Raw genomic sequence first — 111,773 nt, 5'->3', positions numbered from 1 at the left:
ATACCGAGACCGTAAAGAACAAAAAGACAGCGCCACAATGGATGGTGAAAAAATAGGAGCTTACATTTATTCTGCCTCCTGTAGCGATGTTTCGGTCAACAGACCTTTATCAAGCTACAGGAGGCAGAATAAATGTAAGCTCCTATTTTTTCACCATCCATTGTGGCGCTGTCTTTCAGTGGGTTTTCAGGTCTTTTGTTAAAAGCTTGCTATTTAACTGTAATATGCTTTTTTCCATCATACATGACGGCACCACGAGAGAGGGGATCCGCCCATCAAGGACAGGAAACCTTCAAGATAAAAGGGGTGGCTCCTCTCCACATCAGTTGGTTTCCTGTCCTTGACGGGGAACCCTCAAGATAGAGGACTTCTGATGAAGACAGAAGAGGATGCCTGGGTCGGGTGGATTTGGGCAGGCGTTAGTCTGCTGCACCCGTCACCAGGTACCGGTAGTCGCCTCGGGGGCCATGTATTCCATGCCCCCCTGAGCAAAGCATGGCCACAGCCCGTGAGGCAAACGCCCGGGTGAAGATGGAACCTTGGAGGCCATGATTAGTGACCATCCCGGTTGCCAAAAAAAAAAATCCACCGGCTAATTTTGTCCTCGGAGGTCACAATGGGTGCTCCCTCCCTGTTGACTATGGTGGCCATGCAGCCTGAGAGACACAACGGTGCCCAGGCTAGGTAAGGCTCCTCAGAGGTATTATGCCATCCCTGTTGAGCACTGCAGATGGTTCCTCCCCCTCACCTCCCCTCCTTCCTCCCTGGCATGGAGTACCTGTAAGCAGCATGATCGCAGCAGAGGAGCGGTGCATGGGACAATCGTGGGGTAAGTGCAGTCCATACTGTGATCCAGCGCTGATCTCGGCACTTGTATCGCGCAGCCGGTGTGTACGCGTGCGTGCGCACGATATCCGTGACGCGGCGGCACTCGGAAGCCTGGATGCGGTGCAAAGGGGACGGGGGACCAAGAATTCGAGCGCGCACCGGAAGTAGTGGCTGGGTGCGCGCAAGGAGGATGCGCAGATGCTGGCGCTGGGAGCAGGATCAACCAGGTGGAATAGTTGATTAAGGAGCGTGCACCGGAAGTAAGGACCGGGTGCGCGCTCAGGACCCGACGGCAGGATCAACCAGGTGTATGGTGGATCTAATAGCGCGCACCGGAAGTGGTTGCCGGGTGCGCGCTCTGACATTATACAGCGCAGGCGTTGCGCTAGCGGCCGGCAGATGCAGGATCAACCAGGTGATTGCATCTATGAGCACCGGAAGTGGTGCAGGTACGATCAGCCAGGTAATCAAATCATGACAGGTGCGCATATGCACCTGACTACTGAAGCGACCAGTAATGGCAGGATCAACCAGGTGATCCATTAAAAAATAAAAAAAAATAAAAAAAGAGAAGGAAGTGAATCTATTTAAACGAGCCAGAAGTGCTTCCCTGTGTCACTAAACCAGGCCAGGTTGAAGGTGACTACTCTTGTTACGTGGTATTGTGTATGATGGAGAGCTTTTCACCAGAACATTTGATGCCACAGCAAGAGATACAGGAGAGGCGGTCTCGCTCAAGTGAAAAGAGCCAGACCCGCCGTGGCAGCAGCTGAAGCCGCTCGGACAGCGTACGGACAGATCGCCATACCAAGGAGGGGTCCCTAGTCTCATTGGGAGACACTGAGAAAACCAGCCAACCTTCGGATCCGGTACCCGTATTTTGAAAGCGTCCGAGTGGTGAGTGAACTGCGAGAAAGTCCAGCACGCTAATGTCTGTTCTTTTCTCTTCTCTTATCTCCATCTCTCCCCTCTCTTCTTGCATACAATTGGGGGGTGGAGTATAGGAGGTCCCCAAGAAGTATAAATCAAAGGCTAAAAACAAGGAATGTCCCTTATGCAAAAAAGCGTTAAAACCATCCTGGAATAAAAATCTGTGTCAGGATTGCATTAACAAGATGGTAGCGGAGGAAACACCCTCCTTTACAGAGAGTCTAAGATCACTGATCCAATCAGAGGTCTGTAGGTCTGTAAAAGCATTGCAGACAGCTGACACAGATACCAGATCTAGGGACAGATCCAGCCCCTCAGTAGCATCCCAGAGGGATTCCTCGGAGTCAGAGGGGGACTCAGATACAGCTCGCTGCTCAGATAGTAGCTCAGAAGAGGAGGACGCATTTCCAGCAGAAGCTACGGATAATCTTATAAAAGCTGTTCGCTCTACCATGGGGCTGGTAGATGAGAAGGCTAAAAAGACAGCCCAAGAACTTATGTTCAGTGGTCTACAAAAGAGAAAACGGAGGTCATTCCCTTGTGACTTGTAGGATCGCTACTTCCAACAGGTGGCGCTATAGAGTTAAGTCCTCTTTTTCTCAGAAGAGGCAATTTGCATATTGAACAACTACAAGAACTGATTAAAAGGGAATGGCAAAAACCGGAAAAAAGGTCCCAAATAACCACCTCCCTAAAGAGAAGGTACCTGTTTGAAGAGGAGGCGTCCTCATCTTGGGATAGAGCCAAAAAAATTGATGTGGCAGTTTCAAAAGTTGCCAGAAAATCCTCCCTGCCATTCGAGGATTTAGGTTCTCTAAAAGAATGGATAGAAAAGTGGACGGTTCCCTGAAAACAGCATGGGAAGTCTCAGCAGGGGCACTAAGGCCAGATATCGCTGCCACTTGTGTAGCCAGATCCCTTAAAATCTGGATAGACAACCTGGAGGAACAGGTAGAACAAAAAGTTCCCAGAGAAACTCTCCTAGAGGCAATACCAACCATGAGAGCAGCGGCAGTGTTTCTAGCTGAAGCATCAGCAGACTCAGCTAGACTGACAGCAAAATCAGCAGCTTTAGCCAACACAGGACGCCGTGCCGTATGGCTTAAATGCTGGCCAGGAGATACACAGGCAAAGATGAAGCTTTGCTCTTTGCCTTGTGAGGGGAACTTCCTGTTTGGACCGGCATTAGACGAGGTGTTGGAGAAAGCCGGTGACAAGAAGAAAAATTTTCCTAAACAGCCATTTCAGCCCTTTCGGCGCTCCTTTCAGAGAGGCCGAAAATTCCGAAGGCAGCAGTTTAGAGACCGGGACAGGAGCTACTTGGACAAGAGATCCAGGGGAGGAAAGGGCTTCTATTTTGGCAAGTCCCCCAGGGACACCAAGAAACCCTCCCAGTGACGGTCCTTCTCAGGTGGGAGGGAGGCTCTCTCACTTCCTTCCAGCCTGGGAGAGGATCTCATCCAGCGTATGGATCCAACAGATCATAGGATCAGGCCTAAAATTAAAATTCCACCACTGGCCTCCAAGAAGATATATGCAGACCCCGGTACAGTCCTCCCAAGAGAAACAAGACAGTCTGGAGGGGGAAGTAACATCACTCCTAGACAAGCACGTCTTGGAAGCACGTCCATCATTCAAGATGGAAACCATAAAATCAGCAGTGAAGCTCCTATATCCTCGGTGTTACATGGCGGTCCTAGACCTAAAGGACGCTTATTACCACGTCCCAATCAGACAACAAGATCGTCAGTTTCTCAGAGTGGCAGTCCAGATGGGGTCCCAGTTGCATCACTTTCAGTACAGGGCTCTGCCCTTTGGGATAGCAACAGCCCCACGGGTATTTACAAAGCTGATTGCAGAGGTCACAGCACATCTCAGAGAAAAAGACACTCTGATAATACCCTACTTAGATGACTTCCTGATAGTGGGGAAAAACTTTTCTCACTGTCAAGAGCAGGTCAGAATAGTGATGGACACTCTTCAGACACTAGGATGGCAGCTGAACCTCAAAAAATCCAAACTAGAGCCAGCAATGGTCCAGAATTTCCTGGGGATAACGGTAGACTCCGTGGCGTAGGAGTGTCGCCTCCCAAAAGAAAAAGAGGAAAAAATCAAACAAATGATTATGACAACATTAACAAAACCAGAGATGACTTTAAGAAGAGCCATGTCGGTGTTAGGGTCCCTAACCTCCTGCATACCGGCAGTAAAATGGGCCCAGTTCAATGCAAGAGAACTGGAACTTCAGGGACAGCTAGAGCAGAAGCTCATTCTCCCACTCTCTGTACTCCAATCACTCAGATGGTGGTTACAGATAGAGTCATCTCCGAGAGGAGTTCCCTGGGCATACACAGCCTCCAAAGTAATCACAACGGACGCCAGTCCATGGGGGTGGGGAGCTCACTCAGACACACTATGGGTCCAAGACCCCTGGGCTCAAGAGGAGAAAAATCTATCCTCAAACGAGTGGGAACTCCTAGCGATCGAAAAAACGCTAAAGAGGTTACTCCCACACTTGACTGGGCATCATGTGAGAGTCCTATCGGACAACCGAGCAGCGGTCGCATACGTGAACCACCAGGGGGGCACCCGGTCACTGATGCACATAACCAGAAGACTCATGTCTCTAGCCGAAAGGCATTTCCTTTCATTATCGGCCCTGCATATCCGAGGTGTGGACAATATAAAGGCAGACTTTTTAAGCAGGAACCACTTGAGGCAAGGGGAATGGTCCCTAAGAAAGTCCACTTTTCAACGGATAGTGCACATGTGGGGAAGACCCAGTGTAGACCTCTTTGCCTCAAAAGCCAACAAAAAAGTTCAAAAGTTCTGCTCCCTGAACCCAGCAGACAGGCCGTTGGCAGTAGACGCCTTCAGCATAGAATGGACGTCAGGACTCCTGTATGCCTTCCCACCGATATGTCTAATCCCAGCAGTTCTGAAGAAGATCAGGGAGGACAAGGCCAGGGTAATTGTGATAGCTCCCTTCTGGCCGAAAAGACCATGGTTTTACTGGCTGAGAGTGATGTCAGTGACGGGCCCGTGGGTTCTCCTGGAAGACCAGGACCTTCTAACACAGGGTCCCTTCAACCACCCGCAGAATTCCGGGCTACATTTGAGAGCCTGGCATTTGAACAGTCGTTACTAGAGAAAGAAGGGTTCTCAGCTGGTTTAATATCCACCTTGCTCAGTAGCAGAAAACCAGTAACGACCAAGATCTATGGGAGAATATGGAAGAAATTCCTGTCCAGTTCAGGGCCAATATGGGAATATTGGACAATATGGAGGTCCCGATAGTGGCAATACTGGAGTTCCTGGAGTTTAGATCTGGGGTTTGCTGTTAGTACCCTCAAAGTACACATTTCAGCTTTAGCAGCCTTATTCAACTGTGACCTGGCAAGCAATAGGTGGGTGGTGAGGTTTATCCGAGCTTGTAGCAGAGCTGACTCTGTTCCATCCCCTACTCCTCCACCATGGGATCTAAATTTAGTGTTAACAGCTTTGACAGAAAGCCCCTTTGAGCCGTTAAATACAACATCAGATAAAGTACTGACATTAAAGACAGCTTTGTTAGTGGCACTTACGTTGGCCCGTAGGGTGGGGGATTTACACGCATTGTCAGCTGACCCCCCTTACACACAAATTATGGATGATAGGGTTGTATTAAAATTAGATCTGGCATATCTCCCCAAAGTGGTACCGAGATTCCATAGGGCTCAGGATATAACCCTACCCTCTTTCTGTCCCAATCCTAGTAACAAGAAATAGGAGAGACTCCATTGCCTAGATGTCAGGAGATGTATCCTACAGTATTTAGAGAGTACAAAATCCTGGAGGAAGCAAAGGGCTTTATTTGTTTCGTTCCAGGGGTCAAGGTATGGCCTTAAAGCCTCAAAACAAACTATAGCTAGATGGGTGAGAGAGGCCATTATTCTACCGTATAGTAGTGCAGGCAGGGTTGTTCCACAGGGTCTGAAAGCCCACTCCATGAGGGCCATGGCGATGTCTTGGGCGGAGATAGCAGATGCTACCATCGACCAAATCTGTCAGGCGGCCACTTGGTCCTCTCCGTCTACATTTTTTAAACATTATAGGCTAGACCTATCTGCTACCTCTGATCTCACATTTGGGAGAAGAGTGTTACAAGCAGTGATCCCTCCCTAAAGAGAATACAAATCTCTGTAACTCTCTCGTGGTGCCGTCATGTATGATGGAAAAACACGGGTATTACATACCTGGTAATGTGTTTTTTCATCAGACATGACGGCACCCTTATATTCCCACCCTTTTGATTACGTCATTAGTTGGGTGCATTATTAGCATTATTTGTATTATACACCCCCTGGGATATCGGTGAATAGAACCGTATAGGATGTATTATTTATGTGTACACTAACCAGCGGAGTTCCTCTCGTACTCTGTAAAACAACTGATGTGGAGAGAGGAGCCGCCCCTTTTATCTTGAAGGTTTCCTGTCCTTGATGGGCGGATCCCCTCTCTCGTAGTGCCGTCATGTCTCATGAAAAAACACATTACCAGGTATGTAATACCCGTGTTTTCCTTACAGCCATGACCGCACCAACGAGAGTCCTGTTTTATACGGATTAGAAATAGAACAGCAAAAACCTATATAGAAAAGAGATACCAGAAGTAATAACCTTGTATGGTCAATGAATAAAACTACAATATATAACCCTCAAAAAATTCATCAGACTAAATAGAGTATTTTATAGAACAAAATATTAATTTTATTTCAATAAAATCACAATAATATCACCAAAACAATTCATATACTGAAATCTTTATTGATATTGACAAAAAATGTCTGTATATAGAGGGATATCTGTATATAGGAGTGATGTCTGTGCATAGGGGGATGTATGTATATAGGAGTGGAGTCTGTATATAGGGGAAGTCTTTATATAAGAGGGGTGTCTATATAAGGGGATGTCTGTATATAGGAGTGGTGTCTGTATATAAGGGGATGTCTGTATATAGGAGTGATGTCTGTGCATAGGGGGATGTCTGTGTATAGGAGTGGAGTCTGTATATAGGGGGATGTCTTTATATAAGAGGGGTGTCTGTATATAGTGGGGGTGTCTGTATATAGGAGTGGAGTCTGTATGTAGGGGATGTCTGTGTATAGGGATGGAGTCTGTATGTAGGGGGATGTCTGTGTATAGGGGTGGAGTCTGTGTGTAGGGGTGGAGTCTGTGTGTAGGGGGATGTCTGTGTATATTGGGGTGGAGTCTGTGTGTAGGGGGATGTCTGTGTATATTGGGGTGGAGTCTGTGTGTAAGGGGATGTCTGTGTATATTGGGGTGGAGTCTGTGTGTAGGGGGATGTCTGTGTATATTGGGGTGGAGTCTGTGTGTAGGGGGATGTCTGTGTATATTGGGGTGGAGTCTGTGTAGGGGGATGTCTGTGTATATTGGGGTGGAGTCTGTATATAATAATTATAATTTTATTTATACAGCACTTTACAAAATATAAAGGGGACTTGTACAGACAATAGACATTACAGAATAACAGCAATCACAGTTCAAAATAGATATAAGAATAGTATATAGGAGTGGTATCTGTATATAGGAGTGATGTCTGTATATAGGGGGATGTGGCCAAAGTGGCTACCGAGGGGCTGTGTGCACCAAAGTGGCTACCAAGGATTCCTGCATGCTAAAATGGCTACCAAGGTGCGAAAGTGGCTAACAAGGGGCCCCGCACATCAAAGTGGCTACGAAGGGGCCAAAATGGCTACCCAGAGGCAGGGCCCTGCATGCCAGACTTGCTCCTGAGGTTCATTGGCAGCGCTGTTCAAGCACCATGTATTTCCTTCAGGAAATGCCCATCTAGTTCAAAACTACAACTCGTCCTGCAAAAAACAAGCCCTCACATGGCCATTTTGAAAAATAAGATATGGCTCTGGGAAGTAGTGGAGCAAAAAATGAAAACACAAGAACAAAACTACCTCTGGTCATTAAGGGTTTCATTAAATGTCCTCATTCTGGGAAATACAGACAGATACTTATCCATCTTGCAAGAACATTAGGTAGGCATCTGGTTCCAAATTTGTTCTGCAACAAAACAACCTCAAACATACAGCCAAGATCATTAAGAATTTTCTTCTGCTAAAGAAGAATAAGAAACCTTGTAAGTGATGATATTGTCCCCACAGAGCTTTGATCTCAACAAACATATTGTCAGTGTGTGACTACATGTAGCAAAAGGATTTTCACAAGCCTACATAATTTTATTTTTACATCTTCTGCAGCACTTTACTATTCAGAGGGTACATCTAAAAACAGAATGACATTACAGAGTAATTAATACTTAATTCAACAAATGCTAAGAGGAGTGAGGGCCCTGCTTGCAAGCTTACAATCTGAGCAGATAGGGGTGACTCAATAGGTAAAAATGTGCTGGTTGTATATGGTCCAACCATCAATACAATAAATAGGGGCATTCAAATACCACTTCATGAACAGTCCATATCTGTGTAGGGGACAGGGCAGCAGTCATGGCCAACAGTAATCCCTGTCTCACCCGCTGGCCCCGTCCCTTTAAAGTACCTCGGTGCTGCTCCTCTAAAGATGCTCCACGCAAAAACCTGCCACATCTTGGTGCACTTTCTCCCACTTTGCTCAGCCTTCTTCTGTCCAACAGCTGTAGTCCCACTATTACTGCACTGCTGTTCCTGTACACTGTGTTCTTAAACCTGCCCCCCTAGATACTATTGCTGGGCCCACTTCTCCCTAGAAGAACGATATAGGCCTGGGCTAGCTAGCCCTCTGAGAGCTGTACGGGCGCCCAGGTCCCAACTGAACTAAACAGGACGACCTAACTTGTCTTGTATCCCACCGTGCCCCTCCTACTCTAACTATTCCCTATGCTATATCTCTGATGCCCCCATCTAGTGGCCAACTTGGGGTAATACTCCTATAACACTATAAGGACCCAGGGCACTTACTTTCCCTAACAGTACATGTGCAATCATATTAGACAAATATATAAATGCAGAGTAATATGCTTTATGTGTAGCAGTACACAATACGGTTAGTGATAATACATTTAAGTAATGTAGCAGTATCAGATATCACATGGTACATGAACACACTTAAGGGTACTGTCACACAGTGGCACTTTGATCGCTCCGACGGCACGATCCGTGACGTTGCAGCGTCGCTTGATTATCGCTCCAGCGTCGTAGACTGCGGTCACACTTTGCAATGCACGGCGCTGGAGCGATAATTTCATGACGTAGTTGCGATGTAGAAGTCATACGGGACATTGGGAATATTGTGCACACCTTTGTTACACGCTGCGATCATGCCGCCACAGCGGGACACTAGATGACGAAATAAAGTTTCAAACGATCTGCTACGACGTACGATTCTCAGCGGGGTCCCTGATCGCAGTAGCGTGTCAGACACAGCGAGATCGTAACTATATCGCTGAGACGTCACGGATCGTGCCGTTGTAGCGACCAAAGTGCCACTGTGTGACAGTACCCTAATAAAAGGCAATGTGCAAACGGGCAGGGGAGAAAGGGGAACAATACTATTATCACATCCCCTACATCTGTATAAGTATAGATACAAGGTGGTATTAAGTGCAAAGAGGGCATGGAAACAAGTGATAAGAAGACCCAGATTTGAGAGGAAAAGTTAGGAAAGGAGAACAGAGAAGTCGTATTAGTGAGGTGAGATGATAGGCCAGTCTGAGGAATTGTGTTTTTGGTTTGTGGTCTCTTAAAACATGTGGTGACATGTGCATTCTAGAGAACTGGTGAATAACGAGTGAAGTTTTGGAGCCGGGTGTGGGAGGTTCAGAATATAGAGCAGTGGTTCCCAAACTCCAGTCCTCATGGCCCCCAACAAATCATGTTTTCAGGATTTCCATAGTATCGCCAGTGACGGAATTATTATTAGGGTTGAACAATTAATATAAATGTTCAATTCTCTAGTTGCCTACTCCTGGCCTAATGGATATTGATCATGTGCACTAAAGAAATACACCAGACACAGTCAGCTGTAACTCTCCTTGATCAAAGTGTGGCTCAGCTCCAAGAAGGGATTTTATTAGTGAAAACACAATGTTATATATCTCCTGTAAGGGGGCTCGGTTAGTTCTAAAATGGGAGTGATCGGATGTATTCCATTGGTTAGTGGGTTGGGCATGAGCAAGTCCATGGGCGGATCCATGAGGTCATCTAGGTGGGTTGGTCCGTGAGGTCATCAGGGTGGGCGTCATCTTGGATACCAGACCGCATGGTCTGCTGAAACAGGAAATGGCGGCCATCTTCAGTGTCTTCATTGTTCATCTTGGATACCAGACCGCATGGCTCTGGTATAGGAGATGGCAGCCATCTTAAGTGTCTTACTTTGTCTGAGGAAAACTTATGTAAGGTTAAACAATACATGTTATAGGTTGCTTCCCACAATTACCTTATGTGTTGAGGTTAATTAAGTATTTGATCTTATGGCTCTCCTCAACAGTCCCCCCTAAATACTTTATTAACCTTTTCTTTTATCTTGATCCCACCGTGGTTCCCTAACCCATCGATGTTAAGTGTTATTATGACATCAGAGGCTTCATGACAATATGGATGCTATAGACACCAGAGAATGTGTGACTAATTATGGGTATACCGAGGAGGTATATCGGAGCGTGTTACCAGTGTCCTCGGGACTTCCCAACCTGCTGGATCTATTACTCTCCAATCTCCCATCTCCATGGTTACTTAGAGTAAAATACACATGCGACTAACCCTGATGTACACATCCTAGATCTGACCGTCTTGCCCGGGAGGGGGAATTGGAGTTTTCACCAGTTTGAGACAAGTTTTCCCTTGTGGAAAACCTCCCTTTGTAGCTGGACTTTGACAAGCAGGTCAGATCCTACTCTGTCCCTAACTGTCTAACAAGTTTATAATGTGAGAGATGGATCCAGGAGGCGCTCAGCAATCCTGACCGAAGTAGGAGTAGTCAGGAGCACTTGGTAGGGACCCTTAAATCTCGACTCCAGGAATGTCTTTTCTGATGAACTTCTTTACAAGCACGTAGTCACCAGGTTGGAAAGCATGGGTACCTTCACTGGAATCTGGACCTGGAATGGATGATAAAACTCGTACATGTGTTATTGACAGTTCTTTAGTAACAACAATTACATAATTTACAAGAATATCACTTCCCAAGGCTAGCTGTTGTGGAAAATATTGACCCAATCTTGGAGGCCCCCCAAAAAGAATCTCGTATGGTGTGAGTTTAATGGGACCCCTTGTAGTGTTTCTGACTGAGTATAAGGCAACGTGCAAAATGTCTGTCCCAAGTCTGACCTCCTAACTGGCTTTCAGTATTTTATTTTTCAAGGTGCCATTCAGTGTTTCTACTTTCCCACTGCTGTGTAGGTGATATGGAGTATGTAAACCCAAATCCGCTCCCACTAATGTTCATAGTTCCTTAGACAGTGCTGCAATGAACGCAGGTCCTTGGTCACTCTCAATTACCTCTGGGACCCCATATCTGCAGACTACTTCAGTCATCAGTCTCTTAACAGTCACTCTGGCAGTCATGTTGGTTACTGGATAGGCTTCGGGCCATCCTGAGAACATGTCAGTCACTACCAGTATGTACTCGCACTTCCCTACTTTTGGCATTTGAATACGATCGATCTGAACTCTCTGAAAGGGATAGTGGTTTAGCCAAATGTTTCTGAGGCGGTGCTGGATTGCATGTTGCACACACAAGGCAGGACTTGCAATATTTTTGGGTGACAGTAGAAATCCCAGGTGCCATGTAGGTCTTCCAAATCAGGTCATTCATCCGATTCTTGCCTCTGTGGGTGATACCGTGTGCCCATTCTGTCACTGAAGGGTACAGATTACGGGGTAGACCTTTGTGTTCACCCTCCAGACTCCATCTTCATCTTTTTTTAGTTCCTCCTTCTTGCCATGACTTCTTTTCATCATCTGATGTCTTGTCTTGATGTAGATGGATAATCCTCATAAGAGAGGCTTTAGTCCCTTCTTCAGTGTCTTGTGACACGTACATCGCTGCTTTCTCTTTCCTAAATGGATCCACAGCATAGGTTTTTTCTGTTTTGTCAGCAAAGAAGTTCCCCCTTGCTTCTGGAGAATCCAATCTCCCGTGAGCTTTGATCTTGATCACTGCAACCTCTGAAGGTAGATTCAGAGCGACCACAAGTTCTTGTATGATAGCAGCATGTTTTACAGGAGTTCCACTGGACGTTAGGTATCCTCTGGCTGCCCAGATACTGCCGAAGTCATGAGCCACTCCAAAAGCGTATCTTGAATCCGTGTAGATGTTGACCACCTTCTCCGTCGCTTCCTGACAAGCCAACGTCAAAGCTTTAAGTTCCGCTTCTTGTGCAGACATGTGCGGTGGTAGCGATCCAGCTGAGATGACCTGGTCATGTGTAACCACGGCATACCCCGTATGGAATCTTCCTGTTTTATCTGCAAATCTGGAACCATCAGTGAAGAACGTCAGGTCAGCATGTGGGAGTGGGTCTTCAGACACGCTTTTCTGGGAGGCTACTTCTTCATGCATTTGTTCGAGACAGTCATGATCCTCTGAGTGTGTAGAGGCATCTTCTCCGAGAGCATCAGTATCATCCACATCCCCCCTGGAAAGAGGAAGCAGCGTGGACAGTTTGAAGATGCTGCAGCGGACAAGAGTGACATTATCCGGAACCAAGAGCGAACATTGGAGTCTCATATGATGCTGCACCAACAGATGTTTAGGTTCCAACAAAGCAATTATGTCGTGTGGAGCCATTAAGAGAACTGGATGTCCTCAGATGATATCAGAAGTTTTGTCCAGAAGCATATGTGCAGCATGAACAGCTCTGAGGCAAGTCGGGGAAGCTTGAGACACAGAGTCCAGGCGGGCAGAGTAGTAGCCGATTGGTCTTGTTCTTCCCCCATGTTTTTGTGCTAGGACTCCGAAAGCATGTCCTGCTACTTCATTGACAAACAAGTAAAAAGGTAGTTGATAATTTGGGATTCCAAGAGCTGGTGCAGACTGTATGGCCTGTTTAAGAGCTTAGAAAGCTTCCACGGATTTGGTACATAGTGGAAACGCTGACGTCTTGAGGTCATCGTACAATGGCTGCATCAGCTTTGAGGCATCTGGAAACCTTTGGCAACAATAATAATTGATAGGTCAGCCAACTCATCCGAGGCCCTTGTCTTAGGTTCTTGGCAGAACTCAACACCAGAGTCCCATGTCTCGTCATGCTCCTGTAGAAAGGCATCGGCTGTTTTTCTGGATCTAGAACTTGGTTCAACAGAGTAGCAGCGTGCCGGGGTGTAAACTTGACACAGATGGTGGGCTCCTCAGACATGAGCATTGGCACTGTTGGCGGTGGCACCTGAAGCGGGAGTAGAGATGTAGTCCCTTGTGTATGAGGAGCCGGAGGAGGTAACAGTCCTGGAATGAAGGGCTCTATTTGGGCAGCTCCAGTATCATGGTATGGGCTCCAGGTGACGCAGGCAGTCTTAAAAGCTTTAACAGTCCTGTCCTCATTAATGCGAGTTATTGCTGCACGAAGTTGTTGAGCACTAACGTCTGGATGAATAGGGTCATAAGTAGGGGTCACAGTGTGTATGATCATTCTACATGGAAGATTGCCAGCTTTAGTCACCGCTATGTCCCCAACAGCTACCTGACCACGTGACTCAACAATGATATGACTGTCAGCTTGAATAGTCGCCCCTCCTGCTTCCACTATAGCTCTAGCTACACCTCCATTGTGCTCTAACCGAGAATTGGCAGCATTAACAATAGCGTCTGTCTCCATTGTTGTTATGTCACCCTTTCCCACCACTAACAAGGGTCCCTCAGGAAGTTCTTTTTCAAAAATAGGTTGCCAACATTCCCTCCCCTTTGTGCTTCCTGTGCTATTGGTATCCCCCTCCCACATTGAGCCCCCCCCTTGATACAGTCGCCACCGTCCCATACAGGTGTGCGCTTGGCTGCGAGACAGCCTGTGAGGTACTGGGCATAGGGTTATGTAGGCTGCGTGAGAGTGCTGTTGTGGAAGCATTGGGAGGAGAGGCCGCTGCTTGGAGCATCTCATGTGGGTGTGCGGCTAAATTGGCAGTGGAAGTGACAGTAGAAAGGGTAGGTGCTGGGGACGATCCAGGTGGGAGGACTGCTGGATTCACAACAGGAGTGATAGAGGAAAGGGTTGGTGCCCCATTGGAAACAACAGATAGGAAACATGGGTAAAGCCTTTTATTTCCTGAAGGAATATAGTATTGGCCATCAGTGGTCATTACTGGGTAACAAGGATTTAGCGAAGTGGTGTGTAGCCTTAGTCTGAGATGTTCACCACCAGAACCAGCACATTCGCCATCCACAACATGGCTGCCGTCAGAATTGTATTTACCACCAACAAGATGGCTGCCGTCAGAATTGTATTTACCACCAACAAAATGGCTGCCGTCAGAATTGTATTTACCACCAACAAGATGGCTGCCGTCAGAATTGTTTTTACCACCAACAAAATGGCTGCCGTCAGAATTGTATTTACCACCAACAGAATGGCTGCCGTCAGAATTGTATTTACCACCAACAAAATGGCTGCCGTCAGAATTGTATTTACCACCAACAAGATGGCTGCCGTCAGAATTGTATTTACCACCACTAACAAAATGGCTGCCGTTATTACATTTACCACATGGCTCTGGGCCACCATTTTGGCTGCTATCACATTTAACACATTCGCCATTAACAAAATGGTTTTGTAATACACAACTCAAAACTCTATTCTTTCTATTCCTTTTCTCTTCTACCCAATTTCCAATTTTTCCTTTTTTTTTTTTTTTTTTTTATACAGACTTTCAGAGACTCTTTCTCCTGCCCTAGCAATAGACAACAATCCATTATCTTCTAGGATACCTTTTCTTTCTTTCAAGACAAGCTTACACTCCAGGGGCTGTAACCATCCCCCCTTCTGGCATTCCACACAATTTCCACTAATGTGCATGAGTCTAACTTGCCATCTGAATTTGGCTTAGTGCCCATACGGCAGAACTGCATTACTTTCTCCATCTTTCTATAGATATACAGTATATATATCTATCTATCAAGATAACAAACACCAAACAAACAATAAGACGGGGGAGATGACTCAAACCTGAGATTCTAAAGGGAACTGAGTCTGCAGTACCCAGTTCCTATTGCTTCTTGTCACGTGGTCCCTGTCTGACTTCCGTGCTCCGTACTTTACAAACCAATTATTCCCTACTTTGTCAAATTGCTCCCTAACTTACCGGTCCCCGTGCAGAGTCACTCACTCGATGTCACGGGGCAAAAAAAAAAGGAAAACTATAAATTTAATTGGCTCAAACTGAGTCAATCACTCCAAGCTTTGATGAGCCGCTACACAATTTATTATGCCCGAACTGAGCCAATTCGCTCCAAGATTTACCGGGCCCCCCCTAGGCCGAGTCAATCACTCAAGGTCCTAGTCTTACTTGTACAGAACTGAAAATCTTATCACAGGCGACAACCGTATACCACAGACAAAAATTATTTTATTTTTTTTTCTACACTTGCTTTCTTTCCTTCTTTAAAAACAAAACCTGTTTTTCTTGTCCTACCACATGCTTTTCTTTCTCATCCTGTTCCAAACACAATGACTACCAGTCATATCCTTCTGTACAAACCTGTTTTTCCTGTTTTTCACTTGCCTCTAGCCCTCTGTAAACACTTGCTTTGACTTTCTTTCTTTCCTAGTAACCTACTTTTGTCTGTACTTACACAATACTTCTCTTCTTTTCTATTTGTCATCTCCCCTCTTCACAACATGTAACAGGCAGTAGGCAACTAGAACATGTGACGGTTCTTGCAATTAAATGACCAGCAGCGGAGAGACCCTTCTGCCGTCTTACAGATACCAAGGAAACCAGACACGGTCAGGCAATCTGCACAGGATACCCCGAAGGACACAGGTAAAGACTACAGATTATAAAAAATCAGCAGACTTACCGTGTTCTGTTAAAGAGGTGATCAGTCTCCAGATTCGGGGTACTCAGTGCATCCAGCCGTTCCAGTCGCCGGTTTTCAGGGTTTAGGGCTCTCCTCTGCTGGCCCCAGGTTGGGCGGCCAAATATTAGGGTTGAACAATTAATATAAATGTTCAATTCTCTAGTTGCCTACTCCTGGCCTAATGGATATTGATCATGTGCACTAAAGAAATACACCAGACACAGTCAGCTGTAACTCTCCTTGATCAAAGTGTGGCTCAGCTCCAAGAAGGGATTTTATTAGTGAAAACACAATGTTATATATCTCCTGTAAGGGGGCTCGGTTAGTTCTAAAATGGGAGTGATCGGATGTATTCCATTGGTTAGTGGGTTGGGCATGAGCAAGTCCATGGGCGGATCCATGAGGTCATCTAGGTGGGTTGGTCCGTGAGGTCATCAGGGTGGGCGTCATCTTGGATACCAGACCGCATGGTCTGCTGAAACAGGAAATGGCGGCCATCTTCAGTGTCTTCATTGTTCATCTTGGATACCAGACCGCATGGCTCTGGTATAGGAGATGGCAGCCATCTTAAGTGTCTTACTTTGTCTGAGGAAAACTTATGTAAGGTTAAACAATACATGTTATAGGTTGCTTCCCACAATTACCTTATGTGTTGAGGTTAATTAAGTATTTGATCTTATGGCTCTCCTCAACATTATAAGACATCAGCAATTGCCACAGCTTTTGTAACTTGTGCAATACTAAAGACATCCTGAAAACGTGACCTGTTGGGGGCCGTTACTAGAGTTTGCGAAGCACTGTTATAAAAGATGTTGGTCTTAGGTGATAAGTGGAGCAGAGAGCACAGATAGGGTGGTAGATGAGATGAGGGAGGAGAACTAGGGAGGTGAAGCACTGTGGAGTGCTTTGTGGGTGAGCAACCAGTGCAATAACTGGCACAGGGTGGAAGCATCAATGTAGCCGCTGTACAGAAGAATGACCCTGGCTGCTGCATTCAGGACAGATTGGAGAGGGGAAAGTTTATTAAGAGGATACCAGTCAGTAGAGTTGCAGGAGTCCAGAAGAGAATGAATAAGAATGACAAGAAGTGCTGGTTCTCATTACTGTATTTTCGGTACAAGGGCTGTGTGGGGAAAAAAAAACAGCACTCGTCTCAATGTTATTCAGTGGGGCAGTGCAGATGCATAATTTTTCTTTTCACTAACCAAATCTGTGTGTGAAAAAAATCGCAGCATACACTACTTTCTTTCGTAAATCAGATAAGACTCAATCAAGTCTATGGCTGCTTAAAACATATCAGATGCCGTAAGGAGCCACCGTAGAGCATCCAATTATTACAAACAACATTGCAATTATGTAACATAGGAAACTGTAAATAACACTCTGAATGACTAACTTCTGCTAAAAATGTATTGTATATGGACTGCACATGGATGATAATTGAGGAACAAAAGTGAGTGTATGTGCATATGATTAGGAACTGGCTGCACTTTGGACGCAGCACATGTCAGCTGGGTCCAAAGCACTGCCATCGATTCACACAGGTGAATCCACATGAGTTCACTGAACCGTGTGGATTCACCACATCCAATACATTGTACGGGAAAGAGAAGAAATCGACATTCTGCGGTCTGGAGAGACGCACCACATGTTCATCTCCGTGAGCGAGCCGCAGGCATCTCTAGATGTACCATGGGCATGGGATTTCTTGAAATGCCATCCACTATGCTGTAAAAGCTGGACGCTGCACAGGTACACAGCTTCCAACCTGCAGCACTTACTGATCGTCTGCACATACCCTCAGTTTTCTAGATTAAATTCTTAGCGATCTTAGCTCATGTGAACCTACCCTTAGGCTATGTTCACACGTGGCGTTTTTGCTGCGTTTTTTGTGTGCAACAAAACCTGCTCTCTTGACAGTAAAGAAGCTGCAGAAAAAGCAGGTGTTGCTTTTTTTTTTTTTTTTCTGCATTTTTGTAATGCTACATTTCTCTTGTGCATCCTGAAAGTATAGTGACTAAAAAAAAATCATATTCTACTTCTTAAGGTTTTGGCACAAAAAAAAAAAATTCTGAAAAACCTAATACCTGCTTTTTTTTCAGCGTTTTTTCCACCACCCATTACTTTCAATTGGTAAAAAAACCCTTAAAAAAACGCTGAAAGAATGTCAAGCTCAATTCTGCAAAAACCATGTAAAGCACAAAGTACTCAGGACAAAAAAAAAAAGTGTGCATGAGATTTCTGAAATCTCAGACTTTGCTGGTATTGTAAAACACAGCTGAAAATTTCCATAAAAAGTGTGAACCTACCCTAAGGCCGGGGGTCACACTTGCGTGTGCAATGCAAGAAACTTGTGCGAGTCTCTCGCCTCAATACCCGGCATAGCCGCTGGTGCTCAGGACTGGAGCGTGCGGCTGCATGCATTTCTATGCAGCTGCACGCTCCGGTCTCAAGTGCCGGCGGCTATGCCGAGTATTGAGGTGTGAGACTCGCATTGCACTCGCAAGTGTGACCCCGGCCTAAGGGCTCATACTCGCATGCAAGAAACTCGGATGAGTCTCGCACATCAATACCTGGCACTCAGGAGCGGAGCGTGCGGCTGCATGTATTACTATGTGGCCCCACGCTCCGATCCGAGTGTCGGGTGCAGTGCCGGGCATTGACGTGCGAGACTCATCCAAGTTTCTCGCATGTGAGTATGAGCCCTAAGAGTGAGAATTTTTGCAGGGTTAAAGATAAAAGGTTGAATTCTTGCAATACAATGTTTTTGAGGTGCAGGTAAAATGAGCGAATGAGTGATCGCATATTGGAAGTATTATAATGAATATAAAATGTGTGTAGATATACATGGACAATATTATGTTTTATTACACATCCCCTTGAGAAAGCATTCATACAAGAAAGCGAAACGTACATTGGGGTTTCTTTGGGTCCTGTCTGGTGCTGCCAACCCTCCAACATATATACTGGTAACTGCTATTTATCTGTATCGATTTATACTACTCTTAGACTATTCTGTTACAATTACTATTATTGATCTTATTAGATAAGCGCTCTCTGTTTATTGTTGGCAGGTGCACAGCATCGGTGATCCTTTAGCATTATCCTTATGCACGTTACTCTGTGTTTTTTATTGTCTATATTTATTATTTACTTTTGTGTACCTATTAATAAAGTATCTTTTTACCTATACTCCTTTTTTCTCCTTATTTCATGGACAATAATATGTGTATATCATGGACAGCATAATTATAGGAACACTCCGGATATAATTTCATACTGAAACAGCAAAAAAAATTTGCAAACTTATTTATGATCATGGGTATGGAGGAGTAGGGAGACATAGCTTTCTGCACCTTTTTACTAGGCAGCCTGAACATGAGCCTAATTTATACTAGCGGCTAGATATTTGTATTTTTGCCATAGCCAATGCACAATCTGATCAGTAAAGTTTGTTTTCCCACAGTGCTATATCTTACTGGCCATTTTCTAATTCATCATTCATTCAACAATGAAAAGGTCTGTGATGGCCCATAAGGCCATCTCCATAAGATTGATGGATAAAAGACCCCCCCCCCTGCAGATTTCACACTGGGTCAATACTGCAGCTTCTTATGTGAGGGGGGTATAAAAAAAAAATAGATAGTCCTCAAAAAAGTGATAAGCCGGTATGGGAGCCCTGGTTCGGTTCCCCTTTGACTCACATGAGTCCCCAGGCGATGAGTATTCACTCATGATAAAGTATGTGATATTTGGTGCCTGACAGCAGTGTCTTATGCTTTTGGTTAATATCTTAGACCCATGGTATGGTAAGGGAGGGGTTAACTTTGCCAGACAGTATTAATGAGCAATGAGAAATGCTGTTTGTTCTATGATGTATCATTGTATTGTTGTATAATTTTCAATAAAGTGAGTTTAAAAAAAAAGTCTGTGATGTCATAATGACACCTAAAGCCGCTGCCTTTTTATTGTTCTATCTGATATTCCGCGGATTCCATGAGCCTCTGAGCGACGTTACTTTATGGTAGGTGGGTGTATGTTTCATCCATGGTGACTGAAATGAGCAGGGGTGGATGAAGATTGGTAGACAGATTTTTCAGTGTCATGCACCACTTATTAAGCTTCCATTCCTAACTGAATTATCATCTCTAGATTGTACCTCTAAATATGAATAACCATTTTTTTGACCAAGGAGATTTGGCCTTCATTGGATGATTCATGACATGTCAGGTTGGATAACAAAGCTATGTACTGTATAATTAACCATCACGATCTCCAACTAGATTTCTGTTTGTTTTTTTTGTTTTTGTTTTTTCAGAACAAATTGCCCAAAAATCAAACAAAATATTTTTTTTACAGACAAAATATTGGAAAACTATAATAAACTGTTAAAGAGTAACTAAATGTTTGCAAACATTTTTATATACTTTTTGTCCCTTTTATATTCCTTTCAGATAGTTGAGGGTCTGGATTCTGAGACCCTCATGATTGTTAAAAAAAAAAAAAAAAAAAATCCCTGTGACGTGCTCAGCTCATTAGGCATGAGTGCACATCTCGTGCCTGAACGTGGACACAGGACAGAGTACAGATTCCATAGAAGTCCATGTCCTCCTGTCTCCTGAGCTGCACATTTCTCGGGGGGTTATTCTGTGAGATTGGGACTGGGGTTTGGATTACAAATTGATACAAGCTAAAATACTAATAGGAACACGTTAGCAAGATTTACAGTGAACTGTAAAATGGTGAAAGTTGTAGTCACCCCTTAGTGACTGGGCCAAATTTATGAAATCTGACCAGTGTCACTTTGTGATAACTCTGGAACGCTTCAACGGATTCCAGTGATTTTGAGGTTTTTTTCGTGCAACATTACCATTTATGATGATGGTAAATTTAAGTCAGTATGTCTTGTTGATTTATAACAAAAAAAAATTCAGAAACTTTACAATAATGTTAAAAAAAAAAATGTGCAATTTTCAAACTTTGATTATCCTTTTAATTCAGATAGTCATGCCACAGAAAACATTAATAAATAACATTTCCCACATGTCTGCTTTACATCGGCACCATTTGTAAAATGTTATATTATTTTGTTAGCCTTATAGGAGATTTAAAGGGACTCTGTCACCTGAATTTGGAGGGAACAATCTTCAGCCATAGGGGCGGGGTTTTCGGGTGTTTGATTCACCCTTTCCTTACCCGCTGGCTGCATGCTGGCTGCAATATTGGATTGAAGTTCATTCTCTGTCCTCTGTAGTACATGTCTGCACAAGGCAATCTTGCCTTACGCAGGCGTGTACTATGGAGGACAGAGAATGAACTTCAATCCAATATTGCAGCCAGCGGGTAAGGAAAGGGTGAATCAAACACCCAAAACCCCACCCCTATGGCTGAAAATTGTTCCCTCCAAATTCAGGTGACAGAGTCCCTTTAAAATTGGAGCAGCAACTTTTCCTTTTTTTCAAGGAAATGTACAAAATTATTTTTTTAGGGACCTCTCCATGTTTGAAGTGACATTAGGGGTCCTATATATTGGTAAACCCCCAAAAGTGATACCATTTTAAAAACAGCACCCCCTGACATATTTTAAACTGCTGTCCGGTAGTTTATTAACCCTTAAGGTGCTTTTCAGGAATTAATGCAAAGTGACATGACAGGAATGAAAAAGTGTATTTTTACCACCTAAATGCCACTAACTTATGAAAAGGCCACTAGAGTCGGCAGACTCTAAGGCCACTATTTGCCCATGAATTGCCATGGCAAATATCAGGACCACACAATCATGATCTCAGGGTGCCGATGGGGATAAAGCGGAAGCCCCCACACTCTGTTAACCATTTATGATATAGTCACTATTGACAGCAGCATCTAAAGGGTTACACAGATATGGATGTGCCAACAATGATTGTGGCTGACACAGCAAGTTGTCAGCTATAGTGGACAGCCGACAGCTGCTGGATTGTCGCCTATATGGGGATGTTATTCTGTTATATCTCAGATCAGTAAAAAGACGTATTGGCGGTCATTAAGGGGTTAAAAATATCACGGATGCATCAATTTATTTATTTATTTATTTTAATGGATAGGTAAAAAGTGCCCAGGAATTTCTGAATAATCTAATAATCCTGACCATAACAGAACACCATTGTTTTTGAAACTCCCCTATCTGGCTGTTGGGATGTACTGGATGGTGGCTGCCAAAAGCAATTAACTCTTCTGCTCCCAATTATTCGACCATTAATGTGAACTATGACCGGGTGGAAATCTTGTCCATGCTTAATCCCATGTCCATAGTTGCACCGTTAATATACTGTATACAGTGGGGCAAAAAAGTATTTAGTCAGTCAGCAATAGTGCAAGTTCCACCACTTAAAAAGATGAGAGGCGTCTGTAATTTACATCATAGGTAGACCTCAACTATGGGAGACAAACTGAGAAAAAAAATACAGAAAATCACATTGTCTGTTTTTTTTATCATTTTATTTGCATATTCTGGTGGAAAATAAGTATTTGGTCAGAAACAAAATTTCATCTCAATACTTTGTTATACATCCTTTGTTGGCAATGACAGAGGTCAAACGTTTTCTGTAAGTCTTCACAAGGTTGCCACACACTGTTGTTGGTATGTTGGCCCATTCCTCCATGCAGATCTCCTCTAGAGCAGTGATGTTTTTGGCTTTTCGCTTGGCAACACGGACTTTCAACTCCCTCCAAAGGTTTTCTATAGGGTTGAGATCTGGAGACTGGCTAGGCCACTCCAGGACCTTGAAATGCTTCTTACGAAGCCACTCCTTCGTTGCCCTGGCGGTGTGCTTTGGATCATTGTCATGTTGAAAGACCCAGCCACGTTTCATCTTCAATGCCCTTGCTGATGGAAGGAGGTTTGCACTCAAAATCTCACGATACATGGCCCCATTCATTCTTTCATGTACCCGGATCAGTCGTCCTGGCCCCTTTGCAGAGAAACAGCCCCAAAGCATGATGTTTCCACCACCATGCTTTACAGTAGGTATGGTGTTTGATGGATGCAACTCAGTATTCTTTTTCCTCCAAACACGACAAGTTGTGTTTCTACCAAACAGTTCCAGTTTGGTTTCATCAGACCATAGGACATTCTCCCAAAACTCCTCTGGATCATCCAAATGCTCTCTAGCAAACTTCAGACGGGCCCGGACATGTACTGGCTTAAGCAGTGGGACACGTCTGGCACTGCAGGATCTGAGTCCATGGTGGCGTAGTGTGTTACTTATGGTAGGCCTTGTTACATTGGTCCCAGCTCTCTGCAGTTCATTCACTAGGTCCCCCCGCGTGGTTCTGGGATTTTTGCTCACCGTTCTTGTGATCATTCTGACCCCACGGGGTGGGATTTTGCGTGGAGCCCCAGATCGAGGGAGATTATCAGTGGTCTTGAATGTCTTCCATTTTCTAATTATTGCTCCCACTGTTGATTTCTTCACTCCAAGCTGGTTGGCTATTGCAGATTCAGTCTTCCCAGCCTGGTGCAGGGCTACAATTTTGTTTCTGGTGTCCTTTGACAGCTCTTTGGTCTTCACCATAGTGGAGTTTGGAGTCAGACTGTTTGAGGGTGTGCACAGGTGTCTTTTATACTGATAACAAGTTTAAACAGGTGCCATTACTACAGGTAATGGGTGGAGGAAAGAAGAGACTCTTAAAGAAGTTACAGGTCTGTGAGAGACAGAAATCTTGATTGTTTGTTTCTGACCAAATACTTATTTTCCACCAGAATATGCAAATAAAATGATAAAAAAACAGACAATGTGATTTTCTGGATTTTTTTTTCTCAGTTTGTCTCCCATAGTTGAGGTCTTCCTATGATGTAAATTACAGACGCCTCTCATCTTTTTAAGTGGTGGAACTTGCACTATTGCTGACTGACTAAATACTTTTTTGCCCCACTGTATGTCGCATATTTTTCTTTAGGAGTTGTGCAGCCGTTGTTCTAGCCCTATATAGAGACACAATTTTTACTAGTTTGCATGTATGGAGAATGCTTATTAAGTGTATTTGTGTTCACAGAGACCATGCGAGTGATTTTTGCCAAAATGGGAAGATTTTTCTTTTTACTATTAGTTTTGACAATTGTAGAAAAAACAGTTGAAAGTAAGTGTGAATATTTTCTATTGTTTGTTGTAGCTATCAAATGTATATGTATTTCTAATGTGTACATAGCAGCAATGTATCAGGCACAGCACTGCCCCTTGTCTTTATGCTTAGGCTATACGTGTACCTATATACAAGGGCACTATGCTGTACTGAATTCAGGTTCACAATAAACGTTCATTAGAGATATTCTATACACGATGTACAATATGTCCTGGGGCGCTCACTCTCACTCATAGTGCTGATGATCCGATAATGGTGGCAGCAGGGTTTCCTCCTGGCACAGTATGGGGCATCATTGTTGCCTAGTAACGGCTCTTGCGGAGGCTGTATCCGTAGCAATGTCTATTGTAGATACGTCGCTAGAAGGATCATTTACATTACTGATTATGGGGCCGATCACAATGATTTTCACAGTGGCATGATCAATCAAGATCAACAACAAATGATAGTTATGGCATCGATCTTTTCCCCAATTCACACTGGCAATTATCGTTACCATAGTTTGGAGACAAGAATTGTGATTATACTTAGCCAGTGCAGGCAGGCATTCAGCCTTTAGTTGCACAGCATCCAGCCTCGGGGAAGTCATGCAACCAACTAATTTAGTTTAATTTAGGCTGCTTTCACACATCAGGTTTTTTGTTTCAGGCACAATCCGGCAAATCCGGAAAAAAACGGATCCGTTTTTTTTACACGCCGGATCCGTTTTTTTCCCATAGAGTTGTATTAGCGCCGGATTGTGCCTGAAGGACCTGCTTTTCATCCGTTTTGTGTTGGATCCGTCCCTTCAGGCTTTTTTGCCGGACACAAAAAACGTCCCCTGCAACGTTTTTTCTGTCCGGCGAAAAAGCCTGAAGGGACGTTTCCGTCAATAAACGCATCAAACGGATGTGTGAATGAACGATTCCGGCCACCGAATCCGTTTCTACACATTGGGCATCCCAGAAGCTATGATTTCATATCTCTCTCTCTCTCTCTCTCTCTCTCTCCTTATCTCGCTCTCTCTCTCTCTCCTAATCTCTCTCTCTCTCTCTCCTAATCTCTCTCTCTCCTAATCTCTCTCTCTCTCTCTCTCCTAATCTCTCTCTCTCTCCTAATCTCTCTCTACCTCTCTCTCTCTCCTAATCTCTCTCTCTCTCCTAATCTCTCTCTCTCCTAAAAAACGGATCCGGTGCATCAGTTTTTCACACCGGATCCGTTTTTTAGCAAATTTGCCGGATTTAGCCTGAAACAAAAAGCCTGATGTGTGAAAGCAGCCTTACACTGAAAGATTACTTTGTTGTGTCATGATTGTGCTGCAGCTAATCTGTGGCTGCTGGTTGTCTGCAGCCTTTAACCTCTGATGAAATATTGGTGAGCTACAGCCAATCAGCGACAGCCTCTTATTTGCTGGAAGCGGCACATGACACAACATTGACATGTCACCCACTAGGAAAAGCAACACAGATGTTGCTGGAACGGCACCGCTGCTGGAGGTAAGTTAATATACAAAATAAGCCCAACATAAAGTTTCTTCCATGTAACTTTTTAAATTAATGTCCTTATGGAACTTCTTTGCATCTAGCTTCACATAACTGAATGGGCATTCCTGTTCTTAGACTGTTAAATCTACATTTCCTAGCAGCACCCTGCTTCTCCTCAGTCCTGCAGGCCTCTCCTTCTGCTCTCCTGTGCACTTCTTCATGGAGAGAGATATAAATCTCAACATGGGAAATTTTTATTTCTATGAAGGAGGTGACCATTGATAATTTTGAATGTCATGACTGTGACTCACGACTTAACCAATATTCATTACTATTTACAAACTCCACATTTTATTAATTAATGGGGATCTTCATAGAATGATCATGCTCACCCCTGAATGCATAGTAGAGATGTGGATAGCAAAGCTAAGCTGTGCTACAGCACGGATGTCAGGAAAATGAGGATGCCATGAGATGGTTTAGGGTAGGGCCGAGCAATTAATTTTCCCGAGGGACCACATGAGGCACCGTGGCTGTTGTAGAGGGCCAAACCAATAGGCTGATAATTATAAAATATTAATATTGAACAGAATTAATTTCAAATTGTATTAATTGTATCGCTTAATATTGAGCAGAATTAATTATGCTGACACCCCCATATAGCCAGCAAACAGCCCCCATCTACAGTATGAGTCAACACACATACTATACAGCATGAACCCAAACACAGCTCCTCTTTATAGCATGACTTCGCCTACAGCCCCCTCTATATATATATATACAGTATGAGCCCATAAAGCTTCCCTACGTAAAGTATGAGCCCCCACATAGCCATCCTATATACACTGCTCAAAAAATTGTTATTCATTGCATAGTGGAATGTGTTCAGAACAAGAAAACACAACAATTATCAATGTAAATCAAAATGAATATCCCATGGAGGTCTGGATTTGGAATGATACTCAAAATCAAAGTGGAAAATCAAATTACAGGCTCATCCAACTTCAGTGGAAATGCCTCATGACAAGGAAAAGATGCTCGGTATTGTGTGTGGCCTCCACGTGCCTGTATGACCTCCCTTCTGTAGAGCACCTGGGCATGCTCCTGATAAGGCGGCGGATGGTCTCCTGAGGGATCTTCTCCCAGACCTGGACTAAAGCGAGACATGATGTCCCAGATGTGTTCAAACGGATTCAGGTCTGGGGAACGGGCGGGCCAGTCCATAGCTTCAATGCCTTCATCTTGCAGGAACTGCTGACACACTCCAACATGAGGTCTGGCATTGTCCTGTGTTAGGAGGAACCCAGGGCCAACTGCAAAAGAATATGGTCTCACAAGGGGTCTGAGGATCTCATCTCAGTACCTAATGGCAATCAGTCTACCTCTGGCGAGCACATGTAGGGCTGTGCGGCCCTCCAAAGAAATGCCACCCCACACTAGTACTGACCCACTGCCAAACCCATCATGCTGAAGGATGTTGCAGGCAGCAGATCACTCTCCACGGCATCTCCAGACTGTCATGTCTCACATGGGCTCAGTGTGAACCTGCTTTCATCAATGAAGAGCATAGGGCGCCAGTGGCGAATTTACCAATCCTGGCATTCTGTGGCAAATGCCAAGCGTCCTGCATGGTGTTGGTCTGTGAGCACAACCCCCATCTGTGGACGTCGGGCACTCAGACCATCCTCATGGAGTCGGTTTCTAACTGTGTAGACACATGCACATTTGTGGCCTGCTGGAGGTCATTTTGCAGGGCTCTGGCAGTGCTCCTCCTGTTCTTTCTTGCACAAAGGCTGAGGTAGCGATCCTGCTGCTGGGTTGTTGCCTTCATACGGCCCCTCCACGTCTCCTGGTGCACTGGCCTGTCTCCTGGTAGCGCCTCCAGCCTCTGGCCACTACGCTGACAGACACAGCAAACTTTCTTGCCACAGCTCGCATTGATGTGCCATCCTGGATGAGCTGCACTACCTCAGCCACTTGTGTGGGTTGTAGAGTCCGTCTCATGCTACCACGAGTGTGAAAGCACAACCGACATTCAAAAGTGACCAAAACATCAGCCAGAAAGCATTAGTACGGAGATGTGGTCTGTGGTCCCCACTTGCAGAACCACTCCTTTATTGAGTGTGTCTTGATAATTGCCAATAATTTCCATCTGTTGTCTATTCCATTTGCACAACAGCATGTGAAATTGATTGTCAATCAGTGTTGCGTCCTAAGTGGACAGTTTGATTTCACAGAAGTTTAATTTGCTTGGAGTTATATTCTGTTGTTTAAGTGTTCCCTTTATTTTTTTGAGCAGTGTATAATATGAGCCCCCACATAGGCCTCCTACATACAGACACATCCACACATATAAAAAATCAACAAAACAAATACCTCGCTTCCAGTAGGATACATATAGTGGTAAAATCAGAACACCGGGCAAAGGAGGGTGGCAACATGATGTGGCCTGTGGGCAAGTGTTTTCAGCCCTTTGGCCGTCCAGCTGCACGGGCCGAACTGGATCAGCCAGAGGGCCAGATGAGACCCTAAAGACGCACTTTGCCCAGATCAGGTCAAGGCCAAGTTTTTTTATTAGACCGGGTCATAGGAGTATCTGTTTTTTCATGAATTAGGATCAGTAGGTACAAATGCAGCTGGTATCAGTGGGATCTTCAGCATAGCGTAGCTGAAATGTGCTACGACCCGGCTGTCAGATGTTTTGTTACACAGGGTCTTTAGGCCCATAACTGCATGTTCCACTGACACCATTAGTACCACGGGAGGATGAATCTAGTTGCAACCACAGAAAGTAAAGGCCGGTAATGGGGTTTATCTTTAAAGGGGTGATAGCTACAAATCAGGGCAGATAAAAAAAAATAGATTGTATTGGTACACTTGATTAATTCTGTATTTACAGAAAATTGAGATGACCACAACTAGTAATAACCTATTAGTGATTTGTGACTGTATTTCTATCTGTTATTAGATTGTGGAGTTCCAAATATTACATCCAGTAATTTAATGACACGAGATGTGTTTGATGGAGAATTCCCTTGGCAAGTCCATGTGAGACCAGATTTTGGACGCTTTTGCTCAGGCACCATCATTGCTGAATGTTGGATTGTGAGCTCTGCGAATTGTTTTACTGAAATGTAAGTGACTCATCTTCTGAGACAGACTACTATGTTATGTTAGCTAACTGCTCTGTTGTAGGATATTTTCAAGACATCAACTGAAAATGTAATGTTTCATTCCATTTTTAGTAAATACATATTCGAAAGTCCACATGCAGATTACCCAGCACCGCTATCGATCGCAGCATTTAGTAGGCATACAGAGGTGGGGAGTTCCTTCTGCTCTCCAGTCGGCATTGTGATGGCCCATCCTTGCCATAGTGATCCAATGTCGTCATGACTGCATCCGGGTCACCAGAGCTACCAAACATGCTAGATCATGTACAGAGCATGATGTAGCAAATTTGTTTTGTCAGTGCAGCGCTGACAGTTTGCATAGCATAGGAATGCTCCTGCATGTCTATTATATACAGCCTGCAAGAACTGAAAGTCCTATAGTGGGACAAAGTAAAAATGAAAAAAAAAAATATATTTTATAAATATAATTTTTTTTTACAAAAATAATAAAAAAAATTGTACCCATAAATAAATATTTTTTCTAAAAAGTACACATTTGATATTGCCGCATCCGAAATGAGCCGATATATAAAACTGTTCCACTAGTTAACCCCTTTAGTGAACACCGTAAAAAAAAAAACTAGGCAAAAAATGATGCTTTATCATAATACTGGAAACAAAAAAGTGGAATTAAACATGATAAAAAAAGACCAATGTAAGTAAATATGGTCTCTCTGAAAAGTCATCTTGTTCCACAAAAAAAAAGAAAGCCGCCAGTTCCATCCACGGAAAAATAATTATTTATAAATAGTTTTTATTGTGTAAAAGCACCAAAACATAAAAAAATGATATAAATGTGGTATCGCTGTACCTGTACGGACCCGAAGAATAAAAATGCCTTATCCTTATTTCACCATACACAGAACAGCATAAAAAAATTCCCAGAAAACAATTCCAGATAAATGTGATCCCAAATGTTGTGTAAAATGTTTCCAACAAAAGCTTCAACTCAATCCACAAAAAGCAAGTCCCCACTTAGGTCTGTCATCTCTATTAACTGAAATATAGGGGGCTTCCATGTTACTTTTAATACAAAGGCCTGTAAAAGTGAAATGGTTCATTGCCCCCTCAAAACAAATTCAGCAAATTCTTCTCTCCCAAATCCAAATGCCGCATCACTTCTGAGCTCCCCAGTGTGTCTAAGGCCGGTTTCACACGTCAGTGATTCCGGTACGTGAGGTGACAGTTTCCTCACGTACCGGAGACACTGACACACGTAGACCCATAAAAATCAATGCATCTGTTCAGATGTCATTGATTTTTTGCGGACCGTGTCTCCGTGTGCCAAACACGGAGACATGTCAGTGTTCGTGGGAGCGCACGTTTTACACGGACCCAATAGAGTCAATGGGTCCGCGTAAAACACGGACCTCACACGGACATTCTCCGTCTGGGGTCCGTGTGCGTGCAGGAGACAGCGCTACAGTAAGCGCTGTCCCCCCCACATGGTGCTGAAGCCGGTATTCATATCTTCCCTGCAGCAGAGTTTGCTGTAGAGAAAATATGAAGAATAGTGTTAAAAATAAAGATTTAGGTGTCCGCCGACCCCCCACCCCCTGTGCGCCCCCCCGCTGTTCTGAAAATACTTACCCGCTCCCTCGCTGCTTCCTGGTCTGGCCGCGGCTCCTACTGTATGCGGTCACGTGGGGCCGATCATTTACAATCATGAATAGTCGGCTCCGCCCCTATGGGAGGTGGAGCTACATATTCATGACTGTAAATGATCGGCCCCACGTGACCGCATGCAGGAGAAGCCGCGGCCAGACCAGGAAGCAGCGAGGGAGCGGGTAAGTATTTTCTGACCAGCGGGGGGCGCACAGGGGGTGGGGGGGCGGCGGACACATGGATCTTTATTTTAAACACTATTCTTCATATTTTCTCTGCAGCAAACGCTGCTGCAGGGAAGATATGAATCGCAGCTTCAGCACCATGCAGAGTGGGTACCACACGCTCCGTGTGGTACCCACTCGCCATACGGGCGGCACACGTGTGCCGCACGTATGGCCTCCGTGAGTTCCCAGGCACACAGACACGGATAACTCCGGTACCGATTTATTCCGGTACCGGAATTATCTGGACGTGTGGGACAGCCCTAAACCACAGTTAGCATCCACGTTTCTCATTTCTGTAGCGATGAGATCCCGCCTAATTTACAGGTTCATCAGCTGGGCACAATGTACTAGTCACTACAACATACTGGTCACTACAACATACTGGTCACTACAACAGCAGTTTTCAAGATTCACTCGGCAACATCCACTGCAGATTGTTTCGGGAAAACACCCATGGAGTCAAAATTGTCACTATATCTGTTGGTAAATTCCCAAAGATGTATAATTTCTAAAATGGGTTCACATGAGGGGGGATTCTGCTCTTCTAGTGTTTAGGGGCTCTGTATATGGAGTACGCAAGCTATTCTAGGAAAATCTTCACTCCAGGAGGCAAATAGCGCTCCGTCCCTTTCGAGTCTCGCCGTATGGCTAACAGTACTGTATTTTCACAACTCAATGTTGCAAACGTTTGTGAAGCACCTGTGGGTTTAAAGTGCGCTCCCCACACGTCTAGATACATTTCTTGAGGGGTCTAGTTTTTAAAATGGAGTCACTTGTTTGGGGTTTCCACTGTTAAGGCACATCAGGGTCTCTCCAAACTCCAAATGGCGTTCGCTAATTATTCCAGCAAATTTTACATTCAAAAAGTCAAATGGCGCTGCTTTTCTTCTGAGCCTTGGTGTGCGCCCAAACAGTGGTTTTCCTGCATATATGGGGTATCAGTGTGCTAAGGAGAAATTACACAACAAATACTGGGGTCCATTTTCTCCTGTTACCCTTGTGAAAATAAAACGAAATTGGATCTAAAATAAAATTTTTGTTTAAAAAAGGTTAAATGTAGATTTTTTCCTTCCACATTCCATTAATTCCCGTGAAGCACCTGAAGGGTTAATAAACTTCTTGAATGTGGTTTTGAGCGCCTTGAGGGGTGCAGTTTTTAGAATGGTGTCAGTTTTAGGTGTTTTCTGTCACAAAGGCTTATCAAAGTCACTTCAAATGTAATGTGGTCTCTAAAAAAAATGGTTTTGTAAATTTTGTTGGAAAAATGAGAAATTGCTGGTCAATTTTTAACCCTTATAACTTAACAAAAACAAATTGTTTCAAAAATTGTGCTGATGTAAAGTAGACATGTGGGAAATATTTTTTAAGTATGTTGCGTGATATAGCTCTCTGATTTGAGGGCATAAAAAATAAAAGTTTTAAAACTGCAAAATTTGCAACATTTTCGTCAAGTTTCCATTTTTTGTTACAAATTATTATTATTATTATTATTTATTTATATAGCACCATTAATTCCATGGTGCTGTACATGAGAAAGGGGTTACATACAGGGTTATAGATATTGTTTACAGTAAACAGGTTTACAGTGACACACTGGTACAGAGGGGAGAGGACCCTGTCCTTGCGGACTTACATTCTATGGGATAGTGGGGAAGAGACAGAAGGTAGGGGTGAGGCGGCGGCGGCTCTGGCGGTGGTGAGGCAGCGGCTCGGTTATTGTAGGCTGTAGGCTTTCCTGAAGAGATGGGTTTTCAGGTTCCGTCTGAAGGATCCAAGGGTGGTGGATAATAATCGGACGTGTTGAGGCATGGAATTCCAGAGGATGGGGGATATTCGGGAGAAATCTTGGAGGCGATTGTGTGAGGAAGTGTGGAGGAGAGGAGGAGGTCTTGGGATGAACGAAGATTACGTGAGGGAAGATAGTGGGAGATTAGTTCAGAGATATAGGGAGGGGACAGGTTGTATAAGCAAATAAGCACAAGTAATATTGAACAAATTTTACCACTATCATGAAGTACAATTTGTCATGAAAAAAAAAGAATCAGAATCAGTGGGATCCGTTGAAGCATTCCAGAATTATTACCTCATAAAGTGACAGTGGTCAGAATGTTAAAATTTGGCCTGGTCATGAAGGTGAAAATAGGCTCGGGGCTGAAGGGGGTTAAAGCTGGCCAGGCCATGTACACAAGACCAAGAGCGTAATATGCAAGGGCTGGTCCACAACATATGTAGCATGTCAACACCACTCATTAAGAAGTTGCTTGATGCTCAGGAACAAATATCTCTATTGTGCAGGACTATATACCAGCACACACAGCTGAAACCAGAAGTTTACATATGCTGTATAAAAAGACACATCTGCATGTCTTTCTCAATTTTTTTCTCGCCCCTCTCTGTTGGTGTCGCCCCCTCTCTGGTGTCCCTCAAGGCTCTGTCCTAGGACCTCTTCTCAATAACCTTGGCCTGGGACAACTCATAAAATCCTATGGCTTCCAGTACCATCTATATGCCGTTGACACTCAGATCTACCTCTCGGGCCCAGATGTCACCTCCCTGCTCTCCAGAATCCCAGAGTGTCTATCAGCCATATCCTCCTTCTTCTCCTCTCGCTTCCGCAAACTCAATGTGGACAAAACCGAACTAATTATCTTTTCTCCATCTTGCACATCTTCCCTACCTGATCTATCTATCTTAATAAATGAATTCACACTTTCCCCCGTTCTGGTAATCCGCTGCCTCAGAGTAACCCTTGACTCTGCCCTGTCCTTTAACCCCTTAGTGACGGAGCCAAATTTTTTAAATCTGACCAGTGTCACTTTATGTGGTAATAACTCTGCAACCCTTCAACAAATCCCAGTGATTTTAAGACTTTTTTTTCATGACACATTATACTTTATGGTAAATTTAGGTCAATGCATTTTGTGTTTATTTATAAAAAAAATATAAAAAATTTGAGAAAAATGTTAAAAAATTTGCAATTTTCAAAATTTGAATGATTATCCCTTTAATCCAGATGGTCATACCACAGCAAACCATTAATAAATAACATTTCCCACATGTCGGCTTTACATCAGGACCATTTGTAAAATGTTATTTTATTTTGTTAGCATTTTAGGAGGTTTAAAAATGTAGTAGCAATTTTTCATTTTTTTGAAGGAAATTTATAAAATTTATTTTTTTAGGGACTTATCCATGTTTGAAGTGACTTTAGGGGTCTCATATATTGGGAAACCCCCAAACGTGATACCATTTTAAAAACAGCACCCCCTGACATATTGAAAACTGCAGTCAGGTAGTTTATTAACCCTTCAGGTGCTTTACAGGAATTAATACAAAGTGGTATGACCAAAATGAAAATGTGTATTTTTACCACCTGAATGCCTCTAACTTGAGAACAGATTACTATAGCAGTCAGACTCTATGGCCGCTATTTGGTCATGAATTGCCACGGCAAACATCAGGACCACACAATCATGATCTGAGGGCACCAATTTGGATAAAGAGGAAGCCCCTACACTCTGTTAACCATTTATAATGATGTAGTCACTATTGACAGCAGCATATAAGGGGTTAAACAGATTTGGATGGGGCAAGCAGTGATCGTGGCTGATACAGCAAGTTGTCAGCTATAGTGGACAGCGGACAGTTGTGGGATTGTCACCTGTATGGGAAGGCTATTCTCTTATATCTCAGGTCAGTTAAAAGACGTATTGGCTGTCATTAAGGGGTTAAACCGCACATCCAAGCTCTTGCCACCTCCTGTCGCCTCCAGCTCAAAAATATTTCCAGAATCTGTCCTTTCCTCAACCCTCACTCTACCAAAATGCTTTTGCATGCCCTAATCATCTCCCGCCTACCCTACCCTCTAACACTCTCGCACCCCTCCAGTCCGTCCTTAACTCTACTGCCTGACTAATTAATCTCTCTTCTCGCTACACTCCTGCTTCCTCTCCTTTCAAATCCCTTCACTGGCTCCCAATTTCCCAGCGTATCCAGTTTAAACTACTAACGCTGACCTACAAAGCCATCCATAACCTTTCTCCTCCGTATATTTCTGAACTAATCTCTCAATATCTTCCCTCACATAATCTCCGGTCCTCCCAAGACCTCCTTCTCTCCTCCATGCTTACTCGCTCCTCACCCAATCGCCTCCAAGACCTCTCCCGAATATCCCCCATAATCTGGAATTCTGTGCCCCAACACGTTTGGTTATCCACATTTGGATCCTTTAAAAGGAACCTAAAAACCCATCTCTTCAAAGAAGCTTACAACCTGTAATGATCACACGACCACCTCCACACCATCGGAGCTACTACAACCCCTGACCTACTGTCTCCTTCCCCATAATCCTGTAGAATGTAAGCCCGCAAGGGCAGGGTCCTCTTCCCTCTGTACCAGTCTGTCATTGTTAGTTTTGTTTACTGTAAGTGATATTTGTATTTTGATGTAACCCCGTCTCATGTACAGCACCATGGAATTAATGGTGCTATATAAAAAAATAATAATAATAATAATTTCTGACATGAAATCAGAATAAACCTTTCCCGTTTTCGGACAATTAGGATTACCATAATTAATATTTGTCGAGAGAGAGAGAATGTTTTAAGGTATTTTTATTACTTACTGCAAAGTCAAAAGTTTACATACATTTCATTAGTATTTGGTACCATTACCCTTAAACTGAATGACCTGGGTCAAACGTTTGGGATAGCCTTCCACAAGCTTCTGGTTTCAACTGTAGACCCTGTAAGCTGATTGCACTATATGGATAGGACAAGCTGAAATTCAGTTTCATGCACCATCCCAGGTTGCCCAATCCAGTGTACCGTAAAGATCCGCTTCACATTTTTTTCATAAGTATGACTGATATTATTGGTGATGCTGTTCAAAGATGAATAAACAAGAGATGCCTCAAGAATGAAAGATGTGAAGACGTATAGCGGATAAAAAGATGAAGGAGAAAATCATTAAATATTTTAATTGCATATATATATAAATGATCTTTTAGCACCTTAAGGCAAAGGAGTCCCGAAGTGCATGATGTTTTTTAGGCTATGTGCACACGTAGAATGATCCACTGCGGATTTTTCCGCAGCGGATTTGATAAATCGTTTTTGCTGCAGATTTATCGCCGATTTACCGCGGTTTTTTTGTGGATTTCACTGCGGTTTTACAACTGCGTTTTTCTATTGGAGCAGCTGTAATACCGTTGCGGAATCCGCAGAAAGATGTGACATCTTGCGGAATGTAAACCGCTGCGTTTCCGCCCGTTTTTTTCCGCAGCATGTGCACAGCGTTTTTTGTTTCCCATAGGTTTACATTGTAATGTAAACTCATGGGAAACTGCTGCGGATCCGCAGCGTTTTCCGCATCGTGTGCACATACCCTTAAAGTCCATTTTCTCATCACCACAAAAAGAGCCACGCAAGGAAAGAAATCTCTATTATTCCAGAGATTAACGAGAAAGATGGTAAAAGCTTGTAAAGAATGTGACTATGTCCCATACCTTATATGAAACGTAAGTGGGCTCAGGTTGAAGTGCAGAGGAACCCATGAAAGTTCTTCATCTTTTCTTTGAAATGTCAACGTAGGATATGGAATGCTTAGTCTTCTCACCTTCTAGTCAAAAGATATAGGAAGCTTCTGGAGAAGGCTTTGAAATAAAAGGGGACAGCGATAGGGAGCATGCAAAAAGTTTAAGCAGCTCAGGAAGCATGGTCTTTATAAGAGCGTGAATTTGGCCTAGGCAGTTTGCATAGCCGTATCTGAACTCTCACCTACCACTTCTGTTGCTATGCAGTGCAATGGTGTTAGTGGATGAAGGCGCAGTCCTATTTTACATTAGTGTGGCTGAGATTTATGATTCCGCCGAGACACGGTGTCTGTCTTGCTGGAGGATGCTAATTATCTGTTGTAATTAGATCTCTGCTTTTGGCCAATCCTTAATTAAACTCCTTGCAACTACTTCTAGTTGCCAGTTATAGTTTGCAGCTACCCTGGTCTGGTGCTTTGTCTGTCCCTTGTATCTCTTAGGACAGTTTCATCAAGGTCGGCATTTTTTCCAGCTGGTCCTGATGAGGAGGCGTGCTGGAGTCACACGCTCCTGATTAATTAAGAGGCACATGCCCCTTAATAAATTTGGTGTGTCTGAAAAGTGGAGTGTGCCTTACTAAAAAATGTACTCCAGTTGTTGATTGGAGTAAATTTGGGAGCAAGGGATGCCACTGCATGTCATGAAATTGAGTTAATAATAATAATAATAATAATTTTTTATTTATATAGCGCCAACATATTCCGCAGCGCTTTACAACTTATAGAGGGGACTTGTACAGACAATAGACATTACAGCATAACAGAAATCACAGTTCAAAATAGATACCAGGAGGAATGAGGGCCCTGCTCGCAAGCTTACAAACTATGAGGAAAAGGGGAGACACGAGAGGTGGATTGAGTTGGGGTTGCCACGCCCCTGTCCTGCCCCGGCTTCGCCCACTTTGTCGATACCTCCAAATGTCACAAGATTTCATCAAGATTTTGCAATTATTCAAAGTTTTTTTTACTAGTGATGAGCGAATATACTCTCGTTTCTCGAGCATGCTCGGGGGGTCCTCCGAGTATTTTTTAGTGTTTGGAGTTTTAGTTTTTCTTGCCGCAGCTGAATGATTTACATCTGATAGCCAGCATAAGTACATGTGGGGGTTGCCTGATTGCTTTAATGAATAGGTGCCCTGGTTTTTAGTGCTTGACCTTAGGGTACCGTCACACAGTGCAATTTTGATCGCTACGACGGCACGATCCGTGACGTCGCAGCGATCGTATGATTATCGCTCCAGCATCGTAGACTGCGGTCACACGTTGCAATCACGGCGCTGGAGCGATGCCGAAGTCCCCGGGTAACCAGGGTAAACATCGGGTTACTAAGCGCAGGGCCGCGCTTAGTAACCCGATGTTTACCGTGGTTACCAGCGTAAAAGTAAAAAAAAACAAACCGTACATGCTCACCATCTGATGTCCGTCCGGTCCCTTGCCGTCCGCTTCCTGCTCTGACAGATCCGGCCGTACAGTGAGAGCAGAGTGCAGCGGTGACGTCACCGCTGTGATCTGCTCTCACTTTCCGGCCGGCAGACAGTCAGAGCGGGAAGCGGACGGCAAGGGACCGGACGGACATCAGATGGTGAGCATGTACGGTTTGTTTTTTTTTACTTTTACGCTGGTAACCACGGTAAACATTGGGTTACTAAGCGCGGCCCTGCGCTTAGTTACCCGATGTTTACCCTGGTTACCAGCGAACGCATCGCTGGATCGCTGTCACACACAACGATCCAGCGATGACAGCGGGAGATCCAGCGACGAAAGAAAGTTCCAAACGATCTGCTACGACGTACGATTGTCAGCAGGATCCCTGATCGCTGCTGCGTGTCAGACACTGCGATATCGTAACGATATCGCTAGAACGTCACGAATCGTACCGTCGTAGCGATCAAAATTGCACTGTGTGACGGTACCCTTAGATTGTTTTTCTGTTTACCTGACTGCCTCATGATCCTGGCTTTGATCTTTTGGTCACTAAAAACTCATTGTGGGAGCGTAACCAAAACATTAGCAGAAAACAAATACTTTATGAAACTTTAACAAACCTCTAGCCAAAAAAACACTTCAAGCCCCCCAAAAATTCTAGAAACCACCACATAGAAGTATTGTTTTTAGACGCGTTGCGCCTTCGAAATACTGCCTAAAAAATAATCTGTCTGCATGTAGTATTACTGTTTGCAAACAAAGTGTAGATAAAATTTAAATGTGAACGGAGCCTAGTAAGAATGCACTTCTACTATTAACAGTCAAATAGATCTGCTTCTTGAAGAAAAGGATAAAGAAAGGAAACGAGTGTCTCATTACATTTATGTCCAGTCTTGACACCTAATTTTCTTGAACAATTTCTTATTTTATTTCCCATTTAGGACAACCACTATAGTTATAGAAACAAAAGATGTGGATATCAACATGCAAGAAAGGGTTTATCCAATAAGGAGACTGATACGACATTCAGATTACAATGGAACTTCTTTGGAAAATAGTCTAGCATTAATGGAGGTCTCTGGCCCTATTGCGTTTGATGAATATGTCATGTCGGCATGTTTCCCTGATGATGAACGGCTAGAATTTGACCGCTTTGTCAACTGCTTGGTAATAATAGTAGAAGAAATCACACAAGGTGATGTATATAAAGGAGGGCAGTTGTTGTTATAGAAAAACTCTCTTAGGGTATGTTTCCACGGTCAGGAAACGCTGCTTTTTTGACGCTGCGCAGAGCTGCAGCGTCAAAAAAGCAGCGTCCAGATGTTCCAGCATAGTGGAGGGGATTTTATGAAATCCCGTCTCCACTATGCGTGGAAACCCGCACGCGGCGGCCCTGCGACTCCGGACATGCTGCGCGTCTTTTCAGATCGCAGCATGTCCGTACACCTTGCGGGGACGCAGCGTCCCCGCAAGGCATATCACAGGGCGCTATGGGAGCGAGCGATCATCCCGGATGTGAAGAGTTAACACATCCGGCATGATCGCGTCCCAGAAAGGGGGCGGGGCTTAGCGCCGAGCGGCTTCGCCGCTGCGGCGATACCGCCGCCCATCCGTACCGTGGAGATACTATTCTTTTCTTGCTGGCTTTGGCTGAAAAAAGTGCATATGTAAATCCAGCCTAAGACCTCCTTCATGATGGTTTCATATACAATGTTTTTAGGAAATATTCTGTGGTTGGACTTTTTTTTTTCATGGGGGGGTAAAAACTGCTACAGACAGATGTTGACTGTATGTAAATACTACGTTTTTAAAAGGGTTTTCCAATAATTTTTTGGCAGACTTTAAAAAAAAAAAAAGGAGTAATGTGCGATGTTGTCACAACATTACTCCTGCAGCCTATCAACAAAGATTGGGGCAGCAACGGAGAGGCAGTGCTGGACCTGCACAGGATAACTATAGCTGAGTTTCTCATTTTTTTATGTTTGGAATTTGGAAGCCTACAGAAACAAAAATATTTTTCTTGGAAACCCTTTTAATGTACTGCAAAAAAGTTTGCTTTTTTTGTCAATTTTTTTTAGGGTGCTTGACATTTTATTTCAAAATAAAGAATGCTCTAGCTATGGTGTTACTTTGGCTGGCTTTACTTATTCAAACATTTCTTACATGCATTTTATTCATTTGAGCTTATTTAAAAAGTTGGATTTCTTCAAGTTATGGCGTTTATATAGTAATGTGTAAGTCCTTAAGGGACATTCACACTGCAAGATAATTGGGAATGCGAAAAAATCTTGTTTCACAGGTATCTTGCGGTCCAAACAGGCTGCCCATCACCCTATGTTATAGGTTAATTGACTTTTTATGCTGCATAAAAGCTCATAATTCTTGGTGGTTTATCGCCTGTGTACACAGGACTTGCATTGCTGAGAACTATGGCAGCCTATGCACACTGAGCGATCAGTGCACATTATTTCTGTTAATGTTGATGATTGTGGCTTAAAAAGTAAACAAACACTTGAAATAGATCACTCCGTTTGTAATGACTCTATATAATACATGAGTTTCACTTTTTGTACTGAAGAACTGAAATAAATTAAATTTTTGAAGATATTCTAATTTTGTGAGAAGCACCTGTGTAAGATGGAGCAATATGTACGACAATATAGTTTTGACATTGCTATGCATTGTGTTCATTTTATGGGGAGCTCTAAAGCATCTTTTTCAGGTGTATTCCACCCGCTAGCCACCAGAAAAAGAGCTGAAAAACACATACCCTTACGGCATGTTCACAAATCAAAAAACGCATGAAATTTTCTTTAAATATGATTCCTATAGATTTCAATAGGAAATCCACATAAGTGTTCATATAGCAAGTTTTTTTTTCCCAATAAGGTTTTGAAAATCACTCTGGTCATTTCACTTCTCTTTTTGCTGAATCTGGCCCAAACTTGACATTTTCAACTCAAAAGGGTGCAAAAAAAAAGGGTCAAAACCACGTCAGATCTGAAAACCTTAGAAAAAAATATATGAATTTTCCACTTTAAAAAATTGGCTTTTTTTCCTACTTGATTTGATTCAGTAGTCAAATTAGAATTGTTTTTTTTTTTTTTAAACAGAAATGCCTCTAGAATTGACATTTTGCTTTATTTATTTATTTTTTAAATCTTCATTTATATGCAGTAAATGTGAACCTTATTTAAGGATTATCTGAAACAGTTTTGATGTTGATTTTGTAGCAGAATCACGCTATAAAATCCATGTAAAAAACTCTGTGCGGATTTTTATCCTATTCATTCTCAGTTTTATGTTGATATGAAAGAGCCCTTGGTTGTTTTCTTTACCAATTTGTTTTTTTCAGTACGTGTGTTATCAGTTATTTTTACAGCTAAATCACAGACCCATTATAATCAATTAATGTGTATGCGCACAAAAGGTCTTAGAACCAGCCTGAAAAAAAAAAGAGCTAAAAAAACCCAAAAAGAGTGAACATATGCACAGCAATATCACAATGACTTGCATGTGTACGTGTTCCATCTTTTTGTAACTTCTTTTAACCGCTTCAGGCTTCGAAAGTCTTGAAGCAGCTAAAAGAAGTGACCAGTTCATTCTTCTGGTGCTTTGCAGTTGGACGCCGCCACTATCCGATATCTATTTATATAATTACCTGTCATCCACTTCTGTCTGGACGTCCTCGAATCCCACAATCCACCCGCGCCACACTGGAAGTACGCCGACCGCCATATTGGAATACCCAAGTGATGGGTATTCCAATATGGCACCCGCTGGTGGTACCTGGCCCTTGCTCAGTACCACCAGCGGGTCATCGCTGGACCCCCGGCTGCTGGGACTTCCCCGCCGCAAGAACCCCATGCTGCAAGGATCCCTCCCCACTGCTGGGATCCAGTCCGCCACTGGGATCCCGGCCGCCGCTCGGATCCAGACCACCGGGGCACCCTCCCCACCGGGCAGCCGTAGGAAAATGATTCACTGCGCAGTGCACAGGGCGGAGACAGGTCAGAGGAGAGAGCACAGACAGGAGAACTCAGCACATGGTGGAAAGAGAGAGTGGATAGGAGGGTGAGCGCTTGGGGACAAGAGATTCTCAGTGCTGCAAAGCCTGCCCCCATCGGGACGTTACCACCCTCCCGATGTGATAGCATCAGGCCTCCATCTAGTATTAAATAAAAAGCTAAATCACAGAAGGCGCTTTAGGAAAACCCCTGCAGGTATTTTTCGGACATGTCTTCATATAGCAAAAATGATGCCGGTACATTGGCGTTTAAAAGACAATGTGTACGTACTGCACGTACTCACGGACATTTCTCTTTTCAGGTGGACCTGGTGATGCTGAAAGGGTACTGAAGAAGATCTTGTTTAATCACACTGTGCCATGTCCAAATAACAACTTGACTGATATAATATGTGCCACAGCTAGCAATAAGGACATCTCAGATTGTACAGTAAGATTAACATATTTTTTTGAAATAGAATTAACTTTCAATCCATTCTGTATGTTCCTGTTGTGTCACATATAGTGGTAAGCCTATTTACACCTTAGACTAATACTAATAAGTATTAATGGCCTATTCTTTGTATACTTAATTGATACTAGATCGGTGGGGGTCTGACTCCCAGCACCCCTACTGAACCAGAACATCCAGACTCCGCACACCATGTTGTGGAAGTTCTAGGAAACTGCAGCTTATGTCAATTGCAGAAGATAAGAGCTGAGCTACAGTACCCAAGAACAGCCACCAACAAGGACCTCAAGTGCTGTGGGATGTAAAAAATAAAGGCTGTCGAAAATCATTCTGATAAACAAGCGGTCGATCAGCCACTTACAACGTTGGTACTGCAACTAACGTGTCTGAATGCACAACTTGTAGTTCGCTGGCTCGGATAGTCTACAACAGCAGACAACCAGTTTGAGTGCCATCACTGTCAAATGGAAGCAGAATGGCAAGACTCCAGTGGGCAAAAAAGTGCAGATGTTGGATGACTTAGCAGTGGATAAGCATTTCTGGACAGATGAATCCAGATTTCTGTTGTGGCTTGCTCAAATGTGGGTGAGAATTTGGCTCCCACAGCATGAATTTGATGATTCCTCCCTGTCAAGTGGCAACAGTTAAGGCGGAGGAGGTGAAGTAACAGTGTGGGAAATGTTTTCATGTCACATCCTAGATCCTCATTTACCTGTGGGTGAATGTTTGGACAGTAGGGCTTACCTAAGCACTGCGGATGACCAAGTTCACTCTTCCATGGCAGCTCTTTACAGTATGGTAAAAGGACTTTCATCAGGACATTACACCATGGCACAAGGGTCGTATAGGTTATGGATTGGTTCCAGGAACATGAGTGACTTTTCCTTGCATCCTGGGATGTAACAGTCAACAGATCTTAATCATATAGAGCAGTATGAGATTTAGTAGAACGGGTTGTTCAGAATATTTAATCATCACCTTCTAATTTGTGGCCAATGTGAGACGCTATTCTGTCCTCATGGGCTTATATTCCTGCAGAACAATTTTAGTGGCTAGTGGAATTTATATCATATACAAATCTGAAGGCCAACGCTGGTCCAAAACGCTATTAAATGGGTCTCTATAATAAACTCGCCAATTTATTATTGTCTAGTGCCAACATAATGATATCACGTCACACTATTGAAAACTTTTCACAACTAAGTGAGGAATCCTCACAATATGTCCCAAAACTATATCAAAACCTCAAAATATTACAAAAACATTTTTTTTTAAATGGAGAAACTAACAATGATAATCCACAGTGCATATCAATTTACAGAAAACATCAAATAGGGTACAGATCAATCATACTGGAAAGTAAACCCCAATGAGACGGATAAATATATACACATATCATAGGAGGTCCTAAGACCAAGTAAAGTGCAAAAAAGTGTCTCTAAGCATTAGTACCAGTGAAGAGATGATCCGTGGTTCCCCAGGACTCCAGCTCCAACGTATGTTTCGCCTCTGTGGCTTTTTCAAGGAGGACTCCTTGAAAAAGCCACAGAGGCGAAACGTACGTTGGAGCTGGAGTCCTGGGGAACCACGGATCATCTCTTCACTGGTACTAATGCTTAGAGACACTTTTTGCACTTCACTTGGTCTTAGGACCTCCTATGATATGTGTATATATTTATTCGTCTCATTGGGGTTTACTTTCCAGTATGGTTGATCTGTACCTTATTTGATGTTTTCTGTAAAGTGATATGCACTGTGGATTATCATTGTTAGTTTCTCCATTTAAAAATTTTTTTTTTGTAATATATTTAAATAAACTATTTACTAGTGGTTTTGGATATTGTGGAAGTTTGTCCTTTTTTTGAGGTTTTACTATTGAAAACTTTGTAGCTCAGACACACAAACACAACAGTTGGGTAATAGTGCAAGTCCATGTAGATGGTTTTTTTTTTATATATATAAACCCGCACCCCTGGGAGAGGAATACATTTGGTTTTGGATATTTTTACCAACAATTTATATTTCTAAACAGGTAAACAGTGGTGATCCTCTAATGTGCCAGTATGCAAGGACCAATGTCTGGACAGTGGTAGGAATAGCAGCTCTTGAAGAGACAGTTTGCAACTCAACAGTGATATTTGCCAGGACAGCCAGTTATATTACTTGGGTTAAAGAAAGCACAGAACTCGAGGGGAAGCCTTTCATTCCCAACTTAAACTCAGAAGAAGAATCAACGCAAGATGCCTCTAATAACAAAAACCATGCAAACAACAATGTGTACTATGAAGAAACTCCTTCTGAAGATTGTGATGAAAATATAGACAGCAGAGCACTTAACAAGGAGAAGAAATTAGAGGCTGTAGAGATGATGGCCTTATTTTTCACTCAAGCTTTATTCATCATCCTTGCAATATAAAACTTAATTCATGATTCTTCCAAAAATCAGGATTTTTTTATTTTTCTTCTTAACAGTCAACCAGAAGTCTACAAAGGAGATACTCCCTCTAATAATTGTTGAATGGATTAAGGCTCATTCAGACGTACATGTCAATCTGTCCAAGCACCAATCGCAATACACGGAATGGCTGCGGATCTCCCGACTTGAAAGCTTCATAGATTTATATGAATCTGTCACTCTCAGGTCGGGAGACCCGCGGCCAGTCCGTGCCTTGTGGTCTAATCTCACAACGATTTGCGCGGACGTCTGAATGAGCCTTTAGGGTGTAATTACCAACCATTCAAGGCCATTAAATGACTCCCAATCTGCTACGTACAGTGAAGGAAATAATTATTTGACCCCTTGCTGATTTTGTAAGTTTGCCAACTGACAAAGACATGAACAGTCTATAATTTTAAGGGTAGGTTAATTTTAACATTGAGAGATCGAATATCAAAAATAAAATCCAGAAAATCACATTGTATAAATTTATATACATGTATTTGCATTTTGCAGTGAGAAATAAGTATTTGATCCCTCTGACAAACAAGACTTAATACTTGGTGGCAAAACCCTCGTTGGCAAGCACAGCAGTCAGATTTTTTTTGTAATTGATGACGACGACGTTTGCGCATGTCAGAAGGAATTTTGGTCCACTCCTCTTTGCAGATCATCTCTAAATCATTAAGATTTTGAGGCTGTTGCTTGGCAAATCAGCTTCAACTCCCTTCATAAGTTTTCTATGGGATTAAGATCTGGAGACTGGCTAGGTCACTCCATGACCTTAATGTACTTCTTTTTGAGCCACTCCTTTTTTGCCTTGACTGTATGTTTTGGGTCATTGTCTTGCTGGAAGACCCAGCCACGACCCATTTTTAGGGTTTGTGCACATGTTGCAGATTTCCTGCGGATCCGCAGCGTTTTTTACCGTGCAGAAACGCTGCAGATCTGCAAGTGATTTACAGTACAATGTAAATCAATGAGAAAAAAACAACGCTGTGCTAATGGTGCGGAAAATTCCGTGCGGAAACGCTGCGGATTAAAAGAAGTAGCATGTCACTTATTTTTTGCGGATCTGCAGCGTTTTTGTACCCATTGCATTATAGAAATCCGCAGAGGTAAAAAACGCAAGAAATCCGCACCAAATCCGCACAAGAAAACGCGACATCCGCACCTGCGTTTTCTGCCAAGAGATGTAGAATCTGCACAAAAAATTCCTTAGGCTAATCCGCCACGTGGGCACATAGCCTTAATGTCCTGGTGGAGGGAAGGAGGTTGTCACTCAGGATTTTACAGTACATGGCTCCATTCATTCTCCCATTGATGCGGTGAAGTAGTCCTGTGCCCTTAGCAGAGAAACACCCCCAAAATATAACATTTAAACCTCCATGCTTGACAGTGGGGACGGTGTTCTTTAGCCCAACGGCGAGTTGAGTTAATGCCAAAGAGCTCAATTTGTGTCTCGTCTGACCAAAGCACATTCTTCCAATCACTCACAGAATCATCCAGGTTGTCATTGGCAAACGTCAGACGGGCCTGCACATGTGCCTTCTTGAGCAGGGGGACCTTGTAGGCACTGCAGGATTTGAAACCTTTATGGCGTAATGTGTTACCAATGGTTTTCTTGGTGACTGTGGTCCCAGCTGCCTTGAGATCATTAACAAGTTCCTCCCATGTAGTTTTAGGCTGATCTCTCACCTTCCTCATGATCAAGGATACCTCACAAGGAGAGATTTTGCATGGTGCCCCAGATCGATGTTGATTGAGTTATTTTGTATTTCTTCCATTTTCTTACTATTGCACCAACAGTTGTCTCCTTCTCACCAAAGATCTTACCTATGGTTTTGTAGCCCATTCCAGCTTTGTGCAGGTCTATGATCTTGTCCCTGACATCCTTATAAAGCTCTTTGGTCTTGCCCATGTTGTAAAGATTAGAGTCTAACTGAGTAATTGAGTCTTTGGACAGGAGTCTTTTATAAAGGTGACTATGTAAGACAGCTGTCTTTAATGCAGGTAACGAGTTGATTAGGAGCGTCTAACTCAAAGGTCTCAAACTGCATTCCTCGAGGGCCGCAAACAGGTCATGTTTTCAGGATTTCCTTGTATTGCACAGGTGATAATTTAACCACCTGCACAGATAATGATTCCAGCACCTTGTGCAATGTGAATGAAATCTTGAAAACACGCATGGCTCTCGAAGAATGCAGTTTGAGACCCCTGGTGTAACTGGTCCAGAACCCTTAATGGTTGGTAGGGGATCAAATACTTATTTCTCACTACAAAATGCAAATAAATGTATATAATTTATACAATGTGATTTTCTGGATTTCCTTTTCGATATTCTATCTCTCAATGTTAAAATTAACCTACCCTTAAAATTATAGACTGTTCATGTCTTTGTCAGAGGGCAAACTTACAAAATCAGCAAGAGATCAAATAATTATTTCCTTCACTGTGTAAGCCAACTGACGTTCAATTTATGCAAAAGCCAACTGCACTTTCCATACTGTGATCATTCTGTAGAATATCATTGATCTTGTCAGCACATCTCCTGTTGCACAGTGAATGTCTACGCCTGTGGCTACTCACAGTTCTGCAGATCCTTGGTAGTGATTTGGGGGAACATTTGCTTTTCACTCTTGACCACCCTATGAGTAGTAACTATGTCCAGAAACACATAGCTGCTGGGTGTCCGTACCTTTAGACCAGCTTTCATATGTACGCATTTCATGGTCTGTGTAAGGAGCGACATTTCTTGACTGGCCAGGGGTCTCCTGACCCAACCTACACTCAACGTTGAAATTAAAACGTCAAGAAGGAAAAGTCATGGTGTTATGGGAATTGCTTTTGTTACAACACTTGCTCTTCTACTGAATGATATGCTGTGGCGTACCTTATGCCACAAAAAATTACTCCAGTCTCAAAGGTAAGATCACGCTGAGAACATTGCTACAGTACCCCAAAGGGACGTCGAGGGAGCTGCAGCCATGGTTGGCAGAAGGTAAGCGCTCACAGAGCCAAAGATACAGGGGGTAGTTGTTATAGATGGAGGGATTTAGTAAGGAGAAGACACAGCATGGGGGTGAACCTCAATATGGAGGACCGGCTTTGTATGGAAAAGGGGAAGTATGTGGGTGGGCAGAGAAACTCAATATACAAAGAGCATTGTATGTAGATAGGGCAATATGGAAAAGGGGCAGTTTGGAGTTTGGCATGGCTCTGTATAAAGATGGAGAAACAAATTGTTTCCAATGCACCAGAGAGCTAATTTAATTCTTTTATTTATCCAAATGCATCATAAAAACAATGTTTCGGCCAACAACCGGCCTTCTTCAAGCATAAGCAAAATGGCAGATAAAGCTAATGCAGTACAGAGACATTTTATATGAGAACCATTCTGTTGCTATTTATTTTACTCACTTATAAAGCGTTCTGTAAGCTGGCTGTCAAGATAAAGGTGCAGTGCGCTGGCTCTCAGTGATCAATTGTATTCATGTCTTTCAGGTATAATTGGAGGTCTGACCGCCGGGTCAGGGCGACGTCAGCAACGTGATCATTCATGTGATCACGCTGCTGACGTCACTTACCGGCGATGCAGAAGTGCGAGCAACATTCGTGGTAAGTGCGTCAGTGGAGCTGAAGACACCAAAAATTTTGTGTAACGGGGTGGGGTGAGGGAAGATTTGAGGACAACGTTTCGGGAGTTTCGGGGCCTGACTGTTCCTTCCTTTTTGGGGACCATAAACAGATTTGAATAAAAAACGCGGAACCCTTCGTCCTCTGGGACAGGGACAATCACTCCGTCTTGGCAGAGTGACTCGATAGCCTGGGAAAAAGCCCGAGCGCACGTTCCCGCTTCGGGAGGGCAGGAAGGGAAAAACAGGGTTGGAGGGGGAAGGAAAAATCGATTTTGTAACCGGAGGACACCAGATCCCTGACCGACTCGTCGTGAACGACTGCGAGCCAGGCATGACGAAACAAAAGAAGGCGTCCGCCTACTTTGCCGATGTCGTCCGGACGAGGTTGTGAGTCATTTAGAAGATGGTTGGGGTCAGTATCCCCTGGACCTAGACTGCGTGGAGCGGCCCCTCCAGGAATGGTTGGGCCTGTATGAAGCCTGAGGGCTTTTGTCTCTGCCGGCGCAGCGCCCCGAACCAGGGGAACTGGCAGAGGAATGCCATGCGTAAATTCCCCGAAAGGGCCGAAAATGAGCCTGCGGCTGTAGTCGGAATGGTTGTCTGAATCTCTGCTGGGGAGGGAAGTACTTTTTCCCCCTGTAGCGTCTGAAATCAGCTTGTCCAGCTTTTCACCAAATAGACAGCCACTGAGATATGGCAGGGGCGTGAGGGACTTTTTAGATGCGGAGTCCGCTCGCCAGTCCCTCAAGCATAGCGCTCTCCTAATCACCACAGCGTTTGAAGCCGTAAGTGCAGAGCAGTTCGCCGCGTCCAGGGAAGCGTTTACTAAGTAATCGCCAGCCAAGGAAATTTGATTTGCTAGCTCCGCTATGTCAGAAGGAAGATCACTGTTCTGTTAGGCCTTATGCAGAGAGTCTGCCCAACAAGTCACGGCTTTGGCTACCCAGGTAGCAGCGAAGGAGGGAATGAGTGCCGAGCCTGAAGCCTCAAAAGCTGAACGGGCGAGACTGTCAACTAGGCGATCTGTGGGATCTTTGATAGAAGATCCGTCCGGCACGGATAGAAGGGTTTTAGAGGACAAACGTGAAACAGGAGGATCCACAGGAGGGGATTCTGTCCATTGTTTGCAGTGATCAGGAGAAAAAGGATATTTGGACTCCAGAGATCTCTGGCCTTGAAAGCATTTGTCTGGACGCTCCCTATGTCGCTGGACTATGTCCTGGAACTCCGGGTGATTGGCAAACACCCTATGAGTACGTTTGATCCTTTTGAAGGACCCCAAATTATCTGTACTGGAGGTCGCCGGTTCCTCATCAACCTGAAGGGACTGGTTGACTACCTCAATGAGACTATCTATAGAGCTCTGAAAACCTGGCAACTCCAGATCTAGAGGCCCATCAGACTCAGGATCAGAGTCCTGGGGAGCGAAACCGGGAAGTGGCGCTAACGGACGCCGAGGCACCAGAGAGCCTGGGGGACGAGCTACGGGCGCGCTTCCTAGATGGCCACTTGTGCTTAGAATGAGAGCGGCCCCTGCAGGCTGAAGATTCCGCAGCCGTAGGGGAAGTTTCCTGAATAGGCGGATTAGTGGTCCTGCTCGTGGAGGGACTCGATAGCTTTAGTCAAAGAAGCCATAGATTGCGAAAGTGACAAAGCCCACTCAGGGGGACTTGTCACCGCAGGCTCGTTTGCAGCGTTGGGCTCCTGAGCGCATTTAGGGTCACAAGCATTACAGAGCGGAGCAGTATGCCCGCTTGGTAGCGCAGCCTGACAGGAGGTGCAAGAAGTGAAAAACACGTGTTTTTGCAGACTTTTTGGAGGGTTTAAGCAGAGACATGTTGTACTGTTAACCTCCGTGCAGGGCTGATGTTGGCACTTGTGCAGCTAATAAAGCGGAGCAGTTTGTGCAGGAGTAGGAGGGCCTGTGTCAGTGTGCAGCGCACCTACCCAGGTCCTGATGCCACGCTGTGACCGGGAGAAGGTGCCGCTTGCGTCCTGAAGCTCCTCGTGTCCAAGATGGCAGCCGAGAGTATATGGGGCGCTTCTCGCAGTGTGCAAGAAGCGCTAAACCGGTGGGCGGGCCCTCACGTGTGACGCGCACTGTGGGCGTAGATGTCGGCTAGCTGGGGGCGAAGCCGGGGACTAAATTAGCGGTGCCCAGCCTTAAGATGCAGCCAAGCCCGTGGTGTGTTCGGCAGCCCACCCCACCCCTGCCAGACTCACCGCTTATGCTCCTCTTCAGGCGAGGTATGAGGGGAGGTGCAGTCAACCTTGATCCGCCGCCCTCTTGATGAGGAAGTGGAGAGGGACTGGGGAGCTCCATGCAGCACCGCTGTTCTTCAGTGGTGGTGCAGAGGGAGGGCGGCTGGACTGTGCCCATGGAAGGTGGCCTCTGTGTAGCCTAAGGGTTCGCTCCCCTAGGATTTCACAGGGCTAGTTCTCGGCCGAATATCCCATGTCGCAGGAGAGGGTACGGGGAGTAAACTCGCCGTGCTCGCCTGTTGATGTTTTGGGGGAGATCGGCCCCCTTAAAAGGGTCTGTCGCCCCATCATCCTCTTGCTCAAAGTTAAAAAGAAGAGAAGAACGTCTGGAGAAAAACAGACGCAGTGTGCCTCCTACGGACACTAAGCAAGAACTGGTATTATCCGGAGCCAGTGGGCGGTGTATACTGCAGAGGAGCTAACCCTTTTTGTATTTACTTAGTGTCAGCCTCCAAGTGGCAGCAGCATACACCCACGGTCCTGTGTCCCCCAATGTGGCGATGGAGAAACATTCCTTTTTCTATAAAATAGTTTGTGTAAACACGGCAAAACATAAATTATATACTGTATTGTTTGCATCGGACTATAAGACGCACCTAGGGTTTAGAGGAGGAAAACAGGGAAGAAAAATTGAAGCAAAAAATGTCATGACACACTTATGGGGGAGGAGCTGCTACAGACACTGCTGTAGGGGTAATATCCCCCCCATCCTGGTATACATGACCCCATCTTAGTATACGTGGCCCCCATCCTGCTATATGTGGCCATCAACCCCATCCCGATATACATGGCCCCGATCCACCATCCTGGTACACATATACCAGAAGGGAGGGGGGGCTAAAGTGGGGAAAAATTATTTCGTCAGCCACCATTTGTGCATGTTCTTCCACTTAAAAAGATATGAGAGGCCTGTAATTATAGGTTGATCACAACCATGAGAGTCAAAATAAGAAAACAAATCCAGAAATCACCTTGTCTGATTTGGCAAGACTTATTTTGCATATTATGGTGGAAAATAAGTATTTGGTCACCTAAAAAACATGCAAGATTTCTGTCTCTCACAGACCTGTAACGTCTTCTATAAGAGGCTCCTCTGTCCTCCAATCTTTACCTGTAGTAATGGCACCTGTTTGAACTATCTCACATAGTTGTGGTCTACCTATGATGTCAATTACAGGCCTCTCTCATCTTTTTAAGTGGTAGAACTTGCATTATTGGTGGCTGACTAAATACTTATTTTCCCCACTGTACATGGTCCCCACCACACTACACCGCACCTTAAGAAAATAAACAATTCTACTTACCTTCCCTCTGCTCCCTCTCAGCAGCGTTCTGATGCAAGCAGCTGATTTCAGAGTGTAACAGCACATGACGTCACTGCCATGCGCCTTCACACGCTGAAGTTAGCTGCCAGAATACTCACTGCGCTCCACGCCTGGGATTATGGGCATGGAGAGCAGTGAATATTCATTCTCTTTAATAGCGAGCATGAACACATGATAGCTGCAGCCACCAGCTTCCTGCAGCAGCTGTAGCCACCAGCTTCCTGCAGCAGCTGTACAAACACCCATGCCCACCATTAAAGAAAATGAATATTCACTGCTCTCCGCAGCTCTAAAAATACAGCTGTCTGAATAAGGCCATTTGTCAACTGAACACGTAAGTAAGTAACTCGAGTCCCCATGCACTGCAGACAGCTGTCCAATCATTTGGCTGCTATCTTGCCAGACTCTCCAACATACAGGAGTGCTCGCTCTGCAGTATTCTCTATGAGAGAGCCCCTGCTAGAAATCTCTGGCAGGGGCTTATCTGTCAGCAATCAAAAGGATCTACAGTCTGAAATTCAACATGTTGGATCTCTATCTCTCCCAAACAATCGTCCATCAGTGGCACACATACACAGACTGTTGACTGAATTTGCAGGTTCAACTAAGGGTACCGTCACACAGTCACACTTTGATCGCTACGACCGTACGATCCGTGACGTTCCAGCGATATCCATACGATATCGCTGTGTCTGACACGCAGCAGCGATCAGGGATCCTGCTGAGAATCGTACGTCGTAGCAGATCGTATGGAACTTTCTTTCGTCGCTGGATCTCCCGCTGACATCGCTGGATCGTTGTGTGTGACAGCGATCCAGCGATGTGTTCGCTTGTAACCAGGGTAAACATCGGGTAACTAAGCGCAGGGCCGCGCTTAGTAACCCGATGTTTACCGTGGTTACCAGCGTAAAAGTAAAAAAAAAACAAACAGTACATACTCACATTCCGGTGTCTGTCCTCCGGCGTCTCAGCTTCTCTGCACTGTGAGCGCCGGCCAGCCAGAAAGCGAGCACAGCGGTGACGTCTGACGTCACCGCTGTGCTTTCCGGCTCTGCTGCTTACACAGTGGAGAGAAGCAGAATGCCGGGGGACAGACACCGGAATGTGAGTATGTACTGTTTGTTTTTTTTTACGTTTACGCTGGTAACCAGGGTAAACATCGGGTTACTAAGCGCGGCCCTGCGCTTAGTAACCCGATGTTTACCCTGGTTACCCGGGGACTTCGGCATCGCTCCAGCGCCGTGATTGCAACGTGTGACCGCAGTCTACGACGCTGGAGCGATAATCATACGATCGCTGCGACGTCACGGATCGTGCCGTCGTAGCGATCAAAGTGTGACTGTGTGACGGTACCCTAAGTTTTGGCTAAGATATATGGGTGTCTTAACTACTTTCTAATAAGTTTCGGAACTTTAAGAGTATGTGCACACAATGTCCTAGACGTCTGTGAAACCTTTGAGTTATTCAAGTGAAAGACGCTATAGAATACACTGGTGTCTTTTGTTCTGAAGAGACTTTTTATTTCAAATTTAAACTGTATGCAACAAATTGATGAATGGACCTGCCACTTTTTGCAACCGCTTGGCAATTTTGGAAACCTTGAAACGGTGCAAAGAAGCTCAAAAGAATGAACATAAGAACACTTTGTTGATTTTACATTGCACTGTGTGTTTTCATTCTTTTTAGCACTTTTTCAAGTGGATTACAGAGCAGAACCACCTGAAAAAGATGTGTGCACATACCCTTGTTCTGACTTACCAGTAGGGGGAGTGACCACTTAAAAGTGCCTAGGGCAGCATGAATGCCAAATAGAGTTCACAAAGAAACAAAACCAATAACACATTTTCAGCTTGATTTTATGTCCCACTGAAACCCTAAAAAGAAACAAAAGTGAAACAACTCTTAAGATTAGAAAACTACATCTTTATTAAATAGAACATTTACATATCTACAAAATGTATGTTCATAATAGCAGATTAATAAGTTAAAACAGACTTTTACAATCTCCTTCATGAGTGTGCTGGAAAATATTGTACCTACAAAAAAACAAACAAACAACAAAACAGAACCAGTGCCTTAAAGTTGTCCAGGATAAACCTGTTTATGAGAAAGCAAACGTGTCAGCAATGAATCCAGAGATGCAGTAAATCCTGTCCGACGTCGGAGGTGTTCAGACACTGTGACCACTGATTATTAGCTTTAGTTAAAACGAGCCAATGCCAAAGTGGACAGGAACGGCTTGAATTAATGTGATAAACTGCATTACTACTGCAAAATTGCGTCATGTATTTGTACTATGACTCGGTGCATTTACACTGGCTGATAATCGGGGATGAGCATTCCCGATACGCAAAACACTAATCTGTCAACTGAGTTGATTTGTAGTCTTGCTTAAAAAATTATTAGTTCTCGGCAGCACATTGTCCTGTGTAAACAAGATGTGCTGCCAAGAGCAGTGGTATTCCATAAGGCCAGAACAATGGTACGAACAATCATCCTGTGTCCATGGAAGTGTGTTTGACCTGTCTACACAGACTATTAAATGACCACTGATCACCTTGCACGTAGGTCATCGGTGGTCATTTACCGGCCACAGTTGGCCTGTGTGAATGCAGCTTGTGATGCCAACAAGACACTGTTACTTTCCACAGGGAAAGGGAGGTGGGGGATTTGTTTTTAGCTGCATGTAGTATCTACAGCCATGAACAGGGATCGTAAAATGACCTGCCTTGTTTTGGTAAAGGTAGACCATATTTTTTGGAAGCCTACGTGTTGGAGAACAAGGGAGCGGTGTTTTGTAGTTAATAAATTAAACACCAAAGTTTTATCAAGTAGATGAGAAAATACAATAAATCATTTATGTTGCAACTTGAGGACATTAAAATTGTTTTTACAATGAAGGCAAGTTATCAACTATCCATAGGCTTTGTATTAAAAATTGCCAGTTGCTGGGGGTTCCCACTGACCCATGAGAGGTGGGGGCTCTGTACTGCCAGTTGATTGGATCAATGGTCCTGTGTGCACCACCACTCCAATATTACCGACTACATTGATGGAGATGGCCAACTAACTTGTGGATAGCTGAGAACTTGCATTCATGGTACAACACCTTTAACTATGAAGGTGGGGGTATGACGGATGTTATATTTCTATTTAAGCAGATTTCCGATAAACTGGCATTCAGGATAATCACACTGAAAATCATCTATAGCATCTATATCATCTTTATTATCTGCTGCGTTAATCTAAATGTAGACAAGTGCATAAAATGACTACTGCAAAAGATCCTGAGTGTTTGTGCTTCCAGGCTCCTAAGAAACCATCAACTCTATATCCATAACCTTGAACACTAGCTGGACATGGATTCTTAGATATTTTATCAGTTCTCGCTGTAGATCACATCAGTTTTATGAAAACAGGAACTGAAAAGTGAGGACGGGATCAGCTCTGTTCACACTATTTTCGTTTGTCTTATTGGAACCTTTACCAGTGGGATAGATCCCAATAATTCTGACTTATCTGTTTGAGTTTAAAGGTGGGTTCCAGTATTTAATGCAAAAATAGACTACAGTCAATATTTTTTATCATAAATAATAATATTAAAAAAAAAAAAGTCACAGGATCCCTAAGGGTATGTGCACATTTTTTTTAAGCAGTTCCGTTAAAAAAAACAACAAAAAAAACGCCCTGAAAATGCTTGGTAGGCTTATTATTAATTTTAATCATTTTGCTTATTCATATGTTTAGTGTTACCACTTCTTTGAAGGCTTTGAAAAAAGGCTGGTGGGAAAAATAAAACGTGTCACTTCTTTGTAAAGTCCTTGTGGAATCTGCTCCAAACTAGGCATTGTCCAATCAAAAGGATAAAAAAATAAAATAAAACACTTTAGGAAAAAAATTATTCCAAAATGCTGTAAAAACTATTCAGGAAATGAATGTCTCCAAAAAATTCACAAAGTAGGAGCGTTTACGAACTGTTTTTTTTATTTTGAACACCTAAAAAAAAAAGTGTGCAAATACCTTAAATGAACGGAAAAGACTTGTGTGAACAGAGCTTTACACTATTAGAGAAATATTCACAGTTTTATACAACCAAAAAAAAAGATTTGATCTCAATTCCATGACAGTGCAACCTGATGAGTAGAAGTAGAGAAGTAAATCAAAAAGAATTGAGTTAGAACAGGACTTCTGACATTATGGAAATCTCAGTACAATCCAGAGGTCTTAAGGTTTCAATCAACATTAGTTAAAATAAAGAATAAAGTAAATCAACCCCAGTATTGGGTTTTATGGCACATATTATGGCAAGGTCTCTGAAAACTTCAGAAACGGTTCAAGTATTTTGCCTCTTCTCCTATCCAGATGTAGCAAGCGCCACACGCAGGTTTAGGCTGCACACTACACTATTTGTGTAGCTTGGCCTGTACCACACAATTGATGGGCAGCCAAGCTACACAAGTCGCAGAGTGATCCGTTTGCTACATCTTTAGGTTACCATATGAATCAAGTTGTTCTACACACTGCTCTTCAACAAATCCATGTAATAAAATGTGGCGCCGAGGGCCCAGCTGGTTTCTACATCATTGATTTTCTTAACAAGCTGTGGAGACAAAACGATACAAAGAACAGAACTTAATGTAAAACTAGGTACATTTATTTCCTGCGCAATCATCACACAGATAAAAGGAGGAGACAGACCTGGGAGAGGTGGGTAGGTTATTCTGATAAGCCAAGATCAAATACATTGTATATTTTTTTGTATACATGAAAGGTAGAATTTCTGCATTACTGACTTGCATTTTTAGAGATCTCTGCTTGTCGTTTGCTCTCAGTGGAAGCAGCCTGCTCGCTACACTCCACAATATAAAGGGAAAGACACAAAAGAACGATGGCAAAATTGCCGGTGAGGTCGCTTCAGGAAATATACCGCTGGTGACACGTGCACATAGCCTAAGGCTAGCCAGAGACAGACCGAACGTCTGAGCGCTCGTTTGGCCAGCAGCTCTCTCATTGACTCTCCCATACAGATGAACGGTCAGCTTGGCCACGCGTTCATTTGTTTTTAAAGTGGATAGAAAAGAAAGCCGTAGCCAAGAAGCTCTGCCAGGGGCTTCTCTTCTGATGAATAAAAAAAAATTGGTGTTAAAATTCAAGCTTCCCGGCCATCATCGGCCCCAACATGTTGTCGGGAGGGCCTCACACCTGTAGGACTGTCAAACAATCTCACAGATATCAATGAGTTCGGCTATCTAATCTAATGCTTATGGTGGGCTTTAAGGTTCAGCATATTCAACCACAGCTTATTTGTCCACCTGTGTGTCACACATTTTTTTTGTAATTTTTAAGCCCCTTTAGGTAACACCATCCTTTAGCCACATTGTCAGTATCACTATGGATAAGCCTTTAGAAATTACCCTCACTAAGATAAAGTGTTATCTGAGCATGCTCGGGTGCTGAGTGACTGGCGAGCTCGAACAAAAAAAAAATCGAATCCCGCGCTTGTTCGACAGCTATTTGTTAGGCCTTCTTGCATGTGTTGCGACTGTCGAACAGCCACGAGACATGCTGGCGCATGCTGAAGTCACTTGGCTAGCACCCGAGCATGCTCGGATAACACCTCAGCTGAGCACATTCGCTCATCACTAGATATAAGGCATAAAGAGGTGTGTTACAACCCTTTAACAACCAATGACAGATTTATCTGTCATTGGACACATCCCCATTTGGCTCCGGCTCCGGCAGTGAAGCCCACACCTTTTCCATCACATGTACCGCTAACAGCCACGGGAGGAATAGTGTTCCTCCTGCGGCTGCTAACCCATCAAATGCCGCTGTCAAACGCTGACAGCAGCATTTAACATGCATTTCTGGTTATCATGTCAGAAATCCGCCATTGGTGACCCTCGTCACGTGATTGCGGGTCACAGATGGGTTGGCATGACAACCAGATGTCTCCTGGACCTGGATTGCTATGAGAGCCGATTGGGTTAAAGCAGCTTCTAGTCTCTGGAGACTATTGAAGCATGCCAAAAGTGTAAAAAAAAAAAAAAAAAAAAAGTTTTTTAAAAATATAAAACAAAATAAGAGTTCAAATCACCCCCTTTTCGCCCCATTCAAACTAAAAAAATAAATAAATAAAAATCAAACATATATATTTGGTTTCGCTGTTTAGAATCGCCTGATCTATCAAGAATTAAAAAAAAGGATTAACCTGATCGCTAAACGGCGTAGCGAGAAATTAAGTGTTGTTCAAAAGTATAGCTTGTCCCGCAAAAAACAAGCCCTCACATGGCCATATTGACAGGAAAAAAAAAAAAAAAAAGTTATGGCTCTGGGAAGAAGGGGAGCAAAAAATGAAAACGCAAAACCAAAAAATGAAGGGGTTAATATAAAAATTAAAATTATTGCACAACCCAGTAACGTTACCTTTAAGCGTTTGTCTTTTGAAAACCCAAGATCCTGAAGAATGTGTGTGATATACGTGAGATCCATACACAGGTACGGACTGCTGCCTGCCGTCTGTTCTATAATCGTACACTCTAAGAGGAAAAAAAAATAAGCAAATTTATTCTACAGATATTTCCACATAATTCAGACACAATTATAGCTGAAGGCTCCTGTATACATATATACACAGTGGTCATAACTTGTAAGCCTTAGATTGTCTATTCTTTGTACTGGCCAGGTAAAGAAGCTACATTTCCAACATGGTTCCGCACTCATTGCTCCATTATCCCCCTTTTGCTAGAAATTTTTTTAAGACCCTTCTCCATTAAATAAGTTTATCCTTGGCATATGAAGGGTGTTCGTTAGTGAACGATGTTCGTTAGTGAAGGCAGACTACACCATCACTATGGGCATGCCCCATTTTCCATTTCTGAAGCAGTACTTATTCTCTTGCTGAAAGCTAGGGATCATGCAAATGTCAGTACGTAGTCTTCCCTCATGACCAATATCTGCACAGGTATACTACCTCCAGCAGGACATGATCTAAAGGAGCATATAGAAATCAGAATGGGGTTCTCTCTCCATTATATTATATATAACATCAGTAAAAATGCCCCATCTAGATAAATCTGCATGGATTGAGAATCAAAACACACCAACACAAAACAAAAAACAACAACAGCAGAGGTATTGTTGAGAAATGCAATGTGTGAACATACACTTAAAAAGATGTCACTTTAAATGTATGTATCATCAGAAATATACCACAATGGTAACCCATGGTATATTCTCCTTCATGCTGTCATGCCCTGATTCATCTGCTTCCATCCACAGGTACATCTGAACTATCTCCTAACCAGGAATACCCACTGCACCCCTGAATCCCATGCACTTCCCTCCCTCTGCTCTACCTGGCACGCTGCTACTTTTTCCATGACTTTAATTCCATGTATCATACTGAAAATTTTCTGAATGCATACTGACATGTCCGTGCTCCTCACACCTAGCCCCATCTTTCGATCTTATCCTGCCTCTGTCTTCATCTTTGGTAGTCAAATGTTGTATTAACTGCAATCTGCTAATTGTCATCCCCTGCTGTGAACTGTCCGCCACCTCCCTCTCTCACCTGGCTTCATTTCATGGACACTTGAATGGTATAAGTTGCATGGATCTGGTCAGATCTGACTTTAGTCGGATGTGACATCGTTTAAAATGACATCTTTTTAAGCGTATCATCAGAAATATACCAGAAATAGTCCAGACGGTAAGACTAATCCCTGTCTTCTAATTCTACTTGCCTCTCTTTTCTTCCCCTGCTCTTTAACCATGCTCACATTTGCCCTCACTGTTTTTGCTCCACTAATCCTCACTCTCCTTCTCTAACCCCAAACCACTGTACTCTCGAACCAAATAACTATCTCCCCCGCTCTCCCACCCCGCTTCATCCGCAGTCCTGCTCTTTAACTTCAGACCTCACCTACTAAAATATAATATAAGCCGATTGCTCTCCTTCACCCACCTGCTTTCCCTTTCTCTTCTCCTCCTCACTACTGGCGACATATCCCCCAATCCTGCCCCTACACCCCACCACGCTGCTTCCTCTCTCTGGGGCACTTTGGAATGCCATCTTTGTCTGCAACAAGCTCCACGTGATCCACGATCTCTTTACTTTCTGCAACCTTTCCTTCCTGGCACTCACTGAGACCTGGCTGACGCACCCTGACACGGTCTCCCCTGCTGCACTGAGTTACGGTGGCCTCCGCTTTACTCACACTCGTCGCTCTGGCAACAGACATGGCGGAGGAGTGAGTTTCCTTCTTTCTAAAAACTACTCCTTCAACCCTATCCAACAACCACCCTCCCTTATCCTCCCTTCTTTTGAGGTTCACTCTGTCCGTATCTACTCTCCCTCTAATCTCCAAATGGCTGTCATACACTGACCACCGGGCTCAGCCACTGCCTTCATTGACCAATTCTCCACCTGGCTTCTTCACTTTCTCTCTGCTGACATCCCCACCATCATAATGGGTGACTTTAATATCCCTACTGACACCCGCTAGCCAGCAGCCTCCAAACTCCTGGCCCTTACTTCATCCTTTGGATTTACACAGTGGTCCTCCACAGCCACCCACGCAGAAGGACATACACTAGACCTCATCTTCACCCGCCTCTGTTCCTTATCTAATCTCACAACCTCTCCCTTAACCCTATCTCTGACCACCATCTACTCACCTTCTCATCCTTGTCCTCCTCACCTGCCCCTATGTCCAGCCACTACCACATCCTCGCAGAAACCTTGCACACCTAGACATTCACAGACTCTCTTCTACCCCTGTCCTCCATATCTTCACTCCACGACACGGACAGCGCCACCGCTTTCTATAACTCTACGCTCACATCAGCCATAGACTCAGTCGCCCCTCTCATGCATGGCAAAGTGCGACAAATCAATAGGCAACCCTGGCATAACAACCTCACCAAAAAATTCCGACAAGCATCCAGGGTCGCGGAGCGGCGTTGGAAAAAAAAACATGCCTGCCAGGCGACTTCACTGCTTTCAAACAAGCTACACTTGCCTTCAAACTAGCCCTCACTTCTGCTAAACAGACCTATTTCACTAACCTTGTATCTTCATTATCATACAACCCAAAACAACTGTTCAGCACATTTAAATCCCTCCTCCGCCCACCACTGCCACCTCCAACACCCCTCATCTCTTCTGAGGAGTCTGCCACCTACTTCAAAAACAAGATGGATCTTACAAGGCAAACCTTTACTGTTCCACCACCCCAACCACTCCATATACCAGACCTCTGCCCTTCCCTAATAACTTCCCTCTCCAACATCACTGAAGAACTTACTCACCTCCATTCCAAATCACACCTCACCACCTGTGCACTTGACCCCATCCCTTCCCACCTGCTCCCCAACCTCACTAACATGCTCATTCCAGCCCTAACCCTCTTCCACACTGTCTTCAAACATGCCACCATCACACCCATCCTCAAAAAAGCTAACCTTGAACCAACTGCTATCGCCCCATATCACTGCTCCCGTTTGCTTCCAAACTCCTTGAGCAGCATGTCCATGCTCAACTTTCCTCCCACCTCTCATCTAACTCTCTTCTTGACAACCTCCAATCTGGCTTCCGCCCCCACCACTCCACCGAAACTGCTCTGACCAAAATTACTAATGACTTACTCACAGCCAAAGCTAACAGACAGTTCTCCATCCTCCTCCTTCTCGACCTATCCTCTGCTTTCGACACAGTCGTCCACTGCCTACTGCTACAAATTCTTTCTTCCCTTGGCATCAAAGGCCTTGCCCTGTCCTGGATTGCTTCATACCTTTCCAACCGCACATTTAGCGTTTCCCACTCGCACACTACCTCCTCATCCCGCCCTCTCTCTGTTGGGAGTCCCTCAAGGCTCTGTCCTAGGGCCCCTACTTTTTTCCCATCTATACCCTTGGCCTAGGACAACTCCTGAAGTCCCGTGGCTTCCAGTACCACCTGTATGCGGACGACACTCAGATCTACCTCTCTGGCCCAGATGTCACCTCTCTGCTGTCCAGAATCACAGAGTGTCTATCAGCCATATCCTCCTTCAACTCTCGCTTCCTAAAACTCAATGTAGACAAAACCGAACTCATCATCTTTCCCCCATCTCGCGTATACCCCCTACCTGATCTATCTATTACGGTTAGCGGCATCACGCTCTCTCCTGCAACTGAAATCTGCTGCCTTGGGGTAACTCTCGACTTTGCCCTGTCCTTCAAGCCGCACGTCCAAACTCTTGCCACCTCCAACTCAAAAATATTGCCAGAATCTGTCCCTTCCTCAGCCCACAATCTACTAAAACTCTTGTGCATGCCCTCATCATCTCCCGCCTCGATTACTGCAACAACCTCCTCTGTGACCTCCCCGCTAACTCTCTTGCACCGCTCCAGTCTGTCCTCAACTCTGCTACCTGACTAATCCACCTCTCTCCTCGCTACTCCCCTGCAAATCCCTCCACTGGCTCCCAATTCCCCAACGAATCCAGTTCAAACTAACACTGATCTACAAAGCCATCCACAACCTGTCCCCTCCCTATATCTCTGAGCTAATCTCCCAATATCTTCCCTCACGTAATCTTCGATCCTCCCAAGACCTCCTACTCTCCTCCACACTTATTGGTTCCTCACACAACCGCCTCTACGATTTCTCCCTAATATCCCCCATCCTCTGGAACTCCACGCTTCAACACGTTCAAATATCCACCACCCTCGGATCCTGCAGACGGAACATGAAAACCCATCTCTTCTGGAAAGCCTACAGCCTGCAATAACCATTCTGCCGCCTCACCACCACCCGAGTTGCCGCGTCACCAACCGCCGGAGTTGCCGTGTCACCAACTGCCAGAGCTGCCGCTCCCCCGACCTTCTGTCTCCGCCCCATTATCCCGTAGAATGTAAGTCCACAAGGACAGGGTCCTCTCCCCTCTGCACCAGTCTGTCATTGTAAATTTGTTTACTGTAAACGTTATCTATAACCCTGTACGTAACCCCTTTTCTCATGTACAGCACCATGGAATTGATGGCGCTATATAAATAATAATAATTATTATCCAGCTTTCACAGGTTCCTGAAGGGCAAACCTGTATATGTAGGGCACAATTACGGCTCCAGAATGGGGATTTATTAGGGTTCATTAAGACTGTCTTCACTGGCAGTGGCAATGCTTTGGCCCAAAAAAAAAAATCATGGTCTTGCAGGTGAAAACAGTTTCCTTATAAAATTAAGGGATTGCGGAGAGGGGCGGTAAAAAGAGCACAGTTGGTCAGGGTGAGCACAGTTTTAGCATTTAACATTCCACATGGATTTACAGTTTCCCATGGTTTGTTACCCTGCTTTCCCAAATGGCCAACTAGGTAACAACCTCTGCGGAGATGTAATGAAGGCCACACTGTATTTACGGTATAGTATTAGGACAACTGAGCATATACTACCTACCCGCTTTGGCCTCCAGCATACCCAACACATCTCAGTTATGCCATGATTCAAGAAAGAATGAATTATCAGTGCATAACTGGCAGATCTGACATTTGACAGCCTAGGCAAGTTGTGTGAATTTTACTTGTAGAGCTTTAATGAGGGCCTCAATGGGCTGTCGAAACACATGAGAAGGAAAAACCCCAAAAACATTGCCCATAGGCAACGATAAAATGATCCCGGGAAAAGAACAAGGAATAATGAGAAAGCTGTGCCCCCCCCCCCCATTGTAATAAAAGAAAAAATAAACTTTACGGTAAGTACAAAGATCCAATTTTCTCATTAATATCATTGGAGCACAAAGTACCATGAAACTGCCAGGGCAGTCCCAATTTGTGAGAAAAAACAAAAGCTGACTATGAGTCGTCTACAAGACTGTGGCCTACAGCACCTTATGCTCCCAGCTGGCGTCAGCAGAAGCCACAGAGGAAATCTTGTTAAACTTGGCAAAGGTGTAATAGCCTTCGTATTTTCCATTAAGGTACCTTCACACTGAACAACTTAACAACGATAACGATAGCGATCCGTGACGTTGCAGCATCCTGGATAGCGATATCGTTGTGTTTGACACGCAGCAGCGATCTGGATCCTGCTGTGATATCGCTGGTCGGAGCTAGAAGTCCAGAACTTTATTTGGTCGTCAGATCGGCGTGTATCGTTGTGTTTGACAGCAAAAGCAACGATGCCAGCAATGTTTTACAATGGTAACCAGGGTAAACATCGGGTTACTAAGTGCAGGGCCACGCTTAGTAACCCGATATTTACCCTGGTTACCATTGTAAAAAAAACCAAACACTACATACTCACCTTCTGATGTCTGTTGCGTCCCCCGGCGTCCGCGCTGCTGCTCAGAGCTTCCTGCACTGAATGTGTCAGTGCCGGCCGTAAAGCAAAGCACAGTGGTGACGTCACCGCTCTGCTTTACGGCCGGCGCTTACACAGTGCAGGAAAGCGGACGCCGGCGGACGCGACAGACACCGGAATGTAAGTATGTAGTGTTTGGGTTTTTTTACATTTACACTGGTAACCAGGGTAAACATCGGGTTACTAAGCGCGGCCCTGCGCTTAGTAACCCGATGTTTACCCTGGTTACCCGGGGACTTCGGCATCGTTGGTCGCTGGAGAGCTGTCTGTGTGACAGCTCTCCAGCGACCACACAACGACGAAACAGCGACGCTGCAGCGATCGGCATCGTTGTCTATATCGCTGCAGCGTCGCTTAATGTAACGGTACCTTAAGTATTGTAAGCTTCCACAACGACCTGATCCATTTGGAAATGGTCATCTTGGAGGTCGACAAGCCCTTGCACCATCCATCAGGGATCACAAAGAGAATGTCATACGGCATCTATAACAGATCCACACAGTCCTGGGGATAAATGAAGACCACCTCTGCAATCATAATGAGTGGTCGTTGAGAAGGGTGGACTAGAGGGAGAGAGATACAGAATGTCTCAGTTTCAGAAGGATGATAGGGAGGTTGGATTTGTCCATAGACCTTGAGTAGGGTGATGGTTCAACACCACTCCCCAAGGCTCATACACTGGCATTGATCGTCACCACCAGACTCTGGAGAGGAAGGAAGGATCTGCCAGAAAGCAGAATGGAAGCTGTCAACCACTACCAAGTCTCTGCTGACTCGAAAGGGAAGATGGACGTGATGACTTGTTCCAAGTAGTGAAACAGACTGGAAAGTTGTCTAGAATAAGGGTGCTTTCACATTGTGTTTAGTTACATGATTGGTGGCTCCATTGGAACATACATCCGAACCCCTTGCAAAATGAGATTTGTACAAAAGCTCTGGCGGAGACAGACTATAAATGGTGGAGCCAAACCTAACGTGTGCTCTGCATTGCATCATTTTCGGGCGTATATGCCTACTAGAGGCGGACATCTAGACGTAATCTAGTGCGCCTGGGTGCCCACCACCAGTAGGTGTACATGCAAGAAAATTATGCACGTTAGAAGGCACCTTCGCTCTGCGGTCACCATTATAGTATATGACCACATTGGCGTATTAATCAGAATCCCTTTTTTTTTTTAGGGGGGGGGGGGGGGGGAGATTTGGATGCAAGCCCCAACAGGACCCACTAACTTGTAACTAAATGCAATATGAAAGCACCCTAAAACCTGAGAGACTGAGACCATCCTGCCAGAGCCCTCATTCCAGATTGTAGAATGGAAAAAGACCCCAGCCCACTTGAGTGTTGAAATTCCTGAAAATAAATTCAATGCGATGGGATGGCGTTAGATAAGCCAACAGATGTCATGTCTAAGGGTACTGTCACACAGTGGCACTTTGGTCGCTACAACGGCACGATCCGTGACGTTCCAGCGATATAGTTACGATATCGCTGTGTCTGACACGCTACTGCGATCACGGACCCCGCTGAGAATCGTACGTCGTAGCAGATCGTTTGAAACTTTATTTCGTCGTCAAGTGTCCCGCTGTGGCGGCATGATCGCAGCGTGTAACAAAGGTGTGCACGATATTCCCAATGTCCCGTATGACTTCTACATCGCAACTACGTCATGAAATTATCGCTCCAGCGCCGTGCATTGCAAAGTGTGACCGCAGTCTACGAGCGATAATCAAGTGACGCTGCAACGTCACGGATCGTGCCGTCGGAGCGATCAAAGTGCCACTGTGTGACAGTACCCCAAGTAATCCAAAGCTATTTCTAGACTGGACAGGGCCTTCACCAAAAGATCATTCAGATAAATGATGATTAACTCCCCTGTGACACACAGTGCCATTTGGGGGGGGGGGGGTTTGGGGGAGCAAAAGCCTCAGTGAAGACCCACTGAGCTGTTTGTTCAAAAGGCAGTGCAAAAAAACAATTTGAAGCTCTAGGTTGTGGATGGCTCGGAGGAAAGCAAAGGCCAGACATCAGTGGGGGAAAATAAAAAAAAAACAAAGAAATTTGATTTTGTAAACCACTCATCTTAAACACTGTATTTAGACTTGAAGAAGTGTATGTGATGGTGTGGAGACCATCATGTTGTGGAGGGCCTGGAAGTGGACAGCTTCGTAGCCTTTGGACATGGGGGGGGGTTAAGGAGGGCCTTGTCACCTCCACAAAGAGAGGAATCACAAAAGGAGTTAAAGGATCGTCTACAGTACTTGGAAAACAAAGCACTCTTGATCCCTGTGGCATCCTTGGTCATTTTGCCCAGATGCTTACCAAAGTGCCCGCTCTCTGCAGAAGCTCAGTTAGGGCCTTTTTGGCCACCGGGTCTGCAAACTACAATCTGAGCCAACTGGTAAACCATAAAGCCATAGAACTGGCTTTTAAGTATTCAGAGATGTTCAGCAATTGATCAGAAGAATCCGGGGCTCCTCAGGAGGATCTTCTTGAACATTAACCATGGTGTAAAAGCTAAGTGTAGGTTGAGCAGGCCTTGCTAGCCAAGAGTGTCACAAAAGAAGAATGTATGGCAGAACCGGAAACTAAAAAAATAAATATGCATTTGATTGAGCGCAAGAGTCTTTTTATCAAGTGGGTCACTGAGAGACGCCACATCTGAATGAAGCAAGGTAATGGCTCTAAAGATAATCCACAGAGTAAAAGTGTGAATCATTTGGTAACCAATTAATCTGCAAAGGGGAAAAAGTATCTTAACCCCTTCATGACCCAGCCTATTTTGGCCTTAATGACCTTGCCGTTTTTTGCAATTCTGACCAGTGTCCCTTTATGAGGTAATAACTCCGGAACGCTTCAACGGATCCTAGCGATTCTGAGACTGTTTTTTCGTGACATATTGGGCTTCATGTTAGTGGTAAATTTAGGTCGATAATTTCTGAGTTTATTTGTGAAAAAAACGGACATTTGGCGAAAATTTCGCAATTTTCACATTTTGAATTTTTATTCTGTTAAACCAGAGAGTTATGTGACACAAAATAGTTAATAAATAACATTTCCCACATGTCTACTTTACATCAGCACAATTTTGGAAACAAATTTTTTTTTTGCTAGGAAGTTATAAGGGTTAAAATTTGACCAGTGATTTCTCATTTTTACAACAAAATTTACAAAACCATTTTTTTTAGGGACCACCTCACATTTGAAGTCAGTTTGACGGTTCTATATGGCTGAAAATACCCAAAAGTGACACCATTCTAAAAACTGCACCCCTCAAGGTGCTCAAAACCACATTCAAGAAGTTTATTAACCCTTCAGGTGTTTCACAGCAGCAGAAGCAACATGGAAGTAAAAAATGAACATTTAACTTTTTTAGTCACAAAAATGATCTTTTAGCAACAATTTTTTTATTTTCCCAAGGGTAAAAGGAGAAACTGGACCATGGACGTTGTTGTCCAATTTGTCCTGAGTACGCTGATACCTCATATGTGGGGGTAAACCACTGTTTGGGCGCACGACAGGGCTCGGAAGGGAAGGAGCGCCATTTGACTTTTTGAATGAAAAATTGGCTCCAATCTTTAGCGGACACCATGTCGCGTTTGGAGAGCCCCCGTGTGCCTAAACATTGGAGCTCCCCCACAAGTGACCCCATTTTGGAAACTAGACCCCCCCAAGGAACTTATCTAGAGGCATAGTGAGCACTTTAAACCCCCAGGTACTTCACAAATTGATCCGCAAAAATGAAAAAGTACTTTTTTTCACACAAAATTTCTTTTAGCCTCAATTCTTTCATTTTCACATGGGCAACAGGATAAAATGGATCCTAAAATTTGTTGGGCAATTTCTCCTGAGTACGCCGATACCTCATATGTGGGGGTAAACCACTGTTTGGGTGCACGTCAAGGCTCGGAAGGGGAGGCGTGCCATTTGACTTTTTGAATGGAAAATTAGCTCCAATCGTTAGCGGACACCATGTCGCGTTTGGAGAGCCCCTGTGTGCCTAAACATTGGAGCTCCCCTACAAGTGACCCCATTTTGGAAACTAGACCTCCCAAGGAACTAATCTAGATGTGTGGTGAGCACTTTGAACCCCCAAGTGCTTCACAGAAGTTTATAACGCAGAGCCATGAAAATAAAAAATAATTTTTCTTTTCTCAAAAATGATTTTTTAGCCCACAATTTTTTATTTTCCCAAGGGTAACAGGAGAAATTGGACCCCAAAAGTTGTTGTCCAGTTTCTCCTGAGTATGCTGATACCCCATATGTGGGGGTAAACCACTGTTTTGGCACACGTCGGGGTTCGGAAGGGAAGTAGTGACGTTTTGAAATGCAGACTTTGATGGAATGCTCTGCGGGCGTCAGGTTGCGTTTGCAGAGCCCCTGATGTGCCTAAACAGTAGGAACTCCCCACAAGTGACTCCACTTTGGAAACTAGACCCCCAAGGGAACTTATCTAGATGTGTGGTGAGCACTTTGAACCAAGTGCTTCACAGAAGTTTATAACGCAGAGCCGTGAAAATAATAAATGTGTTTCCTTTCCTCAAAAATATTTTTTAGCCCAGAATTTTTTATTTTTGCAAGAGTAACAGGATAAATTGGACCCCAAAAGTTGTTGTCCAGTTTCTCCTGAGTACGCTGATACCCCATATGTGGGGGTAAACCACTGTTTGGGCATATGCCGGGGCTCAGAATGGAAGCAGTGACGTTTTGGAATGCAGACTTTGATGGAATGGTCTGCGGGCATCATGTTACGTGTGCAGAGCCCCTGATATGCCTAAACAGTAGAAACCCCCCACAATTGACCCCACTTTGGAAACTAGACCCCCCAAGGAACTTATCTAGATGTGTGTGAGCACATTCAACCCCCAAGTGCTTCACAGAAGTTTACAACGCAGAGCCGTGAAAATAAAAAAATCATTTTTCTTTTCTCAAAAAAGATGTTTTAGCAAGCAATTTTTTATTTTCACAAGGGTAACAGGAGAAATTGGACCCCAATATTTGTTGCCCAGTTTGTTGTGAGTACGCTGCTACCCCATATGTGGGGGTAGTCCACTGTTTGGGCATATGCCGGGGCTCGGAAGGGAAGTAGTGGCATTTGAAATGCAGACTTTGATGGAATGGTCTGCGGGCGTCACGTTGCATTTGCAGAGCCCCTGATATGCCTAAACAGTAGAAACACCCCACAAGTGACCCCATTTTGGAAACTAGACCCCCCAAGGAACTTATCTAGATGTGTGGTGAGCACTTTCAACCCCCAAGTGCTTCACAGAAGTTTATAACGCAGAGCCGTGAAAATAAAAAATAATTGTTCTTTCCTCAAAAATTATGTTTTAGCAAGTAATTTTTTATTTTTGCAAGGGTAACAGGAGAAATTGGACCCCAACAGTTGTTGCCCAGTTTGTCCTGAGTACGCTGGTACCCCAAATGTGGGGGTAAACCACTGTTTGGGCGCACATTGGGGCTTGGAAGGGAGGGAGCACCATTTGACCTTTTGAACGCAAGATTGGCTGGAATCAATGGTGGCGCCATGTTGCGTTTGGAGACCCCTGATGTGCCTAAACAGTGGAAACCTCTCAATTCTAACTTCAACACTAACCCCAACACACCCCTAATCCTAATCCCAACTGTAGCCATAACCCTAATCACAACCCTAACCCCAACACACCCCTAACCACAACCCTAACCGCAACACACCCGTAACCCTAATTCCAACCCTAACCCTAATCCCAACCCTAACCCTAATCCCAACACTAACCACAACTGTAACCCCAACACACCCCTAACCCTATCCGCAACCCTAACCACAAGCCTAATCTTAACCCTATTTCCAACCCTAGCCCTATTTCCAACCCTAACTCTAATTCCAACCCTAACCCTAAGGCTATGTGCCCACGTTGCGGATTCGTGTGAGATTTTTCCGCACGATTTTTGAAAAATCTGCAGGTAAAAGGCACTGCGTTTTACCTGCAGATTTACAGCAGATTTCCAGTGTTTTTTTGTGCGGATTTCACCTGCGGATTCCTATTGAGGAACAGGTGTAAAACGCTGCGGAATCCGCACAAAGAATTGACATGCTGCGGAAAATACAACGCAGCGTTTCTGCACGGAATTTTCCGCACCATGGGCACAGTGGATTTGGTTTTCCATAGGTGTACATGGTACTGTAAACCTGATGGAAAACTGCTACGAATTCGCAGCGGCCAATCCGCTGCGGATCTGCGGCCAATCCGCTGCGGATCTGCGGCCAATCCGCTGCGGATCCGCGGCAATCCGCTGCGGATCCGCAGCCAAATCCGCACTGTGCGCACATGCCATAACCCTACCCCTAACCCTACCCATAACCCTAACCCTACCCCTAACCCTAACCCTAGTGGAAAACGAAAAAAAATAAAAATATTTTCTTTATTTTATTATTGTCCCTACCTATGGGGGTGATAAAGGGGGGGGGGTTTATTTATTATTTTTTTTATTTTGATCGCTGTGATAGAACCTACCACAGCGATCAAAATGTACTTGTAAGGAATCTGCCGGCTGGCAGATTCGGCGGGCGCACTGAGCATGCGCCCGCCATTTTGGAAGATGGCGGCGCCCAGCGAGGAGACGTACGGACACCGGGAGGATCGGTAAGTATGAAGGGGTGGTGGATCGGAGCACAGGGGGGGGGTAATCGGACCACAGGGGGGGTGAATCCAAACAAGGAGGGAGCGGACAGGAGGACGGGGGAGCCGGCAGGCGGACGGAGGGGACCGGACCCCATAACGGAGGACTGGGGGGGCGATCGGTTGGTGTGGGGGGGGGGGGGGGGGGTGTCACTTCAGTATTTCCAGCCATGGCCGATGATATTGCAGCATCGGCCATGGCTGGATTGTAATATTTCACCAGTTTTTTAGGTGAAATATTACAAATCGCTCTGATTGGCAGTTTCACTTTCAACAGCCAATCAGAGCGATCGTAGCCACGGGGGGTGAAGCCACCCCCCCTGGGCGGAAGCACCACTCCCCCTGTCTCTGCAGATCGGGTGAGATTGGAGTTAACCCTTTCACCCGATCTGCAGGGACGCGATCATTCCATGACGCATACGCTGCGTCATAGGTCGGATTGGCACAGGCTTTCATGACACAGCGTATGCGTCAAAGGTCGGGAAGGGGTTAAAGGTACCTTCACACTAAGCGACTTTGCAACGATATCGCTAGCGATCCGTGACGTTGCAGCGTCCTGGATAGCGACATCGTTGTGTTTGACACGCAGCAGCGATCAGGATCCTGCTGTGATATCGCTGGTCGTTGCTGAAAGTTCAGAACTTTATTTGGTCGTCAGATCGGCGTGTATCGTTGTGTTTGACAGTAAAAGCAACGATGCCGGCAATGTTTTACAATGGTAACCAGGGTAAATATCGGGTTACTAAGTGCAGGGCCGCGCTTAGTAACCCGATATTTACCCTGGTTACCATTGTAAAAGTAAAAAAACCAAACAGTACATACTCACATTCCGGTGTCTGTCACACGTCCCCCGCCGTCCGCTTCCCGCACTGACTGTGAGTGCCGGCCGTAAAGTAAAAGCAGAGCACAGCGGTGACGTCACCGCTGTGCTGTGCTTTACGGCCGGCACTGACACAGTCAGTGCGGGAAGCAGACGGCGAGGGACCTGACGGACACCGGAATGTAAGTATGTAGTGTTTTTTTTATTTACATTTACAATGGTAACCAGGGTAAACATCGGGTTACTAAGCGCGGCCCTGTGCTTAGTAACCCGATGTTTACCCTGGTTACCCGGGGACTTCGGCATCGTTGGTCGCTGGAGAGCTGTCTGTGTGACAGCTCCCCAGCGACCACACAACGACTTACCAACGATCACGGCCAGGTCGTATCGCTGGTCGTGATCGTTGGTAAATCGTTTAGTGTGATGGTACCTTAAGTCTCCTAAAAGATGACATGCACCTGTCTGGGTGTTTACATTCTTTGAAAAGAAGATCGTCAAAGTCTTTGTGGTTAAGAAAGGTAATATGTTGCTAGTATTGCTTACATAAGATAATGGCTTCCTAGGAGAGGTGAGCTCATCCTTGACTTGGAGTGTGTCACACACTGTCTGGATAAAGTTCTGACTAGCTGAGGAAAGCTTAGTATCTTACTTGAGCTCAGATTTTGAGTCAGAGGTGCTTCAGTCTGGGCATGGAGAGAAGGTATCTTAACTGCTGTTGCATTATCCCAGGAGTGTTACAGAGAAGACAAACATGAATAGTTCCTAGGTCTCTTGTGAGAGTTCGGTGCAGAGGGGAGGTAGATTCCTCAATCTCATCCTCAGAAACAGCTAAGGAAACTGATCAGGCAATGGAACTGGACTAAAAAGCACTTTAAGGAATTGACTATAAATTGGGTTTTCTGGTTTCTTGCAGCCAGAGTCAAAGACCTGACCTGCTCGGCAGGACTCAGTCCCATAGAGGTCCTGAAAGGAAGGGAAGTTAAGGCACTATGCAAATAGGGAGCCTGGCTGACCACATGGAAAACATTTGCCACAGAACAAAAAAATAAGATAGTTGGCCAGCGTGATGGGGGGCTGCCTAGGCAAGTCATGCCAAGAAGAGGACATGGAGCCTAAAAAACAAAACAAAAAAAACCTCCACTAATAGGCCTACTAGTACTCAGGAGAGGCTCAGGAGCCATAAAAGTATGGAACTGTGACGCTAAATGATGCTGGTGCTAGAAAGGCGGCAGGAGCTACAGACAGGTTTCTGAGGTGCAGGGGATCCAGGAGGATGAAATGCACAAAGAGCAGACCTCAGGGCAATAAGCCAGGAAAACCCAGGTAAAAAGGAATCCTCCCACAATAAATGATGGAAGTTACACCCACTCTTCCAACATATTCAGACCCCTGCAGGGTCACTCCTATGTTGACCTGTCACGTGCATGGTTCACCTGCACTCTGCTGCGGCAACAGCCTTAGAAAATGGATGATCGATGGAGATGTGACGATCGCAAGGTTATTAAGAAACTAGCATATTATGCTTGATTCTGCTGCTTTTTTTTTTTTTTTTTTTTAAACTCTTTCTTTGTTTAGAGGTCCTTTAAAAAAACCAAATTAACTCAGCCTTAATATCAAAGGGACTGACCTTTAATGGCTGCGGTCTCAAAATCTCTCACTTTTACATAACCACCAACACTCGGATCTTTCAAAGAAAAAAACAAAACAAGAAAATATGGTTACAAGAAAAGATTTAAAGATTTCTTTTAATTCGAATATCTATAAAAACATTGATAAATGTGTATACATTTAAAAAAATAAAGTCTGCCCAGTTCCATACCTATTAATTGTGTGTCCTCAGCGCGATCAAAATAATAAGAAAAAGCATAAACGAACAGAGTCGCCACTTCATCGGCGCGGTTTACTTTGCCAGTCAGCATCTTCGCCACACTTTTAGAACATGATTCATATAAAGATTTTACTGTGCAAAAAATAGAAAAAAAAAAACAGGAAAAAAAACCTCAGTTAAGTGAAGGCTTTGGTTAATATCAAGAACAGAAAAGTAAAATAAAGATACAAGAAACTGTGCGAAGAAGATTCAAAACGTACACTTTGCGTCAAAGGAAGTAATTCATTAGACATTACAGGATATCAGTCTTTATTAACAACTTAAAAGTGTTAATAAAGACTTAAAAGTTATTAACTGTTTAATTTTAGCTGGTTTTATTTTCTGAAACATACTAGGTGCAAGTATGTTAATGACTATGCACTTTTGCAGAAAAGCTTTTAACAAAATTGTATGGCCAAAAAAACAAAGGGTTTTGTTTTTTTTAAATCACCAACTTTCGAGCCCTTATTCTTTTGACATTTCTTTGATTAATTACCATACATTGCAGCTGCAATAAAGTATATAAACCATGCTGTTTTGGCTATACAAAGAAAGGAAATACGTGTGTGCAATTCGGTGTTTTCCCCCCATTATTAACCCCTTCATGACACCGTTCAGAAGAGTACATTTTATGTTGGGTGTCAGCATACAGAGCACTTCATGTTATATCACAGATACCCACTGTCATATTCAGTGGCATTTCAGGTGCACCGTCTCGTTGGGCAACTCAATGACTATGGGTTACTATGATAGTCAGGGGACTTCCGTTTCCCTGCAATATAGTGATCAAATGATCACATCTTCAAGTTCTCTTAAGGAAATAAGGGAACAAATTAAAAAAATATAAAACTTGAAACAATTCCCTTTGATCATTTAAAAAAATAAGAGGCATATTTGATATGGCTGTGTCTGTAAAAGCTAACTCTACCAAAATATAAAAATGAACTAACCGTAAATGCCATAAAGCCCAAAATGACATCACAAACAATAGCTTTCCATACAACAAAAACAAATTCTCATACAGCTCCAATAATAGAAAGAAAAAAATTACAAAGTCTAAAAGGAAAAAAAATGGTATCTTTCTTTTTTGATCTCTAAACCTTAAAAAAAAGAAAAAAAAAACGTATATATTTGGTATTGCTTGTAATTGTACTGACCTGGAGAATCACACTGCCAGGTCAAAGGTTTTAAATCAATAAAAATAATTATTCATAATTTTAACAAATTCCATAATAATCTCTTTTCCAGGCTTGCATTAAATAAATGAAGCACATAATCCTGAAGCATGTTAGGTATCACAGAAGAACCATGTAGAATATCTATCACATTGCTAAAATGAAGGCGTATTCTTACCGTCATTCTGTCCCTTCACTTTATACGTTATTCCTGCGTGGTTAAACCCCGTGACGAAGCCGGGTGTTATACAAGAAGTTACTAACTCTCCACCTGCCTGCACTGGAAACAAGAATAAAAGAATACATTGGTATTCTACAGTTCCAATACACGTTCTCGGTGCTCTTCCCCGAGTAATGTCTGGCCACTTCTGCTTCCAGGAGAGATCTCCTCTGTAGGCAACAAGCTGCAGTTAGGCAGCATTTACATGGCTCATGATGAGCTACCAACGTTCCCAGGAACTTCCCAATTATCAGCCTTTATAAACAGGTGGCCAATCACCTGGTGATGGAGCGAAATGCTGGTGTGAACAGGACTTGTCACTGAAACAATGAGATTCTATATTCTGCGCACATGGACCTATTGTCCACATATTAAACGGCATGCCAAGATAAAGAGGCTTATTCCCTGTGCAATGCTCCTCTGGGACGTTTAATATGCAAATTGCCTCTTCAAAGAGGAAGAGGATTAGAACCCTATAAATAAGGCAAATCAGAATCTCAATTCGCAGACACCGTGTTTTGGGGTATTGCCCCTCATTAGTGCAAAGTATGAGAACTGATTTGGCTGGGTGAGAGGCTCTGGACTGGGGTCTAAGGGGTAACGTTTCTCCTTGTGGAGAGTGACATACCAGCTCTGCAAATTCAGATTCTCATTTGGCTTTTGTCCTAAGAAACATTTCAAGGCTTATTAAAGGGTCAATAGCAACTTGCAGGATTGCTGCTTCCTACAGGTGGCGCTATAGAGTTCACGTTTTCATATCAAATCTGAACCAAAAACCATCAGATAAATGGTGAATACTCATGGAAAAAGTGCAATAGTCAGATGTTAATGTAATTTTTTGTATAGACACCTGCAGATAAACAAAACAAAAAAAACAAAACAAAACACAAAAAAGCTGAATAATCCCACAGTATTTACACTACGTGTAAACGCAGCCTTAAAAAGGCAAGCAAAAAAAAAACCCCCCACTTACATGGCTTTCCTTCAGTGCCTCCCATGATTTGCAGTCTTGCTGACATTAGTCCAAGTCCAAGGTAACTACAGACAACAACAATGTGACAAGAGACAATAAATATGTCTCGCTAAGTCCTGTGAATGTCCACAACATAACAGGTCATGTACAGACAATTTATATCTATCTATATACATTATGTAGATTATTAGAAAATAAACCTTATTTAGGCAGGTCACCTGTGTAACCAATATGTTCTACTGCACTACAGCTTTACACATCAACTATATTACAAGGTCAATGGGTTGTGCACATTTCAGACCATTATATGTATTTTTTATTTTTACTTGAATGCATGCATTTGGAACTAAATATTTTTGCAGTTGTGCTTCATTAAACTTGGATTTTACAGGCTCTTTCCACACACATTGAACTGTGATGTTCAGCTGAAAGGAGCTCAGAGAAAGACAGATAAGGGAGTTACATATTCTGCCGGCAAGATGAGCGCAGACTGATTCTCACCTAATTCATGCTGCAGCCAAGACAGTGCGACAAAGGCTAGGATGGAAACTGTGCAACAGGTTAATGAAACTCCATAGCAACAAGTTATTTTAGCCCCAAATATATATACAGTACAGACCAAAAGTTTGGACACACCTTCTCATTTAAAGATTTTTCGTATTTTCTTGGTCAAATAGCCCTTACACAGCCTGCAGGTGTGTTTGGGGTCATTGTCCTGTTGAAAAATAAATGATGGTCCAACTAAACACAAAACCGGATGGAATAGCATGCCGCTGCAAGATGCTGTGGTAGCCATGCTGGTTCAGTATGCCTTCAATTTTTAATAAATCCCCAACAGTGTCACCAGCAAAGCTCCCCCACACCATCACACCTCCTCCATGCTTCACGGTGGGAACCAGGCATGTAGAGTCCGTCCGTTCAGCTTTTCTGCGTCGCACAAAGACACGGTGGTTGGAACCAAAGATCTCAAATTTGGACTCATCAGACCAAAGCACAGATTTCCACTGGTCTAATGTCCATTCCTTGTGTCCTTTAGCCCACACAGGTCTCTCCTGCTTGTTGCCTGTCCTTAGCAGTGGTTTCCTAGCAGCTATTTTACCATGAAGGCCTGCTGCACAAAGTCTCCTCTTAACAGTTGTTGCAGAGATGTGTCTGCTGCTAGAACTCTGTGTGGCATTGACCTGGTCTCTAATCTGAGCTGCTGTTAACCTGCGATTTCTGAGGCTGGTGACTCGGATAAATTTATCCTCAGAAGCAGAGGTGACTCTTGGTCTTCCTTTCCTGGGGTGGTCCTCATGTGAGCCAGTTTCTTTGAAGCGCTTGATGGTTTTTGCCACTGCACTTGGGGACACTTTCAAAGTTTGACGAATTTTTCAGACAGACTGACATTCATTTCTTAAAGTAGTGATGGCCACTTGTTTTTCTTTACTTAGCTGCTTTTTTTCTTGCCATGATACAAATTCTAACAGTCTATTCAGTAGGACTATCAGCTGTGTATCAATCAGACTTCTGCACAACACAACTGATGGTCTCAACGCCAGTTATAAGGCAAGAAATCCCACTTACTAAGCCTGACAGGGCACACCTGTGAATTAAAAACCATTCCTGGCGACTACCTCTTGAAGCTCATCAAGAGAATGCCAAGAGTGTGCAAAGCAGTCATCAAAGCAAAAGGTGGCTACTTTGAAGAACCTAGAATATAAGACATATTTTCAGTTGTTTCACACTTTTTTGTTAAGTATATAATTCCACATGTGTTAATTCATAGTTTTGATGCCTTCAGTGAGAATATACAGTTTTCATAGTCATGAAAATACAGGAAAATCTTTAAATGAGAAGGTGTGTCCAAACTTTTGGTCTGTACTGTATATATCCAGGTAAGAAACAAAGTTGTCTCCAAAAGCGGACAACCACTTTATTGGTGAAAATAAAGCATAATAAGAGTAACATCACACACCTCCATGTTGTATCCGCCCAGTGCGATTACATGCTGCCACTGTCTGTTATCAGAGGAGCAATGCTCGGGGAATGGCAGAAACAATATCATCCGCAAGATAGTCACGTTTTCTGTGTCTGACACCCATCTTCCCAGCCCCAGCCTTTGGCATGATAAGGACAGAAAAAGTTGAGTTAAAGAGGTTTTCCATCACTTCATCTTTGCTGACTTATCCTGAAGATAGGTCATCAATGTCTGATTGACAGGGATGCCAGGTGTCAGACCCCGACCAGCCAGCTGGTCTCAGACGGTGGCCGCAGCCGTATATTGCACATCCACCTTCTATTCAAATCAGACCACCACTACCAGAAGACGGACAGCTCGGCAGCTGAGAATTTCCAGCCGGAGGCCGCTGACCCCGATAACAGCTGATTAACGGGGTGACGGGTGTCAGACCTTGACCGATCAGACATTGATGACCTATCCTGAGGATAGGTGATCAATGATAAAGTAATGGACAACGTCTTTAACCCCTTTCTGCCAGCTGACGGAATAGTACGTCAGCTGACAGATCCCCCGCTTTGAGGTGGGCTCCGGCGGTGAACCCACCTCAAAACCGCAACATGTCAGCTGTTTTGTACAGCTGACATGTGCGCGCAATGAGCGCGAGCGGAATCACGATCCGCCCGCGCCCATTAATTAGTTAAATGCCGCTGTCAAGCGCTGACAGCGGCATTTAACTAGCGCTCCCGGCCGCGCGGCCGGAAGTGCTCGCACCGCTGACCCCCGTCACATGATCGGGGGTCAGCGGTGCATTGCCATAACAACCAGAGGTCTCCTTGAGACCTCTATGGTTGTTGATGGCCGATTGCTTTGAGCGCCACCCTGTGGTCGGCGTTCAAAGTACACCACCATTTCTACTACATAGAGGTGATCTGTGCTTCACCTCTATGTAGCAGACCCGATCGTGTAGTGCATGCTTCTAGCCTCCTATGGAGGCTATTGAAGCATGCCAACATTTTTTTTTTAAAAAGTGTTTAACCCCTTACTGACATCGGACGGGATAGTACGTCCGATGTCAGCTCCCTTGCTTTGATGCAGGGCTCCGCAGTGAGCCCGCATCAAAGCCGGGACATGTCAGCTGTTTTGAACAGCTGACATGTGCCCGCAACAGCGGCGGGTGAAATCGCAATTCACCCGCCGCTATTAATTAGTTAAATGCCGCTGTCAAACACAGACAGCGGCATTTAACTACCGCATCCGGCCGGAAATGACGGCATCGCCGACCCCCGTCACATGATCGGAGGTCGGCGATGCTTGTACATTGTAACCATAGAGGTCCTTGAGACCTCTATGGTTACTGATCGCCGGTAGCTGTGAGCGCCACCCTGTGGTCGGCGCTCACAGCACACCTGATTTTCTGCTGCATAGCAGCGAACAGCAGATCGCTGCTATGTAGCAGAGGCGATCGTGCGGTGCCTGCTTCTAGCCTCCCATGGAGGCTATAGAAGCATGGCAAAAGTTAAAAAAAAAAAAAAGTTTAAAAAAAATGTGAAAAATAAAAAAAATATAAAAGTTTAAATCACCCCCCTTTCGCCCCAATCAAAATAAATCAATAAAAAAAAAAAAATCAAATCTACACATATTTGGTATCGCCACGTTCAGAATTGCCCGATCTATCAATAAAAAAAAGCATTAACCTGATCGCTAAACAGCGTAACGAGAAAAAAAATCGAAAAGCCAGAATTACATTTTTTTTTGGTCGCCGCGACATTGCATTAAAATGCAATAACGGGCTATCAAAAGAACGTATCTGCACCGAATTGGAATCATTAAAAACGCCAGCTCGGCACGCAAAAAATAAGCCCTCAACCGACCCCAGATCATGAAAAATGGAGACGCTACGAGTATCGGAAAATGGCGCAATTTTATTTTTATTTTTATTTTTTTAGCAAAGTTTGGAATTTTTTTTCACTACTTAGGTAAAAAATAACTTAGTCATGTTGCAGGTCAGTTTTAGCATTTAGTGAACCTAGCAAAAAAGCCAAGCAAAAAACAAGTGTGGGATTGCACTTTTTTTGCAATTTCACCGCACTTGGAATTTTTTTCCCCGTTTTCTAGTACACGACATGCTAAAACCAATGATGTCGTTCAAAAGTACAACTCGTCCCGCAAAAAATAAGCCCTCACATGGCCAAATTGATGGAAAAATAAAAAAGTTATGGCTCTGGGAAGGAGGGGAGTGAAAAACGAACACGGAAAAACGAAAAATCCCAAGGTCATGAAATTAAAAATATAAAAAAAATAAAAAAGTTCAAATCACCCCCCTTTCGCCCCAATCAAAATAAAACAATAAAAAAAAAATCAAACCTACACATATTTGGTATTGCCGCGTTCAGAATCGCCCGATCTATCAATAAAAACAAAGGATTAACCTGATCGCTAAATGGCGTAGCGACAAAAAAAATAAAAACGCCAAAATTACTTTTTTTTTGGTCGCCGCGACATTGCATTAAAATGTAATAACGGACGATCAAAAAAACGTATCTGCACCAAAATGGTATCAGTAAAAACGCCAGCTTGGCATGCAAAAAATAAGCCCTCACCCGACCCCAGATCACGAAAATTGGAGACGCTACGGGTATCGGAAAATCGCACAATTTTTTTTTTTTTTTTTTAGCAAAGTTTGGAATTCTTTTTCACCACTTAGATAAAAAAATAACCTAGACATGTTAGGTGTCTATGAACTCGTAATGACCTGGAGAATCATAATGGCAGGTTAGTTTTAGCATTTGGTGAACCTAGCAAAAAAGCCAAACAAAAAACAAGTGTGGGATTGCACTTTTTTTGCAATTTCATCACACTTGGAACTTTTTTCCCGTTTTCTGTTACATGGCATGGTAAAACCAATGGTATCGTTCAATAGTACATCTCGTACCGCAAAAAATAAGCCCTCACATGGCCATATTGACGGAAAAATAAAAAAGTTATGGCTCTGGGAAGGAGGGGAGCAAAAACCGAACACGAAAAAAGCTCCGGGGGTGAAGGGGTTAAGGTCTGTTTACATGGGCCAACCGGTGGCACATGCTCACTGAACGATCTGTAATGGTTGGTTCAGTGTGCACAGGCTGCCCATAGTTCTCGGCAGCACACATACAACGTGCTCCTGAGAACAATAATCTTTTCTGCTGCACAAAAAATCATTTCACCTGACGTACGGACGTTTTGATTGTCCATCAGGAAAATCATCAACCGGTCTACACTGCAAGATAATCGGAAAAGAACATTCTTAAGAACGCTTGTTCACGATAGCTCTCAGTGTAAATGCAGCTTTAGGCGCTATTCACACATCAGTATTTGGAAGTCAAGGTCAGGAGCGGTTCCTATGACAAGACATGTGAATCTTCCAGCTGAAGAGTTTTACAGGATCCACTCCCGATTTTCACTTACAAATACCGACGCAAAATATTATGATGTGAATGAGGTGTTAAGCTGCAGGCAGTTGTCCTTTATTTCATGGAAACATCACCTTGTCTAATCTGTTTTGCTTGCTGGGAGACAGGTATCACCCGGATTTCCTGGAATCATTAGGCTATTGTCAAAAGCTCATCCAGGAGCCACATGTTTTGTGACAAGACTAAAATCAGGTATATTTTTGGTACTCACAATAAAATCTCTCTTTCTCGTAGCCTTCATTGGGGGGGTCCAGAAAACATGGGTTATATGCTGCCACCTGGAAGATGCCACTAAGAATGCAGCTTAGAAAATACACCTCCCCAAAAGGCTACACTATTCAATTCACGCAGAAGCAGTAGGAGGCGCAAAACCAAGACACCCCACCCAAAAAACAAAAAAAAAAAAAAAACACGAGAGGATGCTGTGTCCCCCAATGAAGTCTAAGACTAAAAATTTACAATGAGCACCAAAAATCTTTATTTCAAGGGGAGGCGCTAACTTTCTTTGTAATAATTAATGTCAGCCTCCTTGTGGCAGCAACATACACCCACGGTCTGTGTCCCCCAATGAGGCGAAGGAGAAATCTTTATTTCTTGGTGGCATCATTGGGAGGCTCAAAAACCAGAAGCATGGGATGTCCCTAAAGCAGTCTCTAGGGTGTGAGCTCATACCAGTGCTGCAGAAGGAAGAACAGCAATCCCTCAGGTTCCCACCCATACTGCCGCTGCTTGTAGCACCCATCTGCTAAGACTTGAATCCCTACAAGCAAAAGTAAAAGCTTCACAAAGATGTGGACAGAAGACTAAGCAGCGGCCATATGGAATAGAAGAACAGGAGGCTTCTACCCTATGGAGGGAGAGAACTGTGCAGGGGTGCCCGATCTTAGCCCGATCTTACACTTTGCCAGATGGAAACCAGAAAACAATGGTAGCCCAAGAGGCCTAGACCTCCGAGTGACACCAAGATAAACGGAATAGCCGAGTGTCGTCTGGCCGGGTGTAGACTAAAGGCCCCGTCTCACATAGCGATTTACCAACGATCACGACCAGCGATACGACCTCGCCGTGATCGTTGGTAAGTCGCTGTGTGGTCGCTGGGGAGCTGTCACACAGACAGCTCTCTCCAGCGACCAACGATCAGGGGAACGACTTCGGCATCGTTGAAACTGTCTTCAACGATGCTGAAGTCCCCCTGCAGCACCCAGGTAACCAGGGTAAACATCGGGTTACTAAGCGCAGGGCCGCGCTTAGTAACCCGATGTTTACCCTGGTTACCAAAAAAAACAAACAGTACATACTCGCCTTTCGGTGTCCCTTGCCGTCTGCTTCCTGCTCTGAGTGCCGCCGTACAGTGAGAGCAGAGCGCAGCGGTGACGTCACCGCTGCGCTCTCACTGTACGGCGGCTCAGTCAGAGCAGGAAGCAGACGGCAAGGGACACCGAAAGGCGAGTATGTACTGTTTGGTTTTTTTTGGTAACCAGGGTAAACATCGGGTTACTAAGCGCGGCCCTGCGCTTAGTAACCTGATGTTTACCCTGGTTACCAGTGAAGACATCGCTGGATCGGTGTCACACACACCGATTCAGCGATGTCAGCGGGACCTCAACGATCAAAAAACGGCCCAGGCCATTCCGACACGACCAGCGATCTCACAGCAGGGGCCTGATCGCTGGTACGTGTCACACATAGCGAGATCGCTACTGAGGTCGCTGTTGCGTCACAAAACTAGTGACTCAGCAGCGATCTCGCTAGCGATCTCGCTATGTGAGACGGGGCCTTTATGAGGAAGAGTCTGCTTTTGTTCTAAGATGTATTCTTTGTGTCAGCCTCCAGGTGGCAGCATGTGTCTCCTAATGAAGTGGCTGAGAAACCATTGTTATAGGCGGCACATTGGCCCGAATAAACAGGCTGACAACATGATGCTCTATGGCAGGAGTGGGGAACCTCCGGCCTGCGGCTTCAATGACATTTTATTTGGGCCCTGGGCAATTACCCAGGGACTGCAGTTCTCCACACAAATTAGACGGTTAACCAGTCCAGCCAAATCGGCGAGTTTGGCCGGCCTAATCCATTATGTATGGGAAGGATCAGATTTTGCTCTTGCTACTAAACAATAAGTCCCATATGGAGCCATATTTCTGCTGCCTGAATGCATTTTTACCTTTGGTGCGTCATACATAGAATTTTTCCAGATAAAACAAATTGTTAATACCTATTGCATTTTCTAATTGTGATTGCTATTTCCATTTATTGTTGTGATGTTTATGTCCTCAGTAATGTCAGAAGAGGAGCCAATAGCTGGCGCACAATGACACGCTCCACCTATGGGAAGAGGCGCGTGACCATGGCTGCACTGCACAAAATATTAACATCTTATGTCTCAATTAAATGAGAAGTCGGCAGGTGATTGCATGAAAATCGTTTACGGGGACCATGTCTGCACGGAATGGCAAGCAGAGACAATCACAAGACCCCCGAAGCCTACGATAAGCCCCCAAATAACTCACCTATGTGAATAGAGGTGGAACGTGCGGTTGAACAGTACAAAGTTGGTGATATATCCAGCTGGTGCACCAGTAAACGTCGCCTGCAAAAAAAAAAGAAAACATCACTGCAGGAAATGCCTTATTATACAGACCAATCCGAAATAACAAGAACTAGGTTCTGAACGTATATGGCAAACCTCAAGACATCAGCAAATTTTAAAGGGGTTTTTACCCCTCAGAAAATCATTGACCATGGAATGTGCCTTACTCTTACACACAGGTCTGGGGGTGGAATCACTGCTGCTGCCCCAATATATGTTACTGGCTGCAGTTCTGACGTCGCATTGATGGCCAATTAGCGACGCTGCCCATAAAGACGGGAACTGTCAGAGCTGTCTTTTACACTGGTCAGCGGGTAACAGAATCCTGCAATTTTTTTTTTGAGGATGATTACAATGGATACCATACTGAGGGCTGATATGGCCACACTGACCAAAAATGGATAGATATCTCACTTTGATTACAACCCCCCCCAAAAAAACCCCTGGATATCTGAATGAGGCCTTAGTGTAAAGTAGTTATTATGAATAGTATGTTTCTCCCGCTATTGAAGATGAACACTGATGAGGTCAAGAAGCAGCTGCTTCATACAACTGCATTAAGATGTCATTGTGGAAACTCTACCTTTTCATATGGATAGAAGGTAATTTGCGTTGATCCACCACCAAGATCCAGCATTCCAGCCAACTTTGCTGAAGGATTTGTCAAACTTCCTATTTAGAGAAGACACAAGCAAAACATAAACAAAAGAAACTGTGTTATGTGCTCATCATCTCACAAGTACTGCCAGATAGCCATGTATGATGCCTTCATAAACATTACGGTAACGCTCTGTTCTATAGAAAACTCAATGGAGGACTACAAATGACTGTAAATAAGTGCATCATGTAACTTCTCATCAGACCCCGTGCAGGAGTGTGTCCCGACAGATCTAACAATTCTAATTTTTCACTGTTCACAATGGCTAGAACATTTAAGAAAAAAAAAAAAGGTACTGAGAGATGGTACAAACAGAGACAAGGTGTATAGATAGATAGATAGATGCCAGTAACCTGTAAGCAAAAAAAAAAAAGCAAGAAAAGCGGACGTCTGCATGAGGCCTTGCATAGGGAGCTCATTCGATTACATGGACAATGCTTACATTCTTCTACGTGGCACAGCATGGGAGTTGAACAGTTAATGCCTTGTTTCCCCACAGAGTGCAGCTGATCACTGGAGGTTTCGGCAAGGGGACACTTTGAATAATTAAGACAGATATTGTACTCACTAGAGTGGGCTGCATCAAATTCATTAATAAGTACATGCCATTTAATAAATGCAGCACATCCTATCAGTGCTGTGTGTCTAACCAGAAATGCTACTCCTGTCAGGGACTGGAGTAACATTTCTGGCTTAAGTAATGCTGTAACTTTTGATTGATTAGATGGCCCTGGAGCTGCCACTCTCTTTATATGCTTTGCCTTTTTGGTGGAGCTGGCCAGGACTAGCATGACAACGGCAAGCTTGCCAAGTTTTTCTGCAACTTCACATTAAAAAGTAGAACAAATTTGCGCTAAGTGTTTTACAGCAGAAGTCTGTCCCTTATTGATGAACCCATTTTTTAAAAGGCCCTTTCTTTCTAAGACATAGGGATTATCCAAAGCAGAGTACCTCACCCAGAAAATGGGCTCCTGTAATGGAGCGTTTATGTTACAGAACAGGTGGCCATTCAGACAGGAAAGGACAAGATCGGGACGTACTTTGGCAACATATTTATGTCGGACATGATGTATATTAGGAAGTCTCTATTTAAAGGGAATCTGTCGCCCCAAAAATTGTATATGAGCTAAGGCCACCGGCATCAGGGGCTTATCTACAGCATTCTGTAATGTCTGATAATGTCCTCTTCTTGTCTTCCTGCCGCGGCTCCGGTGCAGGTGTACTTTGCCCTGTTGAGGGCAGAGCAAAGTACTGCAGTGTGCAGGAGCCGGGAAAGGTTAGAGAGGCCCGGCGCACTGCAGTACTTTGCTCTGCCCTCAACAGGGCAAAGTACACCTGCACCGGAGCTGCGGCAGGAAGACAAGAAGAGGACATTATCGTAAGAAGATGGGAGGCCCCGGACCGGATCGCGACGCCCATCGGACCCGGACCGCAGCGGGACCGCCCCTGGGTGAGTAAAATCTAACCTCTTTTTCTTATCTTGCAGGTTACATCGGGGGCTTATCTACAGCATTACAGAATGCTGTAGATAAGCCCCTGATGCCGGTGGTCTTAGCTCATATACATTTTTGGGGTGACAGACTCCCTTTAAGGTGATTCCCGCCTTTAAGACACCTTCCTCAGAGTAAAGATTACTTACCTGTTAGAAAATTAACAGTGATCCAAGCAAAAATTCCTGGAAAAGAAAAATAACAGGATATTGTAGAATTTTAGGACAAATACTTCACAATTTTTAAATGCCTGCATTCATAAAGCACCGGTACCCCAAATACAGGACCCTACTCGCCTTCATCTGTGCCATCCATAATAGAGACACTTTCCTTTCCAACAAGGAACGGAGATGACTGAAAAATGTTCTCCACCTAAAATACATGGAAAGAAGTCAAGATTTTATTCTCCTATTTATAAGACATCTCTGTGCAATCCAGTTAACTACCGGTTCAATGTAATCGTTGCCAGACATGGCAGATCGAACATACACTGTACGGCCAATAGTACGTGGACACCAGACTGGTAAGTTCCTGGGCTCCGTTCTGTATGTAAGCCTACTTTGTTCTGGGAAGTTAAAGTGTAAGATTTTTCAGTGCTTCTGTGGGCAAATCGGTCCATCTAGCCAAAACGGCATTTGTGAACACAAGTTCCTGTGCGTCACACTGGACAGACTAGGTCTTCGGGATCCTTGCTTTGTGCATTGGGGCAGTGTCATGCTGAAACAGGAAAGGATCTTCCCCTCAAAACTGTTCCCACAGATTCGGAAGCAGACAATTATGTGCAACTGTGTAATGTGACTGTATACTCTACCAGTAACAATATCCAATAACTTTAGAAATAAAGTAGGTGTCCAGGTTCAGCACAAATGGTGACTGCAGATTTGTTAAGCCTCGAAGTGCATGCAATCAGGATTCTCTGTTGCTAGGAGCATGCGGTCATATGACGGCGAATAAGTGATATGCATACTTCCCGTCACATTCAGACTAGACGTGCACAGCCTCACTCAATACAAGTGAACTGAGCAACGCTGCACGCGTCTAGTTGGAATGTGGCGGGAGTATGCATATCATATAATTGCAATCACACAACCGCTCAGTCTGGCTGCCGGCATCTGAGAATTTGAACAACGCACACTGCGGGGGCTCACAAGTCTACAGTCACATAGCGTGAATGAAGACGCTCATGCCAAACGTGGACAACCTTTTTTTAAATCACTCTTTTGGAATTGCACAGTTATGAATTTTTGTAATATCCTTCATTCCTTACTTTGCTTCCTCATCTTCCAAACATTACGCTGTAGAACTGGAGATTACTTTTTTTTCCCCATGAGCAGCCACTAAACATTGACCAGCGCTGTACTGCTGAGCTTCAATGCTTACATCGGGCGACAGCTGATCGGCGAGGGTGCCGGATCCCACCAGTCTGATATGGATACTGGTAGGTCATTGATATCTTATGCTTGGACAATGCTTTCCACCAATAGTGTAGGCACAGCGCAGGAAGGGGTTAAAGGCGCTGCACTCTTCAATATGACCCAATGTTTGCTAATAGAGATTAGAAAACTATGCTCCATTTTATTCAATAATTTGTGAACGGGGGATGGGGAGGGATGGAAATGCCTAAATTCAACACTGTGGTAGAGGGTCCACATACTTTTAGCCATGTAGTGGGAGGATCTGTAGATATTTAAGACAGGTATAGAAACAGATTCCAAATGAAATTAAAAGAGGTGGCACTCACTGGAATAAAGTCCAAACTTTAATGGTCCAAAAAAAAAAAAAAAAAAAAAAGTATAAAACCTCTCAGGCAGGTGGGGGGCTAGAGAGTGCAAAGACGGCCGTTTCGCGTTGTGATGCACTTTGAGACCCATAGAAGTGCAACACAGCGCAAAACGGCAGTCGTCCTTGCACTCTCTAGACCCTCGCCTGGCTGAGAGGTTTTAAACATTTTTTTGGGACCAATAAAGTTTGGACTTTATTCCGGCGAGTGCCACCTCTTAATTTCATTTGGATTATGCACTTTGCTCTGGTGTGCACCTGAAGGATAAAAGGTTTTATGCCAGCGCCATTTTTGATCAGCTGATGGTATTGGCTCTATCAATCACCAGTGGTGCTCGGCGTTCTCCATTTCTGTGATAGAAATAGATTCCCCTAACATTGTTGGAGCCCATCGTCTTAGTCACTGACTATAATAACGGCATTCACCCACATGTCATTGTTAATTCTTCAGAAGATACAAACCGGATCTGTCCTAGAACAATTCATTCTACAGAGGACGAGGCACAAAGACATTGTTGTAGTGCCCTCTGCTCCAGCTACACACAAGAGGGGGGCTGAATAAGAGGGTCTCCTCCCATCACATAAGGCCTTACTTAAAAATGGGCTCTTTAATAAAAGCAGACAACGTCCGCTAATGATGCTTTATAGGAAAGCCTCCAGGTTACCGTGTCCAGCAGTTTGTGGGCTCTCTCTTCTGGTAACAGACGTAATCCAGCTGTGGCTTTCAGCACGAGTGGGGTAGATCTCCTGAGATGTTCGGGGATTTCTTCAATAGCTATATCTAACAGCTCTTTTATTCCAGCAGCGCACTGAGAACATAAGAGAAAAAGGTGATGGTTCTACGTTCTTCATCTAATGGGAAGGTACTACGGGGACTTTGCTATGTTCCTCTGACCGTTCTACTATAGGTCTGCCTTGCTTTTTTGTAAAACATGACGATGGCATTTGTCATATTCAACCTTCTGCTGATCACAAATATTCTGGAGTAGCCCCCACAGACCCTAGTACCATGTTCCAACTTTCAGGTCCTCACCCTTAAGGCTACGTTCCCACTATGCGCATTTGGCGAGTGTTTGATGCGGCAGATTTTCTGCACCTATTAGATCACTTGTGTTTGAGTACATTTTTAAAAATATTTTATTTTATTACTTTTTTGACACTGCAGCATGGCATCTCATGTTTTAAATAAAGCTGCTTTGTTTTTAATACTTCCTTGTATTTGGCTTTGACAGCATTTTATTGATAATCATGAGCGAATTACATGCGTTTTTAGTGCATTTGCTCAGCAGAATTTTTCTTTATTTTTTTTTTTTTACAGGTTGATTTTCTGCATCTAATGTAATTCTAAAGGGGAAAATCTGAACATAAAACTCAGCGCGTGTGCCCGCAAAGACGGACATATCCAGGATTACAGACACGCACCACCGGTCACATTACGCTGAGAGAAAGAAAGCACAGTGGCAGGAGACATCTATAAATCTCAACCACTTTCCAGGAACTGTAAGAAGCTACATTTTTTTTTTTTGCACAACAAAAATATCCAGTGTCAAAAACTCATCATGGAAACTTAAAGGGGTTTTCCCATCAACAAAGTTCACTTTAATCAACACATCTTGGAATAATTATAATTTCCACAACTGGATGTGTTAAATAAAATGTTCCTGTGCTGAGATAATCTTATAAGGCTACTTTCACACTAGCGTCGTTTGGCCTCCGTCGCAATGCGTCGTTTTGGAGAAAAAACGCATCCTGCAAAAGTGCTTGCAGGATGCGTTTTTTCTCAATTGACTTGCATTAGCGACGCATTGCGACGGATTGCCACACGTCGCATCCGTCGTGTGACGGATTCGTTGTGTTATGGCGGACCGTCGGCACAAAAAAACGCTACATGTAACGTTTTTTTTGTGCGTCGTGTCCGCCATTTCCGACCGCGCATGCGCGGCCGGAACTCCGCCCCTTCCTCCCCGGACCTTACAATGGGGCAGCGGATGCGCTGAAAAACTGCACCCGCTGCCCCTGTTGTGCGGCGCTTTCAACGCTAGCGTCGTTGTGTCGGCACGTCGCATTGCGACGTGCAGTGCACAACGCTAGTGTGAAAGTAGCCTAAATGTGCCCCTGCTGTGTACTTCTGTGTACTGTGTAATGGCTGTGTCTGACCAACAAGGGACATGGTGTGATCATACCACAGCTCCTGGGCGGGGAGGAAGCAAAAGAGAGGATACAGACAGGACAGCAAAAAAAAAGTATAGACAGAGCACAAGCTCACAAATAATTCATTCTTTGAAGTAAAACATTTTCTAAAAACATCAAGGAAAGGTCTCACAAAAAGAATCAGCTGTGATCCCCGGCTGTAATGTCTGTATACTCCCCTGCCCAGGAGCTGTGGTATGATCAGACCATGTTCCTGTGCGGTCAGACACAGCCATTACACAGTACACAGCAGGACACGTGTATAAAGATTATCTCAGCACAGGAACATTTTTTTTTAAACACATCCAATTGTGGAACTTATTATTCTGAGATGAATTGATTAAAATCAACTTTAAAATTAACTAGGTAAGCGCCTTTTTAATTTTTGTGCCTTTAATACTATTGCATTAATAAAGCTATTCTTTTAAGATGCGAGTGCTGGATATTGCTTGGACTGCTATCCCACAGGTTAGATACCCATCAGAGTGGCATATAGTCTAGCAATACATCATCAGAAGATTGATAACATCAGAGACAGTTTTGGTCGACAACCCCCAGAGCCCTTTCTCCTAACTGCTCAGCCCTCCACTTCCAAAACTAACTTCTCCACCATTACAGAAGCTCAACCCTCCACTCTACTCTCAAGATCACATCACGCCACCTGTGCACTTGACCCGATCCTATCCCACTTCATCCCAACCCTAACCCAACTCTTCAACCTATCATTAACAACTGGTATTTTTCCCTCATGCTTCAAACAGGCCTCATTTACACCCATCCTCCAAAAGTCCTCTCTTGACCCATCCTCAGTATCTAGCTATCGCCCTGTATCACTTCTCCCCTATGCCTCAAAACTACAGGAACAACATGTCCATTTCGAACTGTCCTCCCATCTCTCTTCTTGCTCCCTCTTTGACCGCTTACAATCTGGCTTCTGGCCGTATCACTCCACTGAAACTGCCCTAACAAAAGTCACCAATGACCTACTGACTGCCAAAGCAAAGCAACACTACTCTATCCTCCTTCTCTTGGACCTGTCCTCTGCCTTTGACACAGTGGACCATTCCCTATTATTACAGACCCTCTCATCTCTTGGCATCACAGACTTGGCCCTATCCTGGATCTCGTCATACCTAACAGGCCGGACATTCAGCGTCTCCCACTCACACACCACCTCCTCACCTCACCCCCTTTCTGACAGAGTCTCACAAGGTTCAGTCCTTGGGCCCCTGCTCTTCTCCATTTACACCTTCGCCCTCGGACAGCTCATAGAATCTCACGGTTTTCAGTATCACCTCTATGCCGACGACACACAGATCTACACCTCTGGACCAGATATCACCACCCTACTAACCAGAATCCCTCAATGTCTGTCCGCTGTTTCATCCTCCTTCTCCGCTAGATTTCTAAAACTTAATATGGACAAAACAGAATTTATCATCTTTAATTTGTATAAAAAAAAAATATATATATATAGTATTTTAAAACTATCCATTAAAGACCAGACCTATCCATTAAAGTAAATGGCTGCTCATTATCCCCAGGCCCACAAGCTCGCTGCCTCAGGGTAATCCTTGACACTGATCTCTCCTTCAAACCACATACCCAAGCCCTTTCCGATTCCTGCTGACTTCAACATAAAAATATTTCCCGAATCCGTACATTCCTCAACCTAGAATCTGCAAAAACCTTAGTCCATGCCCTCATCATTTCTCGCCTTGACTACTGCAACCTCCTGCTCTGTGGCCTCCCCTCTAACACTCTCGCACCCCTCCAATCTATTCTAAACTCTGCTGCCCGACTAATCTACTTATCCCCCACTATTCCCCGGCCTCCCTCCTCTGTCAATCCCTTCACTGGATCCCCATTACCCAAAGACTCCAGTTCAAAACCCTAACCATGACATACAAAGCCATCCACAACCTGTGTCCTCCATACATCTGTGACTTCGTCTCCTGGCACTTACCTGCACGCAACCTCTGATCCTCACAAGATCTCCTTCTCTACTCCCCTCTTATCTCCTCTTCCCACAATCACATACAAGATTTCTCCCACGCATCACCCCTACTCTGGAACTCTCTACCACAACATATCAGACTCTCGCCTACCGTGGAAACCTTCAAAAACACCTGAAGACCCACCTCTTCCGACAAGCCAACAACCTGCAGTAACCACTGATAGACCAAACCACTGCATGACCAGCTCTACCCTCACCTCACCCATCCCTTGTTGATTGTGAGCCCTCGCGGGCAGGGTCCTCTCTCATCCTGTACCAGTCAGTGCCTTGTATAGTTTAAAATTATTGTACTTGTTTTTATTATGTATACCCAGGGCCGTATTTGCCACTAGGCACTTGAGGGCACGTGCCTAGGGCGGCGAAATGCGGGGGGGCGCACTTGAGCTAGGCTTTTTTTTTTTTTTTTATAAAACTCCGGGGTCAAGTGCCCGCCCCCCCTCCTCCCTCCCCGCCCCCCCTCCTACCTCCCTCCTTCCCGCCCCCCTCCCCGAAGACGTAATACTCACCTTCCTCCAGCGGTGGCTGCAACTGCATCTCAGCGCCGGCAGTGTGTCCTGTCTTCAGCGGTCACATGGTACCGCTCATTAAGGTGATGAATATGCACATATTCATCACCTTAATGAGCGGTATCATGTGACCGCTCATACAGGAAGGAAGACGCTGCAGAGATGCCGGGAAGTTCTGCGCCGCCCGGTGAGAGGTGAGTATGACAGGGAAAAGGGATAGAGGAGCCATGCACGCAGGGGAGAAGGATGGGGGAGCCATGCACGCAGGGGAGAAGGATGGGGAAGCCATGCACGCAGGGGAGAAGGATGGGGAAGCCATGCACGCAGGGCAGAAGGATGGGGGAGCCATGCACGCAGGGGAGAAGGATGGGGGAGCCATGCACGCAGGGGAGAAGGATGGGGGAGCCATGCACGCAGGGGAGAAGGATGGGGGAGCCATGCACGCAGGGGAGAAGGATGGGGGAGCCATGCACGCAGGGGAGAAGGATAGGGGAGAAGGAGGGGGAGCCATGCACGCAGGGGAGAAGTATAGAGGAGCCACGCACGCAGGGGAGAAGGATGGGGGAGCCATGCACGCAGGGGAGAAGGATGGGGGAGCCATGCACGCAGGGGAGGAGGATGGGGGAGCCATGCTCGCAGGGTGAGAGGATAGAGGAGCCATGCACACAGGGGAGAAGGATGGGGGAGCCATGCACACAGGGTGGGAGGATGGAGTATAAATATGGTGGAGTATAAATACTAGGCCCTATAGGGGGACACAGTATGACAGGACAGTGTGAAGAGGGGGGCCGGTATAGAAAGGAGAGGTCAGTGTGAAGAGTATGTACCATAAGAGGGACAGTGTGGGGGGTCATATTTTGTACAGACAATATAGTATAGGAGCATTATAATGACACTTGTATCTTTAAGGGCGTCATGTGGAGACTTTCTGCAAAAGAGCGGAGAAGATGGAAGTCTGCTGAGACGGCTGTGGATGAGAAAACTCATCATGGGGTCTGGACAAGATGAAGAAAAGAAGGAGAAGGCTCCAGAGACGACGTCATCTATAAAGGTACCTGGATGTACATGTTATTTGTGATACTAATTCTCATGTTTTTATTTATGTTAGGAACATTACAGGAAATGTCCAGGTTTGTGTTGAGTCTGCAGTCATTCTTTGTGACTGCAGACTTCTGACTTCTCACAGTGCGCACTGCACGCTGTCAGAATTCTCTCGTGCTGGCGATTTACATACATGCGGTCACATGCTGACTAGACATGTGTGGCCTCCGTCAACGAAAATGAACTGAGTGAGGCCAGGCACGTCTAGTCGGAATGTGGTCTGAAGTATACAAATCGCATGCTTGTGCTGACATGACTGTCCACCGGCAAGGGAGAATCCTAAAAGTGTGCAGTGCATAAGTTGTGAGAATTCAGAAGCTGCGATGTCAGGATTCAGCTCTGCAGGTTCCAGTAGTAGTCACGTGGACACTTCACTCACATGCGACTTTCACACTTATGGTCCTGTGACACCGAGCTTCTCTTCTGCTTCTCTCAGTTTTTCACTGATCATTGAGAGCATTAGGGAGAGGAGCTCGTGGGTACATGACTGAGTGTGCAAATCGCATATGTCCTTGGCGGAGGGGGGGCACCAAAATTAATTCTTGCCCCTGGTGCCAGAAACCCTAGATACACCTCTGCCGGTATGCTACTGCGAGCGGCGATTACCGGGTCCGGTGGAGGGAGGTCTGTGCACAGTGCAGCACAGGCAGTGAGGAAGGGACTGAGGATGTGCACAGAGAGAATGGAGACCCGGAGACTGCCAATCCCAGTCTACGCTGTAGCCTGGAGCCCTCATTATATGTCAATGGAATATGTCAGTTAATAAATTGTTTTTCTAAAGCTTTATAGTGTAGTTTTAGGTCAGGGAGGGATGGATAGGGATGAGCTAGCAAGGTGCAGGGACAGGTAGTGATGGCTACTTGTGGACATGTGCCGCACTTGCGGTTTTGCACTTGCGGTGATACAAAAAACACTGCTAGCAGTGTTTTTTTCCATTGCTGCAAGTACCGCATTTGTCGGATCGCGTGCATGTCTGGAAGTCCCATAGGGAATGAATGAGGCCGAACGCACTGTTGCCATAAGTGATCCGTTACGTGGCAGATGCGGAAAAACTGCCGGATCTGCTGCAAAAGGCGACTTTCACATCAGCGATTTTTGCCAAAGTCACTGCCGATAGTGTCATACTCACCAATGGGGGAGGCAGCACTAAAAGTGCCTAGGGCAGCAGAAACTATAAATAAGGCCCTGTGTATACCCCTTCTCACATGTAAAGAACCATGGAATAAATGGCACTATAATAACAATAATAATAATCACCTTATGAGTTGGAAATACTTTCCTAAAACCTTCACTATTATAATACTCGCACACAATAGCTTTCGAGAAGCCGTCACAGGTCTGTAATTCAGCCTCCATACATCTAATACATCTGCAAACAAGTTATGTTCCAGGACATGGATAGAAAGTAATGCTTCGGCACCAAATGAAGACAGTTAAACAATCGCAGCCATGACTAGGACACTGAGTCGCCTAATATTTGTTTTGGCTGCTACCAGTCATCGGGCAGAGTCACATCCACTTCTCAACAGCAGAAACATATCCCAGTAAATCCTCACACCCTCTCATGTATTGAAGTGGTTGCCAAGTTTAGCTGGGAATTAATTACCATAACCTCAAATTAAAAATATCACAGAAAATATTACAGCATCGATTCCTGGGGAGTCTAGAAAATTTCAATAAAAGCGCGGACAACATCATTCTCATTAAGTGCTAATTATGAAGCCATCAAACCAGAAATTAATTGGTTAGTTACACCAACGAAAAAATGGTGTACCCAATGTCCAGCTCTTTCGGTCCAAGATAAATCACCCGCTACAAATAAAATTAAAAGAATGCTCCCAGATAACTATAAATCCATGGATTTAATGGTATGTCCTAGAACTTCTATCCTCCAATAAACCATTCCCATATTTCCTTAGGTTCCAAATGTCAGACCAAAAGACCGATATTTTCCATTGTTTATGGGAGTGCTCGCATATCCAAGAGTTATGGAAAACGTTCCCAGTTTTTGATTTTGGTTTTTATCCTAAGTCATGTGACAAGGATAGCTAGAGTCGATATTGACTGTTAGGATCGCTACTTCCTATAGATGGCGCTAGAGTTCTAGTCCTCTTCCTCTCTGAAGAGACAATTTGCACATTTCCCAGAGGAGAATTGTGGCTTAAAAGTCTCCTCACCTTGGCATGTCAGACTTTGCATCTCACACTCCGCAAAAAGAAACATTACCCTTTGGATCCCAGTTTCTGACAGATATTTTAAGATTATCACTCCAGGACTAGTAGTCTGGTGCCATATAGTCCTCCTGCTCTGTATAACCACCACTACGGACTACACTGCATTGATAAAGTGGTCAGTGAGGTTATCGGGGTTATACAGGGCTCCGCATCCTGGGCACTGCTAGATCTGAACAGAGAAAACAGTGATTCTATCAAAATGACAGCATGCAGATCAGTGCCACGTTGCTAGAATCAGGGCCTCTGCCCCTACATCATGCTGCTATCAGATAAGGTGGCAAAAATCTGGTGATAGATTCCCTTTCAAAGGCTTCAAGACAGGTGGCTACATAATCATTTCATTGTACTTAAATGACGCTTTTACGTTCCATTTTAGGAACCCACCCGTGAATAACACTGAGCAACGTCCTCACCTTTTCTGGCTCATCAGCATACTCAGACAGGCCCGGCTTTATAGCCTTAAAGAGTTCATGTTCTAGATGAGGCGCTCCTGTACAAGACACAAAGTCATCAGATGGAATGAATGCATGTGCTGGAGCAGCGGAGCATCATACATGGTCGCCATTACAGCAGCTACGAGGGGTGTGACAGATCAGGGACGCAGCATCGATAACAGGATTTGGGATAATTATTCATTTTATGGCACAACATGAAAATAAACACTTCTCCGGAAGGCATTAAACAAGACAGAGTAGCTTCTTATAGATGACAAAAGAGAACTAGTTGTTTCCCCCAGAGGAGAGCGACTACTTTTTCTCTAAAGGAGCAATACCAGTATGGCGTATGTCTGCTAATTATTACAGCCTTCCTCACCTCTCGATACAGAGCATTATTATGGCTTTTGCGCCAATGTGTTTCCTGGAGAATAAAAATGGTTTTCAAATAATAATTTTATATTTTGCACCATTTTAAAGTGAACCAGTCATGTCAAAAATGCCGATAACCTACAGATAGGCAGGATAATAGCGATCTAATTCCGGGCTGCCAGGAGGAAATGAACTGTATGCAGCCTCAGGCTTTCAGCCGTAAAGGACATAGTGAGCGGGGTGGCCATAACAAACGTACTGCTGAGTCGGCTGTCAGTCAGTGCCGGGATGTGGTTACAGCTGTCGCTCACTATTATGGACATGGTTTGGCTATGCAGAAAATAGGTCACCCACAACAAGCTGTTTTAAAGTGAAATCTGCCATACAGTTCCAGAGAAATAACCCATTTTATTTAGTGCTAATCCTTATCATTAAGGGGGCTCCGCTTGAACAGTCATTCTGAGCTGACAAAGTCCCACTGCTCGGTGCATCATGGCGGGATCCATCATTTATTTACACCTTCCCACCTGCATGGTTGCCCCCCCATCTCCGCCCTTCTCTGCTCTTTCAAGTCAGATCTGTCAATCAATTAAGATGGATGACGGAGATAGAGGGACAATAAGGAGGTGAGAAGGTGTACATAAATCATCAACCCGGCCATGATTCACCGAGCCACGGGACTTCGTTTGAACAGTCATTATGGGCTGACAGTATCCCTTTATAAGGGCTTCAGCATAAAGATACGTTCCCTTGTAAAGACCATAAAACGGAAGCAGTGGGACAGTATAGAAAAAAAAAACCTGGCCACTTTTGATCTGATGAGAGGTCCTCTTTAAAGGGAATCTGTCAAATGGTTTTAGCTACCCCATCTGAGAACAGCATGATGTCAGGGCAGAGAACTTGATTCCAGTGATGTGTCACTTACTAAGCTGCTTGCTGTAGTTTTGATAAATTCCCAATTTTATCTGCTGTAACACTGCCCGCACCACTGATTAGCAGCTTTCGGTGTACACCGAGCATAGGCAGAAATCTGCCAAACAGTGGCTGTGGCGGGGTTATACAGAGCACTGGAATGTGGAGGACTACATGGCAGCAGCAACTCCTGATAATCTCCGGATGATAAAACACTGATTTTATTGAAATTACAGAAAGCAAACCAGTAAGTGACATTGCTGGAATCAGAGTCTCTGTCCCTACATCATGCTGCTCTCAGATTAGGTGGCAGAAGTCTGAAGACAGATTCATTTTAATAATTCAACAAAATCCAAGTATAAAATGGAAACCTGATTTACACGTACTATAGGAAATATCCCGATCTGTCAGCACAATAAAAGGTCTTCTACGTGTGCTGGTAAGCTTGTCCTATGATCAGGTGTCTGTTTTTCTGAATTTTTAGAGCCTTTAGTCATATGTGAATAATGAATGAAGATGTTGCAGCACTAGAAGATCTGGCATATCTACATATCATCAGTGTTTTACTGCCATGCATCATCACACAATATGTCACTAATACTATTAATCTGACAGTCTGGTCGCTAGGACTACACTGCGCCACAAAACCACATTCTCTAGTGGGCTTGGCAGACAGCACATCCCACCCTCCCGTCTCTAGGGTGGTCCCAGCTCTGCCGTACACCGGATCCCTTACCGGAGGACGTTTGGCTGAACTTGTAGACGTGGACTCGCGTGCCCGTGCTCCCGGCGTCAAACATTATCCCATAGAATATCTGGTTCGCAGCACTTTCCCTCCCGCTCCCATAGGCACTCTCCTGGTTAGGCAGAGATCTCTCGGTTTGTGTACTTGGAGTCCATCGGAGGTAGCTGACGTACAGAGTGATGCACAAAGCAACAAACAGGAGGAATGGGAGCTTTGGGATTTTCATGGTTGTCGTTTCAGAACTGCAAAACAGAACATTGTGTTTGTACGAACTTCAGAGTCATTGACAATACTGGTGAGACAGAGAACAGGACAATAACACGATAATAACACATGGCCAAAGAATAAAGGCCATAAATCACATGCAAAGAGGGAAGACTGAGAACGGAGCTGGTGCGAGTCCCATTCCACTGGCCATGACAGCGGGCCGTGAGAGGGAGAGCCATCCTTTACCTGACCGCATCGGCTCTTCATTTGGTATCTGGCCTGCGGTGACATCGTTGCGGTTAGACACCCATGTCATCGTGTCATTCCAACTAATCAAAGGAAGAGCCACCGACGCCGGCAGGTAAGAGACGCTTCTCCAGCTTGTGGGCAGCAGAAGGAGACGTCTACAAATCTCATCTACTCTGCTGGAACTGTTAGACGCTGCGTTTTATGACACAGTGAAAATATTCAGCGTGAAAACCTCATGGTGCGCACACAGCCTAAGTGAACACCACTTCTTTCCTTCTGTAAACCCTGTACTTGCTGCACAGATATTCAATAGGACATTCTCTAGTTACAAGCAAACAGCAGTAAATATCGGTCTTGGGGAGATGGGGAACAGGGGACCAAGTCTCCACAGACGCACGACTCTCCTGCTCAGCCTACAGACTCAATAGGGAGAGGGGAGTAAGCTGCCGCCAGATTCCTTTGGCGGTGACCTATAGCCATTGAAAGAAAGAGAGACCGGCCATGTGGAAATCCAACATGCAGGGTGACAAGTATATGGCCTGACAACAGCCACCTGAATACACAAGACTGGGGGCTAAGTTGTCAGATTTGTGTCAACTATCCCCAATGGCAAATATTAGGGGGAGGAAGACTGGAACATGCTGGATTTCCACACATGTATTCCTATGATCTCGGGGGGGATGTCGGCCAGGCCAGGGTGTGGGGGAGGGGGGGTCACATCACTTCATTAATACCCAGCTCTGCTGTTCAGGGGGTCTGGGTGCTGTAATGGTGGCCATACTGGTTGGCGCCTTTCCTTTTTCAGTTCTAGCAATATTGTTGAGGAGTAGTGATGAGTGAATATACTCGTTGCTTGAAATTTCCTGAGCACGCTCGGGGGGCCTCTGAGTATTTTTTAGTGCTCGGAGATTTAGTTTTTATTGCCGCAGCTGAATGATTTACATCTGTTAGCCAGCATAAGTACATGTGGGGGTTGCCTGGTTGCTAGGGAATCCCCACATGTAATCAAGCTGACTAACAGATGTAAATCATTCAGCTGCCGGGATGAAAACTAAAAATTACTCGGACACCCGAGCAACGAGTATATTCGCTCATCACTAATGAGGTTTTACAGCAGCGAGGGGGGGAGCGCTGTGATCCCCCCTAATATGTACCACCCATGACAAGGCGGCTTATCATAGAAATGGCTCTAGGACAGAGCAGCAGATTAAGACATCAGCGCCCACTTCTGTAGTAAAGTCCCGCCCTGTGCCAGCTGATCAGGAGATCCTATATGATCAATCAATTTCTAGTCTCTGGAATCAGAGATCTTAACAAAAAAAAAAAACACTAAGAAGCTAATTAATAAGAAACATCCAGATTATGATGGAACAAAATCTGGGACCGAATTACCATAAACTGGCACAAAAGAGGTCTGATTATAGGGTGGCAATCCCAGGGACAACCAGTGGCGGCAGTGTGGAGCAGCATTAGTAATAACGACCGCTGACGGATACAAGGAGCTCTGGCTGCTGAGGGGTCCCGGGCCTCCCTGCGGCTCCCACCGGTTACTCCCCGGCTCCACTCACCTGGCCATAGTCAGAAGCCATAGGACTGCACGGTGCCGGCAGAGCTGCTGTCACCGGCGAATAGCTCCACATCACTGCCCCGCTCTCACCGACGTCATTGCGAGGCGTCTGCACTGCACGAGGTAACGTGATCAAAGCGTCCGCGCTGATAGGCTGGAGGGGAGAACGGAATGCTAGGAAGGGGGTCACGAGAGCAGATAACAAGTGGGCGTGGCTCACGTCAGCGCTGGATTGGAGCGCCGTGTGCTGCACACATTCCCCTGATGTGAGTCGCCGAGGACGGTCACAGGGGAGGAATGTCTCCGTAGGGCCCCGCACCCACTGACCACACGGTACACGTGGCAGCACACAGTGGGGTCAGGTTATTTAGCTATTTTCAAACTTTTAATATTTATGGGACAAACTAAAAACAATGAAGGAAAGGTATAACTAAAAAGACTGAACATAATAAGTTATAGGTCCAAACTATAGAGAGGTATTTTAGCTTTCTTATGCTTTTTGGCCGTGGAATGAACATGGACTATATGTAGATAATAGAGGAATTCGCACACATCCCATATAAACAGGTGTATATTATATTCCTTGAGCTTTATGGGTGGGGACGGAACATAAACTATATGTAGATAATAGGAGAATTTTAACACTTATCCCATATAAACAGGAAACATAATATGGGATATGTGATAATTCCTCTGTTATCTGCAGTTGTGCTCAAAAGTTTACATACCCCGGCAGAATTTTTGCTTTCTTGGCATTTTTTCAGAGAATATGAATGATAAACTTTTTCTCCATTCATGGTTAGTGGTTGGGTGAAGCCATTTATTGTCAAACTACTGTGTTTTCTCTTTAAATCATGAGGACAACCCAAAACAAATGTAACGTTTCTGGTTGTGGCCTCAGCAACCGCAGGATGACATCAAGTGACCTAAAAAAGGGAATGGAAAATGGCAGCTGGGGTGAAGTGCACGGCAAGAACAGTTCATAACAGGCTCCTAGAGGCAGGACTCAAGTCATGTAAAGCTAGAAAAAAGCCTTTCATCAATGAGAAGAAAAGGAGAGCCAGGCTGAAGTTTGCCAAAGACCATAAGGATTGGACCATAGTGGACTAGAGTTATTTAATCTTCTCTAATGAGTAATTTTCAGCTTTGCCTAACACCTGGTCGTCTAATGGTTACGGAGACCTGGAGAGGCGTACAAGCCACAATGTCTTGCACCCACAAATTTGGGGTGGATCAGTGATGATCTGGGGATGCTTCAGCAAAGCTGGAGTTGGAAAAACAGTTGATTCCTTCTGCTCAATGTTCCCTAACTCTGAGGACTGGTTTTTCCAGAAGGACAATGCGCCATGCCACACAGCTAGGTCAATCAAGGTGTGGATAAAGGACCACCACATCAAATCCCTGTCATGGACAGCCCAATCTCCAGAGCTGAACCCCAATGAAAACCTCTGGAATGTAATCAAGAGGAAGATGGATAGTCACAAGCCATCAAACAAAGAAGAACTGCTTACATTTTTGTGCCAGAAGCAGTGTAAGGCCATGTGCACACGTTCAGTATTTTTCGCGTTTTTTCGCTATAAAAACGTGATAAAAACACTAACATATGCCTCCCATTATTTTCAGGGTATTCCGCATTTTTTGTGCAAATGTTGCATTTTTTTCCGGTAAAAAATCGCATCGCGGAAAAAAAAGCAACATGTTCATTAAATTTGCGGGGTTCCGCACACCTAGGAATGCATTGATCTGCTTACTTCCCGCACGGGGCTGTGCACACCATGCGGGAAGTAAGCAGATCATGTGCGGTTGGTACCCAGGGTGGAGGAGAGGAGACTCTCCTCCACAGACTGGGCACCATATAATTGGTCAAAAAAAAAGAATTAAAATAAAAAATAGTGATATACTCACCTTCGATGGCCCCAGAGTCTTCCCGCCTATCAGCAGTGCATGCTGCCGCTTCGGTTCCTATAGCTGGTGTGCGGTGAAGGACCTGCGATGACGTCGCGGTCTTGTGATTGGTCGCGAGACCGGTCATGTGACCGCTCACGTGACCGCGACGTCATGGAAGGTCCTGCACACACACACCATCTATAGGAACAGACGCCGCTGAGGAGATCAGCTGTCTGCAGGTGAGTATAAGCATTTTTTTAATTATTTTTATTATTTTTAAACATTCTATATTTTACTATTGATGCTGCATAGGCAGCATCTATAGTAAAAAGTTGGTCACTCTTGTCAAACACTATGTTTGACAAGTGTGACCAACCTGTCAGTCAGTTTTCCAAGCGATGCTACAGATCACTTGGAAAACTTTAGCATTCTGCAAGCTAATTTCGCTTGCAAAATGCTAAAAAAAAACAGGAAAAAAAACGCAAAAAAAAAATGCGGATTTCTTGCAGAAATTTTCCGGTTTTCTTCAGGAAATTTCTGCAAGAAATGTGTGCAGATACCCTGAAAGACTGGTATAAAAACATGCCAAGACGCATGAAAGCTGTAATTAAAAATCATGGTTATTCCACAAAATATTGATTTCTGAACTCTTCCTGAGTTAAAACATTAGTATTGTTGTTTCTAAATGATTATATACTTGTTTGTTTTTTTTTGCATTATTTGAGGTCTGAAAGCAATGCATTTTTTTTGTTATTTTGACCATTTCTCATTTTCAGAAAATAAATACAAAATGTATTGCTTGGAATTTGGAGACATATTGTAAGTAGTTTATATAATAAAAGAACAATTTACATTTTACTCAAAAATATACCTATAAAGAGAAAAATCAGACAAACTGAAAATTTTGCAGTGGTCTCTTAATTTTTGCCAGAGCTGTATTCCATGTTCATTCCCCATCTATAAAGCTCAGGGAATATACTATACACCTGTTATATGTGGGATATGTCTTCATTCCCCCATTATCTACATATATTTCATGCTAATTCCATATCCAAGATGCAGAAGAAATCCATAATACCTCTCCATATTTCTGGACTGATAAGTTATGTTCAGTCTTTTTATTTTTTCCTTTTCTTTATTCTTTTTAGTTTGTCCCAATATTTGTCTTTAAATCACAGAGATATCACACAAATAGTTAATAAATAACATTTCCCACATGTCTACTTTACATCAGCGCAATTTTTGAAACATAATTTTTTTGTCAGGAAGTTAGAAGGGAGAAAAGTTGACCAGCGATTTCTCATTTTCTCATGAAATTTTTTTTAGGGACCTCCTCACATTTGAAGTGACTTTGAGGGGTTTATATGACAGAAAATACCCAAAAGAGACACCATTCTAAAAACTGGACACCAAGTTACTCAAAACACATTCAAGAAGTTTACTAACCCTTCAGGTGCTTCACAGGGATTAATGGAATGTGGAAGGAAAAAAATAAACATTTATCTTTTTTTTTACAAAATTTTTACTTAGAACCAAATTTTTTTTTATCTTCACCAGGATAATAGGAGAAAATATACCCCAAAATTTGTTGTTCAATCTCTCCTGAACACGGCGATACCCCATATGCGGAGGAAATGTTTCCATTTTTTGCAGGAAAAGAAAAAAATAGTAATTTAAAAATTTTCACTATCATTTAGAGGTTGTCAACCAAAAATATTCTATAATAATACTTTAACCCCTTCACCCCCAAGGGTGGTTTGCACGTTAATGACCGGGCCAATTTCTACAATTCTGACCACTGTCCCTTTATGAGGTTATAACTCTGGAACGCTTCAACGGATCCTGATGATTCTGACAGTGTTTTCTCGTGACATATTGTACTTCATGATAGTGATAAAATTTCTTTGATATTACCTGCGTTTATTTGTGAAAAAAACGGAAATTTGGTAAATTTTGAAAATTTCGCAATTTTCCAACTTTGAATTTTTATGCAATTAAATCACAGAGATATGTCACACAAAATACTTAATAAATAACATTTCCCACATGTCTACTTTACATCAGCACAATTTTGGAACCAAAATTTTTTTTTCTAAGGGAGTTATAAGGGTTAAAAGTTGACCAGGAATTTCTCATTTTTACAACACCATTTTTTTAGGGACCACATCTCATTTGAAGTCATTTTGAGGGGTCTATATGATAGAAAATAACCAAGTGTGACACCATTCTAAAAACTGCACCCCTCTACGTGCTCAAAACCACATTCAAGAAATTTATTAACCCTTCAGGTGTTTCACAGGAATTTTTGGAATGTTTAAATAAAAATGAACATTTAACTTTTTTTCACAAAAAATTTATTTCAGCTCCAATTTGTTTTATTTTACCAAGGGTAGCAGGAGCAATTGGACCCCAAAAGCTGTTGTACAATTTGTCCTGAGTACGCCGATACCCCATATGTGGGGGTAAACCACTGTTTGGGCACATGGCAGAGCTCGGAAGCGAAGGAGCGCCATTTGACTTTTCAATGCAAAATTGACAGGAATTGAGATGGGACGCCATGTTGCGTTTGGAGAGCCACTCGTGCCTAAACATTGAAACCCCCCACAAGTGACACCATTTTGGAAAGTAGATCCCCTAAGAAACTTATCTAGATGTGTTGTGAGAGCTTTGAACCCACAAGTGTTTCACTACAGTTTATAACGCAGAGCTGTGAAAATAAAAATTCTTTTTTTTTTCCACAAAAATTATTTTTTAGCCCCCAGTTTTGTATTTTTCCAAGGGTAACAGTTGAAATTGGACCCCAAAAGTTGTCCAATTTGTCCTGAGTACACTGATACCCCATATGTGGGGGGAATCACCGTTTGAGCGCATGGCAGAGCTCGGAAGGGAAGGAGCGTCATTTGGAATGCAGACTTAGATGGATTGGTCTGCAGGCGTCACATTGCATTTGCAGAGCCCCTAATGTACCTAAACAGTAGAAACCCCCCACAAGTGACCCCATATTGGAAACTAGACCCCCCAAGGAACTTATCTAGATGTGTTGTGAGAACTTTGAACCCCCAAGTGTTTCACTACAGTTTATAACGCAGAGCCGTGAAAATAAAAAATCCTTTTTTTTCCACAAAAATTATTTTTTAGCCCCCAGTTTTGTATTTTCCCAAGGATAACAGGAGAAATTGGACCCCAAAAGTTGTTGTCCAATTTGTCCTGAGAACGCTGATACCCCATATGTTGGGGTAAACCCCTGTTTGGGCGCATGGGAGAGCTCAGAAGGGAAGGAGCACTGTTTTACTTTTTCAACGCAGAATTGGCTGGAATTGAGATCGGACGCCATGTCGCGTTTATAGAGCCCCTGATGTGCCTAAACAGTGGAAACTCCCCAATTCTAACTGAAACCCTAATCCAAACACACCCCTAATCCCAACCGTAGATGTAATCCAAACCCTAACTTTAGCCCCAACCAGGGGCGTACATAGATTTCACAGGGCCCCATAGCAAAATTGAGCAAAGGGCCCCCCCCCCGAAGAAGGGAGGGGAATAGGTGGCGCGCGTAGCGCGTCGAAAATTTGCATGTTAAGCCACGCCCCCTCCACAGCCACACCCCCTCCACAGCCACACCCTCTCCACAGCCACACCCCCCAATTACTAATTTATATGGCGAAGGCAATAAAAAATAGACTTACCAGAAAGCAGCATTGCAGGAGAAAGCAGCATTGCATTGCAGTAATAGATAAAATGAATTCAACCTAAAAAAGTGAAACTATTATTATTTGCCATCCCCAATACAGTGTGATCCTAAACATTTATTCACTTTAGTATGATACATTTGTGTATATTTGAGGATACACCAGAATAAGCAGCGTACATTATATGTGTACATGTGAGGACACACCAGTATACACCAGTATAAGCAGTGTACATTATATGTGTACATGTGAGGACACACCAGTAGACACCAGTATAAGCAGCGTACATTATATGTGTACATGTGAGGACACACCAGTAGACACCAGTATAAGCAGCGTACATTATATGTGTACATGTGAGGACACACCAGTAGACACCAGTATAAGCAGTGTACATTATATGTGTACATGTGAGGACACCCCAGTAGACACCAGTATAAGCAGCGTACATTATATGTGAATGTAAAGTGCTGTGCCTGTTTGACATGTGAGGACACCCCAGTATACACCAGTATAAGCAGCGTACATTATATGTGAGGACACCCCAGTATACACCAGTATAAGCAGCGTACATTATATGTGAGGACACCCCAGTAGACACCAGTATAAGCAGCGTACATTATACCGTGTTTCCCCGAAAGTAAGACCCTGTCTTACATTAATTTTACCCCAATAAGTGCCACCCTGTCTTACTTTCGGGGGAGGTCTTACATTAGCCGAAGGTAACTGCAGCGGCTTCGTCAGGGGAAGTGAGTGTAGTGGTGGTAAGAACCTACATACCATATATACGGACCAATCATCATCCGGAGTGTATACAGCTGGGTTGCCGCCATGCAGGAGGCGGAAGTGAGGAAATGCGCGCTGATCGCATAGAGGGAGGAATAGACGCCGGAAGTATAAGAAGTCTCCATGGAGATACCCAGACCCAAGGAAATGGGCCGACCGGAACGAGGACGGGGGAGAAGGGAAAGAAAGGGGAGGAAGAAAAAACACACTGAGCTGTGCTGGGGCTTGTAGTCTGCCTGCAGGAGATCACTGCTCCCATATGGGTCTGCAGGCATTGGTGCACTGTGCCCCTCTCTCTGCTCCTGGCATGGCTGCACTATGGGGCCCCACATGGGAAAAGTGCCTGCACCACACAGCTGTGGCCCCTGGTGCACGTGGCCTGTATGGAGCGGCCGTACTTGTCTCCATCGCCCTAAGATGCTGATCCTCAGTGAGGTAAAGACCCCACTAGTGCGACACTGGCTGCTCCGTATTAGGGAAGCGCTCCTTCCTGGCTCCACACTCCCCCATCATGGTATATTTATTAGGGAAGACCTCCAGGCCTCCTTGTATACATTGTTGGTGCTCGCTCTCTAGAGGGGCCAGATGTGGAGTCAGGGTCTCGCACGGTAGAGGGGCTGGCTGCGGTGTAGGGGGCTTGCACAGTAGATGGGCCGGCTGCAGAGTCAGGGTCTCTCACAGTAGATGGGCCGGCTGTGGTGTCGGGGGCTCTCACTGTAGAGGGGCCGGCTGCAGAGTCGGGGGCTCGCACAGACAGCTCTCTCCATGTAAAAAAAAAAACGCTACATACGCACCTTCTGTCGTCCTTCATGTCCCTCGGCGCTTGCCGCACTGACTGTCTCAGCGCCGGCCGGCCGTAACAGCGGTGCCCAGCGGTGAACCGCTGTTACTGCAGGTTCACCGCTGGACTCTGCTTTACGGCCGGACGTCGCTGAGACAGTCACTACGGCAAGCTCCAGGGGACGTGACGGACAACAGACGGTGAGTATGTAGTGTTTTTTTTTTTTACTTTTACCATGGTATCCATGGTAAATATCGGGTTACTAAGCGCGGCCCTGCGCTTAGTAACCCGATGTTTACCATGGATACCAGTGAAGACATCACATTTCACAGCGGCCCCCCAACCCTGCCTTACATTCGGGGGAGGCCTTACATTGAAGGACCCCCCCGTAACCCCCACCCTGTCTTACTTTCGGGGGGGTCCTACTTTCGGGGAATCACGGTATGTGAGGAGTCCAGGAGCGAGCAGCCGTCGGTCGCAAAGGGTGCACGGTGACGTCACTTCCGGTCGCTCGGAAATGAGATCACCGCGCCCCCTATGTGACCTTCCCCCTCCAACTGCAGCGCAGCACCGTGGGGAAGCTTCCTGCTTCCCCACACGCTCATCTCTGACAGGGCCCGACAGCAAAGCCCTGTCGCCTCGCCGCGCGCGCCCCCCCCCCCCCCCCCCCCGGGACGACTGGTCCCCGACCCGAGCAAAAAAAAATTAACACAAAAAAAAAAAAAAAAAATAGGTGGCGTACACACCATGGGGCCGGGCAGCACCGGGCCCCCCCGGCCGTGGGGCCCGGATGCGGCGGCACCCGTCGCATACATGGTGTGTACGCCACTGGCCCCAACCCTAACCCTAACTTTAGCTCCAACCCTAACTGTAGCCTTAACCCTAGCCCTAACCCTAATGGGAAAATGGAAATAAATACATTTTTTTTAATTTTTAAATTTTTCCCTAACTAAGGGGGTGATGAAGGGGGGTTTGATTTACTTTTATAGCTGTTTTTTTAGCGGATTTTTATGATTGGCAGCCGTCACACACTAAAAGACGCTTTTTATTGCAAAAAATATTTTTTTGCGTTACCACATTTTGAGAGCTATAATTTTTCCATATTTTGGTCCACAGAGTCATGTGTGGTCTTGTTTTTTGCGGGACGAGTTGACGTTTTTATTGGTATATCAAAAAAACAAGATGCACAGGTATCGGATACAATTCTGACTAACATAAACTAATACCTAAAATGTATAAACTTTATTAAATTTTGCTTGACAAACAAACACTTAAAAGGCACCAAGCCTGAAATGACCCGTGGCTGTGTGTTACTGAATAAATGGGTACCTATAAGCCCTAAAAGACCCTAATATACCCTTCCTAACAGCGGAGGTGGTCCCTTTTTTCTTTCACCACGGCTTAGCTGGCCTATTTATCAAGAAGTTTTTACCGGCCATACTCTGCACCCATATAGGGCATAACAGGGTGCACCTAGGGTAAGCCGACGGTGAGCGGGGGCGCCAATTTGCGTTCAAGCTAGGGTGCCAACCTCCGCTGTTAGGAAGGGTATATTAAGGTCTTTTAGGGTTTATAGGTACCCATTTATTCAGTAACACACAGCCACGGGTCATTTCAGGCTTGGTGCCTTTTAAGTGTTTGTCACGCAAAATTTAATAAAGTTTATACATTTTACGTTTTTATTGGTAACATTTTCTGGCATGTGACATTTTTTGATCGGTTTTTATTCCGATTTTTGTGAGGCAGAATGACCAAAAACCAGCTATTCATGAATTTCTTTTGGGAGAGGAGTTTATACCATTCCACGTTTGGTAAAATGGATAAAGCAGTTTTATTCTTCGGGTCAGTACGATTACAGCGATACCTCATTTATATAATTTTTTTATGTTCTGGCGCTTTTATATGATAAAAACTATTTTATAGAAAAAATAATTATTTTTGCATCGCTTTATTCTGAGGACTATAACTTTTTTATTTTTTCTTTGATTACACTGTGTGGTGGCTCGTTTTTTGCGGGACAAGATGACGTTTTCAGCGGTACCATGGTTATTTATATCCGTTTTTTTGATCGCGTGTTATTCCACTTTATGTTTGGCGGTATGATAATAAAGCTTTGTTTTGCACTTCTGGAGGCTTCCCGGCGCCTGCTCTGAGCAGGCACTGTGAAGCCGCCTCCCTGCAGGACCCGGATGCAGCCCTGCGGCCATTTTGAATCCAGGCCTGCTGCAGGGAGGAGGAGGTAAGAGACTCTCGCCGCAACGCGATCACATCTCCCCCCCGTGAGCGCGGCCGATCGCATATGACGTACTATCCCGTCGGTGGTCATACGGGCCCATCCCACCTCGACGGGATAGTACGTCTAATGTCAGAAAGGGGTTAAAGGGAACCTGTCACCCCCAAAATCGATGGTGAGGTGAGCTCACCTTCATCAGGGGCTTATCTACAGCATTCTGTAATGCTGTAGATAAGCCCCGATGTTACCTGAAAGAGGAGAAAAAGACGTTAGATTATACTCACCCAGGGGCGGTCCCGGTCCGATGGGTATCTCAGGTCCGGTCGGGAGCCTCCCATCTTCCATGACGTCCTCTTCTGGTCTTCACGCTGCGGCTCCGGCGCAGGCGTATTTTGTCTGCCCTGTTGAGGGCAGAGCAAAGTACTGCAGTGCTCAGGCGCCAGGAAAGGTCAGAGAGGCACGGCGCCTGCGCACTGCAGTACTTTGCAGCGTGAAGTCCAGAAGAGGACATCAGGGAATGAAGATGGGAGGCTCCGGAGCGAACCTGAGACACCCATCGGACCGGACCGCAGTGGGACCGCCCCTGGGTGAGTATAATATAACCTCTTTTTCTCATCTTTCAGGTAACATCGGGGGCTTATCTACAGCATTACAGAATGCTGTAGATAAGCCCCTGATGACGGTGAGCTTACCTCACCATCGATTTTGGGGGTGACAGGTTTCCTTTAACTTTGAGTTAAACATTTGCAAGTATATAGGGTAAAAGCTCAGTAACGGATACATAGACTCCTAAAAAAGGAGAATGGGGGATATGATATAGAATGCTGCGACCTATTAGTCGAATATTAGAAGAATGTAAGTCCGCAAGGACAGAGTCCCAGTGGCGTATCTAGGGGGGGGGGGTAGCCGGGGCATGTGCCCCGGGCGCAGCCAGCAGGGGGGCGCAGTTGGGCCGCCTAATGCGGCGGTCCAAAGTGTCTCCCCCCTGAGGCTGCATTCTGCCACCCCCTGGACTGGGAGTCAGCTGTTCTCTGTGCCGCCTGTCAAGCTGACAGCCGGCACAGAGAAGCTGCAGCGCGCCGGCTCCCAGAGATCAATTGTACTCACATCTAACAGCTGCGAGTACAATTGAGGCTCTGACCACTGGGTCAGAGCGACGCCAGCAGCGTGATCAAGTCATGTGATCATGCTGCTGATGTCACTATCTGGCGCGCAGGAGAAAGAAGAGACTCGGTGGTAAGTGCTCCTGTAGTTGTGGAGCTGAAGACACCGAAGATTCAGCGTGGGGTGGGTTTATGGGGAATATTTATTCAGTGTTTGGGGGGGAGATTTATTTAGTGTGTGTGTTGGGGAGTCAGGATTGGATTTAATCACTGTGTTGGGGGGTTAGGGATTTATTCACTGTGTTGGGGGGATTTATTCACTGTGTGTGTGGGGGATTTGTTCACTGTGTGTTGGGGGGATTTATTCAGTGTGTGTTGGGGGGATTTATTCAGTGTGTGTTGGGGGGATTTATTCAGTGTGTGTTGGGGGGATTTAGTCAGAGTGTACGGGGGGGATTTATTCAGTGTGTGGGGGGATTTAGTCAGTGTGTGGGGATTTAGTCTGTGTGTGTGGGGGATTTAGTCAGTGTGTGTGGGGGGGATTTATTCAGTGTGTGTGGGGGAGATTTATTCAGTGTGTGTGGATTTATTCAGTGTGTGTGGATTTATTCAGTGTGGGGATTTATTCAGTGTGTGTGGGGGGATTGTGTGTGGGGATTTATTCAGTGTGTGTGGGGGGGATTTATTCAGTGTGTGTGGGGGGGATTTATTCAGTGTGTGTGGGGGGGATTTATTCAGTGTGTGTGGGGGGGATTTATTCAGTGTGTGGGGGGGGATTTATTCAGTGTGTGGGGGGGGATTTATTCAGTGTGTGGGGGGGGATTTATTCAGTGTGTGTGGGGGAGATTTATTCAGTGTGTGTGTGGATTTATTCAGTGTGTGTGTGGATTTATTCAGTGTGTATGTGGGGGGGCGGGAATTTATTTAGCATGTGTGGGGCAGGGTGCATTTATTCTGTGGAGGGGGATGGATTTATTCTGTGGGGGTGAGTGGGGAGATGGGGTGGACAGTAGCGAGGGGAAAAATATGTGCTGACACAGTATTGGGAGCAAGGGTGATGGGATGTGTGAGGACAGTATGGGGAGTCGGGAGAATGTGTGAGGAGGAAATATGGAGAGCAAAGGGGTATGTTAGCAGGGGGGATGAACATGAGGAGGCTATTAGAAATGTGTGCAGACAGTATGGGGGGAGGAAAGTGTGAGTGGGCACAGAATAGATACTGAGTAGTGTGAGGGTAACAGCCAGGAGGAGACAGTATGCCAAGTAGGCACAGTAGAGAGATTGG

The 111,773-nt window shown here is 44.5% G+C and overlaps 2 protein-coding genes across 3 annotated transcripts; one reads left to right on the top strand and one right to left on the bottom strand.

Annotated features, from left to right (window-relative positions):
* The first annotated feature begins 19,724 nt into the window (after positions 1-19,724).
* On the top strand, positions 19,725-44,293 carry LOC143809169 (chymotrypsinogen B-like). 2 transcript variants are annotated; one of them, XM_077292309.1, is made up of 6 exons: positions 19,725-19,797; positions 23,808-23,891; positions 28,326-28,491; positions 38,321-38,574; positions 41,709-41,836; positions 43,890-44,293. In XM_077292309.1, exons 2-6 carry the CDS (start codon positions 23,813-23,815, stop codon positions 44,271-44,273), a joined length of 1,011 nt encoding a protein of 336 aa, XP_077148424.1. In that variant the 5' UTR covers positions 19,725-19,797; positions 23,808-23,812; the 3' UTR covers positions 44,274-44,293. The 2 variants fall into 2 exon arrangements, with proteins under 2 accessions (XP_077148424.1, XP_077148423.1); XM_077292308.1 differs by having other exon boundaries at positions 19,758-19,801.
* A 9,128-nt stretch (positions 44,294-53,421) lies between these two features.
* ENTPD6 (ectonucleoside triphosphate diphosphohydrolase 6) lies at positions 53,422-100,363 on the bottom strand. The gene is made up of 14 exons (XM_077282849.1): positions 100,014-100,363; positions 97,981-98,231; positions 95,940-96,016; positions 88,144-88,287; positions 85,996-86,071; positions 85,849-85,884; positions 84,135-84,223; positions 83,472-83,551; positions 75,574-75,638; positions 74,559-74,660; positions 73,158-73,298; positions 72,966-73,022; positions 57,946-58,058; positions 53,422-56,119 (listed from the first exon to the last, which is right to left on the bottom strand). The coding sequence occupies exons 1-14, from the start codon at positions 100,019-100,021 to the stop codon at positions 56,033-56,035; spliced, it is 1,326 nt and encodes a 441-aa protein (XP_077138964.1). The 5' UTR covers positions 100,022-100,363; the 3' UTR covers positions 53,422-56,032.
* Between the last annotated feature and the right edge of the window lie 11,410 nt (positions 100,364-111,773).

Source organism: Ranitomeya variabilis, chromosome 2, assembly GCF_051348905.1.
Source record: "Ranitomeya variabilis isolate aRanVar5 chromosome 2, aRanVar5.hap1, whole genome shotgun sequence".
In the NCBI taxonomy this organism is placed as follows: domain Eukaryota; kingdom Metazoa; phylum Chordata; class Amphibia; order Anura; family Dendrobatidae; genus Ranitomeya; species Ranitomeya variabilis.
Note: the sequence above shows the minus strand (reverse complement) of the source record. Positions and strands in the feature narration are given on the sequence as shown.

Bases quoted from the DNA above. Each gene is read 5' to 3' on its own strand.
- LOC143809169 (XM_077292308.1), top strand. The intron at 23,892-28,325 runs GTAAGTGTGAAT...ATCTGTTATTAG, and splicing joins TGTAGAAAAAACAGTTGAAA to ATTGTGGAGTTCCAAATATT. The intron at 28,492-38,320 runs GTAAGTGACTCA...TTTCCCATTTAG, and splicing joins GCGAATTGTTTTACTGAAAT to GACAACCACTATAGTTATAG.
- ENTPD6 (XM_077282849.1), bottom strand. The intron at 84,224-85,848 runs GTAAGTAATCTT...TTCTCTAAATAG, and splicing joins CACTGTTAATTTTCTAACAG to GAAGTTTGACAAATCCTTCA. The intron at 73,023-73,157 runs GTATGGAACTGG...TTTCTTTGAAAG, and splicing joins TGAGGACACACAATTAATAG to ATCCGAGTGTTGGTGGTTAT.